The following is a 103413-nucleotide window of genomic DNA, read 5'->3' as shown; positions in this document are numbered from 1 at the left end:
GATTTTATGACATGAAGTGACTCATCCTCCAGTCAGCTGTTTGTCACCGATGTCTTACTAGAGACATAGCTGTCTCACTATCAAGTCATTTAAAACAAGGCAGAGTTTGAAATTGTATTTTTTTTTCTCTATGGGACGTAAAACAAACAGCTGGCAGCGATCATTCCTTACATTTACAAGGAAAATAAACACTTTTCTTTAATCAAGTGTTATTTTCTTGGTAGCAGTTGTGGTTTGCAAATGTGTGAACTGTCGCTGATGCATTTTCTGACACCCCCCCCCCCCCAGAAAGATATAACATACAAGTGCGTGTAATATTGAATAGCTTGCTGAGATCGACATCTGTTGTATTTGTTTGGTTTCAGAGCATGACGAGTGCCTCAGCGGACTCCACAACTGCGATGAGAATGCCTTGTGTTTCAACATGGTTGGAGGCCACAGCTGCTCCTGTAAGCCAGGCTACACCGGCAATGGGACAGTCTGCAAAGGTGAGCATCACCATGTTCGCTATCTTTGATTTGCTGTTCATTGAACAATGTTCTCCTACTTTAGGTTTTGTACCAAATCAGATCACCTTTTCTCATACCCTTAACATCATGAATATCACACTATGAGCTGTTTTGAAAAATCAAGCATGCAAAGTAAAGACTTCGCCTCAATGGTCAAGAGATGTCCGTGTCAAATGTGCAAATTAAAGCTCTTTATGTTGAGCTGTTGTTCTGGCATATTCTCAAGTCTGTTGTTATGGTTAATACTCTCTCTGACACCCACTGAAAAGCCTTCAGTGACCCAGGCTTGATGAGTGCCTCTCTCTGTTTGCTGTTCTATTTGTAATCTATGCTCTTACTAGAAAATTGACCTGACCTCAGCTAGTTAATCAATTCCTTGATTAGAAATCTGTTCAAAGGGGAACTGCACTGATTTTACACATTAAGATCAGTTTACTGGTCACAATGAGCATGAGGCATCCTGCAAAACAACAAACTACACAAATAGCTTCTTTTGCCTAATCAGCAGGCAAAAAAACTAAAATTATTCAGATAAAAAGAACAAAATCCTCACAAATGAGAAGCTGATACTTCTGGTAGAAATTGGTATTTTGCTTGAAATTCCAAACAAAAATTGCCTTGAATAATTAGTTGATTAACAAAAGACTTGCCAATTATTTTTCTGTCAATTAACCTAATTGATTAATTGATTAATCGGGTTTTAAATAACCCTGGTTGTGTCATCAGGGTTGCTCTTTCTTTGGCTTTAGTGGATAGAAAGATGGTCTGATGGTTGCTGGATGCTTTATAATAAACGTGGCATTCAGCACTTCTGAAGCTCAGCCAAAATTAATCATTAAAATGTCTTTTTGCTTCAGTTTAGACTGTTCATTTTACATCTGCCTGTTGTATGTCCCCCAATTTCATGGAAGTGCAATTTGTTATTCTTGAATTGTTCCACTGTGTGGTACTTCTGCTACCTAATAGGACTGCTTTTGTTTTCAGTTCTCTTTACTCTCTATTATGGTAATCATGGTATCATTTGTGTACATATTACATTTATTTCCATTTCATTCTGTCAACGTCAATGACTTCCTTGTGTTTTGGGGACACATTAACTGACAGTCTACCAGCAGATAATGAACATTTTTGAATTAACCTTGGTGAGATGCATTAATCACGTGAAGTAATATCGTGCAAGCCCATAATGAATCACATCACCAAATTAGCTCTTATTCTGTATGCAAATACATATGCTGCTGCTGGTCTAATTACATACTTAATGCTCATTAATCTTAGTGAGTAATGGCTCCTCTCCTCTTGTGTATCTCCAGCAATGTGTGACGGATTGTGCCAGAATGGGGGGACCTGCGTTTCACCTAACAACTGTGTTTGCCAGCAAGGATTTACAGGGAAGAGATGTGAAACAGGTAAGAGTTCATTTTAGTTCCATTCCTACGTTTCTTTCCTCTTAAACAAAAAAAAAAGGTCAAGGAGAAGTTTCGACTTAATTGGCACCAAGGGACAAGATGCCGGAAGAAGAGGTGATGCAAAGTGTGTCTGGGTGGGTGGAGTGGGGGTTTACATTGTTCAGATCCAACAGGAAAATGAGAACGGGGAAGAATAAGGGAGATGGCTGGAGAACAGTAATTACTATTCAAGTTGTTACTTTAGTTATCTTGGCATATCAGGGATTGTGTTCAAAAAGGCAGTGATTATTCTTACGTTGTGGAGCTGTCTTAGCTCTGACGCCCAACAAAACAGCTGATCAGTAAATGCTGATTTGTTCTTAGTGTACGCACTCGACTATATTCACTGTGTGTGTGTGTGTGTGTGTGTGTGTGTCCACGAGTGTGTCTGACAGCGCGGCTCTGTGCTCGGCGGTGAGTAATGATCTTGTACCTCTTCCAGTGGCCTGATGGAGGATTTGAACTGCAGTTGCAGCAGTATGGGAATTACCCCATATCACAGCTCATATTAATCAGCGTGGCATTCTCCTCATAGGCTCCACGCCACAGCCACATTACAACTGCACAAACTCCTGATTCACAATATCCGATAGGGCCTGATAGCTTAACTGAGTATTAAGTCAGACAGAGTTTATAGCAAAGGCTGTATCGCTGTTTGCTCTCATGCATAGAAATACGTCAAACACATCGTTGTGGTAAGACTCAGGGCTTTGGATCTTACTCAGTGTGTTTTCCCCTGCCAGCCTGCTGATTTAAGGTAACCAAGGAAGACTGTAATCCCTGTGGTTGAGCTAGATGCTCTATATGTCCAATGTATAGCAGCAACACCTTTCTCATAACCCGCCTCCACCTTTCATGGAGTGTCCTTCAGGAGGCAAGTGGCCGAGCTAATAGAAAGTCATGACAGCTTTCTCAGTGTGTGCGCTTGTGTTTGAATGAGGCAAACTGAGCCTCTCTGCTTGCTCATTGGTTCTGGTATTGATTGCACATAAAGGATCTTTTTTTTACGAGGCGTCTTTTTTACTGCCCATCTTAAAGTAAATGAATTTCCTCATGGTGCTGAGGAAGGAGAGTGTGTGTGTGTGTGTGTGTGTGTGTGTGTGTGTGTGTGTGTGTGTGTGTGTGTGTGTGTGTGTGTGTGTGTGTGTGTGTGTGTGTGTGTGTGTGTGTTTGTGTGTGTGTCTCTGAGAGCTACAGAGATTGTGTTAACTCACCTAACCATAATGACTTATCGTCCTCCCCATTTTGCGGCAGAGAAGGTTCTGAGAACCTTGTCCTTTAGTAATGGCATGTTCCAGGCAATGCAATCACGCATTTCATCACCTTCAATAGTGGTTTAGATCCCCCGCCTCTCTCTCTCTGTCTTTGTCTCCTTCTGTATCTTTCAAAAAGGTACAGCACTATGTCGTATCAGTTCATTTTTATTTTTCATTTTTTTTAATGTATATCTCAAAAGCAACAAATAAATACGTTTTTTTTTCGGAGACATTTATTTGTGTTAGAATAAGTTGTTTTTTACACCCTTCTTCAGAGTTAAACCGCAAAAGTCACACATGGGAGAATGTTCACCTCTATTTGTGGATCATTTATTACAGTCACAGATAATAGCAAAGCAAACACTTATATGTAAAGATGTTTTAAGATTAAAAAAAAAAAAAGAAATAACATGGAAATTAGTGAGCTTTAGTAAAAGGATATTGTTACTTTTGCACAGAGCCACGCTCAATTCCACTTTCTATTTGCAGTCTTTATGCTAAACTGGTGTTTCCTGGCTGTTGTTCTAAATCTTGGCAGCGAGCAAATTAGTGTACTTCACAAAGTGTTCCTCTTAATATAATTTTTAATGCTGAGAACGCTGCAAACAAAATTCCACTTATTTCCACTGCATCATGGAGGCTGATATCAAACAAACCAAAACTTGAAGTAAGTGAGAAAGAACGATTTATTGTAATTCAGGTGAACCAAACTTTTAAGGTGGTTTTCTTTTTTCAATTACATTTATTTTCTCCCGAATATTTTCTCTTTAAATACAGTTGTCCATTTCTTAATCACACCATTGGGTGGTGGATGATTGGTGGCTCGGGGATCGGTCTATTTTTAGACTCCTATCCGCTCATCATTGTAGATGATTAGAATTCGAGGTTCGGGAGTGCAAACACAAACAAGCTCTCACACGCACACCAAAACTCCTGCACGCTCCTCCTGCCTCAGGCGACAAGATGTTTGTCACTGCAGCTGCTGCACGCACGGCGATTTCTCTCCTCCCTCCCACAATCTGACTCCCTCGCGATCTCGTCCGAGTCAGCCTTGTGACAGCTACCATCCTGATGCTTTTTTAAAATTTTTATTTTGTTTTATTTTTTATCTTTGTGGTCTTATAGTCCAGGACCACCATAATAGTCCTATGCTACAGGGCTAAAGTTTAGAGACTTCAGTAGTCATTCATTGTGAAAGGAGCGGTCCCTCTCTTACTGTCTCCTCAGTGTGACAGGAGCTCCCAGTGAGCCATGTGTCTGCTGCAGAAGCTCACAAAGATGTATGGGGGTTAATGTACTGTTGGATATGCTCCTTTACTGGTGGGTAGGAGGTGGGGGAGGACGGGGAGGAGCAGATGGAGGGAGAGCGGTAGTTTGGGGAGAAGAGATAGAGATGGAGGAGAAGAGTGACAGATACAAAATTCGAGGTAGGAGAGGGAAGAGAGGCAACGACAGGGAGGCGGGTGAGAGGAGGTGAAGTGGAAAGGAAGATACAGAGATGTTGGGAAAAACTGACAGATGCGGCGATGGATTGGGCAATGCAAGGGGAGAGATGGGTGGTCAGAGGGTAGGGGTTAGTGAGTTTTTCCTCTGCATTTGGATGCGGAATGAGGCTGGTGGAGGTGGAGCTGGAGAGGCAGAGCTGGGTGAATGAACATGGAAAAGCTTTCACTAAGTCTGGGCTCCCCACCCCCAGAACCCTGTGAGCTTTTAGAGGCCTCCCCGGGGACTCCAGCACTTCTGCTGCTGCAGCAGCAGACTGACGGCCTGTCATAAGACACCAAACAGGCGCTCTTCAAGGCACAGCAGAGACACACACGCACACCTATGAGCATGCACACATGCATTTACGTATGAAAAGACAGCGACAGTCTGCAGATTTTCACTCTGCCGCTTTACTTCAGATTGCTGTACATCGGTGTTTGCATATGTGTAATAGCTTGTGTATATTTGCGTCTGTGTAATTGCACAAGGACCTGTCTGTGTGTGAATGTGATGTCTGTTTTTGTTATGGCCTTCTTGTGACTGTGTGTGCTTGCTCCCTTGTCATTATGATTCAGTGGGAATGGATGGGGAGGGACAGGGGACACGCAGTGCTGACAGACAGACACCAGCTAGTGGAAAGCTCTGACACTTCATGAATTATGCAGAATACAGCTGCGGTCGGGCACCACATTTCAGTCATGGATATAAATGTACGCAGGGCCAGCCATGTAATGTGTGCCCCGAACATGGCGCACAGTCAACATGGTAGCCCCAGGCACTGTGCTTTATATGGCTGGAGTGAGCGATGAGGAAATATTCAGCTTATTTTTCATTGAAATTGGTGTCAAGTTTCTTCCTTGATTGAAGAAATGTAAAATAAAGATGTGCAACAGCAGCTCCTAAAATGTTTCACAGTTAATATGCCTGGGTTTGTTTTGTTGTTTTTCACCTGCAGTGCTTTAATATCAGTCTGATACAAAACTTAAACTCACTTGAAAGGCTGTGAAGGTCATTTTAATTGTATTTATTATGTATGTTGTTTGTATTTTGATCTCTTACTTGTCCCTGAATTAGTCTGATGTAGTACAATCAATACAAGAGTCTTTTTGAAACACAGAAACATAACATGCAGCTTCTGTGACTTGATGTCATTTTCCTTTTCATTTGAGTTAATATTGCAAGCACTCTTATCTCTCATAGCAACAGTAAAGTGCAAAGGAGCCAAGATGTCCACAAACCAAACCAAACTATATTTCTTTGGCCTTATTCCTCTGTAGAAATCAATCTTTGATTCATAGTTTTCTAAAAGCTTTTCTGTTTATTACCTGCTTATTTTTAATATCCATAAAACAGCACTTTAAAACAAAGACAGCTTCTTAACTTTGGCTGTATGTGGTGTGTGGTACAGCTTAATGTAATGTGAACTAAAAACAGTAAACATACATTTAATACAAAGCATACATTTAAGAAGAAGGATTTTGAATCATTAAGCCAATCACGAAAATGTATTCCACCATAAAGTCATGGATCTGGAAGGGATATGAAAATTAAACCAGGTGGACTTCAGTAAATTTTGCTACCTCTGTGTTGCACTTTAAACTAAATTGAGCTTCAAATTATGTGGATTTAAAAGCAAAACTCGGGTGACTCTTGAACTAAAATAAGAGAAGAGGAAATACAGAAATCAAAAGAAAGACAAGAGGAAAGAAAATTGGAACATTTTAGCCAGATTAAATTAATATCATAATAAAAACATACTGTATGGTGGAGGCTGGAGTTGGCTGACAAAAAAAGATGGAATACAAGTAGCTCACACCTCGTCCACATTACTGATCACAAATATGTCTTGTTCAACATGTCTTTTAACTTTGTTTTTTTTTTACCCAGCAAACGGGCAGGTTGCTCTCGCATTTTAAACCAGTGCTCTGTTGAAAAACGTGTTGCTGACTTTGAAACAAGTGCGGTCCTATCTCCTCATGCTGATGTTGACAGCTTGGTCAACTCTTTTAACTCACACTGTTCGACCATTTTAGATAAAGTGGCTCCCAAGAAAATGAGACGAGCTCCCTCCGAAAATTCATCTCCATGGATAAATGACACTATCCATGCCTTTCGACGCAGTTGCCGTAGAGTAGAGCGTCTGTGGAAATCCACTAGGCTCCAGGTCCATCGTCAATACTACAAAGAACTGATAACTAATTATAACAGCATGGTTAAGAAGGCGAGAGCCTCTTACTTTGCAAAGTAATTTCCTCTAGTAAACGCAACCCGAAAGTCTTATTCGATACCATCACCAACATTGTTACTCCTGCACCTCCTGATGTCCCTGCCTACTCAAATAATGACTGCAATAGATTTCTCTCTTTCTTTGTGGACAAAATAAGAGATGTCAGGGATAGTATCATCCCCTCGTCCACTCCCTGCTATCTCCTTCCAACCCAGCCGGCAACTTTATAGTGTTTTGCTCCTATCTCCTTGTAAAACCTCAGTGACCTTCTGGGCCTCCTTAAAGATGTACCGGTCTCTATTGGTCACTGCCTAGTTTCTATCATAAACAGGTACCTACAATCTGGCTGTGTCCCAGCTTACTTTAAGCATGCAATCATACAGCCACTTGTGAAAAAAACAACTAACCTTGATCCATCCCTGATCCAACACTACAAGCCGAAATCCAAGCTGCCTTTTAATTCAACATTTTTGAGAAAGTTGTTGCCAATCAACTCACTGGCGCCTTGACTGCTCACAACATCTTTGATAGATTTCTATCGGGGTCCACCGAAACATCTCTTCTGAGAGTCTCCAATGAACTAATGATGTCTGCCGACCAGAGTAATTGCTCTATTCTGGCGCTATTAGACCTTAGCGCAGCTTTTTATACTGTTGAGCACAATATATTGATTGAGAGACTCAGGCAGTGGGTAGGTGTTTGTGGTACCACCCCGGACTGGTTCTCCTCCTATTTGTTGGATAGGATGTTTTCTGTGTTTCTACATGTCTGAAACAGCAGCTTAGTCCTGTGGTGTGCCTCAGGGCTCTGTCCTGGGTCCCATTTTATTTCCACTACATATGCTCCCTCAAGACCAAGTTACAAAGCAGTTCAAAGGAATCTCATATCACTGTTACACCGGGACATACAACTATACATGTCCTTTAAACCTGACGAGACTGACAAACTTGACCTATTGCATAAATGTCTGGCTGACATTAAGGAGTGGATGGCTGACAACTTCCCACAGCTTAATGCAGACAAGAACGAGGTCCTGATCTTAGCTTCAGACAGTGTAGCCACTAAGGTGTCTCAGTGTATTGGATCTCTTTTCTCAGCCATTCAGTCCAACCTTAGAAACCTTAGTGTTATTTTTGACCAATCTATGTCTTTTCAGCCGCATGTCAAATCACTCACCCGTACATGCTTCTTTCACCTCAGAAACATTGCCAAACTACAATCTCTTGTTTTAAAACCGGAACTGGAAATGATCATTCACGCCTTCATATCATCCCGACTGGACTATTGTAACTCCCTTTTCACCTGCGTCAGCAAGTCATCTCTGGACCGTCTACAGCTGGTCCAAAATGTTGCTGCGAGGCTCTTAACCAGGTCAAGTAAAATGACTCACATCACCCCCATTTTATTCTCTCTTCACTGGCTGCCCATCAGGTTCAAGATCCAGTTCAAAATCCTTGTTGTTACTTATAAAGCCCTCCATGGTCAGGCCCTGGAATATATAATTGACCTGCTCCAACATTATAGCGCCAGTAGGTCACTTAGGTCTTCTGATCAGAGCTTACTGGCTTTCCCAAGCACCCGTTTGAAAACTAAAGGTGATCGCGCTTTTGAAACGGCTGCTCCAACTCTGTGGAACGCTCTTCCCCCCGACCTACGTTTGGCAGTGTCAGTAGACGCCTTCAAAAGACGTCTGAAGACATATCTTTTCAGATTGGCCTTTGTCTCACCTCTTGATATCTAGTGCTTTTTATTTCAGTGGTCCGTTGTTGTGTACTGTGATTGTAGGTTGCTTTTAATATTGTTGTATTCTGCTGTTATTTCTGCTGTGAAGCACTTTGTGACTTTGCCTGTGAAAGGTGCTATATTAGATAAACTTACTTAAGTTTAAGTTACTTGCGGTCATCATTGTGAAGGTTGTACTGGATATGAATTCTCTGGAGGCCTTTGCATAACCAATGAATAGGTGAATACCAGTGGAAATGGGCAGATATGATGATCCACAGTTCATGGTCACCTAATGTAAATCCACAATCCTATAAATAATTCCATAAAGACAGAATGTAAAGGAAATTCTTCCCATCCTTATTAATTGAAATCTTTCCTATCTTGGTGTAAAGGACTATTTACTGATTTAATGTTTGCATTCAAAGATAATTTCTCAATTTGTGTGAAGTGCCACTTTTAGACACAGAGCATACCATATGCTTGATGAAATCATGAATGTAAAATGAAAGTAAAAAAATAAAAAAACAAGCATAAACTCTTCAAATATATCATGTTCCAGTTTCATCTGAGGGCGTCTTGCCCTCTTAAGAAAAGTGGGCCAGAGAAATATATGAGTCTTAAAGCATCTTTAGTTACACAACTTTTAGAAAACATCCCACACATGAAAGAAGATTCATAACAAGGGCTTTATAAACATCTCAGCTTTAAGAATCAGGGATCAGGGCCCAGGACTGTGAAGAGTTTTTACCAGCTGATAGTCCCTGCATGAAATAATTGGATGCAACATCTGTGAACATTCTCTCCCTATTTAGGTCTCAGATGTGTGTTTATTGACCGAATTGCTGAGCTGTTCCTGTGAGATGAATGGGGAGGTAGCCTTAGTATTTCCTTTATTTTCCGTTCATTATCGTCTCCTTTCAAGCCCCTATAAGCTTATTAGGATGCTTGGCCACCAGTTCAACATTTTCTGTCACTAGGCTGTCAGCTGTGCAGCTAATAGCCATCTCTGCTGTCCTTGGCCGGCCTCTTGCAACTTTCTCAAAGGACACCGTGGGCTGCTGGAGGGAGAGGAGCATTTGATCAGATGCTGAGGATGGACACCTCTCCCTTTCATCTTTCAAGTCATCTGCAGTCTCCAGCTCTCATGAGCATTTTTAATCAGCGGCACTGAATCACACAGAGGCTAGCTTAGCGTCAACAGTGTTCTTTAAGGAGAATGAGAAAGAGATAAAAGATTTTTATGTTCGCCGCTAATGATGCAATTTCGATATGTGACTCCTACACACTCCTGGAGGGTTATGTTCAAGAGCTCCATCAAGGAGCTCCAGTGCATCACACCTACACTGTAAATGTTTTATTGGTGGGAAAAGCTCTCGGTTTCTGGTAAAGAGACACGATCTAAAGAGACCCATTTTCATCAGAGTTCCCATATTGTGTGTTTTATCAGTGAAATATTCAGAGGTTTTACAACCTTTTCTCTGTGTTAAAGTGAAGGAAAGAGGGTAAAAATGTCTTTGAGGAGGACATGTGTGGACAGTTGGGAAGGGAAGAAAGGACAGGAGACTTCATCTTTGGATGATAGCAGTTGAAACGACAAAACAAAAAAAGAGAAGGAGGATGAACAAAGGGAAGCAAAAAGGAGATGATTTATTACCGGATGTAAAAATGGAAGAGGAAAAATAGCAATCGAGAAGAGGAGGAGAGTGGGAGGAGACATGGGGATAGCCAGTGAGTCCATGAGGAAACCTCGAAGGCGGTGAGAGACGGAGTGTGGAGCGCTAAGGTCATGCTGGCATATTGACCAGGACAGAGAGCAGAACAGGGCCAGACAAACAATTGGTTTCCTCACACCTCATTTACATTGATGTCGGGCTCCAGGAAGGTTGTCAGAGTTTTAGAAAACATGACAGACGAGACAGACAAAAACTGTCTAGTTAGAGGAGCAGAACAAAACAGCAGGTAGACCAATAAACAAAAAGGCAGAGTTACACAAACAGGAAGATAAACAACCAATGAAATGACACTCAGAGGTTTAGGACAATATAAACTGGTATTTTAACTGAAACCCAAATGAATGGAGACAGACAGGTTACATGTGCATGAAAACTCGGCCAGTCAAGCCTAAATTGCATGAGACAGTTTTAAAGCTGTTGATCGCCACAGTGTGTGCCTTCAATGGCCGACAAAAAAAACCATCAGAGCCTCATCATAGCTATAATCTCCCTGGGCACCTCCCACCCAGCACTCCGGCGCAGGTAGTGAATATTTAAAACCATATTATTTTTTTTGTCCCTTGACAGCTCCCATGATGCATGGCTGCAGCTCTCGCTCTTTTACTCCGCGATTTACCCACAAGCCTGGGGGCCTGTGACTGTTTAAGCTCAAGCGGCTTGTTTAAGCACAATGATTATGTATTCATTATTTATTTAGGGCCGGCCTTACAAAGCACTCACTCCATCACCCGTAATTAGTGTGTCTTAATTAGGCCCTGCTAATGGCCGAAGCTGTCGTTTAGCTGAGCGCAACCTGCTGCTCCGACCTAAATGACACATCTCCCAGGGATAGGCTGCTACTGTAGCTGCTGCGGGGCACACAGTAGCTACATTGCTTTAAAGGCCAACGGAAATTAAGGAACATGTTTTCTCTCTGCAGCTGTGTGCAGATCGGCTCTGTAAATTACATGTCTTTTGCTCTGATTTGAGAAAAAAAGTTAGTATCCAAAAGTGAATAATGGCAAGCAGTTGCTTATTACACATCCAGCAGATCTGGAGCAGTGTTAGCATTCATTGGAGTTTGTGTCAGTCCAGTGAACGAAGCTAAACTTAATATATGATATCCTCTTGTTTTGGTTTGGTCTCTCCTAACTTCTACAGGAAGTGTCTTGGTCTTCAGTTATTCAATTATCTCTTTATTCACTAGCTAGTCATGTACAGTGGTTGTATTTCACTGAAACAACTGTTTAGTGAATTTAAATAGTAAAGTTGTCAGCTGTAAACCCAAATCAATTCGCTGAAAGATGCTAAATCACACACACAGGAGCTGAGGGGAACCAGATACCATGCCAATAATACCTGTCAGTCCTCTAGGGGGTAAAGTGGTCAAAAACCCCGTGGTAACTTTTTTAAATTTTACTCAGAATCGTTACATATGTCACATAGGTTGCTTAACAGATATTACGTAAATTAAGTACGTTAAGTTATGTCAGTAACTTGGGTTCAACCACCCCAGACCTCCTCCCTCTGTGGACTTCATCACCCTTTCTACTTTGCCAAAGTGGCAACCTCCGAGGCTGAGAAAGTAAGCCAATGTGGAAGTGCCAAAAACTGCAGTTCCTTGAATGACCACTCGAGGCTGGCTCTGAGTGTGAGTCAGTCTCCATAGATCCTTATGTTAAAATGCCCAACTTTACAGTTTACCAGAACACTTCTGGACTACTGTTTTGAGTCTCATTGCTCCTGTTGGCTCAGCTGTCAGTCAGACCCTTGCATCCATCCTCTCACTCAGAGGCTCAGACACCAAAGGGGCATTTCTGATACATCTTAAAACGTGTTTTTTTCATATTTTCAAAACCAAAACCAATCATTCTAAATTTCAGTTTTACAGGGGTTTTTTTTATGTAAAAAAAGCAGGTGACAAATGGGGATTTCAGCTGTACTTTAAAGGAGGGAATTACATACAGAGTGATTGCATTCTCTATGCGCTCGCAGCAACCGATTGTTCACAAGGCTTGTGTCCAATTTACCATGATTACTCATCCACTCTCCTACTCAAGTGCTTGCAGATATGGATTTGCATTTCAGTGTCTGTTTCATCTTGAGGAACTCAGTGTGTAACTCAGTTTGCCTCGGGTTTCATGGTGACTGATTGATTATTTGAGTTCGCTCTTTCTCCTAATGAAGACTGAGGACGAGTGACAATCACTCAATTACGCTTAACTGTACATAAAAGAGCAGAGATCTATTTCTCACCTTATCGCTGTGTCATGTGCTTGTCAATAAAAACTTTGTACAAATTGTTATGTTTCTCAGCCGTCATCGTAAACGTGATCTGACATGACGAATTCAGCTCATTTTAAAATCCACTTATATTCAAATGGCGGCTGAATTCGGAGCAGGAGTTGAGATCCGGAGACGTTTCTGAATAATTCCTCCCAGAGTCGATCAGGTTTATCAGGTAGACCTAGAGGGAAATGGATATCAGTTGGAATTAGGTTACTGTACAGGAGATGTACATGTGGCAGCAGTAAAAGGTTTCGCACTGAGTGATGCAACGCAGCAGAACCGCATCTCAATCCCTGGGGCTATCTGTCAGTCAAAGAAAGGAAAAGACATGCGGAGGGAAACGGGAACTTGTGAAAGGAAGGAAAGCAGGAAGGGGTAAAAGCAAAGAACTGTACCTGTCCAGGATCAGAATAGGCAGCGAGAGCGAAGTGAAGAGGTTGTCAGGGGCAGGGACAATGAAAGTGGAGACATGAAGAGAAGAGGGCAGGCTGAACTCAACTCTAAACTCTGCATTTTTCTGATGAAAAAGAGAGGAAACTGCAGGGATTGGCAAAGATGATAATGAGAGCACTTCTGTGTTTGCATCAGCTTTGAGACAAACAGACACAGAGATGGAGATGGAGAAAAAGGAACTCAGAGAAGGCAGAGGGTGAATAAAAAGGGAGAAATGGGCATTCATGGCAGAGTGGCATAACAAGCCCAGGAGGGTGCAGAGGAAAGACCATCCGCTTGTTCCTCACTTTGTCCTCCGAGAGCTGCCTTAATATAGCCCTAGTTTCCAGCCTGCCACTCAGGGTAACGAGTAGGATAACTGCAGCCTCTCTCATCCTCTCTCTTTCTCCTACTTCACCTATTCCACCTCCTTTTCTTTCTCTTCCTCAACCACCTCATCTTCCTTCTTTTTATCTTTTCTCTCCTCCTCATCTGGCCCATCCTCCTCCACCTCCTCCTCCTCTGTGTGCGTAGGTATTTCTGTTATTTTCAATGGCTTTCTGTCAGCAAGGTAACTCAAAATAGTTGCTCTATCGTAGCCTTGACCTCTCCAGCCAGATTGTATTTTGTTTGTGTCGTCTTTTTGTTCCTTCAGAGTTGAGTGAGGAAAAACATGAAATGATTTGACTAGTGAAAACACTTCGCCATGCACATCTTTGAGTCGACAAAAGCCTCTTGATTCAGTCGAGACAGCTCCTCTCGGCAGTGCCCTTGTCTGACTGTCGCTGTTGTTTCTTTAATTACAATGATCTTCCATTATCATTTACCCAAGATGACAAAAGAGAAGGCGAGACTTTTGCAAGCGTGTTGCATCCTTGCCGTACCTCACACCGTCAGTCCTATTGAATCTAAGGCGCAACGACAGCGAGTTTCGCCGTCCTAAAACGCCGCAGCACTTAAAAAGTTGATTCGACAGCAGGCCGAGAAGCGTCGCGCCGTAATTGTAGCTGACAGGTTTGCTCAGATAAAAGACACAACGACTAATCTTTTGTTGAAGGTGTAACCCTCTGTTGTTACAACCAGACTGCCGTGCATTTAAAACACCTGAATGAAACTGGCTGAAAATAAACCATTTGCATATTTTTAGACTTACCTCACCAGCAGCGTCTGTTATAAATAGTATTCGACTGCTTAGTTGTACTCTGGACTATTTCATACTGCCTTATTGGGAAGAAGAGGATGATTCAAAGAAATTCACCTCGATTTTTTTTTTTTTTGTTGTTCCATAGTGGCAACACACCTCGTGCATCTTCTCCCTTTAAAAGATCCCTGTGCTTTTATCACACTGATATTCACAGGCAACAAAGAGCATTGAATAGTTCTCTTCAGGAGTGGGGAGAATTTATATTAATTTTCAAAAATAGGCTAGTGATGCTATTTGCTGTAGACTCGTGATGTTTAAGCAGTGTCCTTTTAACACAGCATTGCCAACCTAAGGGGAGAAAATTAGGTGCTCCGCTCCCACCAAACTCATGTAATTAGTACCACATAGTTAGAAAAAGAGCTCCTTAAAGTCTTACTATGTGGCAGACTTTAAAGTGAAAGCTAACATTTCAGGTTTTTTTGCAGGTCTGCAAAAAAAAACTTCAGTATACTCCAGCATACTCCAGCCAACTGGCTGGTATGGAAACCAGAAAAAAAAAAAAAAAGGAGTATGCTGAAGTTTTTTTTGCAGACCTGCAGCTGACTCAGACAAATGCTGGTAATTTTTAAATAGATAACGCCCTAATCTGCGGGACATTTGATCAACGGTTAATCTGCTGCAGAAATTCTATTAAAAGGCTGAAGACTCATTAGCCAATAGATCTTAATCCCATTACTGGCTGGGCGGTGGGGGACCGTGAGCCCGTCTGCCTGTCGCTCTGTGGGGGATACTGTTGCAGGCAGTCGCTGAGAAGGTCATAGACGGCACACTGCCATTTTCATAATGAGTGCGGAGCATCATGCATCATGCACAATCATAAAAAAGCCATCCCTGGCTATGCAGAGACATTTAATCACGGTGCATGTCTGGACTTAACATATTTAGCCCTACTGTGTAATAACAGGCTTTATTTCTTCTCTCGTGTGGGCCTGGCTCTCAGTTTAATTAAATGTTTGCTGCGATATCAGAGTAATCTGTCTCTGTGTGTATATTATGCTCATTGTTGAAAATTGTTTTGGATTTGGTTGATGTTTGCAAGATTGCTTGTTGTAATAAAAGGGTTGGAGGTTGGCCTGTTGTAAGCAGCTAGAGGAGTGAGAAAGTGAAACAGAGAAAGAGTGAAACAGAATAAAAGAGACGAGCAGAGGATAATGGAAAAATTCCAGAGAGGGGAAAGTCAAAAGCATGTAAACTGAGTCTTGTATTAAAGACAAGAGCTGAAGGAGGAGACAGAGTCAAGGATATTTCTAAGAAGAGCTCTGTGAAAACAAACATCAGCTCCATCTATTGACAGCCACCCAGAGGCTGTTAAAAGCTGTGTCAAAGCCCTTTGCTGAGCTTCTTTGCACATCATCGCATTTTGACTCCTTATGTCCAGGCAAAGATAATTAAAAGTGTTCACACACCTTGGTATTTATTTGGAGGATGAGACTAAGAATGAGTTTTACTGGTACTTCAAAATAAAAGCCAGTTACATCTCTGTCCTCTAACAATAAGCTTGTTATATTCCATTCATTTATTCCCTGCTATCTTTTATTGATACAGATGTCCTTCTCTGGCGATGAAACTATGCTTGATCAATAGAGCCTTTGGACTAGATTCACTCAATTGCCAGACATGTTTTTTTTTTTTATTATTATTTTTTTTAATCAATTATGAATCAGTCGATGTTGAAAATGCCTACCAGGCAAGAATGGAGCTCAATAGCTCATTCACTGTGAAAAGCATATTTTGAAACCAGCCTGATATGTTGACTGTATATGGAGGTCTTATTGTTCTTCTTGTCTTTTCCTTTTCTCTCCTCTCCCCTCTTCAGATATTGATGAGTGTGCGGACGGCTTCGTCGAGTGTGATAGTAAATCCACTTGTGTCAACTTGCCCGGCTGGTACCACTGTGAGTGCCGTGATGGCTACCATGACAACGGATTGTTTTCCACCAATGGGGAATCATGTGTAGGTGAGTTGCCCGTCTCCACTTATTTTTTATAGGTTTTAATTTGACTACGAAATTTTGAATTTCTTTGTTATTATGTCCGAGGATGATCTTGAAGATATTACACAAAAGAAAGTTTCATCCCAAAAATAATTTGTTACGTGTAAGACATATATACACATATTACTATAGTATATAAGAATAGTAATTTTCTGTGACGTAAAATAAAATGTGAAAAATTAATATTCGCATCTTATATGTTTGTGATTTAGATAATCATGTCTGAAAATTACATTCTGAAGACATCTTTGGACATTTTGAACTTAACAATAAATATTATTAATACATATTTTATCTAAAATTTGAGTTTTTCATTCATTGAGGTTTGTATTCGGGTTTATGCATTTTAGCAATGCAAGAATATGATTTTGTTTGTTCTACAATGCCTCAGTGGAATCACCATGTGTTTTCATTTTCTGACCTTGTATGTTACATCTCAGTTTCATCACAACTTAAAGGCCCTCCCTCTGATTTCTAGCCTCAGAATTGAGGGGCTCATATTCCTGAAGCAAACACTGAAAGGGGTGCATTTTGACAAAGCAGAGCTGAGTTGAAATATATGTCATCCTCCATCAGAAACTCACTCAACTTTGGAGTGTTTTTTTGTTTTTTTTTACAGGTATGTAAACATATATAGATGTGTTTTCCCCCCCCAAAATGACACTTTTCTAAGCTCCATTTTCTGGAACATTGTCTGTGATGCGGCCTTTCAGAAGAAGTGTCAGCTGTCAAAATGGAAATCCTCAATCTAGGTAGCATTGAAGCATTGCCTGTAACAATAGGGCTAGTGCTGCTTCACTCGCTGACCCGATCTTGGCTGTCAGTTTGAATTGGGAGAGGCAAGAAAAAAGCAAATTAAAGCCACTATCGAGAGAAAAAGAAAAAAAAGAAAAAGAAAAAAAAAGCCCCAAACTTGTCTGCACCTCTCAAAGCAAGTTATAATTTGACCAAAAGTGGGTTTCTGGGTTACATTACAGTTGTATACTGCATGTTTTCCCCAAAATTAGAAAAATGTTGCATTGCTACGTTTCACAGTTGAGTTCAGAGAGCATGGTAGTATTGGCCCCACAAAGAGAAAAACATGGCTGCTCACTGACGCAGAACAGGAAAAACACTTACAAGAAAAACTCCTTTACCTTGTCATCATGTTATTAAAGCAACATTACTGGCCTTGTACCAAAAAAAAAAAAAATGCACCACCCATGCATAAATTGTGTTACCTGCACTGAGCATATGTATGATGTCATCTTTTTTGTGCTCCCTGCAGATATTAATGAATGCAAAACAGGGAGGAACACCTGTGCCAACGACACAGTGTGCTTCAACCTGGAGGGAGGCTACGACTGTCGGTGCCCCCACGGGCACAACTGCACCGGCGACTGTATCCATGACAACAAGGTCAAGCACAGTGGGCAGATCTGGGTGCTGGACAGCGATAGGTGCTCGGTGTGCTCCTGCCAGGTAATAAACAGAAAAGGGAGAAGGACACAGAGAACACAGAGACGAGGAAAGCTGAGAGAGAAACCCAAAGAGTGACAAAACAGAAGAAGATGGATCAGTTGAAACAGACAGAGTGGCAAGATGTGGAAGTGGAAAGATGGATACGATCAAAAAAAATTAAGAGACAGAGGAAATGTGTCCACAGCCATAGTTTAGCAGTGATGCCCCCACATCCCTCCTGTACTGTATGTGCATCCAGCTGGTGTAGGAGTGGATTTGTTCAGCTTTCTTTATTGTTTCTCTACTTTCCATGTGTCTAAAAAAAAGAATAACAAAACAAGTGTAAACCTGTTCTTCCTTACAAATGATGTCGTCTCCCACATGGCCAATCAGCAGCAAATGTCACTTTGTTTTGTCCCGTAACCACACTGCTACTCTACAACCAGTCAGGGACATTTGGGAAAATACTAAATCACATAAAATATTAAATATTAAATCAATATTAAATTAGACATAACATGTGTCACCAGATTAAGGACCGTTATTATGCCACCTTTGGGCTCATGATGTTATTAATTATAAATCAATTAAATTGTAGTGCGTAACTCATATCAACATTTATATTTTCATGATAAATGATTAATTAGGTAGTGTAATTGTGTGTTTATAAAGCTGCACTAATCAATATGTTATATTATTAATGGGTCAAATGGGTTTGTGGTGACAAACAAACAGAAAATTACCCACTTTGCCACCCTTCTAGTGACTATCGTGGAGCATTTAGCAGCTTAAGAGAGAAGTACATTTCTCAAGAGATGGTGGAGACTAAAACAGCTACAAGAGGTGCAAATTAGACGTGATGCTCGCCAGGTGGCCAAAAACAAAACTCCAAACTGCTGATGCTACTGTGTGTCAGCTGGATATGTAAATAGAGCACTGTTTGCTAAACAAGCTGTCATTCGTTAGTTGATCATATGTGTTTGGTTCAACTTTTTATCACAAGTATATGGAAAACATATAATTCATCAGGCTTGCACGTCTTTATGCTGATTTATGTAGTTGGCGAGATTGCTCCCCCAATTCTCAAGCTGGTAAAGTAGTGAGCAAGTAACAAAACGTCAAGACATCTTTAAACGTCTTAAAATCCACTGATACAAACAGACGGACAGACAAACAGACACACACACACACACGCACGCACGCACGCACGCACGCACGCACACACACACACACACACACACACACACACACACAGACAGACAGACACAAGGACAGACAGACAAATAGAATTCTTGATCGATCAATCATCTGGACATGTGCAGTTAAAACATGCAAACGCAATAAGCTCTGGTGTGATAGTACAGCTGACACTGATGCTATTCTGATGAGCAATTTAATTAAGTGCATGAGCTGTTTGTAGTGATTTTTCAGAGGTCTGTCAGAGGGGCTCAAGCTTTGATGTGGTTGTTTTGATTGATTTCTGACACCAAAGTGACAAGGCACCTGGGAACAGTTGATCTGAAAAACTCATTCTGTCACCCCAAACACATTTCTCCTTCATGATTATTTGGTCACGGAGCAGTCATACTCTACATTTCAGCGTTTCCCTCAACCTAATGCCAAGTGTCTGGCTGAAGTGTAAGGTGATTATAGCGGATTAGTGTCGGTAGTGAACGATCAAGCAGCAAATTATTCATTTGATTACAAAGGACCAGGGCAGAAATGGCTCCCTAATTAAATGAGTCATATTAATTGATTTGAGTTGGAAGAGCTGCCTGTCAAAATTAGTCGTATTGAGCAGTTCAGGGAGCAGAGGAGTAAACATGTTATTGTTTTGGAGATGGGTGGACACAGCTGGATATTAGATAGAGAGCTGCGACTAAATGATGGGGGTAACCAAGGTCAAACACCACAGAAGAGACACAGACTGGGATGTGTCCAGACTGAGGTCGTGCAATATGCTAATAGTTCATTGTTTCAACCTGCTTGGAGCACCAGATGGGTGGGGTTTACTGCATCAGTGCATTCTGCAGTGTGATGCTAATTAAAGCATGGTCAAAATTAAACTGCTTTATTCACGCTGGGTATCAATGTAGTTTTTCTACACAATCTTAAAATAATAAAGAACATTTGCAGCAATTTTTGGAGATTACGGTTTAAATGTACGTTTCAAATTTTCATGCATTTTGTAAATATTTTTCATAGATCTGAGTTGTCATCTATAGTTAATTCAGACTTAGTATTTTTCATATTTTAAGATAAACCTTTATTCTACGAAAGCAGAAGCCAAAAGTGTAATACAAATTTTAATAATATAACAGTATTAGAATTGAACTGGACAAAGAAGAATTGTGTGAAAGATCACAACTGACTAATTAATGCAAGATGATGAGGTCACTTTCATCACTGATACAGGACACTTGATCAGCACACACTGAATAAGGCACCCTCCATGAGAATCAATGTAAAGGCTACATGTTGAAACTGTTCCTGTCACCATCTTTCATCTACTGCAGCATGTGTTTTTAGGGCTGCAGTCAACCATTATTTTCATTGTCAATTAATCTGATTCTTCTTCTTTTTTTTTTGTATCAATCAAGTTGTAGTTTGTCTCTAAAGTGTTTCAAACGTCCATCACAATTTGGCAAACCCAACTTAATCAAATGTAAATATTCACATTTGACAAGGTGGAGCCAAATGTTTTTTTTGCCATTTTTCTTAACAAGTTACTTTGTTAATTATTTTTAATAATTAGTCATTTATCAAAATAGTTGCTGATTGATTCTCTAACAACCAAAGAGTTAGTTAATTAACTAATTGTCTGCCAAAATTGTGTCTAGAATAAATATCACCACCTTTATTTCCTCTATGGCTCAGACAAATTGAAGTGGCAGTACCACACATGAGTCCTGGAGAAGTATTTGACAAAGGTAATGAGTTGAATTCAGACCTGCAGCAGTAGGGAGGCACCTTTAATCAAACATCCCATCGACGATCAGTAAGTGGAGAAGAACCACTGACCATCAGTATTCATAAAATAAGATTTCCATCTGGCGTGTCTTGCCAACACGACGAGCTGTGAAATGCAGCTTCAGAACAGTTGCTAGGGCCGGGCTGCATAGCCTTTATTACATTATTTATCATCAACATATATGTTTAATGATCCCATCAAACGAAGGGCTTTGTCTTTGCGTGCGTATGTTTACTCATGCCTGTGTGCAGCGTCGTGTTCAATGTTTAATTGTGCTCCGTGCTCAGGCTGGCCAAGTGATGTGCCGCAGGATGGTGTGCGACTGCGACAACCCCAACGCCGACCTGTTCTGCTGCCCCGAGTGCGACCCTCGCCTGAGCAGCCAGTGTCTGCACCAGAACGGCCTGCTCACCTACGGCAGCGGGGACACGTGGGTGGAGAACTGCCAGCAGTGCCAGTGCCTGGTGAGTATAGGAACGGATAAACGAACCGCCCGCATGTTAATGAAATCGCAGCAAAGTAGCGCTTTTTCTATCTGGAGCCATTTAAGGGTGATACTGAAAACAACATAAGCGTTCATTGCCGTGCCGCAGTGCCCACGTAAGAAATGTAACAAATACTCCAGTCTCCATGGAAATGCTCATGAATGAGAGATGCACTCGGTAAAGAAAGTCAAGGAGAGCTGTTTTGTGGTAAGAGAGGGGGAGTGATTAAGAGGTGAATAGGAAGGTTGCAGTGAGGAGAAAATGAAGATTGTTTTTCATATTTTGCAAAAGAAAGCGAGACAGTGATTACTGAGGTTTAAAAGCATTCAAAGAAGTGTCTGCACTGTTGTTTTGCTGTGCTGTGATGGAATTACACATTTTAATAAAAGATACTTCCAAGGTTAAGAGAACAGGAGAAAACATGCGTACATCTATAGTGGGATGATGAAACAGTGAGTATTACAAGCTTGTGTTGATTGATGAGTACTTGCAGCATGTGTGTTTCTGGTAGTTTCAAGTGCACCTCTGCAAGCAGTCCCATTTCTCACACTAAAGAAAATAACATTGTGTTCTCCACCTGAATCTCTCACAGTGAGACATATGCTCTATTTTCTTTGTGTTCACATCTTCTGCTGTGCTGACCTTTTCCCAAGGTTTACACAGTGCTGCTGTTCAAGCAGAAGAGAAGCATTTTCTAAGTGTTTCCCAATAAAGCTGACAGAAACAATAACTCTTTCCACCTGTGATGCCCCTCTTACTATACATCCATATGCATATTAAATGCAAATATCACGCTTTCTATTCTACCCCACTGTCTTCTCTTACCCACGCTGTAGCACACACCCACACTAGTGTCACTGCTTCTGTTAATGACTCACAAATCATCATCACTGTGGATCTCAGACAAGCACTTTACAACACTTTTTTTTTCTTCTTCTTCTTCTTTTTATCTGCTCTTTGTTGCTTTTAAAGACCAGGCATACTTGTAGCTAAGATACTCGAAGTTGGCTCCAGTCTGACAGATTTAATGGTCAGAGTAGCAACAGCCATGTCATTTCTTCCCTCCCCCTCCCACCATTGTAATGCCGTCCTGATTCCCCGGACCCGAGGGCTGCTTTTTTGGATTTCTTACAGCGAGCCATTATAGAAGAGCTTGAAAATCACCACTCAGCTGAGAGGCAGCAGCAGGGAAGCACAGTCGGCTGAAAATGGGTTCGCTCGGCTTCACTCTTGCTGAGGCTGGGCTCACTATAGGAACTTCTATATGTTGACACAAACACATTTGAGAATGCAGGCACGCCCGTCGCAACAGCGGAGCACTCACGTCCAGTGTAAACATGTATATGTGCGTATCATACACGTGTTTGAAAATGCGGGCACACCTATCACCACGGCAACACATACTCCTGCACACGCGTATATACAGACAGACATAAAACACACTTGATTAAAGATGCACAGATGCACACGCAAAGCAAAGTACCACCAGCACGCAGGACAAAGAGCAGCACTTTGAAGGGCGAGTGTTACGGCTACTCCTGCCCTGCGATACTGAACAGTGGGCTCCGGTAGCGTGACAGGGACGTGAAATGAACCTTCAATGCTGCTACATTTAGTTGAGCCATGGCTGTCCAGGCTCAGTAGGGGCCTTAAAATACACAGTGACAACAGGCAGATGGGCAAAACATTCTCCCAAGACCAAGATGTGAATCCGTCTCTGCTAACCGTGCAATAATTTCAAATCAAGAGTGTGGCCTTTCCAGACTGCACACGTGGGCCACTCGCAGTTTGCTATCTTGTTAAATCATAATATCAAAGAAGCATTGATTTCCATAACCATACATGTAGATTGTTGCAGGCTAATTCCCAGGAAAAGATAAATGTCACCAGTTTTATCTATGCTGGAAGCATTTTGTAACATTCAGTGAATCCTTACATCCGTCTATGTAAAAGCTGAAAGATTAAACTGCAGGGAGATACCATGAATGCCAGATTAAAATAATAACCTTCTGAAATATCACAAAGAAATCAAAGACGGGCTTCAGTTTTAGTTAAAGTTTTTCTGCCGCACTCTTATGTGTGAAAGGCAAATGAAAGCTCGCTGTATGGCAAATCTCATCCTCCTTTGTGATCATAGGCCACATCTGCATAAACAGACAAAGATGACAGTGTCCCATATCGCAGTGTGCAACAGATACCTGAAGCTACAGTCAATCCCTCCCTCTGGCTGCGGGTAAAGAGTGCAACTCAGGGGATTTCCCACTTTGAATGTTTACACACTGCACAGAGGCAGGGAGTGGGCATTAGCACTGTGTGAGTCGCTGCTTTATAGCCAGCCTAATTTATTACAACATTTCTGAAATGCTGAGCCACACGATTTTCAGTGATATTAAATACCCCCAGTGGGACAATTGCACCAAGCCTCTTGTGACTTTGTGTGTGTGTGTGTGTGTGTGTGTGTGTGTGTGTGTGTGTGTGTGTGTGTGTGTGTGTGTGTGTGTGTGTGTGTGTGTGTGTGTGTGTGTGTGTGTGTGTGTGTGTGTGTGTGTGTGTGTGTGTGTGTGTGTGTGTGTGTGTGTGTGTGTGTGTGTGTGTTGGTGTGTTTAAACATATACAGTCTGAACTCATATTTCATTTCCCAATAAGGTGTGCAGCAGAAACACTCGTGGACAACAATGCAAGCAGAAGTGGGTCGGGCCCGAATGATAAAGCACATACTGTATAGTGAGGGTAGGATTTGCAAAGATGGCCAAAATATAAAACTTGGTCTGTCTGGCAAATAGAAAACGGCAGTGGGAAAAATCCAATAAGGCTTTCTGTGCTGAAAGTTTGCTGCGAGATTAATGTAGGAACAACAATGAGACTAGAACAAGTCAATTAAAACGCTGAAGCATTTACAGTCTGAGAAAACTGCTGACTTTGTTGGAAGATTGCTCTGCTCATCTATATTTTCTAGGTACCTTAACAACTTCTTTTTTCATCAAGAAAAAGTCCCTCTAGCATACAAATACACAACGTCAGGAGAAATATGTGTATTTGCATGAATAACTTGTTTAGGCATGGGGGAACGCAATAGTGCTTTTGCAGGCAGAGATTATTTTGGACTTTTTCTGCTTTTTTTTCTCTCTGTGTCTGTCTGTCAATCTCAAATTCTCTCTCTGTCCACCTTCACAGCAGGGGCAGGTGGACTGCTGGCCTCTGCCCTGCCCGCCCGTCGACTGCGAGTTTACTGTGGTGCCCGAGGGCGAGTGCTGTCCCCGCTGTGTCACCGACCCCTGCCAGGCCGACACCATCCGCAACGACATCACCAAGACGTGCACGGACGAGCACAACATCTCACGCTTCAGTGGTTCCTCCTGGATTAAACATGGCACAGAGTGCACCCTGTGCCAGTGCAAGGTAAGCCACCAGCCCCGCCGTCAGCAGCCAAACAGCAAATTACAGTTTGTCTAGTTCAGCCGCAGACGAGACACCAAAGAAAAATGGTTAGGAGAGTGAGAAGCCTTTGTGCTTTTTCAAGGGAAAAGAAAAGCACACTGCGGTCCAGTCTTTGCACTGCATAGTTGTGCATCTGTAACTACATCACGGTCGTATTTATTACGTCTGGAGGTAAATATATCTGGAGGTGTTGATACAGCTGTTTGTGTGCCGATTCTGACCCAAACCTAAAGAATAGAGATTCACCCGCAGCAGTTTCTAAATGGGCCACAAATGGAGAAGTGCATTAATGCAATGAGTAACTCCAGAGCTATTTAATGAAGCAAGATACGCACAGTGATGTTTTGAGAGTGAAAATCTGAAATCAATTCTCTAAGTAGGAGAGAGCTGCTGAATTTTCGTTCAAAAACATAATAGAAAGCAAACAAGATATGATGTTCTACTTGAGAATTATTCTCTTTCAGGCAACTCAGTGTTAGATTATTAGATCATAGATTTCTGTGTTACGCTTATAAACAATAAAACTGTGTATTCTGTGAAGGCAGAATATGCTTAGTTAAATGATAAGATTAATCCTACTCACACAGTATATATCTGCTAAATCTGAAGTTACAGCTTGTTAGCTTAGCATAAAGAGTGGAAACAGCTAGCCTGTCTCTGTCAAGTGGTAAAAAAAAAATCCAACTACCAGGACATATAAAGCTTGCTAATGAACAATTTTAATTGGTTGTAGATTAGAGTGTAAAAATAAAGCCCCTTTTCCACTGCCAGCTCGGCTCCAGACACACTTGTTTTGGTTTTCCTTTGGGCATAAAGTTGTGGATAGAACCTTGTAATTCATTGTAATTTTAGTATCACGTCAATTGAATTTCCAAGCGAGCTGAGCCGATACTGAAAGGTGCAGTGAAAACAATGCAGACCAGAGAGAATCGTCACAATCACTGCATGTGCGACACACCAACATGTACAAGCCCATAACTGTTAACTGGCCAAGCTACGATTGTAGCTGCAGTGTTTTTTTCTCTGTTTACTCTGCAGTCTTTTGTTTCACTGCTTTCAGTCTCCTCTGAAACAAAATTTCTCTCCTTGCTGTGACAAACAGCCACATACCAAGAATCAAGGACAGCGTTCGCACCGTATCCTTCATTGTTCGCGTGTGTGTCACGCTGAAGGTGACATCATGGCAGTTTTATGCAGCATTGCTATAGTAACGAAGCATTGAAAGGGTATTATCTGCAGCGGATTACAAAATCCAGAAGTACCAGGTACCAAAAGCGAAAAGAGTGGAGCCAGAACCAGCAGCAGAAAAAAAAAAGGGCTTGGATTGCAGTTTTATAGGGTTATGTGCTGCACTGTTTCTCAGTCAGGACGAGTAACTTGCTGGAGTCTCTACGGGTTGCTTGGCAACCTCACAGTGACGACAGGACCCCTGTTTCCAGTCATTGTGCTAAGTTATAATTTCCCAAAATGTTGAACTGTTTCATTAGATAAACATGAACAAGAGAAAACATCTGGCGGCCTGTGGCTCAGCGACAGCAGGAAATCACAGCGTGCTCTGTCCTCTTCGCTGTCAGACGAACGCAGTATTTTCGATATATAGAGCCTCCTCTTGGATACGCAGACAAACTCATGTAATTGGCTCTGGTAAATCAGGTGGAGAAAGCTACTCTCCACAGGTTTTTGTTTTGTGGTGCTGAACTGTCACTGAGAGAATAAACTATGCAGGCAATATCCTCTTCATTACCAAACGTGAGCGTAAATTGTTTGCCTCAGCTTTAGGACTAATCCACCAAGATTGACTCGCTCGCCTGAGTTTCTAGGATAAAATGCTCTCTCACTGCTTGCCTGAGAATGATGTCTCCATCTCAGACAAATGATACCAGTGGACGTTCAATGAATATTCAAAGTCTCTATTCAAAAAAGATTAATATTCAATTCAAAGACACGGACATGCGTACCTTCTTTTGTGCTTCTTTACTAACATTCAGTGCCGGTTTGATCAGATTGATGATGTAACACACACAGTCCTTTAATCATCCAGACAGTTTATCAGTCCCCTACGTTTAAAGCAAAACGACTCAGTGACTATTCACATTTGTACTCGGTAGAAAATCGCTGCCTTGGATCACACCCAGAGGAACTGTAAATGCCAAACTGAGTCTGTACTGCATGTTGCAGCTCCGCCGCCACCTGAAAATATTATCTGCCAGGTCTCAGAAAGCGCTCGGCCCGAGGATAGCGTGTAACGATAATCCACTCATGTTTCTTTGCCTTTTCTTGCTTCTCCTTTCCAGAATGGACACATCTGTTGCTCAGTGGATCCCATGTGTCTTTAGTCCTGGCAGATCTGAAGGCACCTGTACAGTGTTCTCCATGTAAAAAAAAAAAAAAAAAAAAAAAGTAACACCACCCCTGTGTCTCTTCACTGTCCTCCTCACAGGCGTGGGTCAAACAGTGTTTGCATTGTCAGGATTGTTTTTGGCCTGCTGAACCAGATGAATGGAGGTTACGAGTCAGGATGATTCATACAAAGTCAAAGTTGTATAAATTTAACATTCAGGTACTTTCTCCTCTGATTATCTACAGTTTTTAGCTCCTCTTGTATGTTCTACGCAGTAAACTCCACCCATCTGGCACCTCGCGCACGTTGAACATGAAGTTTTCTGCTAATACTCTGCGACCCGCGCCTGTTTCCTCAACTCCTTTATACCAAATGCAAACCTATATCATACCAAACAGATGATGGACTACAGTTCCCTCGAAGCCACTCTCTTTGTTCTGTCTCACCACTTAACAGTGAACCCTTAGGGATCATCGCTCCCCACTCCGAATCATCGCTACATGAATCTGTAAGATATTACTATTACTGGCATGACTGTGCTTGATGTCCAAAAATTTTTGCTGATTTCTAAATTCTCAATGATGATGATGATACCTTAGATAGAGTAAAGGCAGTTAGCATAAGGTTCTGTTGCCACATTTACGAGTCGTCTATATTATGTGGTGCTTTGTAGCATTTTGTTTAATTTCTCTTTTTTGTAATTTTTCTTTCCAAGCTTGTTATTGTGTAATAGTGAAATAAAGTATTTCCATTTACATTTAATTCTTGTCTTTCGCTTCTGTACAAACGTCATTTATTCCTATTTATTGTGTTTTGAACACTACACTCATTTGCGATATAAAAATATATGGTACTGGTACTTTTACTTAATCCTCAACAAATGTCATGAATTCCAATTAAAACAGTAATCACTAAAATACAGTTGCAAACCAGATTCTGTGTTGGTGTTGCAGAGTTATTTTTAACGATGAAAAAGTTGGGTGGGTTTTGATGGATTCATGACTCATGACGCATTAATCCATCAAAACCCACCCAACTTTTTCAGGGGATTTCTCAGGATTTAATTAAAGGTTATTGAAATATGATATGGATCAGTTGTAAGTCATACTGGGAGTACATTTTTATTTGTTTATTTATTTATTGAATCGGTTTCTCCAGGGTTTATTCTGTTTGTTATGTCCGCAATTTATTAATAAATAAACGGATTATAATGTCACTGACCGATAAACCATTAATAAATGCTTTATTTACCACAAACCAAAACATCCTGCGTCTGCTCCTGTTCTCTGGTTTAAGCCGGAATCTGACTACACCATATATTTGTCTTTCACCATGGTAACAATGTCAGATTAGCCATTCAAATTGCTATAGATTCTTGCCATGTCTTTGTTGGGAGACTGGCAACACAATAAGTGTGACCCACACAAACCAATGTTCACATTTGTACGCGAGTTCCTGTGTCGTGGGGGAGGAAGGTCAAGTAAATTGTCAATCATGGCTACAGAAGCACTATATGTGATGCTAATTGTCCGTTCACCATGTTTACAAATGCACACCAGAGAGCTATCCTTCCAGATGGAAGAAATATAATTTGTGTCTTAAAAAAAAAAAAATTCCACTAAAAAAGTTTTGTTACCTGTCTAGAAATTCTCTAAATGACACAAAATCCTTCTTCCTCCTTGAAAAAAACAGAATAAATGTGGATAATTTTTTCATTTAAGAAGTTTAACGACTGCATACAAGATGTATTTTAATTCACTGGGAGGCCATTCTCCGTATTTGTGCCATGCAGGCTTTCAGTTTCCACATCGGCCCAGGAGCTGATTCCAAACTAGTTGTGATGTCACAAATCCTGCTCACAGGTAAACGTCTTAGTCACAGGTCACAGCACAGCAATTAGATAACCGCCTTCTTGTGTCAAAGTGTGCACACTCAGTATTGTGCACAGAGAAGCGCAAACATTTCAGAGAAGCAACACCAACCAAAACATTTTTGAGTGCAGGGCAACTTTAAGGATGATTGGTATTGTTAGCATCTGCTGGGACTACAGATTTGTACTCCTTCTGTCAAACACTGACGCGGCAGATATGGTTGATGCTGTAAATTAAATTAGATAAAATGTGTGGTGCTCACAGATCTAATACTTTAGTGTTCTACCAAGAATTGGATTTTAAATGAGGCCCCTCGTGTTGGATTCACTTTCACAGCTGCATATTTGGATGCAGACCGATGGCTACCCCGGTTGTAGCACACAGATTCCTCTCCTCCCTACTTTGTCCTGTGCCTCTGGAGATGGTAGTAATACTTGTATCGCAGAAGAGCACTTAAAGCTCCTAATATAATTATCTATCCGTTCACAGCCACAGACAAATGAGTTCAGCCTGGAGATGGCTTTATTTCCCTGTGGAATCATCTCTCTCCACCGACTGATACCCCGACTCTACCTCCCAGCTGCTTGCATTAACAAACACACAATGTAATAGGGCCCATTTATATTCCAACACACTCTCACTCTAGCTTTTTTTCTGCACCTCTCACGCCCCAAAAAACTTTTTTACCTCAGGTTATCCTGACTCCAAACTCATCTCCGAGTTGAATGATTGGGCAGTGGACAGTGGACAGTGCGCAGCGGCTGCTCGTAGCTTGGCAAGGGCACCATCTGGCCTGCTTTGGTCCAGTGGCTTCTAGCTGGTGGTGGCATGAAGCCAGTGGGCACCTGAGTAGTGGTGGCACAGCAGGGCAGACTGGTCCTCCAGCTGGCTCCTAAATGTCCAATTTTCCATGGCAGTGCTGAACCCTCTGCAACAGATGCCTGAACCCACAGGGAGTCCACTTCACTGCCTGTCCTATATTCACCGTTAATGACCACACATATCATTGTGGCTGTGGCTGCTGAAGCAAGGCAGCAGAGAAAAGTCAGTTTGATTTGAGCAGAGACTTTAAGTTGATAAAAACGCATTAGCAGCATTTTGTGCCGACAGTTTTTTTTTCATTACGTTTTCACTGATCTTATGCTCTTCAAACAGCTCTAATTGGTCTGCAAAATCCACCGCACTGTTGAAGGAGAACAATTTTTCTGTCAAAGAGAGAGCAGAGGCACGCAGTTATTTAAAAGCATTCATATGTTTGCAGTTGGAGAGCTCATCTATCCACTATGTGTAGGAAAATGACATGGACGCGTACAGTTTAAAGCATTTGCAAGTGGAATAGTTCCCTTTTATAAAGCGTAAAATCTGTGTTTGTTTGTCACTGCTTGCACAGGATTGATTGAATGGACAAACATATAGAGTATCAGCCAAAACACAGAGAGGATGCTAGTTTGAATTGTCTGTATGATAGCAGATATTCACACAAGTACAAATGCTCTACAGCCCCACAGTGCCTATAGCTTTTAGTTCCAGACATTGTGGATGCAGCTCAAAGTGGATACATCAGCACTCCCTCCGTTAGATGTCTGTTTTCCAAAACATTGCAGTAATTCTCAACAAATGTCATGAATCCCACGTTAAAAGAGTTGTGACTAAATTACAAGTGGAAACAAATTCTATTTGGCGGGTTTTGGTGGATTCAGTGGGGTCATCAGCTGGGTTTCTCAGGGCATACTCCCATGAGGCCTGGTTGCCTTGCAACCAAGGGGCAACCAACTGAGACACATCACCCATTGGTTTGTAAACTGTCATTATGAAGCCTCGGATTTGATATTTTGGCCGTCACCATCTTGCTGTTTTGGAGATAGAAGTGACCATATTTGGACGAGCTGAAGGGGGGCGAGCGGTGGATCTGACTTCATCTGATTGGGAATCCAAGGACACTATGCTCCGCCCACCGATAGCGAGAACCTGACTGCATCACAGACCTGTCAATCAAATAGACACGCCCCATAACAGACCGCTTTTTAAGACCTATTTTCTAATTAGAGAGAGGGTTATTTTCAGATGGACCACCAGAAAACTAATAAGGAACCGCCACCACACCATTTTGGAAAAAATGAATTGACTTTGTATTTATTGAGAGGAGTTCATTGGTCATCTATGGAGCTGGATCGTTTTTGGAACCAGGCCCTAACGGCCCTCAGTGGTATTGCAGGTTAAGTCACTTCCACATTGGGCTCACTTTTAAGACCCTGTAGCTACGTCCACTTTCAAATACAGTATATGCTTGCGGCATACCTCACCATGATTGTCTCCAATCTCCCTGCTGGCCTGCGCTCACATTGCAATCAATGTGGGTCCGAAAATGGTTACATCATAACGATTGCGACTTTTTGTGTTGAAGCGAAGCACTCCTGCACAGGAAAATGGGGTTTATGAGTGTGCTGATTATGTGCCCTTATTTGGAGCTGTTAGATTTATTAGTTAGTCATGCTGCACGTATATGAATATTTTCACAGTTGCAGTTGACATTGATGGAGTTTGGATCTTTACTCGCTGACTGCAATTCACATTCATCAATAAAGTCAGAACCTCAGCCGTTACTAACCTTAATATTCTCAAATGTATGGAGAGGTGTACTGTCTAGGTAGGAATAGAAGACGTTTCTTAAACGGAGACAGCTGCATCATCGTCATGCTTGGGCATGACTGAGCAGTGCCTGTAAACCCTGAAGAGTTGGGTTCCAGTACGATACGGAGCCATCCCACTAAACTGGTCATTTTAAAGGGTCTGCTGGTAAAAAAAAAAAAAAAAAAACTCTGGACAATACAGGTAAATGCTTCACAGACATCTTAGGAAATTAAATCTTAATATTTATATAAAACTACATGTTTTCTTAGCTGCAGGCCATTGTGTGGATTTTCTCCTGCAACAAGGTTTACAAAGTCAAATACAGAATTTATCACTGAAGAAAAATGTGTTGAATACTGGCAGATAACTTTTATACTGTACAGTCTCTTTTAGTGTCATGTTGTATGTCATTTCAGTGCTGTAACATCAAACTCCAGTGAAATAAACACAAGAATTAATGGCAAAAAGTAGATTACTTTTTTTCATCAGTGGATTCAGTCACTGGCTGTTTGAGTTTTTCCACTGCAAAGGTCTTCAGCAGTGCAGCAGTTAGTCTTAATATTTAGCATGCCGCTCTTCATTTGGTTTGACTTAAGAACAATTTGAATAAAATTTGATCTCATTCCTCCATAGAGAAACACTAAGGCAGACATCATTATCACAAACCCATGCCTAGGGAGTCAGTCCTCCGAGTGAGTTGTTAAAGGTAGTGAGAGATTTACCCCGGCTACATGTTCCTCTGTAAGATATCAGAAACCCGCAGAAGGAATCGGTGATGAATTCTGTTTCCCTCGTGGCCACTGGGGACGGAAACCATCTCGGTGCTCGGTGAAAGATCTGAGGGGAAACCGACTAGCTGGCTGGGACTGACTGCACTGATAAATTTCTCAGGGTGTCTGAGAGTCACGGAGCTGTCAGCACAGAGTGATGGGCTATGCCAGGACATGATACACTGATCTAATTGGAGGATAGCTCAAAGACAGTAGAGGAGATTCCAGTTGATCTGTAGCTATGCCTCGTCCCCTCTGGGGGATTTCTCTGTTTTTTATTTAGCTGTAGGTGCAACAATAGCACTTCATTTTTCCCCCCCCCCCCCCCCAGGACCAGTTCTTCTGTCTTTTCTGATCTGGTAGACAACATGTGAATGGAGCAAACAGTAAATAAAGGGAAATGTTTCAAGAGTGCCTCCTGAAACTTTCAACCCCTGATGTGAAAAGAAAAAAAAGGAGCGTTTTAAAGATTTGATGAAAAAGCAGAATGCAATCGATCATGAATGCTACCAACTCAAATACATCCAGTGCATTAAGGATGTAGTCAATACGCGGGTAACACAACATGGGCATTAGGCTCCAAAACCCCACAAACATTTTTGAAACCCCGGTTTTGATGTGTTCTCTAAATTACGGCATAGTCCTCCAAAAATCAATATCTCATTTCTCAGCCCAATGGCAGATGTGGAAGAGGCCTCAGTCAAACAGCTAATACTCTCTGGTTATGAAATTTATTTTCCCGGACAAACAACAAGCAACAATAAGACCTCAGGTATTCATACACCTGTTTGTTTTTACACAGCAGTTTTTTATTTTCATATTTACCATGAACAGCATCTACCCAGGATTCTTATTAGAAATAATTCACAGTGAGCGGTGGAGGCAGGACTCAGTGTTGAGGATGCAATTATACTTCACAGGATACATGCTGACTGATGATGGGCTGCTGCAGAGATGAAACCTGTGATATCACGCTCACAAATTTGTCACTACTCCTGTTTGTATATTCCTTTAAACCAGTGTTTGGATTTCAACCTGAAATGAACCAACTTCTGTCTTAACGTTTAGTCACTGTTTTTTTCTTAAAAAAAAACCAACAAAAAAAACATTTCTCCGCTGATCATTATGTATTCTATTTCATTTTAGTAACTTTTACTGTTTTACTTTAATACGTTTATTTATAATGCTCGAGTCTTATCTATGATTGTTAATCTTTTATCATCTTAACCAGCTTTCTTTTATTGTGGCATGATTCAATTAACTTTTTTGTTTTGCTGTGCATTCACTCAAATCCATTTTTAACCCTCTACGTTTTGTCATTCATGTTGACCTACATTTGATTTATTTCCAAGGTGCAATAAAAATAAAGTTTCATTGATTGACTGATGCAAGCAGCCCTGTGAGGCTGTATTCAGACACAGATGAGCTTTTGGCTCAATGCCTCAGTCAGCCTGCCCACAATAACAATATGCTGATATTTAGCTGGTGTAATGTCGACCATGTTCATCATATTAATTTAGTGCATTAGCATGGTAACATTTGCTGATCAGCACTAAACAGCTGAGGCTCATACTCCTGTCTAATTTTGGACAAGTGCCACTCAATCAAACCAAAATTTGAATCTCATGATGGCACATGAGGAGGATCACTAAAGTCAGGAGGATTCATCCATTCTATAGCTGTTGAGAAGGTTTTTCTGGACCACCTGATTGGTCCAACCGACTTTGTCATCCAGAGACATGCCGCTTACATGGCAAAAAAAATGAAAGACAAATTACCATAATTGTCTATAACAAAGCATCATTTGTATCTTATCAGTCATCTCTCGACCCTTTGGATTTGTCTTGCGACCCCTTGGAGGGCTCCCAACCCCATATTAGGAACCAATCTTTTCTTCAACGAGTTCAGTTTTCTTTCCGCAGACATTTTCCAACCAATCTATAACTCATTTACGCTCAGACATGTTCTATAAACAAATCCCGCCGGGGAACAAAACACGTAACAAATTCCAAATTGTTTCCCACTGGCACAAATCAAAGTGCGGACGGGCCCCGAGCAGGACTCATGCTAATCTGAACCGGTGTGTCATGTGTATGCAGGCTACATATTCAAGTGTCTTCGTGAAGAGATAGTATCATTATTTCTCATGTCGCCCACATTAATTGGGTCAGCAGCTGCAAGAAGCTTGACCTGTGCTGTTGCTTGGCAACGACTTCTCAAGCATATAGAAAAACGTAAACCAGAAGTTTACGAGATCAGCAACATCGTTCAGAAAGATTCAGATACTATTGAATGAAAAAAAATAATCAGTGATCCAGCAATACAGTATATAAGAAATATATTAATTTATTGGTAACACAAGCTTTAACAGATGTACAGTACACAGGGCAAAAACTAAAATGGCTTCCTCTACTTTAAAAACACAGGAAGTGGAGGAAGAGTCAGTTTTGCATCACAACACAATGAAAAATAGTCTGAACAACGAAGACGAAGCCCTCACTTTTAACTTCAACACAGCACCTACATTACAAACATATTAGAGCCCCTTCATGTCCAGAGAAGCTCTGCCCTTTGGTGAAACTCTAATATCTGATGTTTTCACAGAGCTTTAATGTAAAAAAAAAAAAAAAAGGATAATTACAGAACCGGGAGCTGCAAACCAATTATGCTAAATAAAGTGACCTCTTCATAGAATGGCCTTTGTTGAAAGCAAGTGTAGTGGCAAACACCTAAACACCTCAAGCCTCCACACATGCATGCACGCATGCACACATGCACACACGCATGCACAATCACACACACACACACACACACACACACACACACACACACACACACACACACACACACACACACACACACACACACACACACACACACACACACACACACACACACAGAGGGAACTACTATAAAGAATGAGCCACCAGATTCATTATCAAGTTTTACATTGTTATACTCAATGAATACATTGATAGGCTTGGGCCCTGTAAATCTATCAAAAACGGATTATTTAAATGTAAAAAATAAATGCAGTAATAAAACACTAAATGGTTATTAAAATATTTGGTCACCCTTTAAAGCCTGTTTTGAATTATTTTTCTGATTTAAACATTCAATAATCATTTAAAGACTGTAAGGATGCTGAATCATTAATCTTTTGAATCTTTTGTTATTATTTTCAGCATATTAATGCATGAATTGGTTTAAAATGTCTTCTGAAATAATAACAGTTTCCAAACTAGGTATAGCTAAACACTAAATAAGTCTATAGACTTATTTAGTGTTTTAGCAGATCTTCTATTCTGGTGGCTCACTCCAGACTCTATATTCCTTACTGATGGTAGACCACTGCTGTATGTTTCACTGTTAAACACACCAGCTTATTTTCAAAGCAAATAATGTTAATTTTGACAGAATTTGGGTGTTAGAGAGCAAAACATATTGTTATTTGTCATAGAAATCATTTCCGACAACACTATATTATATTATAGTGCATTGTACATTGATGCAGAGTGATCCAGGAGCACATGTTATTCTTCCATATTGTCTGTCATGAGTATATATAGAGTATATATTCCTTTGAAATTACATTATTATTACAATATTTGTTCAAAATATATCATTTGGCATCTTTGGTCACCAATATATGTAAAGTACTCCTTCACTTTTGAGCTGAAGTTTTGACAAACCTGCATGAAAAAGTTAATAATATAGATACAATTTGGTTGGCCCTTGCATTTCACAGAAAAAAAAAATTAAACTGCACACTTTTTTTTGGACCAAAACCACCAAATATATGTATGTTAGTGAAATTGCGTAGCATAAGAAAATATGGATGAAGACACTTTTAAAGCCAGTGTAATGATAAATGCTGCAGCTTTCAACTGTGATTGATATGAGGATTTTTTTTTTCTTACATTGGGATAAGTTCCAAATACATATTTTTCATGCATTTACCTGCAGAAATGCTTCTGAAACTTTGAAGGTTTATCAAGACATAACGAAGCCCTGAGCTTTGGAGAAGAAGAAACCACCCCTGCACTTCAATGGCATGTTTATGCCAAGGGCAAAACCACCTTTCTGCCTCTGTTGGTATTCAGTGAAGGTGCAGCGGCCACATGCACAATCATGAGGTGGCCTGTTGCTTTGCTATTTGATCTCAGCTGATTTCATGTTATTTCTGCAACTTAAATCAAGTGAGGGGGATATAAACAGGTCATCACCATACATGAATGTTAATAGTTATGTCGTTTCAGCCAGAAATATACATTTAAAATTAAATAAGAGTGACGTCACAGGAGAATAAATTAAAGTGATAAAGTCTGAGGATCAATGAGGTAACAATTGTCCATTTATGAAAACATATATAAGAAATTAATATAGCAGATCTTAAGAAGGACATCTTCCATATTGTTGCCTACACTCGTATAGGCTGTTAGAATACGTTTCTGTATCAGAAAATATGAAATATCAAGGCACTTGTTTTGCTGTAACACTGCTGTGATATAATAAAATCCACCTGACCACAATGTCACAGCTGTAGAAACACTCCTCTGATACAGGCACCCTTTAGTTAACCGTGACAAAATTGAAATATGAAAATGCAAAATGCAAGCGAGCACCATGTCAGTTAAGAGTTTGCATTCGGTTTCAAAAGATCTGCTTGTAATCAGAATCGGTGCATCATAATTGGAGCCTTTTTAGAGGCTGTTAAAAAGGTTGTTGTACAAAAATATATTAATACGAATGCAACAGCCATCAGGCTTGGCTTGGCTTGGTGAATATATCAGTTTGTCCTTTGCTTGAATAGTTGTGTTAAACATCTTTCTGTTCCTGTTCGATCTTATCCGAAGAAACAGTCAGAGATCTTGACAAACTCCATCTTAAGCTCATCTTGCTTCCGACCAGTCTGCTTGTACAGTTCAGAGAAATTCACAAGGTCACGGAGAGAGTTTGTGGACATCGAAAGAGACTGCTGGTTCCTCCTGCGTCACGCTGTCAATCACAATACTCGGATGCGTCTCTGGGGTGTCCATGGAAATAGTCGAGTTCGTCGAGGGTGTTGCTCCAAAGTGCGGCCCATCCACCGACAGAAGCATCGGCGTTGCCGACTGTTTCAGACTACCGCTCGTGGTCACGTGCATCTCCTCCGGCGTCACGCCCATCTCCTTGCTGTACTCCGACGGCGACTTCCTCTTTATCCTCTCATACGTCTTATCTTGATTTTCCGTGAAGGTCTCGCTGTCCTGAAATCGACCGAACAACCAGATGAAGAAGCCGAAAAGGACGAACGCCGCCAGGCTGGGAATAAAGGCCAGGCATTTGACATCCAGGCTGGCTCCGACGTAGCGGCTGTGGAGGAACATGTCCTGCTCCACGAAGGTTACGTTGTATCTGGGGTCCATGTTGGTGGAGCGCCACTCGTAGGTGAGCGTGCTGTGGTTGAAAAACCTGAGTGTCTCTGGCTCCTCCACTGTGAAGATCTTCTCACCAGGCCCGACATACTGACCGTATTCGTAGGGCTTGTAGAAGATCTGGTTCTTCCACATGTTCAGGTCCAAAATCAGCACGAGGAAGATGATTCCATAGTTGAACCACTTACCTGCAAACAGATACATGACCTCGGTTAGAAGCCAAGCAAGGAACAAAACACTACAGTGTACAGATTATTTACCAGACATGCTGATTGATGTACTAAGCAAGCCTCTTCCAAACAAGATTTAGAAGGCAGAGTCCACCAGACAGATATGCTGTCACATTAATTTATCAGGAATCCCTCTCACTTTGCATACAGACAGAGAGATCCATTTGCAGGTGCTACTTCTTCCACAGTATCTCCTAACGACATCACTATATTACCATAAGACAGCCATCTCCCCAGGTTGACTGATCGCAGGCAGATGTCTCCGCGGGTAAATGTGACTCCGCTCCCTTCCTTTCTCTAAGATATGATGTTAATAAGCTTTTAGTAAAACCAATCACGTAGCGCCAGAGCTATTTCCATAATGCTTGATGGATATGCGATGCATTAAGGTTAACAACCTTTCGTGAATCACTGAGCGTTTGAACAGCTTAACATTTAGCTCGGGAACATTGGTTTTGCCTTCTCTTGATGGTTGTGAGTGGCCGTGTGCACGCGGCGGCACAAAACGGAGAAACCAAGAAGACGGTTTCAAATGGGAAATATACTCGTCAGCTGAGAACATTACGGCGCAGAGATGTAAAAGATGATGAGACAAGCGTCTCGCACTACAGCGAGGAACACAAAGAACAGGGTCGAAGCGGCGCCGACACCTGCGCGCCCCATCAGCTACACATGTACTATAAATGGTCACTGTGGTTTTACCAACAAACTCTTCCCCACAGAGACGAACGAGGAAAACTAGAGCAGCCACAGCAGGTTTGGTATTCTCAATTCAATTCAAAAATAGGACAAAGTGATGTCTCCCTCATGGATATTTTTTATTTCTTTCTGCCACTTAATCAGTTTAAGACTGTGTAGAGCTACTTCGAAAATATAGAGGTACTCCTCATGAACCAGTGAGATGACCCTGTTCTTTGTCTGCAGCAGCAGCTGCGGCTGGCTGTACCTGTGATATGAATGTGGTACTCCTCTTTAAAGATACGCTTGCAGACAGGAAGCTTGACCTTCACGTGCGTTGTTGACATTCCGGGTAGATTCATATCCAGGTCACCCATGAAGTGGGGGAACTCCCAGTCCTGAAACACACACACACACACACACACACACACACACACACACACACACACACACACACACACACACACACACACACACACACACACACACACACACACACACACACACACACACACACACACCAGGTCATATACATTTAGCTTGCAATTGTGATGCTGATGGAATTTGAACCCATTTAAATAACACACTGACATGACAAATGTCAGCCATGTATTCTGCTTTATTGGATGTTGCCCACTTCACCGAAGTCTCTCATATTCGCTGATGTTAAGTCTCTGCGGAGTCTCTTCATACACTGACTGGAGGTCAAACATGGTGCTAGCTGTTGTAAGCTCCAGAGTACCCTGTGTGTTTACAGGCTCGTGGAGTGCACTCCTGTGCGCTAGGATTTCAACATGTCAAAATATATCAACAGGCAGCCCAAACTGACATTTAGAAGCTGCATATACTGTACCCTGTGGTGTCACTTAGCTTTTGTTTGTTTGTTTTACTCGTATGTGGATATATTTGGTGGTTAGTGGCTTTTAAAGAAGAGTCGTCACTATTTATACAGAGAACAGATAATATGATTAATATATTACAAGTCAAGCCAGATTTATTTATATGGCACATTCAAACACAACAGTGGTTGACCAAAGTGCTGCACATCATTAAACAGAACTAAAACAGTCAGATAGACTTCATCATAAGAAGAAATAAGCAACGACAACAATTGAATAAAAAAATCAAAGGCAAGATTAAGCCAATGCAAAGCACATAGAAGCAGTAAATACGGGAGGTTGATGTGGAAAACCCAGTGAAAATAAATAGTTTTTTAAACAGGTTTTGAACACTGGTATATAGGCTGAGGACCTCAAGGCCCGGTCAGTTTAGATGTAGGAACAACTAGAGCAGCTGGTCAGAAGACCTGAGTGAGCAGCATGAGGTATAGGGCTGCAACAGGTCGGACAGATTGGCACGCTTAATCATTTACATACAAACAGTAACATTTTGAAATTAATCCTACACCGGACAGGTAGATGATGTACATAAATATCGTAAGAAAATGTCAAAAATGTACTGTTTGTAGCTTGTTTGTGCAGTCAGGAGTAACTTTGTAACATCTCCCTTACAGAAAAACCACATGAATTTCACATGTGCCAAAACTCATGTGACCACATACACGTGATTGTGCACATGTGAAACATGTATTTTTCCCATGGCCCATGGTCATTTTCATGGTGCAGTGTGTTAAGTCCATGTAGATTTCCATGTGAAAAACTTTTTCACATGTTTTCCTCATGTTATATGTTGCAACATGTGGTAAATGTGTCATATATGTGATCACAGGAGGGTTCCCATGTGAAAAACATGGTTTTTTTTCAGTGAGGGCAGGTACTAGAGATGGTTCCTTTAGTGAAAAAGCCAACGCCTGTAATTGAACATAAATGTCGTTGATGCTTTATTTTACAGTAGATCTTCTATACGATGTCTTCTTAGCGTATCTAAAAATGTCTGTGAACTTATGGAACTGTAATTAGTTACTTTGCATTATGAAAACATGTAGTTCAAACTATAAAAACAGATGAATCTAATGAAAACCAAACAGAGAGTGATGAAGAGTAAAATTAAGATGTTTTAAAAACGTTTCTTTCTACTGCGGTGTTTTAATCATCTCACAAATTAGCTTTTGTCATCACTACTAGAGAAAAAAACAACACATAATTTTAGATCAGCTAGGTTTCCCTTTGATTCATGTTATTTGCGCAGAGTGTGTTGCTGCATGACATTACTGCATGTCTGAGTTCACTATATTGTCATGTGGTCCAGTGTCTTCTGTGCCAATATCTGAGGAGCATAAGAGCTTGATGATAGCCCCTTAGATAGTAATTAAGTGCGTCTTCCATGGCTGCAGTGTCTGTAGCACTAACAGGCATGGCATTTAAACCTCCCTCCCACAAAATAATGAGCATCTATGACAAATACAGGACGCCTAAACTGCAAGGGTCTATCAGCATATCTTCCAAATGTGTATGTGCATATACACAGAGGACAAAGATGTCTGGCATTCAGCTTGTAAAAATGCAGAGAAACAGCACAATTAAACACAAAACTATAAAGAAAAAAAGAGTAAAACACTGCCTGGAGGCAAATCCAGATAGGTCATTAATTGGGGCATTAATTAGTTTGAGAACAACACCACCCATCTTTTCTCATGGAGGTGTGAGATTAACTGTGGCGCTGTTCCAAGATGGAGGTGAATGAAGCTGTTGGGAGGGCTGTGGCGGCTGAATTTTTATTGACTGGTGGAACGTAGTGACAGCTGCCGATGCATGGGGCCCTGTAACGGCATGCGGTAACTCAACTCATAAATAACTGTAGTAAATGTGCTTGCTGTACACTGGGCAGAAAATGAGAAGGGCCCTTCGTAAACAAATCACGGCGAGTGGGGAATGATGTACCGCCGGGTAACGGAGAGAGTGTCGCGGGTCCAGACCGGCTTGGGGAGTCAAACGGAGATGTCAAAATAGGTAATTCATTCCACATGAGGTCCGTGACTAGAAACAGGAAGTGATGCAGATGAGAAGCTGGAAAAGCTGGCCTTAGCAGGACGCCAGCATCTTTGTGAGGAAACGCTTACTTAGTGAAAGCCGAGCTCGTTCTATGTATCTGCATAATCACAATAATTGTGGAAATGAGAAAAAGACCACAGTGTGCAGTAATTACAGGCCAGAAGACTTCCTTGAAATAATGAATTGTTTCAACAACTAAGTCTAAACATCACTTTGAGTAGAGTTGTTCTAATACATATTACCATGGGAATTATAATGCTCTCCTCGTTAGGCTGCTGTGGAGTGGTATAATTGTAACCGTCCAAGATGTCCTCTAATGCAATTGGCTCTTTGTAATTAGCGTAATAAACAGAGTAGAACCGTATATTTAGGTGATACCAAATATTGGTTTCGGAGCGTGTCCTCTAATACCGGCTAATAAGGCCTGGTGAAATGCCTTCATTAGGCATTTGAAGGAACTGTGTGGAATTAAGCTCGCAGTCAAACCACATGATTGACCTGTGGCTCTGGCTCAAACGAAAAAAACCTAAAAAAAACATATTTTCCTCAGCACAAAGTTATGTGGTTTATTTTTCCCAGACAAACACATTTGCATATTCATGACCACTGACACAGGCATTATTGATGTACACTCTCCTGTGGGAGGGAGGACATTGGGTAGGTGGGGAGGGGGGGAGGAGGGGAGTGAGAGAAAAACTCCAATTTTGTGAGTCATCATTAAAGGAAATAAACGAAGCTCATAGGGGAGGAGAGGGTGAGTTCATGGCTGAGGTCTGGGAAGAGAGGGATGGAGAGACTGAAGGATAAGAGATGTAAAAGAGTAAACAACAGTTTATATATCTATATATATATATATATACTCTTGCTCTGTATATATATATATATATATATATATATATATGTGTGTGTGGGTGTATGTGTTTGTGTGTGTGTGCGTTTGTGTCTGTGCCAACTGAGAGTGATATCAAACACCCCTCTCGCTGCTCTGTGCCGCAGTGCCCCATTGATGAATAGGGGAAGTGGGATGGGGATGGGGGGGGGGGTGGCAAGATGGGTAGCAGAGTAAGCCAAGAGACGTCCCCCCCCCTCCCCCCATCCCCCTTTTTTTCCCTTTAATTGGCCACAAGGGAGCAGTCTACCTGCATGACAATGAGAAGGTCGAAGACCAAGATAAAGGAGGCGAGGAAGGCTCTGGAGACCTCATCGCTGGGCAGGAAGCCTCGGTTCAGGTTGTCCCAGCTGATCCAGTCGGTACTGATGACCAGAACCACCAGCGATGTCAGAGAGAAGAGCACTGACCTGCAGGAGAGAGGAGGAGGAAAAGGAGGAGGTGGAGAGGAGAGGAGAGGAGAGGAGAGGAGAGGAGAGGAGAGGAGAGGAGAGGAGAGGAGAGGAGAGGAGAGGAGAGGAGAGGAGAGGAGAGGAAGAGGAAGAAAAATAAAGAAAGGAGGGATAAAAGAAAAGGGAGAACAGGAACAGGAAGGAAAAATAAAGGTAAGAAAGGAAAAATAAAGATGGAAAGGAGATAGAAGGGGAAAAAAAAGGTGGGAAAGAAAGGAGAAATCTATGAATAATGAACATTTAATAGACCAACAAACATTTAAAGATAATTTCTAAACCATGGAATTAATAATGTGTTGAACAACACTTTTTTTACTAAAGTTTGATAAATGGCTCACAGGAAGATGAATGCGCTCAGACGAAAACTGTGTCTGTCTGTGGATGTAGAGACAATTTAATTTAATTTAACTCTGCTGCAGACATTTATTCATGTATTTACATATTTAACATTAGTCAAAATATAAAATTTACCTTCTGAATTTCTTTTATTCTTGCAGACTCAGAATTTTGTTGGTGTCACATTGCTGCAATTCTGCAGTCAGTGTTTGCTGGAAAATTTCTCAGCCATGTGAAGAAAGGCGCAGTCATTTAGTATTATTCTCCACTGTGTATTTTGTCTCAATGTCACCCGGCGATTATTGTGCTGTTGTGTGCACACGTCGGTTGGCTGCACTGCAGATAGTGACTGCCAGCTCATATCCCATTTCAACTGTTTGGGAGATATATTTTGAGGGTTTTTATTATTCCACAGTGGGATTCTTTTTCCTCAGCATGGCCGAATTTTTGGCACAGCTCTTTACAATTTCGCCACGGCCCCATCGGCGCATATTGACAAGACGTACCCAGCAGCGCATTTTATCAATCACATTTGAAGCTCTGAATTTCAAACGATGGCTCGTCAAATCTGGCATTGATTGTGATAGTGCGAAGCGGATAAAATGAAGGGCTGCAGAAAAGTCACAGAACAAATCGTTGGCTTGCATTCTAATCGCAGGTGAATCAATCCCGCCAAAGGAAAAGTTAAACACCCTCCACACTCTCTTTGAAGTGATGTCTTGAGCTGTCCATGTGTACGTATCAAACACATGTCAGGCTGTTTCTTCATCGGTCCTTCACCCCTCACTATGACCCTACAATGAACCACAGGGGAAGGCGTTCGCATGTCGTATTTGAATGACAATTACATCACCGTATCTGACTGACAGCACTGAGCCACTTTGGTGAATGAACACCGCTGGGACCGCGCGCTGCTGATGTAATACATCTGAACAGGGAGTGGTTCTACTTGGCTGTCGAGTAATAGGCATATCAGACATGGTTTGCAGCATTTGTTTAGCAGTTATTTCAGGGTCACAGCTTGTGGTACGAGTAAGTAAAAGGCAGGGCCACAGCTCGCCCCGCGACCTTGCAGTGTCCATTGATTTCCCCCCTGTTCTTCTAATTAAAGGTGCTGACACTGAGTGAGGGAAGATTAACACGGCTATTGACTGCGTGTAACCCTGCAACGGGCTGGAGAGACCACATAACACACACATATGCACACACACACACACACACACACACACACACAAATCTATAGAACATCATACGAATATATATAATGCATTTTAGCAAGATAGAAGAGAAATTGGTCTGAAAAATTGTATGCTGCCAAAGATAGACATGGTTTCACAGACATTATCTTCAGTGTAATTAAAAGACATACCAGAAGAGGACAATTCTGTTGTTGCCTCGTTTCCAGAACTTTCTGGCAGCTTTTCCCCAGTCTGGGTAGTTCTGGTCCTGGAGCATCATGTCGGTCACCTGTGGAAAGCACAACCCAAATATAATTGTTTATTTCCTTAAGAAGATGAACACTGACGACGATAAAGGGGGAAAGAGCTAGGTTCGCTTAGCAGAAAGAATAGAGTCAAGGAGGAAATAGCGAGCCTGGCAAAATACTGCTTCCAGCATCTGTAAAGCTCAATAATTAACACATTACATTGGGCTTTTACAACAACAAAAAAGTGTAAAAATGACATGGTGTGGTTTTTATGGGCTTATTCTTGAATATTTCATGGCCATTTAAAGTATCTTTGGTTTTAGGAATTGTACGAATTCAAAAAATAAAATGAATTTATTAATTTGTGAACTTCAGAGGGGCTGTTATTAGTGGGAAAATCTTTTTTTTTTTTTTAAACCTTTGAAAGAGCTAAGCTAACTATTTCCCAATGCATTCAGGCTTCGTGCTAAGCTAAGCTAACCTCCTCCTATGTAGCTTTACTTTAGGCTATTGGACAAACACAAGAGTGGCATCACTCTTCTTATCTCACTCGGCAAGGAAGCAAAAAGTGCACTTCCTTCAATATTCCTTTGATGGAAATCTCAAAGCTATATGATGAAATTGTGTTTTAGACAACAGAGGTTTAACCCCCCCCCCCAAAAAATATGGGGAATCCGATGAAAATGTTTGGTTTTATTTTGGTGTGGAAGAACCTGATTGGCTGTGAACCCCATCAAACAGAGCAGGGAGAAACTTGACTTTAAACTGTGAGCTGTTTCTCGTCACCGAACAACAATTCTCTGATCTCATTCAATCTACCAATGGAAGCAAATCCCTGCGATCAGATCCTGAAATAAGTTTAAGTGGCTTCTCAGTGCCCATAGTTTTGGAATTATGTGCTCAACATATACGTCGACATACTTCATGTGCAGAAATCCACCAACAAGTGGACAAACAAATAATTAGCATTTCCTACATGACAATGTTCATCTACTAGAATTCCTTATCCCACCTCCAGGTTCATTGTTACATTTAAATGATACACATGCTAACCACTGTTAAATAATAAATAGTGCTGCATTACACAGCGTTACAAACACGTGACTCTACGGGTATTTCATTTGAAATGGTGAATAATTCATGCTGAATAACACTTCATCTGTGATGAAATAATAATAAGGATGTGATTACCTTCAAACATATTGGTTTGTTTCATTATTAATGCTGTGTTTGTACCAGTTGCGGGTAATATTTTCACACTGTCATCTTTAATGTCATTAAAAGTCAAATCTGTGGGAGATTTTCTTACATGCATGCAAAGTTGCGTCAGAGAGCATTTTACACACGAGTATAAAAATTCCCACTATATTCTTTATCTGGAGCCGCTGCAGAGGCAAGGTCAGTCCGTCAATAAAGCGCCTCACTGCAGATAGTGTAGCTTGTGCTGGAAAAAGGAATTGAAATGGGGAATCTATGAGATGTGTCTGGCGTTGCAGCATTTCAAAAACAGACACTTCCTGTCCAGTCATCGAGTGAAGACACGCGGCAAATCTGCTATGCGGAGGAGACACAGAGGTCATCTTCAAAGTGCCTTGTTGAATTAATCGAATGTAAAAAAAAGTCCTGTGAGTGATTTCTAGAATCAGCACTTTGCCTTGGCTAACTTTTTCTCTCACTCTCACACACACACACACACACACACACACACACACACACACACACACACACACACACACACACACACACACACACACACACACACACACACACACACACACACACACACACACACATCTCTGTCTCCCTGTTTCACCTTCTCATTCACTGCTTCCCCCGGCTCTCTTCCGACCAGACTTGTACATTTCCCTTTCCCCTTCACCTCTGTTTCTTACTTCTCACCTCCCTCCTCCTCCTTTTCCTCCTCCTCCTCCTCCTGCTCCTCATCATACTATTCTTCTGTCTCTCCTTCCACCCGCTCTCTCTTTCTCTGCAGTATGTACTGTGGAATACTAATGTGGCCGGTGAGGGAGCTTGTCAGGTTGTCTCAGCTGTCTGCATGCCGGTGTCAGAGCCCCACTCCTCCCACCACAGGTAGTCCACTCCCGCTGGAGCTCTCCTCCTCTTTTTATGTTGACAAATGAACAGATGTAGGTTTCTCCTCCAATATACTGTATCCCTCCCTGTGCACCTATTGTTTCCTCTGACCCTCCTTAGATCACAGCTGCATGTTACTCTGAGGATTTGGTAGCAGGTTGAACTGAATTAGTGTGAAAGGCTGTACTGTAACTGTGTGCCTTATAATGGGAGGATACACTTGACCTAGAAACTAGATGAGTGTGTGAAGAATGGCTTCACCATGTATCTTGATTCCATGTGGTCATAAATACGGTTTTGATAAACTGAGGACTTGAACTAAATACATGGGTAAAAGTAGCTAGACTTGCAGCCCTGCAAGGCTTATTGCAGAGTGGATCAATAAATGCTATTCCTCTATTTTGTACCATCAGTGGGGCAAAGTATTTGAAGTTTGGCATTGTTACAAACTAGTTAATTCAGAAGTCTGATGTGGAGACAGTCAAGATGGCTATATGATTGCAGTTGGTCAAATGTGGGTTAAATACAACATATCCATTAAATGTGGTTGATGGGCATCCATGTAGGTTTACTTTTTCAGGTACTTCCACATTATTGTGCACCAAGTCAGATATATTGGAGTTATAAAAAGAGAAACCTTTGTCCTGTTGGCACTAAATAAAGTGTTTGGATTTGCCCTACGGAGACCATAAATTTGTCATTAACCATATCATGCTGCTAGCATGGTGAAATAGATTTCTGCCTCTGCCAAGGAGATTAGGTTCCCGGTGCAGTGTGTTTGTTTGTTTGTCAGCAGGATCAGAGAAAAACTACCGGCCCAAATTTCATGAAGGGTGTAGCATGGGTCAAGAAGGAACCCTTTAAATTTTGGAGCAGATGTATGAATTACTTTTGCTAAACATCTTAAAATCCAGTATGGCAGTAAAGTTCAATAGCGATAAAACATAGGCCATGCTAGAAAAAATATGACTCCGTGTCACAATCCACATTCACAGGTATCAGTAATCCACAGGGATACACATGTTATGGCTCAAACTCTATATAGTAAGTAGTCGTTATGGAGCACTAGGGGACAGTGGTTTCATAGTTGAGAACCAGAACCAGTACAGCAGCTGAGATGCGAGGCAAGTGTATTTTGACATAATGTACGAGTTTTGTAAACATATGCAGACATATATTACTTGTGGATGCAGATTTAAATATCATAGAAGAGTGGACTATTGGCCTTGACTCAGGTTTGCTCTCTCCATGTGTCCTTCTACAAGGGTCGGGCGAAGGGGTATGGGATGTGCAGAATGTTATCCTTATACTGCAGAGTTAAAATTTGAATGTCTGTTTTTCACTTTCAGAAATGCAACTTATCAAATATAAAGTGCACACAAGTGTTAGATTCTCACCATCCAAGCAGTTACAAAATCTCCCATCCATGTCCCCACTGCAGCAATCTTCATAAAACTCTCATTCCTGATGCCCATGTATTCTGTCACCATGTGAGGCCTGCAAGGGAAGAAGACCAACAGTGAAAAGGACATCAAAAATATCGTATATGTTATGAAAGTAGTGAAGGAAAGCAGAAAGGAAGGAGGCAAAATGACTGACAAAAATAGCCAAGAGGGAAAAGGAGAAAATGGTCACTGTCGCTAAGTATCATGACGCAGAGTCAATCAATATCAATCTAATCCTGTGAAAACAATGAGTGGTGGCTCTACCTTCCTTAAAGCCCTCAGGATTGAAAACAATTTACGCCAGTGCAATGGAATTTCTGCAGCATTGCCACTTTTATTTGGTCCTGCAGTGTTTGGCAAATTATCCATTTGTTTAGCAAATTTGTCTGGTGTCTCGTTGACTACAAATCAGTTTGTGTGTCAAAATCAGTGTCATCCCGATGTGGTCCCTCCCATTAACTACCGGATTTGAGTGAGCTCAGTTAACACATGCAGCAGCACAGGAGCAAAACATAAGAGTAGGCCGCGACACACCATTAGAGAAACAATCTCGCATTGTATCTGATAAGAAATGACATGCTTTCTTTGGAGTCCTAGTTACGCTATTCATCTCTGTACAGTAGGAGAAGATGACAAGCTTTTGTTCGGCACCGCAACTCCCCCCCCCCACACACACACACACACACACACACACACACACACACACACACACACACACACACACACACACACACACACACACACACACACCACATCACTCCATTTTCTCCAGGTAATAGCACAGGGAGGGAGGAAAAGTGGGTCAGTCGCCTCCTCTATGAGACTTGCCAGAGAGAGGAGGAGAACAGAGGGGAGCGAGGAGGCCTGTTTGATCTCCTGGCAGCCAATGTCTTAGAAGCCGGGTGGAGCAGGTGGGCGCCCATCACTTCCCCCTCCAGCCCCGTCTCACCTCCAACAGGTCACACTCATGAATATAATAGATGGCGATGGAGAGGGCTCTGGCTGTGCTTTCAAAGGGTCATATTTGAAGTCAATGGTTCCATTTGTCTTTGTTTTCTCCGGTCATTTTCTGGCCACAAGTAAAAACCAATAACAATGTTTTCTGTTGCACAGAAGGAACGAGAAAATGTTGCCTGCAACATTACTGGTGCATAGTTTATTTCCAGTACAGAGGTTTCCCCATGATTTTCATTTTCATCTTTCAGTGAAAGTTCCACTTGGCGTGCTGTTCACTTTGTAAATGAGTCACTGTCACACAAGTCTAAACAAAGCAGTCGTTCAAGCTATTAGTTACCGCAGCCGATTGAATAGGTGTTCATTTCTAATTAATGCTAATTGCTAAAGTCTTTTCACATTGTGCGAGTCCAGATCTGAAAAGCATCAGCAAGTACAATCATGATTAATTGTGGCAGGTCAGTGACCCAAAATGTTTTCAACTACCTGCTTCCTGCAACAGTGCAGGAAATATTCTTCCCTGGGAGAAACAAGCATAACTCATGTGTCATCAATGCAGCATGCATTTAAGGGATCTGACAGGATTTTATTGACGAAAATGTGCAGCACTGCAGGTGACGTATTGCCTCACTTAAACCCGCAAATAAAACGGCCTTGATTGGAATGGCGATTTATATGTGCATTAAGTCGGTAAGACAGTCGGTGGCTTGGCAAGGCTGCAGTTACCAAGGGGATCCCTTTAGGAGTCATTTACCCACCGCAAAATTCTAATCGATACTTCTGCAAATGCTGTCTGGCACCACACGCGAGGCTTTAAATCTAAAAAACAACCCTGCTGCCAACCCCTGCCCTTCTCACATATTTAATTGAGCAAATGTTACCCCTCCACCGAAAGAGAGTTTTTTTTTCCTCTTGCAGAGCACCTATGATGAGTTTGGGGACTCTTCGCACTGTATGATCAGAGGCAGAACTCTCTGACTTATTCATGCTGACTGAAAATTTAATGGCCTTTAGAGCCGGATGACCTAATGAGAGAATTCAGTGTAGTGGAACATCAGTACAGTAGCACCATGAATAATCAACCCTAAAATGGCTCCCGTGGCTTAATCGCAGAGCCAGTTGCGATGTCGGTGCCAGCACGGCTGGCTCGGCCAGCTTTGACCCTCTGTGGAATGTTATCAGGTTTCCCACACTTGTTCAGACATAATATTCAAGGGCATTTCAATGCCTTTCCAGCTTGTCTTGTTCTATCACATCCGAGAAATTACAATTTCTTGCTACAAAGGGTACGGAGTTATAGAATTATGAGTTTGGACGTTACCCCTGTTTGACTTTAGCCAGTAAAACATTTTAACTGTTGCATTAACATGGTCGTCTGCACCAACATTGTTTTTTCTTTGGTGCTAAGCAGTCAGTGTGATGTTTTTGAAATTGTTCAGAAATAAACTTATAAAGTTTGAGTTTCTAAAGATCAATTTCTTGGTATGTTCAGCTCTCACTGCTAATGATCACACCACAATTCTGCCGTATCTATTGACCTCAGTCAAACTTGTGCTTTTTTCAACATAAAATGGATAACCTGTGCACTTGTTTTTTTCCCCTCTGTGATTATGTTATGAATATTCAATATTGGTCTACATCATGTTATAATAGAGCTGGATTTATTTAAATATTATGGTTTACTGACTTTCAGTAGAAACAATGAGATGCTACATGATGGTTATAATCACAGCTTTTTAATAAAGTGTAGCAATAAATAAAAAGGCATTGTTACAATTTCTCTAAGCTGACACTTATATCTTAAATTCACTTTGATTGACCAACCCTTTGATATTCACTTTGCAGTACTGCAAAAAAACAAAACAAAAAAACAAATATTCACATTTAATAAGGTGGAACCAGCAAATGTTTTGCTATTTTGCATTAAAGGAAGCTTGAACAATTGATTGATTAATTATTTGACACGATATTAGTTTTGTATGATGTTTTATAGACATTTGTCGTGACATCATGATGTTAGTATCACACAAACATTAAATTCATAGTGTTTGGTCCAAGCCAGAGATAAATGTATTCTTAAGAAGAAAACTCCTTTAGATGTGTAACTACCATAGCCACATGAAACCACATGTTTTTACCATGAAAGGAGACTCTTAGTGATGGAGGGTCCCTGTAAAGGTCCTATAAAGGTACAATTTTCCCATTTCATCAACAATCCACACAGCAGCATTGTGCCCAAACCCTTTTTGCAATGTCATACTCTACTATAAAGCAAACACGTTCTTCCTATAAAGAGTCCCCAATTTAAAGTGAACTTTTTTTTTTTTTTTACGTTATAATTATATTTTTATCAAAGTTCCAAGTAAAGGATTTCCAAGGCCCATGGGAGCTCTGATGATTGAGGTTATAAAACAGCATGCTGAGGGAGTTTTCACTACCCTGACTCATCAAATACCCTCATTTCTATTAAGTTTTTCACTGTCCACTTGGACGTATACCTTCATGCTGGATTTTATAAACTTGTTTTCTTTGTCAGACAGCCAGTGATTTAGTGACTGTCATAACCGGGTGACCTCTCATGCCCTGTAAAGGCTGGACTCATTCAAAACATTAATTGCGACCTTGGCTGGCTGCACATTGAAATGCATTGCCTGTCTCCTCCCTGTGCACTACAGTACCTAACGTTGTATTTACAGTATACAACGGTGAGCAGCACTGCTTACCAGGGAGCATAAAGCTGTCAAAACAGACTCTCTTCACTATCACTATAACCTCTCCCAAGGCAACTTAATACTTCAATCTCAATTCGTCACTCAGCGCTGAATCACCTACGTATTGTATTAAACTGGCTAGAGATTGAGTCCTTTAGTCCTTATCATTCCCCTGGCTCAGGATTGGGAGTCGGTATCATTGGGCAATATCATGGACAGCACCGTATCGGGTCCTTCCATTAGGACAGAAAGGTCTGAAATGGGTCTCCATGTACCTTCCCTATAGTGTGCATGCACACTAACATTTCCAACAAGTCCTACAAATTAAAAGACAAAATGTGTTTATTGAACAACACATAATGAGGCATAACATGTGACAATGCTACAACGCTTCTGTATAAGGTTCATGTTTTGTTGCCCCATCGATCAAATTTGTTGGTATGAAATAATGTCAGCCGACTTCCTGCTTTGCTACCAAAATTCATAATTACAGTTACTTGAGCGTTTTGAAGTATCCTGAGTATGTTTTGCTCCAGTAAGACAAGATAATCCATGAACACACCCACGTATCAAACGTGATGTTTCTATAAATATCTCAGTGGTAGTACAGCTCAGAAATGTGGTTTAAATCTTGCCAGAATCTGGAGAGTCTCTGTTTCCTGTTTCATAAAATGGTGAGGTCGTACGACACTCACAACCTGTGCTAGGAGGCTTAGAAGAGAGTTAGACGGCATTTCAACTGCGTCTCACCGTGCGTAATTGACCATTTACATACAGTGTGTAACTAACAAATGGACACACAGGAAATCCATAAAGTCTCACACATCCCTTTGCAAACTGGTGACTTTTCATTCAGTCAGCATCAGAGAAGAATGGCTAAGAAGTTTATAGCTGCTAAGGTTTCTGCAGTAGTTTTGGAAAGTAGCAAAGAGAATGGTGGACCTTCAGAGTCTCAGGTGTTTGAATTGTTGTGTGTGGGGGATCTGGAATAGGAAAAGAGAAAGGGAGTGAGAATTTTCTGTCAATGTACTTTGCAGTTAAACACATTCAGCATCTGTCCAGCAGCAGTGGACAGTTGAAAACAGTGATGATGCATTGTAAATATCTTTATTCGGTGTGATAGTAATTATTTGATTTGAAAAAAAAAAAAACTGTTGTAATGCTCATTATTCATTTCACACAACCCTTAAAACTTGATGTGAAGTATGAAGTCATTGTTCAGTCCCATTTTATTTCAGTCTCTAATATTTGGTGAAAATAGAGACAGAAAACTCTATTATCTACAAAAGTAGAAAAAGATACTTCTTTATCTACTTTTCTTTCCATATGCTCCACTACTTTTGTAAACCAAAGACTTAGATAAAGTAATTTTAACTATTCAAACAATTTGTCCACATGAGTAAAAAGGGATATTTTCACTAGAGATTTGAACAGTTTCTCAAATCGAAATTTCAACTTTTCAGCATTTGGGTCAAATTACCTCTTTACACATTGCCCTAGGTCAAATGGGTACTTAATTACAGAGATAGCTGAGATTGTCCTGAAAATTCTGATATGAAAACCATGGGTATTATATTAAGGATATGTAAAAATCTAGAGATGTTCACTGGTGCATGTTAGACTCAAGTCCCGTTGATGACTACACACACAGCTAATGCAGCGGATAAATATTGCCGCTTGCATCATCCATTACTGGTAATAAGATGGAGAAGCTAAATCCAGCAAAGCTGCAGCAGAGTCGAAGAAGTCAGAGATCAAAGTGATTTCGACCTCAGCTGTTAAGTCAGTAGGTACAAAAGTTCAAGACACACGTGAAACAAAGGCAATGAGAAATGTGCATAATATTACAATCTTATAAAAATGGAAATGAGTAACCAGCTTTCACCAGAGTCCATGTAAACATCATATCTCATACGTAATACAATCAAAGAAGGGGGATGACTCACAGCCTGGATACTGAATGCTTGTAAAATATTAATTTAAAGGTACCCTGAATATTTTCATCTTTACACATGTGGACACACACACACACACACACACACACACACACACATGACCTAAAAATACACAACAATTAATGCAACAACAACATGCAAAGCTTTCAACCAATGAAACTAAAATTTACCTGAGCTATTAATTACTATTATTTAGCAGAAGGAGGAGACAACACTAAACGGCATGGTATAGTAATGCGGTATAACACACAAAAACAAACATGCACAGACAATGTCCTGCAGCAGCACCCCTCCTCATCTTTCCCATACACACACTTTCACACGTCTCTAATATAATATACCTGATATATATTCCCAGTTGTCACACACCGCTGCCAAGGTTAAAATGTTTATTGTTTACACCTATTTCTCAACATGTGACAGTGACATATGAGGAGGACGGCAGCCACCGCTGGCGCTCCTCCCTTCTGTCCCAGAAAACAGCAGGATAATAAGACCAGAGAAAATGACCGACCTCACTGCTTCATATACACACAGGCTGTTTCAGAGATATTCTGACAAGAGGACTATATGACTGTGGAGGGAAAAATGTGCTCCAACTAAACACTCATTAAATATGTACAACAATGAGTCCTGTTTTCAGATACCAACAAAATGGGTGAAAGACAGAAGGATAGACAGATTTGCTCAGATTTGGGCAAAGGAAAAGATAAATTAATTTAAGAAATGTACTCTGATTTGTAACTGAAACAGGTTATAACAAAGTCTTAAAAGTGTTTCCAGCAATGTCCTAAATAAGGTGTTGTCCCAAATCTTATAAAATAAAAAAATAAAAAAATTATTTCATTGATTTCATTGGTCATTTTCATAATACACCAATGAGACACATTTGTTTTCTCAGTTTATCAACTGCTCTGCAAATTCTCAAGCGATAAAAAAAAATACAATCAAAATCAGAAAAGTTATTTAATTATCAAAATCAAAATGCAGATTTTCTACTTTTAAAAATGAGTTTCAACTTTGATGTTATCATCCAACTTGGCTAATACACCAAAATTATGGCGAAAAGAAAACGAGTCAATCCAGCCAATTAAATAATTACAATACACAGTAATGGGGTTACTAACATCTTTTAATACTAGAATCCTATTATGCCATGAGAGCACAACACTGCAACTTAAGAAAATACCTGCAAATAGACAAAACACAAGCAAAATAAAAAAAATATATATATATATATCTTTACCAATTTAAAAACATGCACGGCAAAATTTCAAAATTCTGCAAAGTGAGAAAATAGACAGACTTGTTATTTACACATTTCAGCATGAAGTACAGAGCAGCTCATAGAGCCCATTGTTAGAAAGACGCTGCAGTATCATAGGCATTTGTCCCATGTGTAATTGCATGCAACAGGAGGCATCTGCATACCACAACATGCTATTTATTTAGCCTTTTGTCCATGGTATTACCCCCAGCTTAGTGCCAGACAAGCAAACAGACAGACGAGGGGGACTAGCATGCATGCAGCATAAAGGATCATGGTAAAAAAAAAAAAAAAAAAAAAAGACAAATACACTGATACAGTGGGGTCTAATCCCACTCAGGATAACGCTGTAGTCAAATGTCACACCCAACACTCCCTGCTCCCCAATAAAGATATCCACGACTGCAAACCTCCCCCCAGCCCTCCTGAACTTCCACTGCACAGTTTACACCTCCCCCCACCATCCTGACACTCACCCATCTATTTCTATCATGGATAACAAACAGAAGAAGTATAGATGTCATTTTACAGCTTTAATGTCCCTGTCCCACTCCAGCTCCCAATTAGATCACCACAAGCTCCTTTGCTCCCTCCACCTTCGCACACTTTACCTCCCCCTTTCTCTAAATTAGTCATGATTAATGTGTGCACCACGCATTGGGCCGTCTTAATTAAATAACACCATCTAATTAGGGCCTGATTTCGGCTGGTAATGGCGCCGTAAAATGGCGGAATGGGATTGTGCGGCGTGACAGAACATTCATGAAGCCCGTCAAACTCCCTGGGCGGTCACACTCCCCTGGTTTCACACAAACAGCCCCCTCCTAATCTGACAGTTACATTAAAATGCAAATAGCCCAGATGTGAGGGTTTGGTAACAAGTGTGGATTACAGCTCCCAGGGAGCCACCATGGACCGGGTTTCCCCCCCACATGACATAATCCAGGTAACAGGTTTGATAGCTGTTGACCGAGAAGTGGCTGTTTAAATATTGGCTAACACGCTGTTGGACATGTGTAAGATTACACAGTCTGGAAATCTCTTTGAGCTGAGTGATAATGGTGCTGATGAATCCATTTTACATGACTAATCATGAATAAATACTTGTCATCCAAAAAGATATACAATCTCTTATCAGTGATTGTTTGCTGTCCTGATGGCACCGTTTATCTTCTTTCCTTGTGGATGTATCCCTGGTTTTAATTAAATCAAGCTCAAGACCGACTGAAAGGTCACAGAAAATTAAAGCATATTAATGAGCTCAGGGCACGCGCAGCATACAGCATCAGGTCAGGGAGACAGCAGGGGCACAGACACCAACACCCCCTCCTGCCTTGCCTCACCCCACACACACACACACACACACACACACACACAAACACACACACACACACACACACACACACACACACACACACACACACACACACACACACACACACACACACACATTCTCTCTCCCACATACATATCCCTGCAATTTGAGCGAGGTGCGAGACGTGAACAATATGTGGTGTGTGTGTGTGTGTGTGTGTGTGTGTGTGTGTGTGTGTGTGTGTGTGTGTGTGTGTGTGTGTGTGTGTGTGTGTGTGTGTGTGTGTGTGTGTGTGTGTGTGTGTGTGTGTGTGTGTGGACACCCCGTCTAGCCACCAGAAGAGCATCCCCCCGCAGTGCACCATCATGGCCAGATGTCAAAGCCGGCGAACCCGGGCCAAAATACCTTCCCTTTAAAAAACCTTTGGCAGTAATAATGCCTAACACCGGCTTGTTCATTCAGTGCAAATGAAAAGGGAAAACAGCATTCATTCCCACAGAGGGGCAGCTGCAGCCACAAAGGGATATTGTACTTTTCCTTTTGGCTGTGGCAAAAGGAGAAAACTACAACAGCCGTGCCGTTGGGTGTGAGGAAACCGGTGAAGGACTGGGTGGGAGGTTGAAAATAGGGTTTGGACATAGATCAAAAGACTTAAGTTTCACTGCATCATCAGGGCTTGAGCACACCGCACCCCCTCCTCTCCCAGCCTCCATCACCTTTTCGCTCACTCAGCTGCCTCCACGCTATCGCAGCCCCGAGCCCCGAGGTTTTTCCGAGGGAGCGTCCTGGCAGAGTGTGAACATTGCTCTTACATGTCGGTCTTGAACAGAGATGTGAACACTAATGGTTTTTGGCAGGGCCCGGGTCCTCAGTGGACACACTGTTGGAGCAGAAAGAAAACAAGCGGGAAAAAGAGGGACAAGGGGGCGGGGCGGGTAGGGGTGCAGAACAGGACCAGGTGTCTTGGCAGGGCCGAGTTCACTCGCTTTACAACAGCACCATCTGTCTTTACAGCACTGAATAAACTGATGCTGTACGCGCATCCAGAGCAAACAATTCACCGATGGGTTTTCGTGTTGTGTCAGCTTGAGTAATTGTTTAATAGGCCGCTGCTTTTTATATGTGGACAATTGATGCAGCTAATATATGCAGGGGATGTGTGACATGGACATCTTAGATGGAAATAAATGATATGTTCTGTCTCTCAAAATGTCTGAGTTACTCATTATTTTCCTCTAAGAAGCATCCACATGTCATCTAATGAAGGCAGTTAAAGCATGTACTGACGAACAAAAGAGAGACAATTTTCTTGACATTTCAAGGCTGAAGCACGAGGCAGTGAGAAAAAGGAATTCTCTTTGTGACAGATGCACTCAGGGCAACTGCAAATGTAACTTTTCCCTGAGCAAGCAACATTCATCGTCTCAGCGGACCTGCCCCTCTGCTCAGCCGCTCGCTTCCTTTTTCTCGGCCAACTAGAGAGAGCGAACAAGATGGATGCCGGTGTCACCATGCCGGCCAGAGTGACAGATGGGCTGATTATACAAACTCATCCCTCTGGCCATAGAAAAACACAACACCTTTCCTGCTAGCTAACAGCCTTCATCTGCCTGCACCTTATGGATAGTTGAAGCTTGTTAATATGGAAAAACAGCATTGCATGGACAGATCCCATTACAGCCCTGGCCTCCCTCTTGACAGCTTGTACCTGAAAAGACACCTGCCATACAGATTGTTTTCTTTTTTTTTTTTACAGCCCAAACACACAAAGTGGTAAATCACCTCGCTGCGACCTCGTGTTTGGCTGGCTGGCTTCAAGGGCATGTTTTCCTTCCTCGAGATGGACACATTGCAAATGCGTAAACGGATTCCTGTCACTGGCTTGATGTGTGGGTGTCAGGCTCTGCTGTGCACCGTGGTTTCTCAGCAGGTAAGCTGGGGCAGCCGCAGCAACAACAACAAAAAACAAGGGCCAAGACTCAGAGACATGGCAAAAATCTTTTGGTTTTGAGTCAGAGAGGTGTCACAGAAATAAGTCAAGATCATGGGAGAATAAGTGCAGGTGCTGAAGGTGATCTTTCAGGATTAACCACCCTCCCCTTGCCTTCCCCTACCTGTGATTTAAAGTCTGGGTTGATTAATCAGACTGGTATCGAGTCTCTGTTCAAGCGAGACGTTTAGATCAATCACGCCAGCCAAAGGGGAGCACACTGTGGCTCTAACAAATGGGAAGCACAGAATGGGGGAATGGGGGGCACAGAGAGAGAGAGAGAGAGAGAGATTGAATGTCTTACTCCATGCTCCCAGCCATCAGCAGGAAAAGGTTGTAGATGTGTGAGAAGATGAAGAGGAAGAGGATGGTGCTGAAGAACATGGTCATCCAGGAGCCATGATCCTCGCGGAACATTTTCAGGCGCAGGTATCGACCTAAAGGGAGCATGACAAGGACACTGCTGTCAGTGGCGCTTCAAACAGCATGTCAACCTGCTAACATGTGTGGCCACCAAAATGAAGATGAAAGTAAATAAATTAGTCACAGAGATCAATAATGTCCTCCTCTGTCAGACACGTGCCCTTTCGACGCTGAAATTAAGATGAAAGACCACTTTGAGGTGGCACTTCCACGACCCTCAAGTAATTGTCTTTTGCTGACCAATTTAAACTGTCACCATTTCATCATCAACACAAAATATTCTACACGGACACCATTTTATATCAGTTGAACACCGTCAGTGGTAGCGCGTTTGTGTTTCACGATGCAAGTTCTGCATGATTAGAGAAATTATTCAAACATTTGTGACCTGTGGTGTTTTGTTTTTTTATACAGTCCTGGCTTGGAATCAAATTATGGAGAAATATCTGTCTGGCAGAGCATGAGATTGATTCGGATACGCAGCCTTCTGCACAGAATACATAATCAAACAAGCTTGTCCTCTGGTGGCAGGGCTCAGCCGAACTCATGAAGAAAACAAGGTGTATCACACCGCTGTGGCTTGTTGTTGTGCCTCGAAAAGTCTACATTCTGGCTGATCTTCATGACAGACAGACAAAATATTTATGCCTTTAAATCAAGAGTGGGATGAAAAAGCCTTTCGTAACTACAGTATAAATTACTGACAGACCTGGAAAATACTACGTGTGGCGCAATTAGACATGCATAATGTAATTGCACAACAGCTGTCACGTCCTTGATCCACCTCCCACATTGCTCATGTAACAGAAGCAATGTACTTTGTACATTTCGGGTGTCTGTTACCACCATCGAAAAGCAGACACGAGTCAAATGAGTGTTGAATAAAATAAATTCCACTTAAATGCAAGTAAGGAGACTCTTTGTCACATTTGACCCGTGAGACTCTTGACAAAAATATCCATAGGCTACTTAAGGAGGAAGAGTGTGTCATCTACTAATCACAGGGTTGTTGGTTTGAGTCCCAGTTAGCTCCCCTCCTGTCCACATCCCGGAGTGTCCTTGGCCAAAAGCCCCAGAGCCCTGTGTGGGAGCTCGCTGCCATCAGTGTGTGAGTGACCAAGTGAACGAGATACAAATTGTAAAGCACTCTGGATAAAAGCTCTAAACAAATGCAAGCCATTTTCGTTTTTGGTGGCCGACCCCATTACAGCTGGTCCCAGCACAACAGCTACTCAGAACATCAAGAGGAATATGAGGGGACACATCTCAATGCCATTGTAATAGTAGACAACAAACATCAGTCAATAAATAATTCCTACTGAAAAATGTCCACTGTAACACATATGTAACATGAGTGTGTTTAGAATCCAGGTCCAAGTCAAGATAACCCTGATGGCATCACTATCACATCGTCTGTGATTCCCAGCTCACATTCCCAGCTCCCTCCAAAGCCACAGACGATATGATACAACCAGGCTGACAGACGTAGCCATGATGAGAAAATTGAACCATGTGAAAAACTGGTGGAGTGCCACTTTAAATTACACAGCAATAGAGAGAACACTTCAGAGTATGTGACGGTCAGTTTATAATTTTGAGTCCTTGTGGTGAACATCAACCCTCAACAGCTTCAGGGTTACTCAACTGAGTGTTAATTAACAAGTCACTCTGAGTAAGCTTGGCTTCACAACTCAGCTAAACAACTATTTCCAGTACTTATTACATATTGCTCACACACACACACACACACACACACACACACACACACACACACACACACACACACACACACACACTCTCTCTCTCTCTCTCTCTCTCTCTCGCTGCCTCATCTCTGTGAGCTGTGATCCTCTGCCAGAGGCGGCCATCTTCCCAGGAACAACTCTTTGTTTTTCTCTCCTCCAGCTCAGTCAGCGTCCCTTTGAGTTACAGCTCCTCGGAGAGCTCATTGTGTTTGTGTACACACACACATACACACACTCAAACACAGCCAGAGAGACAGCAAAGCAGAATGCTCCATTTATTTTCCCATTACAGCCTGGCTGGTTTACTCTCCAATAGTTTTACATGCTGCTCAATCTCTGCTTGCTCACTCTTAGCTTTTTCTGCTGTGCACATAAAAAAAAAAAGAAAAAAAAAAGATGTTGAGAGTCCTGAGGAGAGGAAGATTTTTGCTGAATTAATAATGAATAATGAATGAAACCCCTGCTGAGAGTTCAGATATACAAATAAACCCCTAATTATATTAAACAATTATATCAAAATGTGATTATTTACTTATTTCGAGCTATAGAAGAGAAAACAAACTTGAATGTTCCTTTGATGGCGATATTCAAACTTTTGGGGGGTTGAAGCAAAAGCAAGGAGGCCTGGTGTGAGGCCACACCATACGTCTAGTTCTGTGGTATTTCAGGGCTCATCACAGTTGCATAATTGAATTGACTTGCATGGGTGAACTTAATTGCCTCCAGTGCCAATGAGCCCTGGCTTAGATGTAGATGCACAGTGTGTATCGGCAGATCTGACTTTTAAAGCAGCACGCCACGCCGTCGAACACGGCCGCCCTCTCACAGCCTATGTGGGCCGGATTTAACTAGAGGGTGATTTAAGAATATTCCGCCAAGCCGTTTGAGTCACCGCGCCTCCCTACAGTGGAGGACCCCGATAAGGAGTGATTCATGAGCACTGTCTACTGCCAGGCTCGGCCCAGCAGGGGACAACAACAACAACAGCACACATGGACAAAGCAGGAGACCGCACACACACACACACACACTGACACACACAAATACAGGCATAAATACGAGAGGGAGACACTTGTTATCTCTTTCCTACTCTCACAGCAAGCACAGCAACAAGCTGGTGAATTACACAGGAGTGCAATTACATTTTGAACACTAATTAAGAGTATTTACAGTATCACTCCTCTAAAGACATTTATACAGCTCTGTTTGGGATGAGATCATCTCCACATTTGCTCAACTCGTTTCTACATGAAAGACGTAGTTGTGTCTCCATCTACTGGTGACACACAGACACTACACAGATGTGTAGCACTAGGAAACACCCTCTACACACATTAACACATCTTTTAGGCACAACGTTGTTGTTTTTTTATCAACAGGCCACATCTTGTGCTACCAAGGTACCTCGAACTATGTCTTTGTTTAGTTTGTACAAACTAAGCTTGAATACCATGTGACTGTGAATTCAGTGCAAGTAGTCACAGTTAGTTGCATCTGTAGAAAGACAGTCCAGGCGTTTCTTCTATTTTGTCCTCATAATTCATATCAATGAGGTTTTTGCTACAAAACACATACTTCTCACCATAATGCAATGCAGTTCAAAAAATGTTGTTCTATAAAAAATATTTTAAAGTAAAATCAATATCTTTCTGAACCAGAAACAAAAAATGTGCATTAAAACCATTGTCAAGGTCATATGTTGCAGGACTGTTGTATTATACTGCATTGGTTACAGCTAGGTGTTTCTACTGTAATAAAGTAACTACTGAGAGTTCAAATTTACAGTCATTTTTTATTGCATCAATATTTCTAATAATTCTAATTCAGTCCAGATTGTCTGAGGCAGTCAAGGCATTCAAATTGCTGACTTTATGGTTACTTGTCTGCTCTTCTGTCTGCTAATTCCAGGAAGTGCTCAGGTTATAAAATCAGAAGATTTATAGCAGTAATCCACTTACAGATGAAACACAACCAGTAAAAACTAGAAGAAAACGTCAGTCATACACGTGCACTGGCAGAAGTGGACAAGCAATTATCCAAGATGTAGTTTAATCCACCGTTTACTGTATTGCACACATCACACACGGAGCAGTCTCACAGGTAAAGCAGTGCTCACGGCTCCAGGCAGATGAGAAGCACACAGCTGGTGGAGCAGGAGTGAAGGCAGCCTGAGATGTGATCACAGTCTCCATTCATCATGATACTGCTCTTCAACAGCAACAAGTCTGACACCACTAAAGGAGATAAGCAAATCTGAATCTGAAATACTTTTTATCAGTAAGCATGATTTAATATTAATGAGTAACAATATTTTACATAAGGTTTATCAGACTTTCAGATTAAGCTAAAATGCAAATTCACCTTTATTTTATTTAATTTATTCTAATTTCCTATTATGAATGTAGTATAGCAGCACTTAACATCTCCACAATATATTGTGCTTTTCTGAATTTATCACTTAGTGAAGCTGTGTGGTGAATATTCCAGTGGGATTTACACATTTGAAACACAAAAATGACCATAACACAACCATAAAACTTTGCCTTTCATCCCTCTCAGTGGGTACTAAAAGTTAGACACAGGAGACATTGTTAAGACCTGCTCACCTGAAGAAAATGAATGTGTTATCTCTGATTAGGTGGGCTGACATAGTTGTTCCGGTTGCATTGTTCACAGCAGACAGTCAAGCATTCACTTCCTAGGTTTGCTGGTGAAGCTCAGAGACTATGGAGACAACTACTGTAAATATAGAGCGCCCTGGTAGAGAGAGTGGGCAGACACAGCTTACTCTCTGAGAGCAGGACTTAATGGTAAAGTCAATAAAACAGACCTAAACTAATCTGGGAGTCATTAAAATCTTAAAAAAATATAAAGATGCTGCATTTCATATTACCATAAGGTATACAGTAAATTGCCTAAATTCCAGAAAGTAGATGATATAAAGTGTAATGATTTACAAATACTACATGGTGTTTGACATGACATTTTATTTTAATCTTGCCCGAAATATATGCAAGACCATCATTTATGTGTATAAAGTCATAAAAACATCAGCCTTTATATGATAGGAGAACTGGGTCATAAACAAGAATGTTTTTATGCTTGTTTTAATCTGGTGCTCACTAGACGGGATGATGCATTAAGTGCCTGAAGGTTCACTTAAAAAAAACTATTCATGACTCAGATTGGTGTCATTTTCCATACATGACACACAGCATTTCTTTCCAGATCCTAGATGTTGTATGCTTTAAATTATGCTCAGGCAAAAATAAAAGAAACATAAAGAACACACTGTTTGACTTGGGATTTAAAGTGGCACTCTGCCTAAAAACACTATTTTGGGAAATTTGAGTCTTAAATTTGAGCTTATTTTAATTCTTGCTGTAATTTACATGCTAACGATTGATCACTCATGTTAGTCCAGTTTATGTACAGTCAGAGGCAGGAATAATTAGTTTAGCCTGCCATTAGGATACAAGACATAAGGTAAACAAACCAACAACTGTCTTGGCAACAACATGATTTCACAAAGCCACTACTCCCGTAAACCACGAGTCGTCATTGAACTTTTTTGTACACACAAATGAAATAAGACAAAAACCAAACAACTGTTAAGTGCTTGTAGACTTTGTTTGCTTAAGACAGAGTTAGGCTAATCTTTAAGATTAGCTAAGCTCCTTGGCAGCAGGCCCCAGATTCATATAGAGCGAACATTTTTGAGAGTGGTATCTATCCTCTCGTCAAATTCTTGGCGGGAGAGCAAATTTTTCCCAAAATGTCCGACTATTCCTTCACAGAAAGCTTGCATTAAAAACTGGCAGTTAGTTTGAAACACATCAAGCTGTATTTTGCAAAGTGTAGGATTCAGAGTTTGACTCATACTCATGACAAATATCGGTTTATTTTGACCATTTTAATTATAACCAAGCTCTTAGAAGTCCCCTGAATAGCTACCTGTCTCTCATAATATATGAAGGCCGATCAAAGAGTTCAGAGATGGTTCCTGTTACGTGTAAATGTTAAGTAGCACCGTGACGTGCACAGAGCAGCAGGAAGCCATACCCTTTTAGAGCTACTATTCCAAGTTTCATCGCTTGATCATCATCACCACCCGAGTTACACACATTTCTGTGGTTGCACATCAAAGTTTGTGTCAAATGTTTGGGGACCAGAAAGACGTTCCAGTGAACAGGGAGGTTGGGGAGTGATGATTGTGTTTTTGCAGGCAAGAAATTTGCCCATTTTTAATGTGCTATGAAAACCAAAAAAAGTACCATCGGCCACTTTTTAGGTTGAGGTTGTTTTTTTTGCTTCAGACGCCGCAGAACATCGCAGCAGAACTCTGCATTGACAGTCTGAGACAAATTCAAGGTGAACAACCACACAAATGTCTAAGAAAACCCACCTGGTTGCACTCCTTACCTGGTGCGCCTTTTCCGGTTTTCAAAACGATCACCATTATCAGAACAGTAGGCTTCCTGCTAACATTCAGTCTCATGGTAGCTTTTTACATCGTGACAGCTCACGTTTTGAAGCGTCTCCCAAGAGGTAGAAGGAACAGAGGAGCACAGCAAGTGGGAGGGAAGTCGCTGCGGCTCGTCATAGCTGCCATACTCGTCTTTGTGGTTTCCTTTGTGCCCTATCACGTCATGGTCATCACCCTGGGGTTCATGAGGATCGATAACCCAGTGACACCCTCTAACACCAATGTCCTCTACGCCACCTATGAGTTCTTTGAAGACGTGTAGTTTAAGCAGCATTCTGGACCCGATGCTGTATATTGTAGCTGGTGAGCAGTTCCAGAAGAAGCTGCTGGCCTTGAAAAGAGGCCGATAGAGGAGGTTGTGCTGCAGAGCCAGCAGGAGGGCTGGGGTGATTGGTGATTTATCTGGCTAGTTACCTGAAGTCGCAGAGGCTGTAATACTGTTACATGTGTGCCCGTGGCAGATGTTAAATATGTGGTGATCTTAGCCTAAAGTCTGCTGGTAAATTGTACCATTTTGGAACAGAAATCAATGAAGATATAAGAAAATGCTGTGATCAATAAAAAAAAAAAACCAAAGGTAAAATTACAACATGCATGACATGTTTTGCATTTTATTAAATCTTCAATATATATTACACTTTCAGTCATAAAACTTTTTGTTACCAAACAGGAATGCAAATTATCAGTGGTCGTATATCCTTACCTGTGCTTTACAGCTGTACTTAGTAAAGTCAGTACACGTTCCAATACTGATTGATATTGACAACAAAAAAAACATTTAGTAGTAGGTAGGGCTTCAAATTACTGCAGGTTACTTTTTCCAATTTCGACTATATAATCTCAGAACATGTTATCACTCTTTATTTTGAGAGCAATGGCAAGTTCTGACCATCCAGCAATCCAAAACCCTGAAAGAATCAGATCCTCACTATAGGATAAGGTCAGCTCCAAAAATGTTGCAAGATGCACTGATTCGTTTGATCACAGACAGACAGGTTATTGAGGGAAAAAATAAATACATGGTTTCTGAAATTCAATGAATGAGGGTGCTTCTATTCAGGATACAGGGTCTCACTGAGTGCTTTAATCACTATGAAAATGAAGTGTATCACACGTTTTAGCCTTCACAGGGTTACAGTGACGAGAAGTGTTTATCAAAAGTAGTGTCGACGAGGTTCTGGCTGCTCTTTAATGTCATGTTAACCTTCAAATGTTCACCCATCTGTATATTGTGTGAAGTTTAGGTCTGATTTCAGATTATCTGTGCCTCCCCGGAATCATAACAGAAAAGCACGGGTGAAGGAAAACCCATCCTATTAGGTATTTCCATTAATGGTGGAGTAATTCATGTCATTAGAGTCCAAGGTCAGCCAATTTTATCAGCCAATATTTACTAATCACATTTATCGGTATGGGCTTATATATGTTAGGCTGACATGGAAATGTTTTTATAACGAAACATAAATGTAGAAAATGATGCTCGGAGTAATTTAGAAATTGTTCCATTGGTATTTATACAAAAACTGAAACGCAGCTCGTGTGTGGTCACACATTGAGTCATATCATCATATCTGTATTGAAACCTGAGCCACACAGTCTTTCGATCACAATCACTGCTCTGTATTCAGGTCTCATACATCATGTGCAAACGAATGCACTTTCATCTGTTTGAGGTTTCTGTAAGCAGTTCTACTGTGCCCCGTTTTGATCTCAAGTATCAGAACAACAATCCTGCCCTCCTTAGGGATCCTAATGAGCATTATCCCTAAAAGAAACCTCAAAGTGCAGAGACCCTGAGCTTCATCTCTGTCTGGATCTCAGTACGTAAACACGAGCATCCCCATTCATCACATCACACATTTGCTGGGCATTACTGGGGGCCGGGGCGGGGTGGGAGGGGGGTTTGGTTGGAAATAGCCGTGACCATGGCTACGAGTATCCCCAGAGCTGAGCTCCTCTGTAGCTCAGTGTCTGGATAATAAATCAGAGGTGGGAAGTGACAACAGAACTCCCTCCGCAGGGGAAACTGAAGCAAGAAGAGCCGAGACACAGACAGCTGGCCACTGTACCACCGTACCTGTTCCAGTAAACAGCCTGCATGGTAAATCATTTCATTTGGCTATTTATGGCTTGGCTCCAGACCAACAGGGTCATACATTTCAGGTAAATAAGCAATTTCCTTTTGGATTGTTTACTTTGTTTGCCAGCTGTCATCATTATTGCTTTGTGTCTTTGTACTCCTGTCTGCTGTGCAAACACTTGTATCCTTGGTTGTGAGCACAGTAATAACATCTCTGTGACCTTGATAAAATTATCTTCAGGCAAATACAACATTTCAATACCTTTTTGAGGTTCTTGTCTTTACACAAAACAAGAGCCAAACTGCACTTCAACAGACATTAGTTGAAACTTTGACCACCTGGTGGCATGGCAATAAGCTGTAAACACCACATTTAAATATTATCACCTCATAAAATTGATATGGTTAGCATGCTGGCCAACATTTGCCTATTTTGTCATCACACAGAGATTGAGCAGCAAATCTGGAGTCTTGTTTTTCTCCTTTCAGCTCAATTTTAGTCTCCACCACATCCTGAGGAAATAATCTGTGTTGTGTCGACAATTTAATGTCTTCTGTTACCGCACAATGCCTAGTGTTGGAAACAAAGTTTATATGAGATGCGGGACTGTAACAAAACAGTCGAGTTCAAGGCAGTAGAATCAAAACAATGAGCTGAAAAACACTAAAATACTCGCAGGAGACTGCAAATGATCATTCTCTACATCTCGGAGTACACTTCAGTTTCCTGGAGCCCACAGTGACACTTTTAAAGTGGTCACTATATTCACAATGAACACAATCAAGCAGAATGTACTGACACTGATAGAAAACAAAGAAACTGATAACTTTTTCTGGACCAGTGTCTTCAACCATTATTAATTATCGTTGAATAATTCACTGATAATAAATGAAAAGACTAATTGTTTCAGCACTTGCATGAACAGATGCAAAGATATTAATTCACTCTGGACTTCAACACGCCTCTCGGAGACAGGCAATGTAATATTCAATAGCTTCACACACACACACACACACACACACACACACACACACACACACACACACACACACACACACACACACACACACACACACACACACACACACACACACACACACACACAACAAATAAAACACACAGAGCCTCCTGTCCTACCACCCACACATTCACTCCCTCACATACTCACTCTACTTTGACCCGCAGCCACACAGTGCTGTACATAAGCCATCTCAGCCTTTGCTTGCCACAGTAATAACATATGACAGAACCCAGATGGCATCCTGCAGGCTACAATCATCAAGAGCAGGGAAAGGGGGAAGAGAGGCACTACCGCAACAGAGAAACCGTCGCGCGCACACGCACGCACACACGCACGCACGCACGCACACAGCATGGCAGAACATTCAATTGTCTTAACAGGTCTGTGATCAGTGGAAGCAGGTTTTATTATCACTGTCACCTTTTCTTGTGCTGTATATTGAGCCTCAGATGACTCATCCAAGTGGAGAAGAGCGGTCCGAGTCTGACTGAATATAAGTGACTGTAACAGCATGCAAAGCAGACTCTAATCAAGTTAGGACAGCGCTCCGTACGACTCAGAATTACCCTTTAATTTACCTTTTAGAATTCCCAAAGTCTTGGAAACAGATGAATATATTATGGGTAGCATGAGAGAGAAATGAGAAGCAGTTTCACTTTTCCCATTGTGGAGATGGACAGTGAGATAGTCATTTGCTGCAAAGGCAGGTCCATGATATAAAGCTTTAATGTTGTGGTGCTGCAGTACTTGCATTACTGCATCCATCCATTATCTATACCCGCTTTATCCTGAACAGGGTCACGGGTGGGGGGGGGGGGCTATCCCAGCTCACTTAGGGTGAAGGCAGGGTACACCCTGGATAGATCGCCAGTCCATCACAGGGCCAACACTTAGAGGCAGACGGAAACAAAGACCATGCACGCTCTCATTCACACCTAAGGGCAATTTGTAGAACCACCAATTAACCTGAGGTGCATGTTTTTGGATGGTGGGAGGAAGCCGGAGTACCCGGAGAGAACCCACGCAGGCACATGGAGAACATGGAAACTCCGCACAGAAAGGCCCAGGACCGGATTTGAACCCGGAACCTTTTTGCTGTGAGGCGACAATGCTAACCACTGCCACCCCGCATTACTGCATTTGTGGATCAATTCAGAGGTCACCTTTATGACCCCACTCGGCTATCGTTGACTGTAAAGCAAAAACGATAACAGAAATAAACAATTCTACCAAAATAAGAGTCAAAACTTAAACATTGAATGTTTTTTAATTCCAACACTACTTTCCTTTTAAAGGAATTATTGGACATATTTTAAAAATGTTCTTACATTTTTTTTTTTAAAGAGCCAGGCTAGCACTTTTCTGTGACTATACTATACAAGCATCAGCTTTCAGTATCAGTATACTGCATCATCAGACAAACTTTTAACAACCACGTGCGAAAATGGTACCGATCTTTTCATCAGACATATTAGCAAGAAAGCAAAGAACGCACATGAACGTCAAACTATTCCATTAAAGTGCTTCATTAGTTAAATATAGTTTTGAATATGATTGATATCAATCTTCCATCTCTGCATCATTTGTCCTGTGGCGCTCGTATTTTGTTAGGGTCTCATGGATGTTGACAGCTGAGGTTTATCCATCCTTCGCTGTCACTTCGCCTCCACTATGGAAGAAATTGACATCTGCCAACTTAAATCTATGACTCTGTCTAAATTTATCTCAAAATCCATCTGTATTTTTTGGTCTCAGAGTGACCTTTCTATATGTCTGTATGTGTGTGTATATGTGAGGTTTTTTTTGAGAGAAAAGGCTGGTTTTCTCACCAGTGAATTATTGACTGACTCATAGCCTCACTTTTAGGTTTAAAAGAACATTATTATATGATTCCCATTGGTACTATTTAAAAGTGTACAGGGCGCCCATTAAAAGTGACAGAGTAACATACTGCGGGTTTCTCTTCTGATTATTGGTTAGTGCTCCTTTGTAAGTGGAAATACCTGCAAACTACTGCGCATTCCTTGGCCATGATCGAGCCAAAGGAGTCGCAGCCTTAAAATTTTGAAAGGTGGCTTCAAGTGATCCATGGCCGGATGCATACAAACTGCACTCGAGCTGAAATAGACAGCTCACATACCCAGTGTGACCTAAGACTTAAAACAAATGCATAATGACAGCCTTTCTTCCTCTGAATGACCAGAAGTCATTGGCTTCCACCCACTCGATTAGAGAGCACACATAGCCTTAAGTGGCTGACTGGAACAGCATAGGTTGTTCCTTGAACCTCAGCTGTAGTCTTAAATCACATAATCCGTCACGATTTATTCATCATCCAGAGCTTATTCTATTTTTCTCCAACAGAGGCACAGAGAAAACAAACACAGAGCACCTCTGCCCACTCTATATAGCAACATGCCTGAAAAACATAAAGATACTGATATGCAGCAACTGGATTAATAATTATGTGGGTTTTGAGAGGGCAAATCGCATATTGCGGCAAATTCAGAAAGAAAAACACACTGGAGGGAGGAGGAGTTGTAATTCACAGCGAATGATTTTCTAGGCCATCATAAATGATGGATGATGCAAGGGCATGTGTCACCTTTCAAAATGTCCAGCTTTGTGACAAATTGATGGAAAGTTAAGCACAATGCTGCAAACAGCAATGGATTCCAGCTATGAAATACATTTGTAAAAACTTTTTTTCTAAATGTGACTGCACAAAACACTGAACAGCCACAGACTGTGACTCCAACGTGCTTTTCTTCAGATACTCAAACCTTTGCATGGACTGTGTTCCCACCACCTGCCCACGTATCAGAGATAGTAAATAGAGATGTGCAGGGCTTTAGTGGAGAGATCAGGATGTGCAGTAGGTGGGCCATGTGGGCCTGTGACAGATCTATAATAGATGATAGGTTTTACAGTGGGCCTGGTTCTACAGTGCAGCTCTTCTGCCCTACCTGTGTTTATGATTACATAACTGCTCTGCTGAAATGTTGTGCAGGACATCTCTCGCCTCTCCAGCGCTCAACATCAGCTTCTCGTACATTCGCTTCATCTATTCTCTCTTACACTCGACTGTCATTGTATACACAGAGAGAGAGAGAGAGAGAGAGAGAGAGAGAGAGAGAGAGAGAGAGAGAGAGAGAGAGAGAAAAAAAAATCTCTCCACACTCACACTTACAAACACACACGCCTCCACACAGAAACGCAAACCATCTGTTCGGAGGCTTGTTGAAGTGCATTAGTTTTACCTGGCTGCAGGATGAGCGGCACTCTTTCTGCCCTCTATACCCGCAGGCTAATGCAATTGTGTTGACCCTGCTCCAGATGCACTGGGCTTTAGTGTAAAACCTGACTGCAGCACGTGATGAAAAGTCACCACAATTACAAAATAAAGATTTCCTCTCTAAACTCTACTGGTAACTTGTCATGCAGATAGTTGGTGTTTTCTTTCATTTCGACTTATTAGTCTTTGAGCTTTCAGTGTGCTGGTGAAAATTCAGACGTCACTATAAAAAGTTTTATTGAAACTAGGGGTGGGCGATATGGTCCTTCAATAATATGACAACTTTCTCCGATAAATCTATGTTTGACAATGTGACAAAATACTGAACTACTATTTTATCAATCATTTTAAGGAGATATGACTGCGACAAAAAACGTCTTTCGTGTTTTAGCGTAAATAAAATGTCCATCTTCAGATATTCAGTAAGAACGAACATATTATTGTGGTTCATCTGATCTTTTGTAACCGAATGAATTTCATACTGCTGAAGACACTTTCAGCTGCACTTGTTGTTGCTATGAATATGTTGTGCAAGTATTGTATGTCATATCATTAGTCTGCATAACAGTAGAGTATGTTGTGTGAACGAGTCAGATGTAAAGTTAGGTGTAAATAACAACATGAAATAACAATGGATTCCATGTAGGTGTATCAGAGTCCTGCTGTTGTATATTAAAACTGAGCTACCCTATGTAGCTTACTGGGACAGTTGAATAGAACAAAGCCTTTATCAATGATAAGTTTTCAAACCTCTACTTCTCTTGCCAAACAAAGCCTAACAGGCCACTTCTCACTTCAAACATTTTAACTTGGGGTAGCAGGAAAAACTATGACTCTGTTCCAGTCCAAAGTCTGTTCCAGTCCAAAGCCCCTGTGAGGCATGCCACCGTAATGTAATGTAGCCATGATTAAAGAAGAACTCTACTGACGTTGCACATCAAAGTCTGTTTACAGAAATATGGGGACAGGTACTGAATCTGTGAGGGACGCTGTATGAAGTCTTTTTTGTGGCCAGACCGAGCTGGAAAAACACCTCCAGGGACTCAACCTGGCTGTGGCCCCCTCCCGCAGCCAATGAGGACAGAAGTTCTTAAAGTCAGCAGTGGGTGTGGTTGAAGACGAAAGGGTTTGAAGATGAAAAAAAACAAAAAACATCTTGAATTGCCTTAAACACAGTGGGATTGTCAAAGGAGCCAAGCAAACTTCAATCAGACAATGACATGTGTCCCAACCAAAATGTCCAGTCAGACAATAAACCTGTATGCACAAAAAAAAACTGAAATCATGAAGTGTTTTCCTAAAGTTTGTGGAAGCCTTTTGAGCACCTATTTGGTGGTGGTTTAGGGGGACTTCCCCTAAGCAAATAAAAAAAATGTAAATCAAAAATGTGCAATTTCACATCATTTTGACCATTATTATAGCCATATTTGTGTTGTTCTGCGGATAGAAAAACAAACAAAGAGAAAAGTCACAAAATGAACCATTAGATCATCCAGGGAAAGTCATTTCATTTTGAACGATTCGGCTTAGGTGGCGCCCCCAAAAGGGGTCGGGTGCTGCACCTAGGCCTTATAGTGGAGAGGAAACCCCTCAAGAAAATCAAGTATCATCGCTGTTTAGTGTTAAGTGTCAATACAGTATCTCCTTCTAAAGACAGTTTTATTAGGTGCGGTTTGGTTTAGCGCAAGAAGTTTTCCCTTCGACCTAACTGTTTCAGAAATATGTAGCAAGCAAGAATACATTTGACCACATTTACAGGCCACTATGTTGTAAAATGGGGTAACACTTTATTTAGATTTAGTTTTGAGTACATTTTATAGTGTTGAGTTTTTTTTTGTAGTTTTACAATCTTATGAGCTTTATCTGGCTTGAGAACAGATACGAGGATTTATTATTGAATCAGTCTATCAGTCTGAGTCTATTTTACAACATTAAGTATGCATGACACTTGTCTAAAACTGTAGAATACATATTGTATATATAAACTTTAGCAGAATGTTTCTGCTGCTAAATAAAGATCTGTTAGGTGGTTGTGAGTCCTTGTGTGGGATGTCACTTTGCCTCAAAACCAAAAGATGAGTCAAGAAAAGAATAAAAGATTAATCAGCAATGAAAATAAGCAGGATTTGAACCAGTGTGTAATAAAAACATAAAAGACTTCCAAATGCGGTTGGACCCAGAGCATAGATACCAGGATGAAAGCTGACTGTGTAGATATACTAATCACTTTAATTACATTACCATTTACAAAAAGTGGGGTAAGAGTGCAAAAGGTGCTTCTCACTGATGGATGGCCACAACAACAACAAGCCCCAGAGGAAGTTTCCCTCCCACAGTGGAGCCATTACTCTGCACATTCCTCTGCATTAATGTGCGCATGACTTACCAAAGAGCTGGCGGTGGAATATAAACTTCCCGGCTAACAGGCCTGTGATAATGGCCAGTATCCAGCACGTTACTTTCAGGATGTTCCACCCGAGGCCTGGGTACTTGTTGAACAGGAAGGAGAAGCAGTTGCCCACCACAATCATATGTGCCTCAGTCTGACTGTGAGAGATGGGGTCCTCTGCGAAGATGAGGAAGTTGAAGAAGGTGACGAGGTAGGCCACGATGAGACGCAACCACGGGTGCTGGAAATAGTAGCGAAAACGAGCATCTATTTCCATCCTGCTGAGCCCCCCAGCCACACTACACCTGCGAGTCAGACAGGGTGAGAGACAGAGAGGGAAAGTGCTTCTTTCAGTCAGATTACATTACACTCAAATAAGCAGGGCAGATTAGAGTGAAAACATCCATCAGACTCAGATTAGAGGTAGTAATATCACTGAGGTTTGGAGCAGATTGGGATTATGCTCAATTCTGACATCTCGGATCGTTCTGCATCACCGGAAATAGCACACCTGCATGGAGATTTTCCCATCAATGTTGAGAGTATCACACAATTGTGACGGGAAGTCCTGATCCCTCTTTTGTGATGCAAACACACTTGTTCTGGGTTTTGTACCCTCATGGTTGAAATGCACTTATTGTAAGTCGCTTTGGATAAAAGCGTCAGCTAAATGAAATGTAATGTAATGTAATGTAACTAAAGAGTCAGCAGCATGAAAACATGTTAAATGGGTGAAAAATTAATGAGTTTATTGAGCTAACAATTGACAAGAAACTGCTATTCAAAAGCTTTAAAGACTAAATTATTTATCAGCCCCCCCCATGTCATACCTGGATAAAGTGGAATATCCAAATGCCATAAATCTATCGCTGGCTTTTAAAGGATTATCCTCTCAGCCTGTCAGCTTTGTGCTCTTCTCCAAAAAAAATCGGGCAGCATTAGATTGAAGCTTTACTAGGGAACACCTGCCAAGCAGCGCTTGAGTAACCTCCCGACTGTCTGCCTTTTTATAGTTTGAAACTCTCCAATTATCATTCACCCATGAAATCTACACTGAACTGCTCCGCTGTAGCCCTCTGTGAACGGCCCAACTTTGCTGGACTGAACTTTCCAAACGAGCTTCCGGCTTTGACACCATTTCCTAAAATAACCCCGACAGCGGAAATTTGGAATGATGTGAGGGCTTCAGAAATAGAGCTGCCACAGTGGAACACACATGGGGCTATTCAATTTCACCGGCATCATGTTTATCTTGTCTTTATGTGCCACTTTGGGTAGTATTGATTCCACTAACAGAGGTAGAAGTGCTTAATAATCCGGGTACAATGCAGACTACATTATTTATTCCATTCTAATCATCAAGAGGATGGGGAGGCCTTTTACTGTGTCAGGGGACCTCCTCACAGTCTGAGGCCACTGCCTTATGGCAGGGGAGTGAGTCCCTATCATCCATGGGACTCAGCCAGAGCACCCAAAGGACACTCATGGACACAGGAGGACATGCAAACATGACACAGAAAGAGCACACAGACCTGGGACATGCAACACTGCATATGGTAGTGGGCCATAACTTAGATAATGATGAAAATTGAATTTACAGCATTTGCGATATCGATCATCTTCATCCTTATCATCCTGCTCGTGGTTCATCCGAGTTCCCTCCAAGACGTACAGTAAGATGGACTGATCTCTATAAACAGGAAACACACTGAGTGGCTCCTATATTCCTGCCAGTTCTGGCAATTTCTGAATGGACTGTCGTGTTAAGAGAATAAAGAAAGTCTGTGACCACACAAAAATGTCGCAGCAGTGATGACGCCAAATGTCACATCACCGACCCTTACATATCTCGGAGATAACGGAACAAGCTTGACCGGAATTATCTGATGACACAACTTAAATGTTGGTGCACCCAAGTGAGAAGTGGGACGGCTGAAATGGTCGTTCAAACCCTACCTGCCTGCACGTCGGTGTTATCTGTGCATGTGCAGTAAACCACCATCATTCACGCACCTGCTCCACGCCGTTTTGCTATCAGTCGACAGCCAGGACGAGAAGCCCCGCTTCCGCACGGCTCTCCTGCCACATCAAGCCGACAGCGGCGCTCTAATCATCCCAAACGTGAGATGATACGGGAGGGCTGGACAGGGATTATCCATGCGACCTGTTGTTGGTATACGACAGATGCACCCCCAAATCCTGTGCCATTGTGCCGGAGCGTCCATGCGCCGGGCGGGTTAGCTCAGCCGGGGCAGTGCTTCGTCAGCGGGTCCCCGCCACACGATGCGGGGTTCTGGGAGTTAATGGGACGCTGCGGCTGCTGCTGTAGCGTGGATGGAGATATCTGGGTCCACACACATCACGCACAGCCTCATGGCAATGTACGCAATGTAGCCAACACGTTGATTCACCAGCGCCAAGTCGGAGCTGGTACAAATATACGACTTCCGCTTACGCCTTTCAAAATAAAATTAGACCGTCACTTTTTTTTGCCAGTGACCCAAATAGCCAAAATATAGTAAGAGTGAAGGAGGACTATTAATATATATTTACATCTATATATATATATATATATGTAGGGTTATATAGAATGATAGAGATCTATGTACATTCATGACAAAAAAACAAGTACAACAAAATAGCCTGAGAAATTGTTAACTTAATTAACATATTTGCACAAGCAGACATCTGCTACTTTTCAGACTTCAGATAAAGGTGTTATACTTTAACAACTGACACAAACATTTTTAGTCACAATTTAGATAAATTTGAAAAGATCACTAAATTATTTGAAATAATTCCACTGGAAGGAAAATCATCCATAAAGTGGTGTAGATTTCAAGCAACTGCCAATTTGTTCAGGAATGGCTGCCCCAAGAGCTGACTATTTGATGCAAGAAGTCTTCCAGACGCCTAAAGTTTCTTCATGAGATCTGCAGGTAATTTTTGCAACCGCTTGTGTCAAAGTGCATATTTCTAAAACAGAAAGAGATTGTGCAAATTTGGGAGGCGTGGATTAAAAGCTGTTTCAGTCTTTAAAGAACAATCAAAGTTTGCCAATGAACCAGTCAAAGAAAGACTTCTGGAATAATGTGTCTTTGACAGACAGATCAAAAATATTAAAACAATTTTGCCACAGTAACCTTAGGCATGCTTGGCACAGAAGAAAGGCAGCCTTTCAACAAAAAACAACTCAAATTAACTGGGAATGGTGGGAAGTTATGCTTTTGGTTGCAGTCATTGATTTAACCATAAATTCTGCATCATATCAGAGGTGGAAGATAATGTGACATCTGTCTGAAAGTGGAAGTTGTTTGGTTAAACTGAATTCAATGAATAATTTATATCATTAATGAATTTTGTTTGTGTAACCCACAAGGGGTTAACAGAAGACTCAATATGCTGTGGACCAGTGTCGAGATTGGCAAGGGAGAGGTTGTAAGGAATAACAGACAATAATCAACTGGAGCCGTAGGGTTACGTTCAACTGCAATGTGTAATAACTTTAACAAACAATAAAACATTAAACTATTTACACTCACATTTTAGGTTCAACATATGCAATACTTAGTGCATTTAAAGTAACAATAACTGCTTAGCAGCACGAAAACATAACACTCATGAATTTGATATCAATATCACAGGTGATGAAAGAAAATTGTCTCTTCAGTGCAAACAGTTTAGAGTTTCTTTGGATCCAAACGTTTAAGATGATGCCGTGTTGAGGTCGTAACAGTTTTTTAGCCAGATAGGTCCAGTCAAGTCAGTTTAGTTCAAAAGAGAGATCTTTGGTCAACAAAAAAAATAGTCTGAGATGTCAGGCTTTGACTGTCCTACCACACTGGTGCACTCGGATGAAGGGATGAAGGAATGGAGGAGGGGACGGTCTCCTCCGTGGAACAACAGGTGATCGTGGTCCAACTCCTCAGGGTTGAAGGTGGCTCACCATCTCCTTCGTCAAGAAGAATCCAAATCCAAAATCTACAGGGTTTTTCAGGTAACTTAAAAACCCTAGCCTGTATAAAAACAAGGCTGTTACTCTGGCATCACAAAATTCAGTTCTCTAAGGCCTTACTGAAAATCACATCCACATTCTCATTGCACTACTGTGACACAACAGCAATTAAACAAATGAATTGGTTTCACTGTACAGTATTTCTTCTGTAATAACATTTATCTTTTCATCATGAATTGTGATTTTCTTTTTAAACATTTACCATGAAATTAATGTGTTTACTTTTTAAAACCATTTGCTGAACATGAATAAGCATATTACATGCTCACATTCTTTCATTTAAGATCATAGTTTAAATGCACATGTTCAGTAGTTTTAAACAGACATTACATTTTATCAATAGCACGAGGAGTGCATAACAGGACAGTATGGCTGCAATATAAACAGTGCAAAACGAGTTTAAACACAATTTATAATACCAAACGACAATTGAGCTATGAATTATACTTTTTTCCTACCGGGTTATCAGTGCATAATGGTGTTCAATTAACTACAGCGTTATGCTCTGACTAATCAGAAACCTGCATTGCCTGATATCCAATGAGAACTACGTCTGAACGAAGTGGCTATACTTGACACTGTGTTTAGCAAATATACAACAACAAAGGAAACACTATAACCCGCGCAGTTTTACTACTAGGTTATATTTGTTTAACATTGTTTGAGTTATAAACGATGTGCTTAAATAACAACTTTAGCGCCAAAACTCGACTTAGTCTCATAATTAATCGTTTAATTTAACACGTGCACTTTATTTTGAAGAGGGGTTCACATCGTTTCCTGTATGACTCGAAATGTGTCCGTCACGCTTGATGCAGAACTGAGATTCCCTCTGGTGACGGGGTGATTTCGCTGCCATAAAATGTACTCAGTTATTTATTTATTTACCGAGGAGGAGGAGGAGGGACAGAGAGCAGAGACAGGAAGCCCGGTGGCTTCCAGATGTTACCGGATTTCACGCCTAATAGGATCTGCAGCCACGAAAGGCGGAAATCTCCCCGTGATCTCAGATCAAAAAGTGAAATCAAAATGAAAAATAAAAGAGGACCGAATGACTTAATCCTGATCAAATCCGTGATGGTTAAATATAATCATATTTTAGTACAGCCTGGGACTTTAACATATCGTTCAGCACTAAAACAACATTATTTGATCGTACAGGTTACAAAAACACACAATAACAGAACAGCGAATGTTCATAATGTTTCATCATTGTGGCTTGATTGAACTGTCATATAAAGTCATTGAAATATCTTATAATACAATTATAACGCAAAAGCTGCAGCATTAATGCTGAAGGATGGGTGTTTATTGTGCAGTCCGTAGCACAGGAAACACAGCGAGAGGGAAGAAAGGATTCCACCAAGTATCAATAACTTCTGGATGAAAAAGTCGTGCAGTCGGACAAGAAACTGAAAGTGAAAAAAGGCTGGCCTTTGCAACAATGAACATGGACAATGAACCAAAGCACATCTGAAAATCCACTATTTTTTTAAGACATATTTAATTTCAAATACCACCATTCAGCAAAAATAAAGAAAATATGTAAATCATACATGCACCTGTAAAATAAAAAAAAAAATACGGTTTTAAAATGACTTTGACAAAGACCCCCTTGAAAACACATGGCTGTAAGATCTGGTAGGATCAGTTGATTTAAAAAAAAAAAAGTTTTATAACAAAGCAGTGCAAACTATTTAATATGTTTGGTTATTTAACAACAACAACAAACAAAACAAAAAAAAAAAGCACATGCGTGAATAAAAGATTTAAACAAAAATAAAACGCGTTCGCCTCTATCACGTGATTTTGGTGTTGATGACGACACGCAGGGGCGGGTCCCCGTCGGTGTAGTCCACTTCCTGCTTCTCTGCCCTGGTTTCGCCTGCTCCGCCGCATCGAGCCCTTTATCCGACGACAGACACAATGTCACATCAAACGGGCATTCAAGGTAGACGCGCACGACTTCTCTACTCTCAGTGTGTGAACGTGTCTCGCTTTGCTGGCGGTGTTCGTGATTTCCGGGTGAGCTTTAAAGCGCCTGCAAACAATTCATTGCAACGAGGAGGAAGCTAGCGTCAAGTTAGCTCGCCGCTCCCAGCTGCGTGATGTGTGAGATCAGCGGTCCAATGTGTTGGACACTTTTAGGACATTCGTGTGTCCCCCGAGTCGGTAGCCTTGTTTTCGAGCCGACTTTGCTTTTGCGCCATACTACACACACACACACACACACACACACACACACACACACACACACACACACACACACACACACACACACAGCTTCAACAGTGACGTTAGTTTGGTGTTTGAATGGAGGGGCGACGCCTTCATTTAAACATCTCGGGCCTAAATGTAAATAGAAACGTGACCGGCGCCAGTCGACCTCTTGTACGTGGCGGCGGTGCAGCAAAAACGGGATTCACTGTCCTGTATTTGTGTGTCCGGGTGTGAAGGGATTAAGGTGACGGAGCCATTACAAACGTCCTCGCCCGTCTCGTCGTTCAAACACTAGTTTTGTGGTATTTCGCTCAAAAGTAGAGCAACGCGTAACATTTGGCTGTGGGAAAAAAAAAAAACAATCAAAAGTGAATCCAACCCCTTAGATGCACGGAAACTCTTGTTTGACAATGTTTTCAAGGGATCCGGTCATTTACCTTCCTGTCTGTGTTGGAGGAGATATTTGTCCTGCCTTCATGCCTACTTTTATCTAAAGACTCCTGTGTTATTGGTATTGTGCCTTTGGCTTTTAGCAAGATTGTTAAGATGGAAAACTGCAGAGTCGTTGCAGCTTAAAAAAAAAAAAAAAAAAAATCATTAAGTAGCTGCTTTGAATGCAAATTGAAAACCTGCTTTTATTGTGTGCCTGGGTTCAGGGTCGAAGGTCGCCGCTCGGTGTGACACAGCGATATGCAATATAAGTGTTTTTGTCTTCTGGTTGTCAAGTTAGATCGATCGAACTTGAACTCCCTTGTCTGTCTTTTCTCAGCGGGGAATGACGTGAAGGACATCTTCGCCAGTGCCAGGAGCGGAGACCAATATAGAGTCTTAAAGATTGTTATTGAGGATGGTAAGCGTTTTCCCCCAGAGTCCTGGTGTTTGTTTACAGCTTCCTCTGCCAAGAAAACTGCCTAGACTAACGCTGACATTAGAGTGGCGGCAAGGCCATCAAATCCGTGCGCTGCTGACATTTTCCTTGCACACGTCTGCTTTCCAGAGCAGCTGACTCTGGGCAGCACCAGGAAAGCATCAAAGAAGTGGGACCAGGAGTATGATTCCTTGGTGCTACCCCTCCTCGAGGATGATGTGCCCTGCTATGTTTTGTACCGGCTGGACTCCACTAACAACCAAGGCTACGAGTGGATCTTCCTGGCCTGGTCACCGGACCACTCTACTGTAAGAAACCCGAGCCTGCTTTAATGAATAGCTTTCCGTTCTTCATGGCATTTGCCCTCCTCTGCTTTTGGGTATCAGACGGGTGGGGTTTACCACATCAGGGCAGCCTTTCTTTGTATGCACTCATTACTTCCTGACAGCCCTCTTGAAATCTAAATATGGCTAGATTATGGTGTTATCCAAATAACATGTCGCTTAGCCTCAACCTCCCTGACTTTAAGTTGACTCTCGTAGTGCTGTCAGGTAAAATAGTCTCATCTAACTGTGTCATTACCTTGTTATGCAAAGGTGTGTTTTGCATTCGATGTGTTCTTGACTCGCGCACAATGTCACCGAAGTCATTGTCATTTAGTTTCACTGAAACTTGATGAACCACTTAGACTGTGGAGTCTGTGATTCAGAATAGGTGAGGCAAATAAACAAGACACTTGTTACTTCTGTCGCAGTGCACAGAGGAATGTTGCGAGAAGAAGCGACCAGTGGCGGACGAAAGGATGTTCGTAGCGCTCTAACTGCATGCTGGAGCTGATCTTAAATTCACTTTCTGAAGGATATAGCTGAGCTTAACATTCCTGTCCTCTAGCTCAAAGCAGAGTGCTTCAGGTTGAGGCTTGCCTGTAAGTTACAAAATGATTTCATGACCAGTGCTTGCCTGCTGCTGCTGCTGCTGCCCTGACTGAATTGGTCCAATGTGTTTTCATTTGGATTAGGCCTGTCAAGTCAACTGGATTTTTATGGCCTAAAATAACTCGGTTGATACAGAGAAAATGTAAAGGTACCCTGGGCAGTTTTTTTTCACCACTGGCGGTGCTTTGAAGTTATGTCTTTACAAGTGGCTCTTCGTTTTTTTGTGCAGGAAATGCAGCAACGACTTAGCAAACACAGGAAACGAGAAGAAGACGAATGAGAAGACTGGTTGCATTCGAAGAGTGTATTTTCCAAAATTATCACCAAAAAAAAAAAAAAAAGTTTGGCTTTGCTTTGGCTTTTAAGCAAGAAGTGCATTCATGGTGTGTCAGACCTCAAGGACAAACATGTCATCTTCGCAGAATGGTCAAATAGTTCCCAGTGGTTATTGAATTGTGTTTCTGTTTAAAAAAAAATTTTTTTTTTTATAGAAAACAGTAATAAACTCTAAACAGAGCAAAAAGAGACAAGATGAAGAATTACACTTTTCATGAAAAGTTAAGCGTCTTTCTTTTAAGTTTGCTCCACGTTAAAGATTTTCTTTGTATTCTTTACAGGTGCGACATAAAATGTTATATGCTGCTACCAGAGCAACAGTGAAGAAAGAGTTTGGAGGTGGCCACATCAAGGATGAGATTTTTGGTACCGCTAAGGTTGGTCATACAATAAGCTCTTTTATGGTTTAAACCTCAATTTAAGGGTCAAACATTTACAAGTTAAACTCGAGTGTTAAATGTTTTTGGCAGGTGATGGGAGTCATGTGGTGTTAGTGAGTCGGCCTGTGCTGCTGCATGATGTGTGATTGTGTTCTGTTTTGGGCCCCAGGATGAACTGAACCTCAGTGGCTACAGGAAGTTTCTGACCTCGCAGGCGGCTCCACTGCCCCTCACTGCTGCAGAGGAGGAACTGAGACAGATCAAGCTAAATGCGGTAATGAACACATTTAATCTCTCGGCCACCACTTACATCAAAGGTCATCTCAGAGGAAATAACATAGTGCGCAGTTCTTGCCTACACGTATGGTGTTCCACCTGTTGACAAGTTCTCTGACTTGAAGTGTTCTGAAGTGAAGCTAAAGCTCTGATTCGCTTCTGAAAAGGGTTCATAGCGCGTCATCCTTACACTGCAGGCTTCAGGGGGAGAAGAAGAGGGGGGGGGGAGCTTACCCGTGCGTGCAGCAGTATTCCTCCTAATCACATCTCCTGTGTGAGATGATAATCCCACCAGAAACAGTGGAGGGGGTTGGTATCAATGAAAGCCAGCAATGCAGCCTTCCAAACAGCACAAGGTCAGCAGCAGTGCAAGTGTGCATATGCTTGCCTGGCCGTATCAACACAGTGCAAAGATGCTGATGCATTAGAACAGCAGGATGTTGGCAGCGGTGAATCTTTTAGGCTTGTAGAGCTCATACCCAGAGCTCCATTAAAAGGGATTGTTGACAGTCGTAAACCTCGTTCAGCCAGAACAACAAAGTGGGGGGGGGGGAATGATAATTCAAATCTAACACTTCCAAGTTGAGAGCTACATGCAAATGTGGGAACTCTGCTGCTCTGAGCACGTGGCAGTGATTGTGCATGGGGCACAGGTGACCTGTATCACGGGGCTCTGCCTTTGTTGTGAGAAACTAAGGAAATACCGTAATGGGATATCCGCCGCATGCTGCTAATGTCGTCAGCAGTGTTTACGCTGCAGATTTGAAGGGCTTTCAAGAAGTTAAAAAAAAACAAAAAAAACCCCAGCATTTAAAGTTTCAGTCTTCAGATTTTGGGGGACTGTCAGTATACATTAACCCGAACGAACTCTTCTTCTTCTTTGAGAAACAACCTTTTCTGACTGCAGCTCTCTCAGCCTACCACATAAACAAGAACCGTCTTTATCACCATATATGGAAGTGCTTTGAAGAGTGCAGTCCCTCTCCAAAGTATTGTCAATTAGAAACAGAGGAGAAAATAGGAAGTGAGGTTTGTGCTCGTCCTACTTGACCAGCTGTTGAGGGAAGATAATGTATCATTAATCTGTACCGCCCAGATGAAAAAGAGGCTTTGAAATATTTATCATTGCCATGCCTGGAGACTGCCTGCCTTTTACTAAGCAGATGGATAAAAGACCCGCAATCCTTTTTTATATGCGAGGTAGCTACATCGGAGGCTCAATCATGTTTCCACGGCATTTCATTTTGTGGGAACAGGCCTCTAAAAATAGATGCAATCCATCAGTGTAATCCTTCCAGCATTTCTAGTTTTCTGTGATTTCATGGAGGCGCCTTGTCACTTCCGATACAAGCACCTCATCTGTAATCATCGTGTTCTAGCATTCAAGCTGTTTGTTGCACTTGTAAACCTTTTTACCTCCTTATGTCGAGAATAAAGGATATTTATTTAATTTCACTTATCAAAAAAGTTATTAGGAAACCTGTTTATGCTTTGAGAGGACACTGCATTATTTTGTCCCGTCATTTGATTGAGTTTAATGATTAATATTGGCCCATGTGTTATTTGAAGGCGCATTAAATGCTTGCTCATTAATGCACTGGCCTTCCTGTTTAAAGGCCTCACTGACTGTGTAATGTGCTGTATAACAGTGATGACAGTTGGACAGAAAGCTGAAGTGCCTTTGTTTCTGTGTGGTGTGTTCAGGTGCAGACGGACATCAGTGTGGACACCAAGCAGCAGACTCTGCAGGGCGTGGCTTTCCCCATTCACAAAGACGCTGTTGCCGCACTTGAACGTTTTAGGGACAAGAAAATCAATTACGTACAACTGGTAGGTTCTTAAGAGCAAATCATCAGTGCAAAGGGGACCTTTGCTGAGTCAATCATTTCAACGTGAAAATCACTTCTTTCATCTCACGTTGTTTGGAGATACAGAGAGGTTTTTGGTCAGGACACAATGAGTTACTCATTTTGCCCAAAAAGCCTTTGTGTTAATTCTTCTCATTGAAATTCAGAGGGTTTATGTCACAAGATCAGAACAGTCCAAAGCACAAAGGAATAATTGTGGCACTGTTGTGGCCTTGTCTCCGGTCCCTTTTTGTTTTTGTCCAAAGTGTTTGCAGAAAAGCAGTTTGTTTTGTTCTATTCGTCCATTGAAGGTTTCCTTGCGGTTGCTGAGCAGCACACGAGCAACTGTTGTGTACACGTTACATTCAGACACACCTGAGAGGGAGAGGAGACCGGTTGTTAGTCACTGCCCCCTCCATAGATATTCCTAATTGGTCTGGTATTCAGAGACTTAGTAATCACAAGCGCAGTCCACCTACATTTTGAGTAACTTTTAATTTCCTTTGTCAACAGCTAGTAGATGCTGAACAGGAGCTGATTCGCTTGTGCAACACTGAGCCAACAGAGTTGAAAGACCTACCAATGAGAATCCCGAAAGAATCTGCACGTTACCACTTCTTCCTCTATAAACACTCCCATGAAGGCGACTACTTAGAATCTACAGGTGAATAGATTGTCACTGGTTGTAGTGAAGAGCTGACAAAACCCGTCTTCTTTTTTTTTTTTAAGTTTTTTTTTATGTTTATTTTTTATGTTCCTCTGAAATTTAAGTCATGTTTTCTCATCTAATTGCTTATTTTTCTCTTTGTAGTCTTCATTTATTCTATGCCAGGGTACAAGTGTAGCATCCGAGAGAGGATGCTGTATTCCAGCTGCAAAAATCCCCTGGTCGACACGGTGGAAAACAAACTCCAGATTGAGATTGAGAAAAAAGTAAGAAAGGAATTATGTTATTATTGTGGTTCCTACCACTTCTTTTTTTTTTTTTTTTTTTTTTCAGCTCTGTCTTGCTCACTTTAAAAAGCAAGAAAGCACAAAAAGAGAGAAATCTGTGAAGTAGCCAAAATCATCAGAGATTTTTAAATCTGATTTAGAAAAACAAGTTTTCAGTCTTTAAGGGAATTTTTTACGACAAGCTATTGTTTGTATGGATCGTGCAGAGTTTGAAATGTTATTTGTAGCTGATGGAGATTAGAAAGGCAGAACTTCATGGACCAAAAAGAAAACGTATTTCTGAAAGAGTGAGACTTGATGTAGGTTCAGTGGTCCATTACATCTGCTCAGATGTGTGTATATATATATATATATATTATTTATTTATTTATTTTTTATTTTTTATTTTTTCTGCCTCCCAGTTGGAAATTGACAACGGGGATGAACTGACAAGCGACTTCCTGTATGAGGAGGTGCATCCCAAGCAGCACGCACACAAGCAGGCCTTCGCCAAACCCAAAGGCCCCGCTGGTAAGAGGGGTGGCCGCCGCATCACCAGACCACCGGCAGAGGGAGAGGAGGAAGATTAAAGAGACCTCAGCACCCAACAACCACCACCACCACCACCACCACCTCCACGAGCACGTTCCACAGTGGAACATTCCTGCAGTGGGAGAAATCATATTTGACACGCTTGTTTAAAAGAATAAGACAACAACCTCAAATTCCCACAGAGTTCACCCAGAGACCCAACTATGCACGCCGAGGACAACTGAGCAATGACACCCTTCAGATGTTCCATTTGTAGCTTGCCAAATGGAAGCATATTCATGTATGTTAGTACATTCACAGAAAATCCTTCACAATGATTCAAAGTGGTCCAAATAAAGTCAAATTTGAGGTTTTTACGTGGTTGCCAGCTGTGAGACTTTAAAAATGTTAGTGCAACTAATGTGAACTTGCGCCAATATTATGAAATTCCCTCGTTTTGAGTTCACATGCTCAAATTCTTAACTTGCATTCCTTAAGTCTGTGTCAATTAATGTTTCTGTGTCTAATGTGTTGAAAATTTGTCTCCTACTGTTTGCACAATGAGGTGCTCCAAAGCAGAAAAGATAATAATTATCCCACTTGTGTCTATTGATTCATTTTAACAGTGCATTTTATATTGGAAAATTGACTTCTTTTTTGATATAACTGTGGTTTACATGAAAAAAAATCATCTGCTGAGAAACTTATTTTTCTATGCAAGTGCTGTAAATGTACATATTGTAGCTGTGTGATGCTCTATGATTAAGAAACAGTCTGGTCTGTTCTGGTGATTGTCAGTGTCAGTGAGGATCACAGTGGAAAGAATTGGGGCTTCCAGAAATATTACATCAATACATCTCAGAAGAGGAAGCGACTCGAGCTTTGCTGGTTCCCATATAAGAGGGAAGTGAGCGGATAGGAAAGGGAATACTATAAGTAACCTTGATCGAAATGTTGCCACATCCACTGGTCTACTGATTATTTTTTTTGGCAAACTACTAAGCTCACCTCATGATTGAAGGGAAAACCCCTTTACATTCATAGTGTCATTATAATAGAAAAGAGAAATCATGTTTGGTCTTATTTGTTTTCTTACAAATCTTTCTTTTAAAGAAGAAAAATAAAATATTTAAATCACATGTCATTCATTTTATTTCTTTAACTGTCGTCACAATAAATACAGCGAAACACTGGCAAGAACAACATATTAAGCCATCGAATCTAACAGCCTCACAATATACTGTTTTATTACTGCATGCTGTTGCAGTTTTGACACAACTAAACCTGTAAAAACTAAGCTACATATCTTTTATTAAAATACAGGGGGGGGGGGGGGGGGGGGGGGGGGGGGGGGGGGGGGGGGGGGGGGGGGGGGGGGGGGGGGGGGGGGGGGGGGGGGGGGGGGGGGGGGGGGGGGGGGGGGGGGGGGGGGGGGGGGGGGGGGGGGGGGGGGGGGGGGGGTATATAAATAAAAAAAATTCTTCACACTCAATAAGCAACATTAATTTATATCAAACTTTGTCATACGGTCTGAAGTTGGTCTGGAACAGTTCAGAAATCTTCACGGGGAGGCTACGCTTCACTGTCCCTGAAATTCCAGTGAAATGCTTTTGACAACTCCATGAATCTCTAAAAGGACCTGTAAATACAGATATCAATGTTAATAATGACAAAAGACATACAAATTAAAACACAAGATTTTGTTTTTATTTTATCAGTGTTTTGGCAACTAAACCCTTGTGTAAAAGGTTAGAATTAACATGAGGTGCATCAAATCCAATGCTTTATTTATTTGTCTCAAATGTGATCCACACCAAAGTTTAAGGTTTTTATTTATGTACACTTAATTAAGGATAAACGGTTGCAACAATGTGACTCATCTTTTGAGGCAAAATGTCCTTCTCTATCTGTTTATTATGTGACCAGAGAACAGCCTCCGATACGTCAGTACTTATTTAAACAAAGGAGAAGGCTTTGGAGGTGCATTTGCTGAATCCCTTAAATGATATATCTGTTGATATAATATATTTGTGTCAACCAATGCCGTGAAAAAAACAACAACAATGAACTGACCCAAGTGGCCAAAGATTTAGATATCTTCCTCCGTTAATTTTTAAAACTTAAATGTACGATCAATGAGCCACACTGTTGAACTTGCTGAGTTTACCTAAAGTCAGTCTCTTACTGTTTGCCCTGTCCTGCTGCTATAAATACACAACGATAGAGGGAAAAGTGTAAAAACTACAGAGGCCAGATGTTTTAGGAAATGATTGAGCTTTTTTTTTTTTTTATAAAAATGAACCTACATTCGTGCTTTCTTCTTAAAGGGTGACAGTATAATTGACTGGGCCTGGGTCTGAGCATTGAGATCACTTTGTTGGTTTTGGTCTTTTCATGGGATTTGCTGGGACTTCCCTCACCAGACTGTTATCAGTGTTTCTGGAACTCATTATACAGGTATGTAACTCAAGGTGACATACAGAAAGCAGTGCAGATGCCAACACACTAGCTTGACCTAGACGCTTTAATATCTTGCCCGTGTCTGTCCTCACCCTACCTGTCTGATGAGTGGCCGTCTGTTCTTCCTGTCAAACAGGCAGTTACAGGCCAGAGAGTAGATACTCTCCACCTGGCTCAGCTCCCAGTCTCCCATCTTTTTGTCCAGAAAGTCCTCCAGAGTCAGCTCCTCATCTTCATCGTCTATGTCATACCTCATCTCCATCTAGGAGAGGGAGGGAGGAGAAAAACACAGTTAATGTGACTGCAATTCTGCTGCAGGTACCTTCCAAAGGCCAAACACTCCAGGACATGGGTATCAAATATCAATTAAGATTGCTCAGCTTATGCTCACCGGAGATGAAACTTGGCTTCAAACCCTTTGCAGTTACTTTATTAACTGATACTGTGCCCTCACTTATTAAATACAAAGTCTTTAATAAACTGTAATCGCAAACTGCAGCTTGACGGATACACACTGAAAGCCTCTTTTGTGCAACTTACCAATAACTGTGTCTGCTGGTTTTCATCAGCTGGCGGGAGTCCAGACAATATTTCCAACAACACCTGTAGATGGCGGAGAGATGGGGTTAATCACATGGCTCTGGGTGACAGGGAGCCTTTATTACCCCACCGTGTGCCAGGTAGCTGCACCGACACTGTAATGTTCCCACAGCTGTCCTCATAAGACATAATGTATACAGTGAACTTTATGCAAAGAAATCATTCATGTTGGATATTTATAACACGGTACAGCTGCACCCTTAAACTGAGTCAGGCTTTTAGTGGGAAATAATGAAAAGTGATCCATAAAACAGAGCTCTATTTTCACAAATGAGAAGAAATGTATACTATAATGTTAGTGTGCTGTCATTTTTGTGTGTGTCAGTGGTTTGGGGGAACCTGGCACTCAAGTATACTGCTGAGCACTGTTCTATATTTTACATTAGAGCTGCAGTTTCTCTGTTCCTAACATTATATTTGTGTGTGTGTGTGTGTGTGTGTGTGTGTGTGTGTGTGTGTGTGTGTGTGTGTGTGTGTGTGTGTGTGTGTGTGTGTGTGTGTGTGTGTGTGTGTGTGTGTGTGTGTGTGTGTGTGTGTGCGTGTGTGTGTATCCTTGTGTGTGTCGACAGGAAAAACCTACCACTCCAAAGCTGAAGACATCAGATTTCGGCGTGATCTCTCCTCTCAACGCCTCAGGTGCCATGTAAGCACGGGTACCCACAATCCTCTCCGTCATCATGGTTGTTGACGTCTGCTTGGCCGACGCTCTGGTCAGCCCAAAGTCTGAGATTTTTGCCACCAAGTTTTCATCTAACAGGATGTTTGCACTGATAACAAATAAATTAAAAAAAAAAAGATTTAGAGCTAAGAAGCTGATTAAGTCAGATCTATCAGATGTATAGCTCATCAATCAATCAGACTTTATTTGTATAGCACTTTTCATACAAATGGCATGTAACACAATAAAAACAATACAAAAAAATGCCCTCCTCACACCCCCATCCGCCTTCACAAATAAACACACACCCGCATGCATATCCCTCAATTAGAAAACACCAGAAGTAAGAATTTTAGTTGATAAAAAGCTAAAATAAAGTATAAAGCTATGCCAGCTAATAAAAACAACCAAAATGCATGAATAAATAGTCAAATGAATCAATAAAATTCAGTTAAAGTTTGATAAACAATGAAAGAAGCTATACTAAGAAGTAAAACCAGATAAAATGTATAAATAGACAGTTGAATAAACACATAAAATAAATAAACTTCAATTAAAAGCCAGACTAAAAACTGAATTCTTAGATTTCTGTTTTGTTTCTCATGTTAAAGGAACAGTTCTACATTTTTAGAAAATTGGGATTAAAAAAAAAAAAAAGAAATCCATAAACATATTTCTAAAAAATTGCCAAGCTATTCTTTTAGGAAATTGTCATTTAATGGTCACTGAGAATTTGAGAGATACTTTACTCTATGTACCTTTTAACATCTCTGTGGACATGATGGTTGCAGTGCAGATACTCCAAACCTAGAGCAGTGCCTTCTGCTATCAAGCATCTCTGTCGCCACGATAGCGTAGGACTTCTGTCCTAAATTTTAAAAAGAAAACAACGAAAACCCACGCAAATAAATCATCTGTGTGAGAGCTCAGGCACTAGAAGGCCGAGTCCGTGTAGAGCAGTAAGAGGTGCTTACCAAGCAAGCTAGTCGATCCAGCAAAGAGCCATTGGCCATGAAGGCGTACACTAAACACAGGTGAGGTTCATCGCAGGAAAATCCAACCATGTCAACCAAGTTCTCGTGTTTCAACCTGTGGAACAAACCGTGTGATCAAACCAGACTTGCGTTTAGAAATATATGAATCACCGTGTTAATTAAAAGAATGCGAAATATGCTTATTCAGCTGAGAGTTAGATGAATGAAACTTACACTTTCAGAGTTTGGATCTCTTGGTTGAACTGAACTTGCAACCTGTCCAGTGGCATGTCATCCATCTAAATGAGATGATATGTTTGCTTTGTGATTAACAAGATCTGTAAAAAAAAATAAAAAATAAAAGTATGTGTTGCTTGCTGTGAAACCTTTTTTTTCTCTTACTGGGTTGAGTTTTTTCACCGCAACAGGCTTGTTGTTCAGGAGCCCTTTGTAGACTCTCCCAAAGCCTCCCTCCCCGAGCCAGCTGCCTCCTTCTGACGTGGAACGGTCGTCAAAGTTGTCGGTAATCCTCACCAGCTCACTGTACAAGAAACTGGAGAAACCTAATGAGGGACACACACACAAGACCCATTGCTGCCACCTGCTGCTCAATTATGGAAGTATCAAACTTTTTCAAAGACGCAGCATGATGTACAGATTGGTCACCTTTGTGAGTTACAATACACCACGGTAAAACAACCCTGTTTACTGTAACAACTGTGTGACATTATGAGGTATTTTAATGGAGTATTTCCATTAATGGTACTTCATACCTCTACGTATCCAACATTAGTTTCTCAATTAGGGGCTTTTTAAAAAAAAACACCTTTTATTGTAGTTTTACTTTTAATACTGTAAGCATATATATATATTTTTTTTTTTATACCTCAGCACTTGTTATTACATTATACGTTATATTAGATATAATATTTTAAATAATGACATAACATGCAACTAAGATGAGGTTTCCAGCCAATCATGACAGTTTGTCAATGACATTTACTTAGAAATGTCACATCACGTCATATACATTTGACTCTATAAGTGGCTGTGTTAAAATATCTCATACAAGTCTATCAAATTAAAATAAGGATTAAAAACAACAACAGTACAACCACCTATGTGTCCTGGTTCAGTGTCCTCTAGCTGGATGTGCGGCTGCAGAACGGAGGTGACGGGTGGCGGCTGCGTCTCTCTGTCTTCCAGCGGTCTGGTTGGAACAGTGCTGCGTGTTCCTACTGATGAGGCCTGCTGTGTCTCTGCTGAAAGACATCCAAAGTAAGTCTTTTTACTGATCTGGCGCAATGTTAAAAAGCACGCTTCTTACATCATTAAACACGGCTGTCATTACTGTCCGGTGCTAAGAATTCTTTGTAGTTTGCAGTTTTGCACCTCATTTCCCACAGATCACAGGTAACACAGTAGTACAGACAGAAGCTGGCTAGTACCTTAATCTGTTGCACAGCTTCTCAGCCTTTTGTATTTGTTTAAGTCCCGACAGAAATTTAAGATACATTTCCACCACAATAAATAAATAAAAACAAAACTGGAAAACGGTCTTGATGAGGTTGATTGTAGGTGTTTGTAGAGTTTTAAAATGTGAAAATACTGTCAGATATTACAGCCTATTTCCACCCACTATAAATCAGGGGTACATGTTTATTATACAGTTTGTGATTATTATTGAAATGCCTTTTTTTATTATTTTTTTATTTTTTAAAGTCATACCAGGCAGCAGAACACTAACAGCAGCCAGTAACTTGTGACTCTTCAAAATGTCCACAAGTTCACCCACAGTGCTGTTGGTGGTGCCCCAGTCATTCAGCAGCTCCACTGTGGGACTCCGACCCTGCGCAACGAGGCCTTCAAATCTCCTAAAAAAACAACAACAACAACAACAACAAACAAACAGTCAGACGAGACAGAGCGATAGACAAGATTGTCATTTTCGTCCATACGGAAAACACATCAGATTCCCTGTCGCTGTCTTTACCTGACATGATGCTGAGTGTACCTCAGCTCACCGCTCGGCTTCCTTACGGACACAAGAACATCTTTCCAGCCGTCTTGAGGATCCAAAAAATCCGATAACTCGCGACGTACGCGGTAACTGATGTTACGAATATAAGTAGCGGAAGTTACTGAATGATCCATTCCGCGAGGAGATCTGACCAAACCCGAGCGTGATCTCAGTTTACCTGACAGCCATATCGGCACGATGTACAACGTATGGACGCTGGCCGTGCCCCCCTCCCCCCTACTGAATGCATTCACGAAAGCCGAGCAATATATATATATATATATTTTTTTTTGCTCCCAAGTCCAGAAAAATGTGTTATTTCCGATATTGAGCAACTTCCCCAAACGTGACACAACAGGGCTGTCGTACGGAAAGTCTCCACCTCCGCGCGGAAATAAGCCCCGAGTGGTCGTCTAAAACGTAAAAAGGTTTAAGATCTTACCTGTCGGTGAGACCACAATTATTATTATTACCAACCGGTCTTAAGTGTTTTAAAGTTTTGAACTGCACAGTTGAGAAAGACAACATGTTGCGGTTGTTTACAGATGTAAAGTACTACAGTGCCCTCGAGTGGATACTAAAGATACTTGTCCCTGTTATTTCCACTGGTTGTGGTTTCATGGTGATAATTTCGTCAACTGTGATTTATTTAAAAGTTTCAAAGAGAACCTCAAGTCAATTATTGCCCCCCTCCAATCTGTAGCCTACCTATTATGTACGTGTTTGTGTGTTTAAGTTCTTGTATTAGGTTCAAACTATTTTAGATTTAAAATGAGAACAGTATATGCAAATGACACTTCTCTTTATTTCATTTGAAATGAAAAAAAAAAAAGTGGATGAAACTGAAATTGTATACAGCAGGCGCTCCAAATGCTCCAAGTGAAACCAGGCCAGCAGTAAAACAATTTAAGGCATACTTTTAAATGTTATTAATAATGGGCTATTTGAGTACACAGCTTAGTATTGAAATTGAAATTTGAAGTCCAGGACATTAAAATAAATTCAGATAGCTATAGCCAACAGACTTAATAAAAAAATAAATACAAGTTAACAACTCAACATCTTAAGAACGTATTTACAGGCACAACATAACCCTTTTTATTCTATTAATTCATCAGTCATAATGTAGAAATGAGAGTTTTAGATAAAGATAGGCTATAGTGCAGTTGAAGGGGCTTTCAAGTGTTTCAGTCAGGCAGTAAATGTTCACGTCGTTATTAAACAATTTTATGAATGAACATGTCATCGCCTTATAGTTTAAATACATTAAATTTTAAAAAAAACAAAAACACGGTGCAATTGATTTAAAAAAAAAAAAAAATTCAATACAACAAGTCGATCAGACTGACCCACAACGTAGGCTGAAAACGTCATTGCGTTACGTACTTGAACGTAAATACGTCACGTTTTCCGTCAGTTCCAAGTGTTTTGGAAAAACACAACTGGGGACCACAGAGCATAAACTGGAATACAGCAATTTAAAAACAGAAGATGGAGACTGTGCATATTCACTGTTGTCTGCTAAATCTCCGCAGCACACGAACCTGCCTCAAGGACAACTCCAGATAAGGGCACACATGTATCGCAAACGCGCAGGCAGTCACTCACACACACACACACACACACACACACAACAACAACAACAACAAGAAGGAGGAAGAGGGGGGGGGGGGGGTTTGACGTGCAGAGGGCGTGCAAAACAGGAACTGTTTGACGACATCACGACCTGCTCTCCTCCAGGTGCACAGCCAAGGCTACCGGCGTGCAGCCAACTCGTGGCAGAGAGCCAACCGGAGGAAACCACCACCTCAGAGGAGCTGCCTATGCGATGTACTATAAAATACAGGAGCCAGGGACAGACAGACAGACGGACAGACGGTCGGTCGGTCGGACTTCGCGAACTGACACATCCTGTTGTCGTCAGGGACACGTGGTCTGGGCTCCCAGCTGGAGATCTGGTACTCTGTTGCTTGATAAATAAACGCTTTTGAGACCAGCCGATTCTCTCCTATTGCCTCATTAAAAGAACACGCAGGACCGGGGGGGGGCTGACACACATACTGGCTTTGTACGAGCATGAGCCCGAGTCCAACAACACTCAACCACGACACCGGTGATGTGAATTTGGCGTCACGTTAAGCGTAGCAACAAATACAAATTCTTTATTTTCAAGCCTCAAGTGTTTTGACCACGATTTCTACATTTGTCCTTAGGTAATGTTGGCCAACGTCAGCTAGCCCAGATGCAGGATTGTCACTGTTGTTCCCCTATAGATGGCTGCTTGTTTTCAAAAATATTTCATATCAGCTGCTAGATTATGTCAGAGTATTGGGTAAACTGATAGAGTAAAGTTCCTGAGCTATTTCACGACAGTCTGCCAGCTTTGTGACATTGCAGGTGCTGGCCCTCTGTGATTGACATTTCTTCTGAAAGGGTGAGATACTTGGTTACCTGACTGAGTAGATCACTTAGCTTTCTGGCTGCCAAGAGCTTTCTCAAAACCATTTTAATAATAGAAAATGTGCGCGTACAACAGCTTTTTTCAACCAACGGTTATTATGATCCTATGAATTAATTTGTTCTGACTGACCAAAAGCATTCTGAAGTTAAAGATGAATGTACGCACCATGTACTTCTATATAGTAGATTACATTTAGCATCATATCTGCTTGGTAAGCAATCTTGACAGGTTGCGAGTATATATTGTCCAAATATTATATTCTGAATTACATAGTTTGGTGTTTCTCCTTAAAGCATTTACTTTCCTTTCACAGTCAGCCAGCAGGCATGTGATGCTTCAGTGAGACCAACGCTACAAAAGCACAAGATGACATGGCAGGTATGTCTTGAAAGATCGTTCTATACCTATCTCTTCCATCTGTCCATCTTTCTGCCCCGTTAATCCCCGTCCTGCACAGAACCACTGCTGCTTAGGACAGCATCTTTTAGTAGTCAGAAGGAAAACATGAACGTGTATAAAATAATAGGCCAAAGATGCTTCATGGTTAGTTTGCAAATGATGTCCCATAAATAGCACTGTTTATGGGCTTCACATCTTATTCGCAGTTATTTATAGGCACACCGGTATTTGTATACGAGAATGGCTAAATCTGACTCTAAATTATGTGACGATGAAGAACCTTGTCATGGAAGTGTCAGAAATACTGCATATGAGGATAATAATTTGGATGTACAAGATAGAAAAGTCCTGTCTCCTTTCTGATGAACCAAGGTTGGATCGACCACTGAGGGAGAGGAGGCCTCCAAACAAAGTACCGGTACTGTACTACTAATGCAGGGTTTTCCTTACCGTTATAACACTAAGGTGCAGCACCCAAGTGTTTTCTTTAAAGCACCTAAGCCGAATAAACACAAAAAACTCTTCTGAGTATGTAGGTCAAGGACTACACTGTGCACTGATAACACGAGAGTGCAAAAGTTGTATGAATGGAGCAGTGCAGTGTGTCAACAGTTCAGGCCATTTTTCAGTGAATAAATGTCACAATACACAAGCCGAGTTCCCGTGTCATTTGCCAGCTGCTGATTAAAGTGAAGGGGGTTATCCCTAAAGTTAGCAACAGTGCATTAGCCTTACCTGACCGGGCTCAATTAAGGTGGACAGACCTTCAAGGTGGACCTGCTGTTCTCATTTTAGTGACAATCTCAACTGCTCCCTAACAGAGAAAAGCAAAATGTCTATCCGATGAGTTCTGCTTAGTTTGTAATGCGTATTAAAAGTAGTCAAATTCTTGTTAAATTCACTGCTGGCTGAGATGGCAGCCCTGCTCCCAATCCAACCCCACCTCCCTCTACCTGCAGCAGAGGACAGAAGACAGGAGGAATGGCTGATAGTGACCAATGTCTGTTCCTCATTCTCTCTAAACTTTACTCTATTTTTATGTCAGGAATATTGTTACATTTCACAATGATGAAGAACAGCTCTTCTGTGGTTGAAGGTCTAATAAGATTTAAGATCAATCTAGTCTGATCTAATCTACCTAACCATCTGTCTGTCTAATCTAGCTCCTGAAAGAAAAAAAATACACATGACTCATCTACAAGCATTATGCTCATGACAACATGGTTATATAAATTTCCTCTTGTGGGATTAATAAAGTAACTATCTCTCTCTCTCTCTCTCTCTCTCTCTCTCTCTCTCTCTCTCTCTCTCTCTCTCGCTCGTCTGTCTGTCTATCCATCCATCTATCTTATAATGCTAACATGAATATGGCATTTTTTTTTTATAAATTCAAAAAATTGAATGAAAATAATATACAAATGAAAAGTAAACAAAAAAAAATGTTTTCCCAGTGATTGTAACAAATAAATGAAACTCTTACATTATCATCGAAAAGTAATCTGGAAAATATGTGAAGCTACACATAAAGAGAAACAGAATTTCAAGATTAATTTCAAAACCGGAGAAAATCTTCAATAATGTTGGTATGTCAGTGGGTTTGTTTTTTGAGAATGAAGTTTGACCCAAAGCATATGACCGTCACTAATGTAGCAGCAGGCGTCACCCACAACACGCAAAAACAATCGCTTAATGGCACATTTGATTTTACTGAGTCGCTGCAATGACAAGCGACTTAGATTTAATTTTTCACAGCTGAGCATCGTTTCAGTTTATTCTCATGCAAATGACGTTCACGCGGTGATCTAGCTTATCTGTCTAGAGAGACGACTGTCACATGCAGGCCTGTTTTTAGGCAAAGCTGGTGACACTGAAAATGATACTCTTCATAACAAAAGCACGCTGGTGAGTCATAAACTAAAAGAGACCACATATCTTTCGTTAATTGATTTTTCTTGCTATATTGTATGACAGTGTGTCCACATCGTCTGGATTAGATGAGGAGGAGCTTTCACCACATCTGTAAACAAACTGCATTTATGTTATTTTGTATGGAAAAGCGTATTGAGACCCGTTACTGCAATTGTGGTGGCCAGAGTGTATATTCTCTTTCTTCCTGAGGTTTGATACTGGCTTTAACAAACACATAATTCTGAATTTAAGAGTTTAATGGGATCTTGTCAGTGGTTGTTTGTCATGAAACATAGCTTTTGTTCCTCTGTGTGTGTGTATGTGAGCGCATTTAAATACCTGTGTAAAATGATTATTTTGTGTAGGTATGTGGTTGAGTGAATTCTCTGCTAATTCTGTTTGTGCCTTTGTGTGTGTGTGTGTGTGTGTGTGTGTGTGTGTGTGTGTGTGTGTGTGTGTGTGTGTGTGTGTGTGTGTGCATGTGCATAAGACACACACCATAGGGGGTGAACAGTAAGGTGTTATATTTGTATTTGCCCGAGGGGCCGCCAAAGGAGCTCCATGTTTGACAGGGACCTGCAACCGCAAGCTGCTAAGCACTGGGATTAATGTTCTGTGTGTGTTTGTGTGTGTCTGTGTTTGTGTCATTATATTGCTGGTGTAGGACAGCCCTCACACCTGTGAATGGTAGATTCTTTGAAGTGACTAATCGTCTCCTGCATGCCGTCTCTAACCTTCTGGTGGCAGGATCCCAATACCACAGACAGGGAGCGAGGCCAGACTCTACGGTCTCCCGTGGCGAGCTGAGAGATGGAGTGGAGCTCATGTGGTAAGAGGAGGGAGGGAAGGAAGGAGGGAGGAGAGAGAGTGTGGGAGTAAAGAACAAGGGCAAGTGAGTAACCAGACAGAAAGACTGTCCAGGAGCAAAACCAAAGAGCGACAAAAGGAAACCCAGCAGAAGTCAAAGAAGAGAGGCCGCATGATTATTATGAGAGGAAAGCAGGTGGGCGAGAGGATCTGATAGTGAGAGATAAAGTGAAGAGGAGGGGGAGTAGCGAGGGAGGTCAGAAAGTAAGGTCCCCTGCAGTTTGGGAACAAGGGCAGAGGCGGGAGTAGTGCTAGAGTGGCTTAGTAGATCAGCGGGGGAGAAACTCTGCAGGTGGAGGAAGTGGTCAGAGGAAGTCATACAGTATGACTTCATGGTAAACAAGGTCAGATGAGACGAGAGCTCGTAGGCTACTAGACACAGCTGACAAGATAGGGAGACTGTTGGCACTCATCTATTGTAATTACATTTATGGTACAGAGTTAAGTCTGTTTTACATACATACATAGGTTTGATATGAGTTCTGAATATTAACACATTTATATTTTGGTTCCTGTGACACAGGTCCAGCTAAGAGATATGTTGAATACTTTCAAACGAAACACAATTACAACTTTGTAAACAGGTTCACATTTTTAAAACAAATTGTAGCAGACATTTTTCAGGGCTTTTGGGAAATAGCGCACAATTGTGTTTGAAAAGTTTTTGTAAAACTGCTAGGAATTTTCTTTTTTAAGAGATCTTATTTTCAGTGGGGACCATTAAAAACTGTAGGGGATACTGAAGAACAATCACAATAGGGGAAAAGTAGGAAGGTATAAAAAAAAATCTATACATGATGGTAATGATAATATTGTACATGAATCACAGGCTATGCTGCAGACTGAACTTGTGTTTATTGTTGTCTCGACTGTGCGCACCGCATTTCAGGCTGAACACTATTGAAAAGACGACGGCAAAACAAACAGCCTCTGATGCACGTCTTCATGCACTGCTTTAAGTAATTACTGGCTTCAGACAGGTGCATCCAGCTCTTAAGATAAAAACTGTCAGATTTATGTTCGCCAGTCAACACCAAAGATGCCGTGTGTACAGTCGCTATGATTAATTAGCAGTCTTGTCGTGGAGTGTAGCAGTTCACCCGGCTCATCAGAGGTCTCCAATGTTGGAATTCAAATGAGCCAAATGAATGAGAGGACCCGCTTAGGGAGACAGAGAGGAGCAACAGGGGGTATGGGCACAGCATCAGGGTGGAATAGAAGCGCTTCAATGTATGTCTGTATGTCTACTGCCTGTGCATACAAGGCTTTGAGCAGTGTGCCACTGATGGACATTGAGCGCTCCCCACATGGAGCCTCTCCTCTAACTGGAACACTGTTGATCCACTCAAATGTGTTTTTAAAGGAAAACCCCAGGGAGTGAATAGCATTTTAATAGCCTTTGTATCGGACTGTGTTTTATTGCTATGTGTTTTGAATGTTTATAGCTGTAATGTAATAGCCCTACCACTCTGTTGCATGTCTAATTTTGCTCAAATGAGAGTACATGAGGACACTGTAATTTCTTAGTAGACACATAGAGGGCAGCAGTGGCCTACAACTGCTCAATAATTGACCAATGGGATCAATGTTGACACATGCAGAAAACTGGATATTGATCAAATTCTGACATGGCAACAGCACAAATGTAATATTCTGCAGAGCATGTGACTGTGGTTCAGATCATTTAAACCAATGTGACTCCGGGAAATCAGAAAATAAGGTCATTATTTTATTTCAAATTTATTTGGGGACAGTAAGTTTCAGGTGCCACCTCATTTTTCTTCTGAGGGATGTCACATAAAAATTGCAGCTTTTGTCATGTCCAGTCTTCCCTAGGCCGACAAAGCGCACACGCACGCACGCACGCACACACACACACACACACACACACACACACACACACACACACACACACACACACAGAACCTCCCATCTTCAGCTCATCAGGAGTTTACTTCTAAGGGATGATCTGGCGGCATCTTGAGTGGCAGCTCGCCACTGCGTTGCACTCGAGTGGTCACCGACACTGCCTGATTGCAGGAGGTTGCCCTCTAATATTTCCTCAAAAATCTCTGGCCACGATCCCAAAATGGTCTGTCCAGTCGAGCACACCGGCAAGGGAACAAAAAGAGCACCCTCCCATGGCATCTCCACTGCTTGATGGCTACTTGTTAGCCCAGTGTACTCTGGGATATCTGGCAAAATGCCACAAGTCATGCAGTGCAAAGCCATGTACACAAGCACCTGACTTTTACATGGCAAGACATATGGACACAAATTTTAGATTTATTTTTTGGGGTATCTATTATTTAATTTAAAGAGTGGAATGAGGTAGAATTAACAACATCTTACATTTACTTTATTAAAATTCAAACTTGTCTTGATAAAGACCTGAAATGTAATTAAAAAGCCTGACTGAAGGTTATCATGGTGATAACTATTTTGTCTTTTCTTCCGACGATATCTCGCTAAAAATAAGAGAAGAGGTGATAAAGGAATGTGCGCCTGCATGAGTTTGATTTGCCATTGCTGTGGCTTGCAGGTTGATATTGCGCTGTGTTGCAGCAAAAGTTGAGCTCGGTTCTAATCTCATGCCATAGTTTTGCTAGAGTGCCCATGCTTTAGGACCCCCAAGCCCCACTGTGCCAATGGACTGGTTCCATTCCAATGAATTGACTCATTACTCTTAGCTGTTATATTTGCCTTAAAGATACGTAAATCTGAAAAGGAAAGATAAATCAGAAAATTGCAATGACTTGAAGGGCATTGCGTATGAGGACACTTTGGCCATGTTACATTTCATACAACAGAAATGTGGACATTGTTAAGTAAACTATGAACTCATGAATTGTAATGTAGCATAATGTAAATAATGTAATCAAAATAAGATATTTTGACCTTTTTTCCTCATAGCAATACATGTGTAATACAAGACTAATACTTAATCAGTCTTAAGTGACATATTCCACAATCTCCAGGAGCACTTGTTAAAGTCACTAGCCACAGTGTTGATCTCCTTTTTTTTCAGCATCTCCCTTTTAAAGCTGAAAAATAACATGCATTTGTAAATTTGGTTTTCTGCCCCATCTAGCCAGTAGCCCAACTGGAAATAGTAAAAAAAAAAAAAAAAGGTTTGGATGAATCAGATGTTGGCTCTGACCTCAGCAACCACTGAATATTTTAATCAGTTTTCATTTTGTTTTTCTTATTCTACAATAGATTAATTTTTTTAAATTTCTGTAGTTGCAATTCTTCTTACAGTCTAACTTTTTCAAACTTGTATCCGTTTTAAAATGAGAGCTGCAACATTGTTTTGTATGCACACAATGCCTCACCTCCCTGTGGTCAGAGCTCTGAAGTGCTGAGTGGTCCTGGTTGAGCCTTTAACCTCCACTGTTTGAATCCAGATTTCTGTGTGGGATCCTTTTGTGCTGGTTCGTCAAGATATAACTGGGCCTAATTCATGTGAACGGGGGCTGCTGCTGGCCAATAGTGACCCTGAATGCTGAAAAGGCATTCTGATCTTCTTGAGGCAAATCATTGATGGTAGGTAACCCCAGCCACTGATGCTTTGCACCACTGAGGGCGGAGGTGAAAGAAGCCAGCGAGGCCCTCTGACATCCCAGCATGGACCCTGTAATCCAACGCTTGTCAGTGCTAATCTCAAAAAGACCGGCAACACACGTGTTGCAATTGCTAACATTTCCCTGACATAAACAACCAAGTAGGAACCTCTACACAGTTAAGGAAAAAAAGGGGGAAAAAAAGCTTTAGTTAAATGGGGTGAGGAAGAAAGATTGGTTTCCTCTTTTATAGTGTCAGACTGATTGGTTGCCCACGGTCAGAAAGGAGTCAAGGGTCAAGTCACTAACATCTGAGTTGGTCTCCTTTCATTCTTACTTGTGCCAAGCACTTTGCACAAGAAATGCCAAAACACTTGAAAGGAAATTTCTTTGAGATGTTTAAAGATGTGAAGAGGGTTTCAACCCCAGGTGGGCTGGGACGCTAATCTGCTCTCGTCTCCACGTACAAAAGCAGATTTTTTTTTAATGTTTTACAAATTCCTAATTTGCTTAAGGTTTGGTGATCTCTCCTTTCTAGGTTTTTCCCTGGTATTGTAATACTTTTTTTTTAAAAAAAACAGTCTTTAGCTGGATAAATAACCCAAGGCACACGGAGTGTTTGCTCTGATCTCTCACAATGAACTTCTCTGAAATTTCAAAGCAGGTCTAGACCTCAACTTTGAGGCCTTGAGAATATTCTCAGCTCAAAAATGACAAAACACCGCCACAGGTGGTTTATTCTTTAAACTATAAAACAATGCTCCACCTTATTTGTTCCTTACTTCAAACCTGTTGGGACTCGTTGATGGATGAGGTTATGGGCTACGCTCAGCGAGGATAAAGATACATTGACATACACTGTAACTTTTCTTTGGACGGTTTGCCTGTCTATTTGGTGGCTGAAACAATATCTAACACAAATACAGTGCAGGATACTTCAATTATTTAGTATGATATAATCCAGAAATATGACAACTGTGTACACAAATACAATTAAAACTATTAGTATCCAAGTCGCAGCTCCTCAGCAGCCCAAAATTGTGATCTCTTCGTGACCAAGTCCTTAATCTCATAATCGCCCCTCACAAACTCAAACACTGAATTTCTATTCATGATACCAAAGCTTGTGCATGTTTATCATGCGATTGATCCCTTCCAATCTCCAAAACCAAAGGGTTTTTGTCTTGTGCATTGACTACAACTGGGGTTAACGCCTGACAAGCTCTTATACCTATACCTAAAATACTGAGTCATCTTAATCCAATGGATTTATCCTTTAGCCACAGTGAAAACTGTTGGTGGCAATGTTTAGTGGACTATAAATAAGAACAGCTCAGAATAATGGTGACTGTGAATGATATGGAGGACTGAGCATACCCACCACA

The 103413-nt window shown here is 41.3% G+C and overlaps 4 protein-coding genes across 6 annotated transcripts in view; 2 read left to right on the top strand and 2 right to left on the bottom strand.

Annotated features, from left to right (window-relative positions):
- The window catches only part of nell2a (neural EGFL like 2a), a 79414-nt gene extending 51697 nt beyond the window's left edge, over window positions 1-27717 (top strand). Inside the window, exons 14-20 of the mRNA XM_069695268.1 lie at window positions 366-488; window positions 1823-1918; window positions 16104-16244; window positions 17548-17741; window positions 20979-21155; window positions 24351-24575; window positions 26909-27717. Coding sequence (XP_069551369.1) covers window positions 366-488; window positions 1823-1918; window positions 16104-16244; window positions 17548-17741; window positions 20979-21155; window positions 24351-24575; window positions 26909-26950 — 998 coding nt within the window. The 3' untranslated portion in view covers window positions 26951-27717. The remainder of the gene's footprint in view (window positions 1-365; window positions 489-1822; window positions 1919-16103; window positions 16245-17547; window positions 17742-20978; window positions 21156-24350; window positions 24576-26908) is intronic.
- Window positions 27718-34548: 6831 nt separating this feature from the next.
- tmem117 (transmembrane protein 117) lies at window positions 34549-76185 on the bottom strand. Of its 2 annotated transcripts, XM_069695266.1 has the most exons (8): window positions 75791-76185; window positions 73775-74082; window positions 58642-58774; window positions 48098-48197; window positions 44550-44647; window positions 42643-42802; window positions 38821-38950; window positions 34549-37832 (listed from the first exon to the last, which is right to left on the bottom strand). In XM_069695266.1, the coding sequence occupies exons 2-8, from the start codon at window positions 74052-74054 to the stop codon at window positions 37171-37173; spliced, it is 1563 nt and encodes a 520-aa protein (XP_069551367.1). In that variant the 5' UTR covers window positions 74055-74082; window positions 75791-76185; the 3' UTR covers window positions 34549-37170. The 2 variants fall into 2 exon arrangements, with proteins under 2 accessions (XP_069551367.1, XP_069551368.1); XM_069695267.1 differs by lacking the exons at window positions 58642-58774; window positions 75791-76185 and having other exon boundaries at window positions 73775-73851.
- A 3466-nt stretch (window positions 76186-79651) lies between these two features.
- On the top strand, window positions 79652-87257 carry LOC138619057 (twinfilin-1-like). The gene is made up of 9 exons (XM_069695265.1): window positions 79652-79743; window positions 80782-80862; window positions 81010-81188; window positions 82433-82528; window positions 82701-82805; window positions 84512-84637; window positions 85168-85318; window positions 85466-85587; window positions 86010-87257. The coding sequence occupies exons 1-9, from the start codon at window positions 79719-79721 to the stop codon at window positions 86175-86177; spliced, it is 1053 nt and encodes a 350-aa protein (XP_069551366.1). The 5' UTR covers window positions 79652-79718; the 3' UTR covers window positions 86178-87257.
- A 326-nt stretch (window positions 87258-87583) lies between these two features.
- Window positions 87584-93350, bottom strand: irak4 (interleukin-1 receptor-associated kinase 4). Of its 2 annotated transcripts, none has more exons than XM_069695262.1 (11): window positions 92804-93350; window positions 92539-92684; window positions 91929-92072; window positions 91213-91373; window positions 91045-91109; window positions 90811-90925; window positions 90595-90704; window positions 89759-89945; window positions 89119-89181; window positions 88676-88840; window positions 87584-87757 (listed from the first exon to the last, which is right to left on the bottom strand). In XM_069695262.1, exons 1-11 carry the CDS (start codon window positions 92962-92964, stop codon window positions 87698-87700), a joined length of 1377 nt encoding a protein of 458 aa, XP_069551363.1. In that variant the 5' UTR covers window positions 92965-93350; the 3' UTR covers window positions 87584-87697. The 2 variants fall into 2 exon arrangements, with proteins under 2 accessions (XP_069551363.1, XP_069551364.1); XM_069695263.1 differs by having other exon boundaries at window positions 91929-92069.
- Window positions 93351-103413: the final 10063 nt, after the last annotated feature.

The sequence above is a fragment of the Brachyistius frenatus genome, unplaced genomic scaffold (assembly GCF_029030835.1).
Source record: "Brachyistius frenatus isolate BFR_SWC_R1_liver_20210118 unplaced genomic scaffold, ASM2903083v1 Contig_19, whole genome shotgun sequence".
In the NCBI taxonomy this organism is placed as follows: domain Eukaryota; kingdom Metazoa; phylum Chordata; class Actinopteri; family Embiotocidae; genus Brachyistius; species Brachyistius frenatus.
Note: the sequence above shows the minus strand (reverse complement) of the source record. Positions and strands in the feature narration are given on the sequence as shown.

Excerpts from the sequence above, each read along its gene's own strand:
- tmem117 (XM_069695266.1), bottom strand. The coding sequence starts at position 74,054 with ATGGAAATAGATGCTCGTTTTCGCTACTATTTCCAGCACCCGTGGTTG. Across the intron at positions 48,198-58,641 it reads CTGATGGCTGGGAGCATGGA|GCCTCACATGGTGACAGAAT; the intron begins GTAAGACATTCA and ends CTTCCCTTGCAG. Across the intron at positions 37,833-38,820 it reads GTACCACATTCATATCACAG|GTAAGTGGTTCAACTATGGA; the intron begins GTACAGCCAGCC and ends ATCTGTTTGCAG.
- LOC138619057 (XM_069695265.1), top strand. The coding sequence starts at position 79,719 with ATGTCACATCAAACGGGCATTCAAG. Across the intron at positions 80,863-81,009 it reads AAAGATTGTTATTGAGGATG|AGCAGCTGACTCTGGGCAGC; the intron begins GTAAGCGTTTTC and ends TCTGCTTTCCAG. Across the intron at positions 82,806-84,511 it reads GACAGATCAAGCTAAATGCG|GTGCAGACGGACATCAGTGT; the intron begins GTAATGAACACA and ends TGGTGTGTTCAG.
- irak4 (XM_069695262.1), bottom strand. The coding sequence starts at position 92,964 with ATGGATCATTCAGTAACTTCCGCTACTTATATTCGTAACATCAGTTAC. Across the intron at positions 88,841-89,118 it reads ACCAGCAGACACAGTTATTG|ATGGAGATGAGGTATGACAT; the intron begins GTAAGTTGCACA and ends TCCCTCTCCTAG. Across the intron at positions 87,758-88,675 it reads GACGGCCACTCATCAGACAG|GTCCTTTTAGAGATTCATGG; the intron begins GTAGGGTGAGGA and ends CTGTATTTACAG.